General features: G+C 39.6%; 2 protein-coding genes across 3 annotated transcripts; one reads left to right on the plus strand and one right to left on the minus strand.

Moving 5' to 3' along the window:
- The first annotated feature begins 18,068 nt into the window (after positions 1–18,068).
- CFAP36 (cilia and flagella associated protein 36) lies at positions 18,069–46,274 on the plus strand. The gene is made up of 10 exons (XM_004609208.3): positions 18,069–18,406; positions 22,806–22,870; positions 24,015–24,116; positions 28,559–28,673; positions 35,389–35,476; positions 37,446–37,497; positions 39,240–39,342; positions 44,735–44,874; positions 45,249–45,398; positions 46,097–46,274. The coding sequence occupies exons 1-10, from the start codon at positions 18,292–18,294 to the stop codon at positions 46,196–46,198; spliced, it is 1,032 nt and encodes a 343-aa protein (XP_004609265.1). The 5' UTR covers positions 18,069–18,291; the 3' UTR covers positions 46,199–46,274.
- A 1,769-nt stretch (positions 46,275–48,043) lies between these two features.
- Positions 48,044–112,419, minus strand: PPP4R3B (protein phosphatase 4 regulatory subunit 3B). 2 transcript variants are annotated; one of them, XM_055122941.1, is made up of 16 exons: positions 111,331–112,419; positions 109,912–109,967; positions 97,716–97,814; positions 92,980–93,603; positions 86,025–86,102; positions 83,299–83,415; positions 80,497–80,613; positions 67,732–67,863; positions 63,972–64,074; positions 62,496–62,537; positions 59,366–59,524; positions 56,636–56,805; positions 54,629–54,768; positions 53,976–54,139; positions 51,901–52,100; positions 48,044–49,683 (listed from the first exon to the last, which is right to left on the minus strand). In XM_055122941.1, exons 1-16 carry the CDS (start codon positions 111,470–111,472, stop codon positions 49,588–49,590), a joined length of 2,439 nt encoding a protein of 812 aa, XP_054978916.1. In that variant the 5' UTR covers positions 111,473–112,419; the 3' UTR covers positions 48,044–49,587. The 2 variants fall into 2 exon arrangements, with proteins under 2 accessions (XP_054978916.1, XP_004609264.1); XM_004609207.2 differs by having other exon boundaries at positions 53,976–54,160; positions 111,331–112,416.
- Between the last annotated feature and the right edge of the window lie 11,563 nt (positions 112,420–123,982).

Below are 123,982 nucleotides of genomic sequence, written 5' to 3' on the forward strand. Positions count from 1 at the left end.
AAGTGAATGCATAAAAGGAAAAGGAGAGTGAGAATAAGAAAAAAAGTGCCTCCCATAGAGGAAGGCTGGGGGTAGGGGTGAAGGATTAGGGTATGGTGTTGGGAAAAAAGGGGACATTGGTGGTGAGAGGTGTGCACTGGTGGACGGATGGGTGCTGGACCATTGTATGACTGAAACCCAGTTACGAACAGCTTTGTAATGGTCTATCTCACAGATATCCAATCATTCCTTTAGTTGAGGTGCTTAGACACGTGCTTGCTGGGTTAGAGGGTTGTTTCTGTTGATGATGGATATATGGGGAGCCACAGAAGGAAAAGGCAGGCACCAGAGAGCATGCACTACCAGACTTCTGCTATGGTCCACTTAGCTCCAGTGCCTTCCCCAGCTCCAGTGACAAGAAGATCAGCACTCAGAAGCCCATAGGAGCACCTGCACTGCTTGGAGGAGAAAAACGATCTCTGCCCAGGTTTCCAGAGCTCAAAGTCTGTTCCCACAGAAAACAACGTGAGGAGAGAACAGATAGTAAAGCAAAGGCATTTTATTTAGGAAATACGAGGAGGGAGAGTGAAGAAGTAACACGTTCCAGAGTGAACATGGGTTTCTCCAGAGAGGGAGAGTGTAGTAACAAGAAGCAAAGGAATAAGTGGAAGCAAAGGAAAAACAGGAAGCAAAGGAATAACTCCAAATGGAGATGCAGGTGACTTCCAGGAGTGGCATGTATGCCACCCCCTCCCCCCTCACACACACCCATAACGTTAAAGGGAAAAGGAGGCACACCCAGAGTCATAGTTGTGGTAACATCCAGGACATCCAGAAAGTATAGAGAAATAGCTATGTACCCATGGAAGACAGGTGTGAGCAGCTCTCAGACAAGGTGACATGCACATGCCTTGCTTCTTCAAAGCTGGTCTTAAAGGGTGTTTTCAAGCTGTCTATCTTGAAGCCTAGTAGGGTCAAAAAAAAGGGCTACTCATCTGTGGAATATAAAATAACAGAATAGGAGACTAACACCCAAGAATAGTAGAGATAAGTACCAGGAGGTTGGCTCCAAGGCTTAGAAGCTGGCCTCACATGCTGGAGGAAGGGGCAGCTCAGATAGAGAACAAAACACCAGGTAAAGTGTGGTTTGAGGACCCACATGGGAGAGGAGATGCCCACTGAAAATAGACTATAGACCAAACACGATGCTGCTTAGTAACTCTGTTGCAAACCACAACACCCAAAAGGAGAGAGAGAACAAAAGGGAATGTCCTGCCACAGAGGTGGGGTGGGGTCGGAGGGTGGGAGGGATACTGGGAAAATTGGTGGAGGAGAATGGGCACTGGTGGAGGGATGTAAACAAATTGCAAACATGAAAGTTCATAAGTGTGTAACTGTACCTCACAGTGATTCACTAATAAAAAAAATTTTTTTAAAGTGCTAAATCCTTGCTTGATGGATGCTCCTTTGAGCAAGTTCAGATTTCTTCTTCTTTTTTTTTTTTTGGTTCAGACTTTAAAAAATGCACCTGAAACTCATTTTCAAAGTGATAATGCGGTGTGAAGCACCAGGTCACTTTAATCTCCACCCATGAACAGGGAGCCAATCAGAATGTAGAAAGGGATGGGTGGGGATAGGATTTGGCAGCAGATAAAAGGAAGCCCCAGCCCCATTTCTGGCCGTACCTCTCCCCCTCCCTCTCCCCCCTCTTCCCTCCCCCCCCATTCTCTTCTCTCTCTCTCTCCCTCTCCTCTCCCTCTCTCATCCTCTTCTCTCTCCCTTTTCTCTCTCTCTCTTATCGGCTTCTCTCTCCTCTCTCTTTCTTCTCTCACCCCTTTCTCTCTCTCCCTCCCTCATTCTCTTCTCTCTCTCCTCTTCTCTCTCTCTCTCTCTCTCTCTCTTTCTCATGCAAGTCCTCTTCCCTTCCCCTCCACCCCCCACCCCCCACCCCTGCCTTGCATTGGCTCTTGCTCTTTCTGTACACACTCTCTGGACGCTCTTCTCTGTCCCCCTGGATCAGATAGGGCAGCCACCCACACACTGGGCCCAGTACCACTCAGGATGAGGCAGGGGCAGGTGCAGGCAGGGTTCAGATACCCAGGTACTGACAAGGTACTGGCCACAGGACTCCCACCCATGTGTACACGGCCAGAGACTAGGAAAACCAGGACTAGATGACAGGAACTACTGAGGTACAGCTGCGAGGCCTAGCGACGTTAGGAAACTAGCGCTCTTGCCACGTGGGCAGCTGTGGCAGGAGCCGCAGGAAAGCACACATGGGATAGAGAGCAGCACAGGGACAGGACCCGACCATCATTCACGGGAGGCGAGCAGACAACATGGGACAGGACAGAGGAGTCATTCGGGGCTGGGCAGCGTCAGGGTCAGGACCTGGTCATCATTCACGGGTAAAGGAGAGACCTGGACGTTTGAAGAGGGACCTGGAACCATCTTTTCTGTACTTTCAATCTTCCGAGTTTCATATGCAAATTTTCCATACAATTCTTAAGAACCCACCAGCGCAGGAAAAAAAATCTGCTTTCCTGTGAACAAAAGGACAGCTGGGTCTCGCAGCTGTACCCCAGCAGTTCCTGTCATCTAGTCCTGGTTTTCCTAGTCTCTGGCCACGTGCACATGGGTGTGAGTCCTGTGCTCAGTACCTTGGCAGTACCAGGGTGTCTGAACCCTGCTGTAGCTTCCTGACTGCCGCTTCAGCTTCTCGCCTTTGTGATCACACTTTTTATCCAGTTGCAGAGCTTGCCAGAAGTCACACTCTTCAAACGGAATGCTAACATGTACCTGGTTGCAACTGTTTACAGCACCGGCATCACAGAAGGCCCAGGTGCCAGGTACACAACGCAGAACTGCCAGAATGTGTTTGGTGCATGTGGCAGCACAAGAAATTAGACTGGCAACTTCATTTTTGCGAAGTAGATGATTTAACAATCTCTCAGTCCTGCAGTCCTGCTGTATGGCATCTTGTATCCACTCTTTGCTGAAGGGCTGGCTCTCTCACCTCACTTAGGTAGGCTTCTTCAGAATCTCTACAGACAAGCTATGCCATGATAGAAAAATACACATTTCAAAACATGAGTTCCTTAAAGAAGCTCAATATTCCAGTGTTTTCAGTATCTAGAATATTTCAGCCACAGATAATTTATTTAAATTGGTTTTTTAGTTTTTACACTAGAGAGCCACCCTTATTCAGTATTGCTGAAGGTTATGACTTGAATGGTGAATGAATGAATAAAATGATGAGACTTTGCATTCAAATGTTTGCATCAGCCTCTCTAAAATGAGTACCTTGCAACTTTTTAATCAAAAGATGATTTAATCAAATAATTTCTTGATCCCATTAGATCATTTGAAATTATGAAATTTAAATGCATTCTAATTTCTTCTAAAGAAATACAAGAAATAACACATGCAATGTATATTTTTGTTTCTGTTTGGGGGCCACACCCAGCAGTGCTCAGGGCTTACTCCTGGCTCTGTGCTCTGGGGTCACTCCTGGCGGGGGTCGGGGAACAATATGGGGTACCAGGGATCAAACATGGATCAGCCATGAGCAAGAGAAGCACCCTACTCACTGTACTATCTCTCTGGCCCCCAGTGCTTTGTAGTATTATCCCCAAAGCTTAACATTGGGTAGTAAATTGGAGCTGAGTGTGAAGACTACATGTAAAACTAGTACTACACATAATAGTGAAGTGCATATTTTAAGCAATTATACAGTATAATTATAGTAATGAATTCAGTAAAATGGCTTCATCCTAAAAAGCAGTTCAGAAATACAACAGCTATTTCCATAATAAAGTGACACATTTATTCTTTCAGAAGCCCTCCTTAAAACCCTTTTTGCAGGTTTGGGAGGATATCAAAGTGGATAGAGTGCTTGCCTTACCCTGACGGGGGGTTCAATCCCTGGCACCCCATACGGTACCTCAAATACTGTCAGGAGTAATCCCTGAGCACCAACATATATGGTTCCTCACAACAAACAAACAAACAAAAAACAAACAAAAAAATTGCAATGGGCAGAAGATAACTCAGTGTCTTGTTGCAAACCTGAGGCCTGTGAAGACAAGAGTTTGATTTTCAGCAGCACCCAAAACACCAGAGAACAATCTCTGGCACACTGTAAACAAGTGTAAGAGCTCTGGTCATCACAACAACAGTAATAATGCATTTTGTAGAATAAATGGATGGGAAGGAGAATAAATAAATGTTTGTTTAGTTTTGTGTTTTCGGACCACACCCAGCAGTGCTCTGAGAACTGTGTGTTGCTAGAACCTAGTCTTCCTGTATGCAAAGCACGTGCTCCGTCTGTTGAGCTCTCTCAGGACCTAAATATGTCATAAACTTCTCTTGATATAATTTTTTATAATTATACATGGCAAAATGTTTATGTTCAGTATTTAAACCAAATCACTTTTTTTTAAAAGAAACTAACCACAATGCAGTATGCTTGGCTATAAAGTTACAAAGACACTTAATGACAGAGCTGAAAAGATGTAAACAAAGAGGAATAACAAAAACAGGAACAAGTGAGCAGAGACTAATATTAATTCTCAGGTGTCAAAACGCTAACACGTGCATTTTACTTACATAGAGTAAAATATATTATTTATCTTATTGTATTTCAGCACTCTGATGAAAGTATTGTTTTGTAAGAAGTTTTTGGCCAAAGCTGACAGTGCTTAGTGGTAGTCCCAGTTTAGTGCTTGGGGGAACCAAGCTATGGCAGGGGTCTCCGAGACTCCAGTGTACAAAGCACGTGCTTCAGCCCTCTGAGATTCCCCCTGGCCACACTCTGGACTTTCAAGAAATCCAAATGGCTTAAATTCCATACTTTGAGCTTACATTGTTCAATATTATCCAATATGATATAATTACATACGAATATTTAAATTTAAATTAATTAAAATTAGAAGCAGGATAGTAGTACAGGGAGAATTTTTGTGTCTACCTCCTCACGAGATCACAACAAACCAACACCAAAACTTGGATTATTCTATATAGAAAATGACCTGAACTCCCACCATCCTCCCTCCCTCAAAAACAAAACAAAAAACAACCCAAAACCCTATGGTCAGGGACAAAGATCAGCAGTCAAAAGAATTGGAGGCAGAAAAACGCCTCACCAAGAAAGAAGTACCACCAAGAAATGCAGCCCAATGGAGCAGGAGAGATAGTACAACAGTTAGGATGCTCCCCTAGCATTTTGTTTAGCATTTGTTAGCATTTTGTTTAGCATTTGTGGTCCAGCTTTACCGGACCACATCCCGTAATGCTGGAGATAGACACTGATTCAGTCGAATGCAAGGCGAGGACCTTTCTCTTTCTATTATCAAATAGCTCCACTTAAAATAGAGGAACTAGAGAAATCATTCAATAAACTCAGTGCATACTCACATATGGGAGACCAGGCTTTGACGTTTATCACTGGTTTCCTAAATATAGCCAGATATGCCCTCCTGACGAAACCAAACCAAACAGCATCTCAAAACATCAGGTACTCGGTAATCAATTTAACAAAGGATGTGAAAACTGAAAACTGTTTAAGTCACTAGTGAGAGAAATAGAAGAAGCCGGAGTGGTACTACAGCAGGTAGAAAGAACCCTTGTCTTGTACATGGCTCACTCAGATGTAATCCCAGATACCCGATATGGTCCCCTGAGCCAGCCAGGAATGATCCTGAGTGCAGAACTAAGAGTCAGCCCCAAACACCACTGAGTGTGGCCCCCAATCTAAACAAAACAAAGAAATAGAAGACACCAGAAATGGGGAAGTTAGTCCATATTCATAAAATGGAAAAATTAATATTGTTAAATGTCCATCCTACTCAAAACATTTACAGATTCAATTCCATCTGTATCAAAATACTGATGACATTCTTTAAGGACTTAGAACAAACTGTACTAAAAATTTCATGGAACAATAAAGCTCCCTAGAGAGCCAGAGCAGTTCTAACAAAAAATAAAGATGGGAGGCGCAGTGTGTTGGGCAGTGCTGCAGGTTGAACTCATATTGTACAAGCTAGTTATATGCTCTAATATGTGAGCCGTATTCTGGGTTCTCAAGTAAAGATTTTAATAAATGATACTTATGATTTTACTGTTCTATTTTTTTGGGCTTCCCAACAGTGATCCGGGGCCCACAGACCTGATCCCCTGCCTGGTTGTGCACGCCTGATAAATCAGTGCTGGTGCCCAGTGCAGTGGGCTGCTATTGCAAAACTTGGAGGTGCTCAGACCCCACCAGAGATATACCTGGGATACTACAAGAGACCATGTGGTGCCAGAGAAGGAACTCTATGAACTATCTTCCCAATCCTGAGGAAAAGTACCACAATCCTAACTAAAAGATAAAAGTGGGAGACTTTAAATGGAGAAAATAGTAAGTTCTTACAGGAAAAAAATTAATATAAAGACCTTGCTTTATTCAAATTAACCTATAGGTTTTATGCAAGTTCAATTAAAACCTTGATTTTCAAAAAAAAAAAGTAAATAAAAACACAAAGCATTGATTATTAAAGGTCTTTATACGGACAATGAAAGTTATAGATAAAAAAGGAAACATTTTATCTGATAAAAGTATATCAGATAACATACCATCGTGTAAGTAAATGTATCTCTAAGATTTCAAGCAATGCCTTTTTACTAGTTTCCTATCTCCCAATTCTAATAGGAAACCAAGTTCTCTAAGACCTTGAGGCCATTCTGAAGCTGGGTCCACTGGTGTAGACTTAGTCTCCTCCTCCTTTCTCCATTATCCATCATCTGCCATCTGGTGGTCAGAATCAGCAATGACGTTTCCACTGCTTTAGGACCTAGGGTTGACTGTTGGCAGTTCTTTAATTGCTTTTCTGGTTAAGGAATTGAAGATTAGTGTCTGGGTCAAAGGACACGAAATGGCTTCTAATTTTACTTAAAAGCACTCTGACATAAAATGACAGGATGTCCGGGCTGAAGCGATAGCACAACAGGCAGGGAGTTTGCCTTGCACGCAGCTGACCCGGGTTCAATTCCCAGCATCCCATATGGTCCCCTGAGCACCGCCAGGAGAAATTCCTGAGTGCAGAGTCAGGAGTAACCCTGGGAATTGTCGGGTGTGACCCAAAAAGCTAAAAAAAAAATTATAGGATGTCTGACTTTGGCAAATATATTAAATTGTTTAAGAACAGGGCTTTTGTGTGTCTGCAAATTTGTATAACAAGAAGTTAAAAACAGAAACAGAACAAGAAAATTGTTCCCACAAATACAAATGGTCAACAAATATATAACAAATCTTCCCTCTTATTAACAATTTGCCTATGTTTAAAAGCAAATTGAAATATCTAAAAAATATTTTACTCTTTGGATTAAAAAGCATCATTAAGAAACTAGTTTTTAATGCTGAAAAACTGTGGAAGATAAACATATAAATTTTTTGGCTAGATTATCAGGTGGTATTACTTTTTGGAAGGCAATTTGATGATACTAAAAAGAAATTTTATTGCTCCCCTAACTTCATATCCAAACACTCAAGAATTCTACTTCCCTTTTATGAAATTACTAAAAAAAAAGTAAAAATGCATGCACATTGATGTTTATAGGACTGTCAGTAGAGCAAAATACTGAAAATTAGCATTATTTAGATATTTGTTAAATAAAGGTATAATTTATATCACTTGTCTTCCCGTTGATCTTTGATTTGCTCTAGTGGGTACAAGTAACGTCTCCATTTGTCCCTGCTGAATGCTAGTGTAGCCCAATGATATCTGCTCACTCCAGTGACAGGAAATGCCTCAAACCGTTCATTCAGGATTTGGACGAAGAAGTCTGACCATCTCGTTGGTGGGCGGCCACATGGTCTTTTGACGTCCCATGGAATCCAGTCGATAACAGCCCTAGTCCAGCAGTCATCTCTGAATCGCATTACATGACCGGCCCATCTGATTTTTGATGTCTTGGCAAACGAGACAGCATCTCTGATTCTTGACCGTCAATGGAGGTTGGAACTCCAGATTCCTTCTCTCACTTGAGTGAGACGTGATAATCCTAGCATAGCTCTTTCGATTCCTCTTTGGGATACTCAAATAGCGTTCTCATCCTGTTTGCATAGGGCCCAGGCCTCTGAGGCATACGTTAGTGCAGGAAGAACAGTGGAATCGAAAAGATGTGCCCGGAGCCAGAGATCCTTCATCCTCTGAACCACTTCTTTGATGCCTTGAAGGCTTTCCACGCTGCTCTCTTCCTCCTGCGCAGTTCTGGCGCCAAATCATTCCTCATGTTGAGTTCTCGACCCAGGCACACATAGCTGCTGCATTCGGAGATGTTCGTTCCATTGAGAGCAAAAGGGGCGTCAGGGACTAGTTCATTTTTCATGAGCATTAGCTTGTTGAGGTTCAGCTGCTGTCCGACTTTTCCACACTCGCAGTCGAAGTAGACCAGCATTTGTGCTGCTTGGCTAATGTTTGGTGTTATAAGAACGATGTCATCAGCGAAGTGGAGGTGGTGTAGTTGCCTGTGTAAACACACAAAAAAGGAAGGGGCACCACACCGGGCACAGGGCAACGGCGCTCTATCTCTCCCACCCCCACATTCGGTAGTCTCCAGCCGCTTCCCCCACCCCGGGGAGGTTGATGGCGATGATGAGGTAGGCGAAGGAAGGAACAAGGGCCAGGCTGGTTGATCTCAGTTGCAGTTTATTCCATTCCCATCTCCATTCTCCTCTGATTCTCCTCCTGCTTCTTCCTCCCCCATGCTACTTCATTCTCTTTCTCGCTCTAGATCTGGATCTCAATCTAGCTTCTCCAGATCTGGCTCTGGGACTGGCCCCCAGCCCACTCTTTCAGTCTAGTTAAATCCCCAAGAATGAGGGGTTGGGGCTTCCACATAGGTGTGGTCACAATCAATAGGGGTAACGTTCTTTCCCTCAGGGAATGCTTCTTCTAGGACAGATTCTCTTTCAGCAGGATGACCCGCCCAAGAGCTGAGTCCCATGGGTGTGTTTCTCCTCTCCTTGTCCAACTAACATATAAGCATTCATAATATCAATCATTTTGTATGGACACAGCAAGAGATGCATTAAGCTTATAGAATTGTGCTCTGGAGTCATCTCGATCTCAGACTACAGTGCTCAGGCCAGATTAGTCTTTCCTATCCCTAGCAGGGTCCTATCTTGTCATTGCTTTTGGATCATGACAGCATTTGTCCATGACCAAGCTCTTAACTTATAGTTAAGCATCAGGCACCTTGGCCAGGCCCATCTCGATGCCAGGGTAGCACATAACTCACCATTTGCCCTGGGTCCGTCCTGTCCCTGGTCGGGATCCTGCTTTTGGGGGTGCTAGGAAGTAAGGGCAACTGAGGCTTAAGTCGAGAAAGCAGATGACCAGGAGTGAATAATATTCAAAGCCAATTAAATCCCATGTTACAAAAGCATATTAACAACTGTCTTTCTTTCTCCATACAAAAAGGACATTGCTTTAAAGTAAACTATTCAAAAGACACAAGGAGAGGAGAAAGGCAATATTAACTTGCAATACAAGTTCCGTGTCCTAGAAAGGTCTGACCTTACATATTAACAGAGTCTGATTAGGGGAAAATCTGATTAACTGGTTGGGGAAGAGAGCATAGAGAAATGGTTACAGATAGACAAAGGAATGGGAGTGACTCGGGAGCACTCTGATGGGTGTGACCCTATATATCAAAGCTCCTTGTGGCAAGGAGAACATGATATACCAATGTTGTCTTAAAATTAGTTTAGAGATTATTACCAGATAAACCTAAACTCTGTGGCAAGGGAGAAAGGACAAACCAATGATATCCTACAGTTGCCGACTGTCTATCTTCACTCTCATTTCTTCCCATTACAGTCATCGCATGATGTTCTCGAGGTGGCACTGAAGAGTTTTGGTGAAATGGTATCACCTTGCCGCACCCCTCTCTTTACATCAATGATCACTTCCTTGTAGAATGGTGAGATCCTGGTGGTGAATCCGCAATACAGCTCACGGAGGATGTTGATGTACTGAGTTTGAACGCCCTGTTTGGCTAGGGCTTCGATGACTGCTTCAGTCTCAACAGAATCAAAGGCCTTCTCTAAATTGATGAACGTTAGACAGAGCAGCATCTTGAACTCTTGAGAAACTTCAATGAGTTTGGTGACTGTATGGATATAGTCGATTGTGCTGAATCCTTTTCGGAATCTGGCTTGCTCACATGGTTGTCCTTCGTTTAGTGTTCTGCCAATTCTATTCAGGATGACTCGAGTGAACAACTTGTAGAGGATGGACAACAGGCAGATTGGGCAATAGTTGCCAATGTCGTGGATGTCTCCCTTCCTGTACAACAGGACGGTCCTGCTGGTTTTCCATTGGGAAATAAAGTACTTAAAATACAAAAATCTGAAAAATTAAATGAGAAAACAATGAAAGACAAATGCAAGAATCAATCTGGTAGGAAATAGAAGGAGAAAAAAACAAAAGAAGAAATACATGAGAAAATCATCTACCCATACACAAATTAAACATAAAATAACTGAATGTATAAAAAGGAAGTGAGGGACAGGAGTGATAGTGCAGTGGGTAGCGCTTGACCTCTGGCATCCCATATGGTCCCCTGAGCCCTCCAGGAGTGATCTCTGAGTACAGAGTCAGTACAGTGATTCCTGAGTACAGTAAGCTCTGAGTACCACCAGATGTGGTCCCTAAACAAAAGAAAATAAAAATAAAATTTAAAAGTTTTAAAAGGAGGTGAAGTGAAAATAGAAAATAATTCACAAAAAGATCCTTAACTTTAAGTAATGGAATGAAAATGAGAAGGGTACAACCAGAATTTAGAATTTAAGTTCTTTTTTCTCAGTTTGCATATGGTATGTACTCTGAAAAGAGGTTTCTATTTATTTATTTATTTATTTATTTATTTATTTATTTTTAGATTGTAAGCCACACCCAGCAGCATCCCACATTTCCTCCAACTGTAGTCTAGGATGGAATCTGGGATGGAGTTCATGATGGCCAGACAGGGGTTGAGGGACTACTGTGTGGTACTAGAGCCCAGGGCCTCTTACATGAAAAGTTCCAGCTCCATCTCTCTGGTCACCCCAAATAGGATTTAATCTATAGTATCTCTATCATATATTCCTTAAACTGAATTTTACCTTTAGTATCTGACACCAAACGAGGGTGTTTAGTAAGATTCAGAAAGTCATCTTAATTGGTTAAAGAAACTTTGGTACATCGACACAACGGAATACTATGCAGCTGTTAGGAGTGATAAAGTCATGAAATTTGCTTATAAATGGATAGACCTGGAGAGTATTATGCTAAGTGAAATGAGTCAGAAAGAGAGGGACAGACATAGAAGGACTGCACTCATTTGTGGAGTATAGAATAGCATCACATGAGGCTGACACCCAAAGACAGTAGATACAAGGGCCAGGAGGATTGCCCTATAGCTGGAAGCCTGCTTCATGAGCAGAGGGGAGAAGGCAGATGGAATAGAGAAGGGATCACTAAGAAAATGATAGCTGGAGTAATCAGTCGGGATGGGAAATGTGTGCTGAAAGTAGATAATGGACCAAACATGATGACCTCTCAGTGTCTATGTTGCAAGCTATAATGCCCAAAAGTAGAGAGAGTATGGGGAATGTTATCTGCCATGGAGGCAGGGAGAGGGTGGGAAAGGGGGGTATACCGGAGATATTGGTGGTGGGGAATGTGCACTGGTGGAGGGATGGGTGTTTGATCATTGTGCAATTGTAACCCAAACATGAAAGCTTATAACTGTCTTACAGTAATTCAATAAAAATTTTTTTAAAAAGAAAGTCATCTTAGTTATTTCTTTGTCTCAATTTTCATGAGATGTTGAATATTTTTATAGATATGAGAAATATTAAGCAAAAGAAATTGAAAGGATTATGGAAATTCTGAACATGAATAGAAGTCTAAGGATTCACTGGCAAATTTTGAAGGTAGAGCAGGTAAACTTTTTTTTTGCCAACCCAAGGAAACCTCCTTTATCTCTTTGCTATTAAATTAACCAATCAAGTAAGAATATTTGCAAAAAGCATATAATTTTAGAACTTCTTCAAAGTCTTTATATAGCTAGAATAAAAGCAATTCACAGCATTAAAGCAATGACCTTTTATTCCTCTCACTTTACTTGAAAGCTGAATTCTTATTATTTGGAATAGCAATTAGGTAGTTAGGTAGCAAAGTTTTATAAATTTTAAATGAGAATGATACTATCAGTACATTGATATTTTTGTAATGCTAAAAATAACTTTAAACCATCTGATTTAAAGTGTGTTTTGTTAGGGTCTAAAAAAAAATCATGTTCTGCCAGTAATCACACTTTTATTCTTTTCCTCAGATACCAAAAAGAAAAATGGTTTATTTTTAGAAATATGTGAAACACTATTCAGATTATCATTAGCTTAACTATCAAATATTCACTGTGGGTCTACTAGTGTCAAACAATGCATTGGAGATGAAGAGATGGAGCTACATTTGGAGTAGTAGTTCATTAAGGAGTCTGCTTCATCTAGAATTTAATAACTTTTTGAAAAATTACCAAATGCTTTCTTTTCAGCAGATCGACTTTAGGGGGGAGAAACTCCAAATCAATAATAGTGAATTTTTTTATTGAAATATTGAATGTAATCAAAGTAAAGTGAAAGTAAAGTGAAATTTACCAGTTACACATGCGGGGTGGAGGGCTGGGGAGGTGGGGGGAAGGGGGAGGTATATTATGATTCTTGGTGGTGGAATATGTGCACTTGTGAAGGGACGGGTGTTTGAGCATTGTATAACTGAGACTTAAACCTGAAAGCTTTGTAACTTTCCACATGGTGAACTAATAAAAGAAAAAAGATAACTTTTTGAACTCCCTGATTAAATGATTTCCAAACTACATGAGATCTACAGAATCATAAATGTAAAATAACGTTTAAAAGGATCAAAATTACTTAGCCATTAACCATGATTATTGCAGGATGCACAATGCTTCCTCTTTATAAAAACAAAAAAAACCCAACCAAGTAAACTGACCCAGACAACTGCTTGTAAAACTGCCTGATACAAGCCAGGGGGATATCTCAGAGATAAAATGTGCCTTTAAATCATCATCATCATCATCATCATCATCATCATCATCATCATCATCATCATCATCATCATCATCACCATCATCCTGTTGATCGTCGAATTTCTCGAGCCATCTCAGTAATGTCTCCATTCGTCCTAGCCCTGAGATTTTAGAAGCCTCTCTTTACTTGTCCTTTCCAATGGTGCCACATTGGAGGCTCTTTACCCATCATTGTTACTGGTTTTGGCATGTGAATATGCCACGGGGAGTTGGCGAGGCTCTCCTATGTGGGGAGGAGACTCTTGAAAGCTTGCCAGGTTCTACCAGAGGGAGAACTAGGCTAGAAGAAGTCCGGCCATGCGCTCCCGGGAGCTTGGTTTTATAGCCTCTGGATGTTGGCTGTTGGTGGGATTACGAGGCACTAGGGCAGTCCCTGGGTGTGACCATCTAGCTACTGGAAAATGGGGGATCTGGGTGGAAGAGGCCCAGTCCCAATCCGAGCAGGCTTGGAGATCTCAGCCCCGGGTTCCACACACCTGGGTTCCTCTGCTGGTTTCTTCATGCGTGAGGTTCATCTAAACGTGTGGAGAGGGGCCTTGAGCATGGCTGTGGCCAGGCTCCAGAGATCTTTGGCTGAGGGGGCTCTGCTCGGGGTGGGAAGGGAAACTGAAGCCCACCCACTCTGAGGGGCCCCCATAAAGACAGCCAGGTGCCGGGGCAAGAGACTCTCTGCATTGCTCTCTTCCTCCAGCTTGGTTTTATAGTCTCTGGATGTTGGCCATTGGTGGGATTAAATGTGCCACATTTAAAGCTTTTTAAAGAGCACTTTCAGATGTGAGGTAATGAGTTTGATCCCCTGGGGCACCCACATGTGCCAAGTATAGTTCAGTAGCTCTGCTGTCTGGTGTTGCAGAAGAATGTGTGATCTCTGGAGTATATATAGATGTGTGAGCAGTACATTTATTGTGTGCAACTCCCAGAAAGCAGCACAACTGAAAAGGATACGTGACTACTGTGAACAGGAGCACAATCCCAGAAAGCATCACAACCAAGCACTTGTGACTACTGGTTATTACAACAACAGAAACAAAGGGAAGGAAGAAGGAAAAAACAAATTGTATACTATGTGATTTAGTAATTTCATTTTTAGAAACTATTTTTCAGGGGCTGGAGCAATAGCACAGCGGGTAGGGCGTTTGCCTTGCACGCGGCCGACCCAGGTTGAATTCCCAGCATCCCATATGGTCTCCAGAGCACTTCCAGGAGTAATTCCTGAGTGCAGAGCCAGGAGTAATCTCTGAACATAGCTGGGTGTGACCCAAAAAGCAAAACAAACAAACAAAAAAATAAAACAAAACCAACTTTTTTTAAAAAAATGATAAATACCACAATTTTGCCAACACTGGCAGTTTCCAGACTTTTAAATATGTATCATTCTCTCTAGAATAAGATATTTCATTGTTGCTTTGATTTGCATTTCCCTAATCACGAATGAAGATGAGCACTTTCTCAGATGCCTGTTTGTTATCTGTATGTCTTTTTTGGGAAGTGTTGGTCATCTCCTTGCCTCATTTATGGATGGCATTCTTGGATTTCTATTTGTTGTTGTTGGGTTTTGAGAGGGCTTTATAGATCTCAAATGCCATCCCTTTATCTGATGTATTGCATAAAAAATATATTCTCTCATTCTGTTGGATGTCTTTTTCTTGGAGCTTAAGTTTTTATGTCCCAGGTCCCACCCACTGTTAGTTGGAATGTCATATGATTCAGCCTTTATGGAAAGTAAAATGAAGATCTATCAAAAAAAATAGGAACAGAACTACCACATGAGTCAGTGATACCACTTCTTAGTATCTAACACCAAAACACAAAATATCAATTCAAAAGGGATATATGCACACCTATGTTTATCACCACACTTAGTATATAGCCAAGACAAGGTAACAAGCCAAATCAACTACAGATGAATGGATCATTGTTGGTATATATGATGGAATACTATGAAGTGCCAATAAAGAACAAAATCATGCAATTTGCAGCAACATGGCTGAAACTAGAGGATATCCTACTGCATGAAGTGAGTCAGAGCAAAGGGATAGATACAAGGTCATCTCTCCTATATGTAAGACTTAAAAATACACAACAAGGTAGCAACAAAGATCCAAAGGCAACATAATGAGAGAACTGATCCACACAATTGAGTTGGGAAGTGTGAGTTGGGAAGGAGGGATATTGAGGTCCTTGGGAGAAGGAGGAGGTACACTGGCGTAGGTGTCATGTTGGAATTATGTGCATGAGAAAAACACCAAAGTGGGCTCCTGAGTTCTCTTAATACTGTAAGTCACAAAATTTCAATGAAAATATTTTTCTGAAAAAGATAAATGGGAACGGAGTGGCAGTACAGCAGTAGGGCATTTGCCCTGCACTCAGCCATCCTGGCTTCGAGCCTCAGCATCCCAAATGGTCCCCCAGCATGGTCAGGAGTAATTCCTGAGTCAAGAACTGGGAGTATCCCCATGATGTAGTCAGGTAGATAGGGTAAGGGCCTGGAAAGTGAAACAGGTCAGCAAAAATTCTGGGAGGAAAATTCCACTTTGTGAATACGGATAAGACCTTGAGCTGCAGACACTGAGGCGACTGGACTCTCCACCCTCCCCCCTTCCCCCCTACCCCTACGAAGAAAATTCCTCGAATTCCCTCTGACCTCTCTCTCAGTCTGATTAACTTTAGTGGTTCAGCCCAAAGAAGACCATCAACACTTCCAACCTCCCTGATAACCTCCTTAGCAACAGACTTTTACCTGAGAAGAAGCCCCATGTGGGAAGCACGTTGGAGAAACCCTATAAAAGCACCTTGAACAAAGGAAGGGCATGCATATGCTGCCTGAGCCCATGTGCTGCTTGCACCCACTTGGCTGAGCTCACATGGCACCTGAGCACATGTGTCGCCCACATCTCCCCTCTTCCCCTCTTGAGATGTGTACTTTCATGCTTTTGAGTCTAATGCTGGGATGTGTCTAGGGGCTCTCTCCGCCCTTGGTGAAGCCCACGTTCTCTCTTGAGCGCGTTAATCTCTCTCTCTCTCTCTCTCTCTCTCTCTCTCTCAACCTCTCTCCCCTCCGCACCTTAAAACCCTCCAAATAAAATCTGTTTTACTTCACTGCTTGTCTACTCCTGAAATTCCTTTCTGCGAGCGAGGTGGGTAACCCTGGGTCTCGGGTGGTAGAGGGGGATTGGGCAAAAGTGACTGTCTTTCTCTCCTCCCCACTCAGGTGAGCCACCCATGGGGTCCACCAACATCACTCAGAACTGCCAGGAGTAATTACTGAGTAAAGAGCCAGGAATAACTTCTGAGCATTGCTCAGACAAAAAAAAAAAATCAAAATAATAAAAGTATAAATATTTGGGTGGTTTTTTGGTTTTGTTTCTTTGGTTTTGGGGCCCTGTTTTGGTGCTCAGGGATTATTCCCTGTTCTGTGCTCAAGAGTCATCCCTGGTGCAGACCAGGTACCAAATGTAGAGACTGGTACTTGAATCAGAGTTGTAGGGCCAGAGTTGAAGTGTGGTGGCCACAGGCAGACAAATCCCTTACTTCCAATACTATGTCTCTAACTCCGCTCCCCCTTCCCAAATGGTAATAAGGCAGTTACAAGAAACTTCATTGTAGAATTATCTTTTAGGTTGTATTTTATAAAGCTGGCTGGAGAGACAGTACAATAGGTAGGGTACTTGTCTTGCACTGGGTAAATTGGGTTTTGATCGCCTCAGGATACCACATGGTCTCCTGAGCTCCTCCAGGAGTGATTCCTGAGTGCAGAGAGCCAGGAGTAAGCCTGAGCACCGCAGAATGTGGCCAGTGTGGCCAAAACCAAATCATATTAAAAATCAGCCTAGATGATTAATAACTTGTAAATAAATCATGTTCGGTTCACATAGTAAAAAAAAAAGTAGGTGCTCAAGATTAAATGTTTATGTGCCCTTAACATTCATATACTGAAACCTTATTATGAAGGTATTAGAAAGTGGGGGTATCTGTAGGTGATTAGGTCATGAAGATGGAGTCCTGGTAGATGGGAAGAGTCCCTGGAGACCTCTCTTATCCTTTGCAGATTTTTTGTCTGTTTGTTTGTTTTTTGCTTTTTGGGTCACACCTGGCGATGCTCAGGGGTTACTCCTTGTTTTGCACTCAGGAATCATTCCTGGCGGTGCTCGGGAGACCATATGGGATGCTGGGAATCGAACCCGGGTCAACCGCGTGCAAGACAAACGCCCTACCCGCTGTACTATCACTCCAGCCCCAACCCCCGCAGATTTGAAGTGAAAAGGTAACAGTCTAATAATATTGCTGAGAAGGTAGCACAAGGATGAAGGACCTTTTCTAGCAACTGGCTAACCGTGGTTCAATACCTCTGTTTTTTTCAATACCTCTGGCAGCACATATGGTCCTCCTGAGTCCCAGGAGTGAACCCGGAGCACAGAATCAGGAGTAAACTTGAGTGCAGCTGAGTGTAGCCAAACAAACAAGCACTAAGGGAGCATGATCTAGGAAGTGGGCCTCAGGGAGACACCCATTTGCTGACAGCTTGATCTTGGTTTTCCCAGTCACATTACTATGAAAACTAATTTTCTGTTGTTTATAACCTAGGCAACGTTATTTTGTCATAGAAGCCAAAGAGACTGGCACACTAAAGGGGTATTTTAAAAGTTCATGTAAGGGGAATCAGGGAACACAGTATAGCAGGTAGGGCCCTTGCCTTGGATTTTTTTTTTTTTGTGACGTCTTTTGAGCCGGAGCCAGGTCCATAGGTGGTCTCACCGCGTCATTTCTTGTTTTCCACGTTAACTTCTCCGAACAGGGACCGTGGAGAGCCCTTCCAGCACCTCCACCCAATTCCTACACGCCCGTGCACAGCCATGGCAACTCCGGGCCAATGGGAGGAAGGCTATCTTTGGTCTTGCTCCTGTTCTGCTCTAGCCAATCAGAAACGTTTTACAAAAGCCCTTCTCAGAGATGCGCAAGCTCCGGGGAGGCTTCACTTCCGGACCGCAGCCGGGGCGGCTGGCCCTGTTGTCATAGCGACCGTTTTACATTAACTGGTTTGTACTTTCCACCAGGTGGCCTGGCAACTGCGGGGGGCCAGTCTCCCGCCATTCCCCGTCGGCTCAGTGAGGCCCCAAGGCCTTAGCAGGCCCCCGGATTCTGGCCTAGGGCTCCGCCGCGCCCCGCGTGGGCAGGATGGCTGCGGAAGAAGAGGATGAGGTGGAATGGGTGGTGGAGAGCATCGCGGGGTTCCTGCGGGGCCCGGACTGGTCCATTCCCATCTTGGACTTTGTGGAACAGAAATGTGAAGGTAAAAGACCGAGACCCTCCCCTCTCCCCCAAACAACGTCCCCCTTTCGCTTCTCTCCAGCTGTTGGCAGGGAGGTGGGCACCGCAGACCAGGTCTCTTTTCTCCGATTTTCACCCCCGTGGGCCTGGATTGAAGTGGGTTTGTGGGAGGAATTGCTGTTTTTCCTCACGCTACATAAAATGGGAGCCAAGACTCCCCGCTCCCCAAGCCCTTGGATCCAAGCACATGCCCAAAGAACCTTCAAGCTTAAACCTCTGTTGAGTTTCTCAGCCTATTCCAAGCGGGCTTTTGTTCTGGGCTGGTGCAGTGTTTGACTTAACCAGGCAGCTTCCCCAGTTATTTGGGATGAGATGCATCAATTTGCCTTCTGATACCGACAGTTACTGCTAAGGGTGTTGTATGATGTCTCCAGTAGACCCAGAGCCCTTTGTTCAGCTGTTTAACTCTCGGCTGTATGAACAAAGGGAGAGTTGCTTTTCATAGATGAAAGTTACATAAACATGATACAGTATTCCAACTTCTGATCAGTTCATGGCTGGGATTCTGTCTTTAATTTTTGAAGACACATTGGAGCCCATTTATGGAAAAGGAACCAGGAGCTATAAAAATTATAAGTAAATTGCATGTGAACGAGTGACTAGCTGTCATTGTGCTTGTTTAATTTGGCAAGATTTTGAGGGTGGTAATATCTGTCAATCATTTGAACAATCTTTTATGCTGGAGGCATTAGAAATTGCTTTTTAAGACTGGGCCGTAGAGCTAAAAGGTCAGTGAATACAAACCCCAGGGAAACACATTTCCACAGCAGAAGTGCTTTTTATCCAAGATGAGTTTCCCTTGCAGCTGTGTTTGAATGAACTTGACAGCAATTTGGTGGCGATGTTATGAAGGAAAATTTAATTATAAATTGATTTAAACTCTTAAGATTTCACGAATCTGGACAGGAGAGAGAGAGTATGACAAGTAAGGCGCTTGCCAATCTGGGTTCAATCCCTGGCATCCCATATGGTCCTCCAAACCTCACCAGGAGAGTATCCTGGGCAAAGAGGCAAGAGTAAGCCCTGAACACCATTGGGTATGTCCCCTCAAACTACCCCGTTCCCCCCAAAAAGAGATTCCATGAATCTGGTAAGAACGTGATTTAATCTGAGTAGGAAATCTTTTCATTATATTCTCATTGGCAGAATAAAAATTCAAGCTGTATTACATACCGTTTTAAAGCTTTTAAAGGGTTTTGAAAAGCTATTTTTCAATTAAAAATAAATCAACAACTTCCCCTTTCTTGGTTGTTGCTGCTATTGCTGTGATGCTGGAGGCTTGCAGATTTGCGTGTGGTGGTCACAAGATTTAGCTGCAGTGCTTGTTGTGGTTGCATATTTGGATGTGGCCTTGGGCATCCCAGTGTCAGTGCCTCTGGGGCAGCTCTACACTTGCTGGAGATAGAATTTGCAACCTCATGTGTGCAGGACAGGCACTCTGCCACTAAGCCACATACCTTGAGCCCCCAGTAAACTTTCCTTTTGATATTTGGGCCACACCCTGCCTTATTCAGGGGCTACTCCCATCTGGAGGTTTTTCGGATTGTGCAGGAAATCAACCTAGGCCTCTTACTTGAAAGAATGGGCCCTCAGCTCATTTAGCTGTCTTTCTGACTCCCTCTCCTGTGCCTCCAATATCTTTTATTTAGCCTTTTTGTATTTGTTTTGGCCTTCCCATGTGCTCAGGCATTAGGGATCAGACCCACCTCAGTAGCATGCAAGGTATCCTCTTTTTACCTGCTGTACTATCTTCAAGCTTTTTTTTTTTTTTTTTTTTTTTGCTTTTTGGGTCACACCTGGCGATGCACAGGGGTCACTCCTGGCTCATGCACTCAGGAATTACTCCTGGCGGTGCTCAGAGGACCGTATGGGATGCTGGGCAAATGCCCTACCCGCTGTGCTATTGCTCCAGCCCCTTTAGGCTTTTTAAAAAAGAAACATTAGTGCCATGATGAGATTGAAAAGGCTTATGGAATCTTTGCCTTTCTTTAGAATAAAAGAAGAAATTAGGGGCTGGAGAGATAGCACAGCCGGTAGGGCGTTTGCCTTGCACATGGCCAACCCGGATTCGATTCCCAGCATTCCATATGGTCCCCCGAGCACTGCTGGGAGTAATTCCTGAGTGCACGAGCCTGGAGTAACCCCTGTGCATCGCCAGGTGTGACCCAAAAAGCAAAAAAAAAAGAAAAAAGAAAAAAAATAAATTACGTTACCTTCTGATTTCATATACCCTGCTGAGACTAAAATACTGAATGGAAAAGGAAAACATGAAACTGCTTCCTCCCTCCCATCCCCAAGTAAAACATCAAAAGTGACTATCTCATTAATAATAGACCTGATTTTGATTTATAATTTTATAGGGTCGCATCAACCCTCAGCTTTATAAGTGTAATATATTAATTTGGCTTTAGAATTAGCTGAAAAAAGGTGAGAGGGCTGCTGTTTTATTGTGTGTGTTTGTGGGGGAGACAGTGCTAAGAAGATATCAGAGCAGATGCCAGGGAAAATAAAGTAGCATGCCAGTAACATTTGTCATATCTGTTCATATTTCACTGACTCTGGTTGCCAGGATTCTGCTATTCTTTACCTCAGATGATTTAAAGTTTAGTTTTGTACAACTTTGTGATACTTGTAATTATTTCAATAAACATGAAATATTCTTAGGTCAGAAGTTGGGGATAGAAAGCTTGAATAAAATAAAATTTGTGTGCTTGAGGTTTATAATTTAGTGATTATAAACAAGCTGGTAAATAGAATTTAAGTGTAAAGCAGAAGATTCTGTAATAATGATAGGCACATAATGCTGTTGATTATGAGTTCACAGGCAGGAATTGGGAGTGCATAGAAGGTCATGGAGAATGTGCCTATCTCAGTATCTTGAGAAATGGTTGGGAGAAGAGGCATTTGGTTATAGGCAACAAGGTGGAGGGGTGGCTTAAGCAGGCTCTGTGTGTGTGTGTGTGTGTGTGTGTGTGTGTGTGTGTGTGTGTAGTGGGGGGATGGTTTAAATTACTGTGTGTTGTTTCTTGGTATTCCAAATAATTGTGTATAAACAACACAAAGTTTAGCATGGTGAGAGATGAGACTTGGAACCCAGTCTTGGAGAGTTCTGTCTGGAGTATAGGATTTTGTACTCATTCTATAGCATTGAGGAGTCATGAAGTGTTACAAATAGAAAACCACATATATTTGTTTTCCTATTAATTTATTTTTGGGATTTAAGACCCATACTCACAGTAATCAGGGCATTCTCCTCACTCTTTGCTCAGGCACTCCTGACTATGCTCAGGGGACCATATGCAGTATAGGGGAGTGGAACCCGGGTTGACAGCATGCAAGGCAAGCTCTTTATGACCTGTGCCCCTTGTTTTATATTTTAGAGCAAACATTTTTTTAGGAATATTAAAATTCTAATTCACTAATTGGTCTTGTTTTGTTGATATTTAATTTTTTTCTTTTGTGGGACCATTGGGCTGGAGCAATAGCACAGCGGTAGGGTGTCTGCCTTGCACAGGGCCGACTCGGGTTCGATTCCTCCATCCCTCTCAGAGAGCCTGTCAAGCTTCTGAGAGTATCCTGTCTGCATGGCTGAGCCTGGCAAGCCACCCATGGCATATTTGATATGCCAAAAACAGTAACAATGAGTCTCACAAGGGAGATGTTACTGGTGCCCGCTTGAGCAAATCAGTGAACAGCAGGAGGACAGTACAGTGCTATAGTGTGGGACTATTATGGACCACACCCAACAATACTCAGGGTTTACTTCTGACTCAGGAATTACTCCTAGCAGTGCTCGTGGGACTCTACAGGATACCAGGGATTGAACCCCAGTCTGCTGAGTGCAGGGCCAGTACCCTACGTGCTGTACTTTCTTTTAAGCCCCTTGATATTTAATTCCTTAAGGCAGTCTGTATGTTTCAAACCTATATATTTGTCACACATGTAATCCTTAAATATTATTTTCATTTTATATATTTTAACCTAATTATATGTAAGAAAAAATGAAATTATATTGAAATGGTCACTTTGAGTAAAATTTGCATCAGAAAGTTTCACTACAATAAACTAATCTGGTACCTGTTATAAAGCAATTACTATTAAAAGCTATTAATAATATTGTATAAAGAAATTATTACCTTGTTATTTATTGAAAATTATACATTAATACTTGTCTTAAGTAGAAGGTAGATTTTAAATAGAAAAATTTGTTTGCAATGAACACTTTATCTGTTTTCTTAAAGAATGAAAAATACAAGAATTAAAAGTTGAAGAGCTAAATTATAGTAATGAGTTCTGTTTTTAAGAAGTAGACTTTTATATTGTATTAATAAAATGTTTTTTATTTTTTCTTATGAATTTAGTTTTTGATGATGAAGAAGAAAGCAAATTGACCTATACAGAGATTCATCAGGAATACAAAGAACTAGTGAGTATTTATTCACTAATTCTTAAAGATAGTGAAAATATTTATTTTGGGACTGGAGTGATAGCACAGGGGGTAGGGCATTTGACTTGCACGTGACTGACCCAGGTTCGATTCCTCCGTCCCTCTTGGAGAGCTCAGCAAGCTACCGAGAGTATCCCGCCCTCATGGCAGAGCTGGCAAGCTACTGTAGTGTATCCCATATGCCAAAAACAGTAAGAAATCTCACGATGGAGACGTTACTGGTGCCCACTCGAGCAAATTGATGAACAAAGGGATGACAGTGCTACAGTGCTCTGGGTTTTCTAAAACTAACTTTTGAATTTAAAATTATTTTAATTTTACTAAATATTCCATTTTCTCTAATAATAATACCGATTGTATCAGTCTCCAAGGAGTCTCTGAGCATCTCATTCTTAGGACTTCTTCTCTTCTACTGTAGAATCTAAGAAATGGCTTTGTAACACCTATTTTAAAGGATATTACATCTACTTTTAAAATTTAACTCTTGTTTTACTGATGCATCTGGAGTCATATTAATTATTAATTTTGCCATGGTTATTTTATGATTTTTTTTCGGGGGGAGGAGCCTGCTCAGGGGACCTTATCAGGTATTGGGGATCAAATCTGGATTGGCCTCATGCAAGGCAATTTGTACTGCTGTACTATCTCTCCAGTTATATAATTTTAAAGGTACCTCAAGATAGTAGAAACAATCTACTACCTTAATATGTTAGAAAGATTCTAACAGATTAAACTATAAATCTCACTCTAATTTTATCTAGTAGAGAAAATAGGTTTTATTTGATTCTAAAATATTTAGTGAAATAATGCCTTTTAACTTTAATACAATTTTTGTTTGTTTGGGGGCCATACCCTGTAACTCTTGGTTGCTATTTCTGGCTACAGAGCACAGGCTTGGCAGGAGTTGCTGGTAGTAGGTGCAGGGATCCATACCTAGGCCTCCGACATGCAAAACATTGTGCTCGGTCCTTTAAACCATCCATCTGGCCTCTAATATAATTCTATATAGATTAATAAATGCATAAGCCTTTAGTTATACTTTTAAAAACTCATTACTTAGCATGGAAACTGTAATTTAGACTTTTTCATATAAATTATAAGAATTTGACTTTCTCTTTTTTAGGTTGAAAAGCTATTAGAAGGTTACCTCAAAGAAATTGGAATTAATGAAGATCAATTTCAAGAAGCATGCACTTCTCCTCTTGCTAAGACACGCACATCACAGGTTTTTATTTTTGTGTTATTGTGCTGATATAAGGTTATAACAAAAATGTCCAGGGTTTCACCTAAACTTGCTGTGTTTGATTATTAGTGTGTAATATTGTATACATTGAGAGAGTTAAAAGATAACCATGTATTAGATTCTTTTAGAATTACCATAAGAAATGATGGTAATTTGAGGCATCAGTTAGGAATTTTCTGAGCTCAGAACTGTAATAGATTACAGGGTTTAATCAAAGCAACTGATTTATTTTATAGATCCCTGACAGTTAAGCTGATGTCCCTTTTTAAGTCTTAGGAGATCTATAGTCCAAAGCTTCTGGTGCATTCTTCTCTGGAAACTGCTTTTATTGTGTTAGTGTTGAATTGAAGTAGGTGTTCTGAGAATTCATAACTAATATTGTCTAAGGGCTCTTCTGGTTGTTATTTTAGCAGTTCACGTGTCTTAACTCATTTAATCTGACTTTTAAGAAAAGGTTATGACTTTTACTTAGATATGAGGAAACTAAAACCCTTATACATTAAGTACTAGTGCCCAGCTAAGTAAGTATTCGAGCCAGCTTATCAGTCTTGGCACCCCACTGTGTCCTTGCCCAGAGGTTGTGATTCAGGATATATTACTGCTACCAAAAAACCTTTACAAAAACTTCTTTAGCTTTCCATTTTCTGCCCAATAAGTTATCATTTCTTAGCAAAAATTATAGACTTTTCTCTCTCTCTCTCTCTCTCTCTCTTTTTTTTTTTTTTAGTTTTAGTTTTTGGGCCGCACCCGGCAATGCTGAGGGCTTCCTCCTGGCTCTACATTCAGGAATCACTCCTGGTGGTGCTCAGGGACTATATGGGATGCTGGGGATCGAACCCGGGTCAGCCACATGCAAGGCAAACACCCTTCCCATTGTACTCTCACTCCGGCCCCATTGGAATTATCTTAATATGACTCCAGATCATTTACTTATCTTGATATAGTTCTCTAAAACATTATGTACTACTGTTATTCTGGGTCACTTGATCTTGTAAGTATCCATGCTCTTGATTTTGCTCATCCTACTCTTCAATCTGAAATGTTTGGCCTGCACTTTTATCCAACTAACACTTCATTATTCATCAGGGCATGGCTGAAATGTTACTTCTTTCTCTTTTTTGTATTTGGTTTACATCTGGTATAGTTTGCAGTACAGTAGGTAGTCCCATGTTAGGCAATCACCTTAAATCTTTGTAGTATTAGTATTTCTCTGGCTCTGAAATGTTACTTCTTTTTTTTTTTTTTGCTTTTTGGGTCATACCTGGCGATGCGCAGGATTTACTCCTGGGTCATGCACTCAGGAATTACTCCTGGCAGTGCTCGGGGGACCATATGGGATGCTGGGAATCAACCCGGATCGGCCGGATGTAAGGCAAACGCCTTACCCACTGTGTTATCCCTCCAGCCCCTTCTTTTTTAAAAAAATATTTTTGGTGGGAGGGTGGGTTTTTGGGCCACATCCAGCTGTGCTCAGGGCTTGCTCCTGACTCTGTGCTTAGGGGTCATTCCTGGTGGTGCTTGGGAGGAGACTGTATGTGGTGTCAGGGATTGAACTCAGGTCAGTTGTGTGCAAGGCAAGCACCCTACCCACTGTACTCTCTTTGCAGCTCCAAACCACGTTTTTTCCCCCTTTAATTTTTGGTCAGTGGTCTAACACTGTTTCTTAGCCTTTTTCTGATTGAGGCCCCTTCTAACCTTGTTTCCTTCATGTGTCTCCTCTGCTCTTTCCATCCTACCAATATGACCGTTGGTCTTATGCTAAATCCTAGCCCTACCAGATCCCTATTTTTGTAATTGCCATCTGTGGTGTAGCCCATTTTTATTAATGTGATTGTCTTTGTGGCTCCCTTGGAATATCCTGGGAGTCTATAGAAGAATCATATTGCCCCAGGTTGAGATAAATTATCTTTCAAAAACTTGATATTTATAGTTTTCCAGCTTGGGGGCCATACCTATTGGTGCTCAGGATTTACTCCTGACTTTATGCTCAGGAATCACTCCTAACAGTGCTCAGGGAACCATATGTGGTTCCAGAGATCAAACCCAGATAGGCTACATGCAAGACCTTAGCTGCTTTACTATCTTTCTGGCCCCTTAAAATTTCTTAACATTTTTATTCACAAGTTAAGGTTATCCTAACAATGAAGAAAGATGTGTGTGTCTACTACTGTGAAACATTTATTCACCAAGTATTCAAAAGGTTACCAAATGTTAACCAAAGAAGGAAAATACAAATACCAATGTCTTAAGAGAAGTATAAATACTGTCAATAATTTTCAGCCAACTCTTTCTATTAAAATAAAAAGGGAAATTTTGGTGTGGCCCAAAAAAAAAAAAAGTAAAAATTGAAAATGATTGTTTAGAGTTTTACTTTATTATCCCGTCTGTTTCTCAACTTCCACATCTGTGAAAATTGGAATACACTTTGAAAGGTTTTTGTAAAATGTGAAGATAATGTTCAGAATACACTATCTGAAACATAAGAAGTAATAGATAGAAGCAGCTCTTAATTTTCTTGGTGGTCAATTAGTAATGTACAAATTATGCCAGGGCCATGGATTCAGTCATCTAGTTAGGTAGCTTTATTCTCTTTGGGAGCAAATTCTTAGCACCAAATACTGAATAGGAATACTATTGAATTAGTATAGACTGTCAGCATTACTGGAATAAAGAGTTCAGAGAACATTATTTACTGCTTTGTGGCAAATATGATCTCTTTGTATAAAAATCAGAATGCTGTTCTAGTAGTATGTGTAAATATGAAATGTTTAAAAATAAACTAAAAACCAGTATATCTATTATTTGGGCTGGAGCGATAGCACAGCGGTAGGGCGTTTGCCTTGCACGTGGCCGACCGAGTTCGAATCCTCTGCCCCTCTCGGAGAGCCCGGCAAGCTACCGAGAGTATCTTGTCCGCACGGCAGAGCCTGGCAAGCTACCTGTGGTATATTCAATATGCCAAAAACAGTAACAAGTCTCAAAATGGAAATGTTACTGGTGCCCACTCGAGCAAATCGATGAGCAATGGGATGACAGTGACAGTGACAGTGATCTATTATTATAGTATCATCTAAAATAGTTTTACTACCTTAAAATCCTTTGCTCCATATGTTTATCCTTCTTCTCTTTGACCTAAATTCCTGGCAGCTTCTTGTCCTTGACACATTTCCTTCAGTGGGTGTTTTTTAGTGTTGAGAGACTAAATTACTAGATCTAACTAAGTTATACTGGAAGCCTTAGAACAAAGTTATGTGGTAGCATAATCCTATAAAGAAACCCCTGCAGATAATCACTAATATCACTAATTTATCATTGATACTGTGCAAATTTGTTAGTATTGTTGCAACTTTCAGTTGAACATAGATGTGGCCTATTTGCTTTCTTTAACATGGAGTCTTTTGAACTGTATGTGTGAATTTAAAGGAAAAAACTCACCCTGTCCTTATATGTGTTACAGTGAGATGCTTTTGTACTTTACCTATGGTTGACTATACCGTGTTTGTCTTAAAATGTGAGCTGGTTGCCTTGGAAAGCACTCTTTCCTCTTGCTTAGAAATTTGTGATGGAGCTTTTGTTGACATTGCTGCTGCTGCCTATCTGGTGATGGTCGCACACCTTTGGTTTCATTTTGTGTGATTAGCTTTTGGCAATGTGGGCTTGAAGGTTCAGTGCTAGGACCGACGAATGTGGTGCTGCTAGGGCCTAATAGTGCTGGTGTCTGCTCAAGCCACACCCGGTAGGTCACCAGGGATAAGCCCACCACTGCTGGAGATTGAACTCGGGACCTTGAACATACCAGCTAGCTCCCCAACCCCAACACCTGTGGTGGGTTGTTTTTGTTTGTTTGTTTGTTTGTTTTGCTTCTTAACTTATCATCCAGAAAAAATTTTTAAAAAATTTCTAACTCTGTATCTTCTTCCATAAAACATTATATAGGACAACTAGAGTTGTACTCGCATATTACTAACACCTTATTAGACTTGTTTTCCAGAGTTTGCCTTTTTGGCAGTTACCTTTATTTAATATGGTTCTTATAGTCAAGAAATAATTTTATAGTTCCTAAATCACCATTAAATAGTGCATTTCAAAGGACAAACTATCAAATAGAATTTTTTTCCTGAAAGACAAATTCAAATATTGAAGTGTGATAGCTTTAAAAAAGTTTTCTGTGGTGCTTAGCACTTCTCATTTGTCAGCCTTAGCCTTCAGGAGTGATAGGGCTTGGGAAATTCAGCCTCTTGAGGACACATTTTTAAATACTTTAACAATAAAACCTAAGAATTGTCTTTTTTGAGTTATTTAATCCTAAATAATAATGTAGCATTCTTTAATCAATATTTCTTTTACAATGGAAATGATTTGAATATGTTGAATATAGCTGTTAAACTTGAACCTATAATTAACCTTTGTATTTCTTTCCATAGGCAATTTTACAACCTGTTTTGGCTGCTGAAGATTTTACCATCTTTAAGGCAATGATGGTTCAAAAAAACATTGAAATGCAGTTGCAAGCCATTCGAATAATTCAAGAGAGAAACGGTGAAATGTTCAGTTTAGAAATCTAAGTGCTAAATATTTTTTTCAATTTTGCTGATTCTGATTTTAAAATTGTCTTAAATGTAGCTACATTGTAAACCTTTTTTACATTGTATACTTTTATTAGAAATGTGAAAGTTTGTGGCAGATAGGAGTAGGGTAAACCTAAGTAGTGTGTGCTTGCCATCTCAGAGGGAACTGAACAAATTTAATTTAAACGATGTGTTAAGTTTCAGAGAGTTTAATTTTCTGCCTAGCCATTGTTTATGAAACTCAATATTTTTTAAAAATTGAGGTAACATGGCTTACAGTAATATGCATATTTATGCTTTGGGTATACAACCTTACTTTACTCTACCATACCTTCAGTATCCCTCCACTACAGTTCTTAGGTCCCTTCTCATGTGCCATCTCTCCACACCCCTACTTACGTAGACTCAGTCCTTCCTTTCTTCCTTCTCTCCTTCCCTTCCTTTCTCTCTCCTTCCCTTGCTCCCTCCTTTACTCCCTCCCACCTCCCTTTCTCTGATCTATTTTGTTTAGCATGCTGCCCTCTTGTTTCATCTAAATTGCAGCACAATGTGAGATTTTATTTTTTCTCAAGCTGAGTCCTGTTGTATTGTGTATATATCCTACAATTTTCCTTTGTTTCCTTTTGTGGGAGGACCACCTGTGGCCTTTAGGAGATTCTCCTGATTTGGTATGGTTTGGTCCTTAAGGGCCACACCATGCAGTGCTCAGGGGACCATGTGGTTCTGGGAATTAATCTGGCTCTCCCACAGTGCAAAGCTTGTGCTTTGACCATTGGAGTTATTGTTCCAGTCTTAATACTACAATTTCTTCTTTCACTCATCTATTGTTGGGGACTTGGGTTGTTTCTGCTCTTGGCTATTGTAATTAATACTGTAATGAATATAGATGTACATAAGCCTTTTTGATTTAGTAGAAAAAAATCATTTGAAAAAAAAAACCTTTTTGTATTTGGGGGTTAAATACCTAGAAGTAACATTTCTGCAGCATTTGTTAGTTCTATTTTCAGTTTTCTCCAGAAGTTTTCATGCAGATTTCCATAGAGGCCAAACTAGTTTGCCTTCCTACCAACAATGAATATGGTTTTCTTTTGCACAGCATCTCAGCCAACACTGATTGTTTCTGGAATTTTTGGAAGTAGACCATTCTCACTAGTGAGATAGAAATACCTTGTTGTCATTTTTATTTGTATTTCCCTGATAATCGGTGATGATGAATACTTTTCCTCCTGCCTGTTGTCATCTGTATGTCTTCTTTGAAAAAGTGTCAGCTCTATGGTGTTTTAATGTTTTCTACCATTTAATAAGATGTCTTTTTATTTTAAATAGTTTATTTCAAGGTACTGTGTTTTGTTTCTTTTTTTTTTTTAATTTAGTGTATCCTATTTATTGCTTTTATTGTCTTGGACAACGGAGTTGAATTATTGAGGTGACCTTGATAGTATTTTTTCTTTACAAAATTGTTCACAATATTTGATTACATTTAATACTCGAACATCAATCCCACTACCATTACATCTTCCTACCACCGTATTTCCATCCTGAACCCCAAACCCTACCCCTAAGCAGAACTAAAATAATTTTGTATTGCTTGTTACAAATAATCTGCTAAAAATGAGACCAAAAAAGGTTTCTTATAGGAAAGTTTGTGAAGATTGTTGTATTTCACCCAGGAGCCATTAAGCCCTTCTATAAGATATTAGTAACAAATTGTTAAAGGTTGAGCCTTGTGTGCTTATATTTATATGTCTATATAGATATATTTCCCCCTAAGATTGGTTGTCTTCCTAATCAAATGTGGTGTGCTACTCTTGGAATATTCCCTTCCCCCCTTCGGGTTGTCCTGAATAAAACAGCCCAGTGTGGGTTCTGGCGGCCTGGCTAGATGTACCATTCTGTGAGAGATTTATATTGAGTCTCTAGAGGATCATGGCCATTAATGCGATTATATGGTGCCAGCGGCTGCTTGTGAATGTGACTGCCAAGCTACCAGAATTAGGGGGAGGTGGGGGGAGGTCAACCATTCCCAGTTCCCTTGAGCCTGGAGTTTTCAGTTACAAGTCCTGCAGTTTTTCTTCTCCATTCACTCATGGAGGCCTCAATAGTCTTGCATGTGTTTTCTTAGATTTATTTTATGAATCAAGCCTAACATCAAAATCTTTAATTCATTTTGAATGAACTTTTGCTGTGATGTATTGGTTCAATTTCATTTTTTTCATAACTAACCTGTTTTCACAATAAAGAGGCTTTCCTTCCAACATTTTATGCTTTCAGTTCTATTTTATTTGTCAGAGACTCTGCTTTTATTTTAATACCATATAATTTTATTACTGTGGAATCTGTTGCATTATTATATAGTTTAGTTAGTGAATGCATTTCCTTCCACCTTATTGTTTTTTCATAGAACTGCTCTGATTATTGGGGGAGTTTTGTGGTTACATATGAATTTTAACTGTTTTGTGTCCTTGAAGAATAGCATTGGAATTTTGATAGGAATTTCACTATATCTATGTAATGCTATAAGTAGAATGGGTGGGTATTGACGCTAGTCAGAAACCTTTTCCGTATCTTTGATGTGATCATGTGATTTTTATCTTTTCCATTTGTTAATGTGGTATATCACATTAATCAATTTGATACCAATTTGTTACATTGTATCATTCTTATGCTTGAAAAAATCCTACTTGATCATGATATATGATCCTTTTAATGTATTTTTTAATTCAGCTTGCTAAAATTTTGTTAAGATCTTCACATCTGTAACTTTCTTTTTAGTTATGTCTTTGTTTTTGAAATTACCCTGATGTTGATCTCATAGAAACTTAAGAATTCCTGTTTCATCAATTCTCAGGAAGATCTTAAGAGAAATAATAGATCCTCTTTGAAGGTTTGGAAGAACTCATTTGTGAACCTATATGAACTTGGACTTTTGTTTTTAGTGGAGGTTTTTGTTTGTTATTTCAATTTCTGTACAAATAATTAGTGAGTTTAGGTTTTCTGCTCCCTCTGGATTTAGTGTTTGGAGGTTGTAGCATTCTGAAAACATTCATTTCTGATAAGTTCTCCAATTTCGTGCCATACATTTATTCACAGTAATCCCTTATGTTCTTTTTTTGGTATATGTGGTATCTGTTACAACTTTTCTTCTGGGGTTGATGCTTGTTAATTCCAGCCAGATACTGTGGCTATGATTTTATGTGGCTTTGAAACTGGGAGTAGGAATTTATGATCACAAGCTTACTACAGCAGCTGTATCCCTAAATATGGCATCTCTGGTTTGCAGTTGCTTCTGCCTGGCACTGGCTTTAGTGTTATGTCCCACAGGCCAACAGATATGTATAGTAAACATGATATTTTGTTTGTGAGTGTCTGGCAGCAGCTGTATTGTCCAGTTCAGGCAGCCCTCAGAAGCACCCTGTGGTCCAACAGCAAGGTGTTCCTGAGGTCTGGTGTCCCAACTTTGACCCAGCCTGGGCTCCAATCGGATGCACTATTCAAAACAGTTTTGAACACAGTTACAGCCCGCAGTTGGAGGTCTGCTTTGTTTCAGTGGTTTTGTTTTTTGTTTGTCTCTGGAAGCCTTTTGACTCTATAGACATTTATTTAGGTTGACTGCTCTTAGATGCGGATTTTGAGAAGCTGGTTTTGTTTAGCCTAGGGTAAGCAGTTCTCACCCCATACACCAGTGCTACTAAGCCCCATCCCTAGGAATGGTGGAATTTTCCAGGTCCCTGTTTTTTTTCTTTTTGCTTTTTCGGTCACACCTGGTGATGCAAAGGGGTTACTTCTGGCTCTACACTCAGGAATTACTCCTGGCAGTGCTTAGGGGACCACATGGGATGCTGAGAATAGAACCCGGGTCGGCAGTGTGCAAGGCAAATGCCCTACCTGCTGTGCAATCGCTCCAGCCCCCCAAATAGTTTTCTGAGCAGTCTCTCCTTCACTCTACCCCATCTTGTATTGGGGCCCCACCCTGTGGCTTTTCCTTCCTTGTCCTCCTTGTTCCACAGTGGGCTTCTGTCCCTAGAGGTGGTGGCTGGATTTTCCAGTAAACTTCAATAGGGCCCTTAAGGGATTCTGTATTTAATTCAGTTTTTTTGGTGCAATTTTTTCATGGTGCCAGGAGAGTGCCTTGAAAATAGTCAACTGTCTTGGCTCCTTATTCCCTGAGTATCTTTGAAAGATCATAGTTGGAGTTAATGTTGGGAAAAGTTAACTGTTCTTCTTTATAATTGTTAGGTTCTTTCTAGGAGACAGCAGTTCTTAAACTTTATCTAGCATCAAAAGTAGGTACAGACTTGCTGAAACACCTGTAATTGACTCAGTAGATTTGTAGTGTGGGACCTGATAGTTTGAAATGTTTTTGTGGACCTCCCAACTGTTACTCTAAGGTTCTGGAGGCCATTCCCAGTAATACTTGACCCAGCTGTGAGGTTTCAGTTCCCAGATCCAGGGATGTATGCCATTTGGATCCAATGGTGCTTGATACTCTTGACCTATCAGGCTACATCTACTGGTACTGATGTTTGACCTCAAGGCTTCTGCATGCATTTCATTCCTCAGAGATATCTCCCTGGCCCCACTACTTTGCATTTTTTTAACAAGTTCTTCTAAAGTGAAGAATTGCTAGTCCTGGCCCCATACTGAGAACAATTGTTTTAAGACAGCGGACAGATATAATTGCAGTACCATTAGGTGACAAAAGAAACTTAAAACCTTGGTAAACTTCTTAGATACTCCTTCCTCTATTCTGTCTCTTTTCCTCCACTCTCCTCTCCTCCCTTAGCATCTCATCCCTCTCCATCTCCTCTCACCCTCTCTGCCCAGGGATCCAATATCAAGTACCTATTTAGCAAAATTGATCCTATAAATTTTTTTGACTAACTTTAAATAAGTATTTAAAATCTCTATTCCATAAGCCAGAAGAAAGCAGAGTTTCAGGAAAATTCAGAGGACATGAATTTTTATAAAGCCTACTGGCTAAAGAGTTAAAGAGATTCTCTTTTGAATTTATTCACACCAAAGCAACAGAACAGTGTCATGAATCATTCAAGGATAGAGTAGTGCTATCTCTACTAGTGAGAGATGTCTGGCTCTGATAACTTTACACCTGTGTGGTCCTTTTCTCAGAGTTAGACATCTGAAATACAGATTAAAAAAAAAGGGGGTTGCCAAAAGTGAGAGTACGTTAACAAGGAGGTTAGAAACTTGGATGTTCTGTATCACATGCAGTTCAAGTACACAACATGCTAACAAATGGAAAAGAACTAGAACTAGAAAAGTGGGCTGGAACAGAAGCTCAGTGGGCTGGAGCTCATTACTCTGCATCCAGGAGGCCTGGGTTCAGTTCTCAACACCTCAGTTCTCCAAGCACTGACACAAGCAGCCCTCAGCCTCAGAGGACGGAGTGAAACATAAATTTAAATGTTACAATGATTAGAATAAGCCCACTTCAAAGTTAGAGCATATCCAAAACCCTGTTGTCAAATGCAAATTAAAAAATGAAAATAAAATTTAAGAGACATGCTCCTAATGTTGAGGTATATAGTAGTTATAGATACACAGAGCATATTACTGCTCTGCCTTCTTAACAAGGAGATAGCAAGGCAATAAAGTAAATGGTTTTCTATACTGTTTTTAAATACATAAAGTTATTTGTTTTGAGCAGAAGTCGGTATTGGTTGGTTTATATTTATTAGAATTATATATAAATAGAAACTCTGATTGCATAGACTGATTTATTGATCTTTACGTTCATCTAAAATGTAAATCTCTCTTGGTGCTAGGACTGGAGAGATAGTACGGTGGGCAGGGTGGTTACCTTGCATGCTGCTGGCTCGGGTTCTATCCCCAGCATCCCATACGGTCCCTGAGCACCACCAAGAGTGATTCCTGAGTGCAGAGTCGGGAGTAAGTCCCAAGCAACAGCTGGTGTGACCCAAAAACCAAAACCAAAAACCAAAAAATTAAAATTAAATACTTGGCAATTTTGCTTTTTCACATGTAGTAAGCATAGTCCTTTTAAAAATACAGTATTTGTTATTGTCTGAATGGTGCTATTAACCTGATGTTTCATTGAAATAATTTTATGTCTTATTTGTAGGAGAGCATAATTTCATTATTAGGAACTTAATGGTTTCAGTGGTCTGCATTCAGAAAGCATATGATTATGGATGATAATAGCTATATTTTATTGCAATTTTATTATTATTTTAATGGGCAGTACAAGTATTTACCGAGAGACATTACTCCATAAAAGTGTGTGTTTTTTGGTGGGCTGTTTCCCTAAAATAAGAAAATGTTCAAAATACTATACATAAGATAATGAAACGTATGTATATCTCTATATATTCATACATACATAAATATGATACATGCATACATATTTATGTTTTGGGACCACACCCAGTTATGCTTATGGCTTACTCTGGTTGTGTCCTCAAGGGTTACTCCTGGCAGTTTTGGGGGCAGCATGTACAGAGATGGACCGTGTGTGGTGCCTGGGATCGAACCCAGATTGGCCATGTGCAAGGCAGGCATCTTGTCCCTTGTACTTTCTCTCCAGTCCTTAGAGCATATCTGTAAAGTTATAGATCTTCATAAATATGTCTGTACTTCTTGATGAATTGTAATGGAAAGAAAGAAATGTTGACTTGACATTCTTCCATGTGCTCTTTGGCATTGAACAGGTGTGTTACCTGACTGCTTAACAGATGGTTCTGATGTAGTCAGTGACCTTGAACAGGAAGAAATGAAAATCCTGAGGGAAGTTCTTAGGTATTCTTCTCTAATTTTATTTTTAACAAATGATAATATTTTAATGTGATCTGTATCTACGTTTTTCAGACTTCTCCAGGTATTGTGAACTAGTAAATGTAAATTCTCTCCTGAAGGTCATGAAAATGATTTATCTTTGTTTGTAACTATGTATGTTTCTTATTGAGCAGAAACAATTACTTCCTGTCACATATAGACAATCAGCCCAAATGGGAGTGTCTTACCGCTACCATGATGAGAATGGGAAACTAGCCACCAACGATAATTTGCGGTAGATCTCACTGGTCCAGGAAAGATATGTACTGGCTTTACCTGAGCTAGGAAGGATACTTTGTGACTTCTGGATCCTTGTATTAGAGGTAGCTAAACTGAAGATTTAGGAGGCTATACATGCAGACCATGCAGATCAAATGGCTGAATAGTGACATGTAGCCTGGAAGAGAAAGAGGCAAGTTGAAAACTTTGATTTGAGATGATTTGCCAGTATTTTTCTTACCCCAGTTGCATGAGTGTCAGCCAGCTGCTAGGCTAGGCTTGAAGTGTGCCCTAAAGTGCTTAGGAGTTACTCCTGGCTCTGCACTTAGGATTCATTCCTTGTGGATTCAGAGGACCATATGGGGTGCTGGGAATCGAACTTGGGTCCGCCATGTACAAGGCAAGCACCTTACCCCCTGTGTTATTACATTGGCCTGGGGCATATCTTTTTTTACCTTGAACCTATTCCTCTCTGAATGCCTATGGGAGTTTTAGAAAGGATGGGCAATTAAAACAGCCACTTTTTAGCTCTCCTGTGAGAATAGAATAGGGTAGTAGGGTACAAGACCTATAGTCACTGTGTCACTTGCATATTGGACCTTGGCCCTTGGTCGTACTCCCAGCTGTACACATAAAGGACTGTCTTCTAGCACCCTGAACCTCCCTGCTCTAATTGATCTACTTTGGTCCCAACTCCAAAGCAAAAGAGAGGCGAGACAGAATGTAACTTGCTCAAGATGGTTAAGAAAATAACTGGGGAAGGATCTCCTAGACTTAATGCTAATTTCAGGGAATTTGAATGTTTGTGAAAAGGAGAAAAATGTGCTTGAGACAAAAAAAGAATAATAACTTATGTTTAAAGGGTTGAAGAGGTATGGATATTGGTAATAAGGATATTTGGTAATATCATCTTGAGAGGACAGGCCCAGTTATGACTTCTATTCATTGTATCTGTTGATTGATTAGTCAGTGGTGTAAAATCTGACCAGTATTGTCCTTTTTTGATCAGTATTGTCAGTAGGATTGTAAATGATCTTTTCAATGAAATTCATTCTATATTAATGGATTTGCCATTCAAATTTGTGTTTACGATTTAAAACATTTTGATCCTTGTTTAGTTAAGTATCAGTCTCATTTCAGGAGAAATGGGAAAGCCTGTATTTTATGTTAATGTCTTAACATAAAATAGCGTATTTTATGTTAATATCTTAATTATATGTATGCCTATACATGTCATTTTCAGTTGATTATAACTTTCTCAGCAAAGCCTATTATTTTCCATCTTTGTTTAAAAATTTCCTTGCACATATTAAGCTTATATTAGCATGTTAATTGTTTGAATATTATTTTTTTTCTTAAAAACATGATAGCACAGCGGGTAGGGCATTTGCCTTGCATGTGGCTGACCCAGGTTCAAATCCCAGCATCCCATATGGTCCCCTTAGCACCGCCAGGGGTGATTCCTGAGTGCATGAGCGAGGAGTGACCCCTGTGCATCGCCGGGTGTGACCCAAAAAGCAAAAAAAAAAAAAAAAAAAAATCAAATCACTATGAACTAGAGTCACAAAGTCTTCATAAAGTTTCAGACACACAGTGTTACACCACCAATGACTTCTCCAGTGTTTACTTCTCTCCCCCCAAGAATATTAGTTCTTCGACAAAAAACAAAACAAAATAATCTGATTACTTCCTATCTTATTTTTGTATATTTCAGAAAATCAAAAGAGGAGTATGACCAGGAAGAAGAAAGGAAGAGAAAACAGCAGGTATCTGTACAGGATAGTAACATAGAAGTATTGCATTGTTATTATCTCAAGTTTACACCTAGTTTTTACTATTAAAGTTTAAGCTTATGTGTAAGTACATGGTTCTTTTAGGGTGTTCATATTTTTCTGACAGTTCTAGCATTTATACTTGACTTTGTGCATTTTATAATTCATCCTACAACCCACCTTTTAAATTTTCGATAAAAACAGGGTAATTTTAAAAAATTAAGACACTATGCATATGATAGGGAATTCCTTATAAAAATGAGAAATTTTGTACATAAAAGAAAGTTTCAGGGGCTGAACGATTGTATAGCTGGTAGGGCATTTGCCTTGCACATAGCTACACAGGTTTGATTTGAGCATCCTCATCCTCTATGGTCCCCCATGCACTTACCAGAGTAATTCCTGAGTTGCATAGTCAGGAGTAATCCTTGGGCACTGCTAAATATGGTCCCCAAACAATTAAACGAAAAAAAGTTTTACTTTCCCAGTCTCATGACTCCTTTACTGTTTTGAAACAGTCCAATTGCAATTACTAGGAAAGGGCCCCTTCAGGCATTATTAGTTTGGAGCAGAAATATTCCATATCACATTTCCTGGCATGTTGTTCTTTCTTTAGGAATTATTTCCATATAGTGTCTATTCTTTCCTCAGGACAAATTCAACATGTATCTTGTTGAGTTGAGAGAAACCAATATTAATTTTTCCCCTTTCCTAGCTGCCTATTTCCATATTTCCTCAAATCTCCTAAAGGAAAAGGGAAACCTGCTATAAATTAGCTGTCACTGTACAATTTCCCTTTTTCTCCTGTAATCATTGTGTTACATGCTTGTGTCATTAGCTGTCTTTGACAAAACCCTTTTTACTGGAGGGTAACTAATGAAGAGTACATCTTTGTATAAAACTTTTGGTAAAGAAGTAAAATTTACAGACACTAATAAATATTATTAATGTAAGGTATACAAAAAAGAAACCAGTTCAGAATTATTACCAGAAGATATTAACTCTGATTTTTAAGTCACTATGTTAGGCTATTGAAATAATGATGCTGTTATAATTTAGGGGATTTTTTTTTTCATTTTAAAAGCTATTATGGAAATTTTATACACATGAAAGTCAAGTTGATACAAACATTCTCATGTGTAACCCAGTTTATGGAAGAGTGTGATATGGAATAATGTATGGATACAGATATTCACTAATTACCTAAGAGTGGCAGGCAATTGGATTTTTGTTCTTTAGGAATTAAGAAATTAATATGCTTACTGGGGTATTTTTTTTACTCAGAATTTAAGTGTTTTTATTTTTTTTGCTTAAATATATGAATCCTCTTAAGAAATGAAAATAAGTCTATTTGTGGTTACTTAAGGCATATCCTAATCATAGTATATAGATTATTTCAAGAGGAAAGGCACTTTATAATTCTGTGTTTCTATTACAGTGTTTCTTATTACTTTGTGCAGTGTCACAGGGCAATCACCCACATCATGATAAGGTCAAAGTCATAATCATACTAGTTATTGTTAGTATTCATTGCATGCTTAGACATGGGGAGAATCTTAAATGCATATTTTATATGCGTGAAACATCTTAAGAACTTCATTAAAAGAGAATCTCTTCTTCATTATCTTTTCAAAAGTAGACAATAACTCTTAAAAAGTAATGTGTTTGGCCTCTTTACGGTAGTCAATTTTCAAAATTAACAAATTTCTTAAAAATTTTGTTCTGAATTTCTGAAGTTGTCAGAGGCTCCAACCGAAGAGCCCCCAGTGCATGCTAGTGAAGCTACAATAATGAATAGCTCTCAAAGAGATGGTGAACATTGTGCACACCCACCCTCAGGTAAGGTTGTCTTGTACTGAACTCTCTTTAACCATATATGAATGTTGTATTGAAAGGATACTTTCTCATATATCTGTACAGTTAAAAACCAAGCTGTTTTTGAAATAATTTGTTATGAAGAATTTGTTATGAAGAAGAGACTGTTGAATAGTCACCGTTATTTAAAGTTCTTTGTGAGTTTAGCTAAAGAGGTTGCTGGTAGGGGGGGGGCTGGAGCGATAGCCTAGCGGGTAGGGCGTTTGCCTTGCACGCGGCTCGACTTGGGTTCAATTCCCATGATCTTAAATGGTCCCCTGAGCACTGCCAGGGGTAATTCGTGAGTGTAGAGACAGGAGTAACCCCTGTGCATTGCCAGGTGTGACCCAAAAAGCAAAAAAAAAAAAACAAAACAAAAGAGGTTGCTGGTAGGAAATCTGACAAGGTATAGTCTTGAAACTTCTAAGCAAAGACTGGAACCCAGAGTGTGTTAGATTCCTTGAGGAAGTCACCGTGAGTCTGTGTGCAAGGTTGCAGCCTACAAAGTACCATATTTAATATTTTCATCCTTGACCATAATTATGTGAAGACTCTGAGTTAGAAACTAAACTTCAAAACATGTTTACTTTGATAGTGAATTAAAACAGATTGGAAAATAAGATGTAGCACCCTCAACCAGATTCTTAGGCAGAACTCTTCTTAAACCCAAATCCACAAGAATCTTTATGGGGAAATTTATAACATTATTCAATATGTTATAAATTTACTTACTCTACACTCTAGTTTCCTCTATAAGAAAACAAGAAATTCTGAAACAAATTGAATGATAATCATAAATTCATGATGATCATTAAAAAATTCCTCCTTGTCAGTTAAAAAAAGAAGCATAACTCTGATGTAGCATTACGACCCTGGTTTTTATTTTACCTTGAATATATATATATATTTTTTATTAATTTTCTCTGGGTCTTCTGAGTAGTGCTCAGGAGTCCTCGAGGCTAACCTGAGAACAGTTTCGGTGTGAAGACTCTGAAGTTCTGGAATCCCCTGGAAACTCGTGGTAGTGAGCAGGAGCCTCCAGGGCTGCATTCCTGCATGCTTGGGGGGATCATGTTGGACTGGGTTGGAATCTGCCACAGACAAGGCAAGCATCTTACTCCCTGTAGTATTTCTCCAGTTCCTATTTTTTTTTAAAGTAATAAGTTTAAGAAAATTGAGTCATTTTTTTTTTTAATTACTAAGCTCTTTAATGGTGAAACTGGCACATACCTTGTTAGAGTCTTCTAACTCTTAAATCCTTGTTTTGGGTTTGGGTTTTGGTTTTTGAACCATACCATACCTGGTGCTCAGGGGAACCAGGCAATGTTCCAGCTGGGCTGGCTCCCTGCTCTTCCTGCCTCTTGGTCTTATAATCTACACTTTGGTTTAGAAGAACTTTGAAACTGAAATATGACAGGTTTGATTTTGAAGGAAACCATATGTTTAGTTGATAAAAGAATGGGGCATAGAAAACAAAAGCAAATTTATGAAATTATCTTGTTTATGCTAGCAAGTTTAATTATTTTTTTCTTTTCATGATTGTGATGATTGTGAGTAGAGTAGCCTGTTTTGGATTGTGTTTATGAAAGCAACTACTGTTGATTGTTCAAAGTTCTTTTAAAATTTTCTGGCCCAAAAGTAGCTTTGGATTTTATGCATAACCAAGTAAACAAGTTTGTCTTTTTTTTTAATTTTTAAAAAAATTTTAAAGTAGTTCACAACATTTGATTACATTTAATATTTGAACACCAATCCCACCACCATTTACACCTTCCCACCACTATATTTTGGTTGTTTCCATCCTGAACCCCAACCCCTGCCCCAAAGCAAAACCGAAAAAAAATGTATTTTGTATTGTTATAAAAAACTGCTGAAAATGCTCCAAAAAAGTTTCCTTAGAGAAAAGAATGTGAAAGTTGTTGTATTTCACCCAGGGGCCGTTAAGCCCTTGTATAAGTGTATATATATATATATATATATATATATATATATATATACATACATACATACACACACATATATACATACATATATACACACACACATATATATATGTATCACTGTATCTCTGTATCACTGTCATCCCGTTGCTCATCAGTTTGCTTGAGCAGGCACCAGTAATGTCGCCATTGTGAGACTTGTTACTGTTTTTGGCATATCAAATACGCCATGGGTAGCTCTTCCATGTGAGCAAGATACTCTTATGTACTGTAAAAAAAATATTTCCCTCTAAGAATGGTTGCCTCCTACTTTAAGCCTCATCAAATTCGGTGTGGTACTCTTGGAGTATGGGTGGTGTGAGGCATGAGTTGTCGCATTCGCAGCTGCGAGATCCAGAAATACATTCACTTCTGGGTGAGGCTTAGCCTGAGCATGTGGAGAGCAGCCATGAGCATGACAGCGATTGGGTTTTGGAGGTTTTGGGCTGCCAGGACTGGGTCTCTTGGGGTGGGGAGGGGTCTCACCTGCCCCCATTCTTGGCACCCCAAATGAAACAGCCTGGTGCAGGGTTCGATGGCATGGTTATGGTGTATGTCGTATTATGCTCCCTATCAGGAGAGAAGGAAAAAGTTTAAATACTGAGTCTGGTATAATTGGAATAAATTTGCCCTTTTTAGCTCCTTGTTAAGTGAAAAATTTATATACCTATTTTTGGTTTTTGGGCCACACCCAGCAATGCTCAGGAATTACTGCTGGCTTTGCACTGAAAAATTACTCCTGGCATTGCTCAGCGGACCTTGTAGGGTGCCAGAGATCTAACCCAGGTCAGCTGCATGCAAGGCAAGCAAGCATCTTACCTTTCGTATGCTACCTGTAGTGCTATCACTTAAGCCCCTCAAGTGAAAACATTTTCTCAAGGCATAAATAACTCAGTTATGGGCTTTTATGGCATAAAATAAATGGTAGATAATTTAAAAACTAATGATTCTAATTTTTAGAAACTTTTCTATTTAAAAAACTGTGTATATGCTAGCTTGGGAAATCATTTTACACAAAGTGATAGACACCATTTAGAAAGAAAAGTGTTTGGCCTCCTGTTTGTCCCTTTGCTCAAGTCTTTGTCTGGTTCCTGTTAGAAATGGATTTAGCATTTCTCGCATTTGGTAACATTTTTAACATTTGGTAGCATTTGGTGAAAAAAATTGCCAGAAATAAGATGATCTTTCTTTAAGATTTGTTGATTTTATGATTCTTTCCTAGAAATCAGAGAAGCTTATGTATTTTGTCAAGTATTTTCTTGTCTAGGTTTGATGAATATACAAGATGTTCATAATAAACTCAAGACATGAACTGGCCAGTGCAAGTCTGTGAATTAAATATAAATTTGTATGTGATAAGGTTCCTGCTTTCTCAAAAATCACTTCTTTAGCTTTGTGCTCCCATATTTGGACACTCAAGCCTACCTCCTTTAAAATTATCATCAGTAACGTTTTCTGTTTTAACTTTTTTTGGGAGGAGGAAGAGTCACCCTCTGTGGGACTTAATATTCCCAGCTCTGTGCATGGAGGTTGCTCCTGGACATACTTAGAGGACCGTGCAATTTGGGGTACTAAACTTGGATCTCCTGAATGCAAAGGATGCATTTAGCCCTTTGAGCTATATATAGCTCAGTCCTTCATGTTTAACTTTTAATGTTTGTCCAATTTTCTGTTTGTTCTGCAGCATCTTAGGTGTATTGAAGTGTTAGCTGCAGCTTTATTTCTTCTATGGAGACATCCCATGGTCTTAAGAACTGTGTCCAGTTCCCTGGCACTGTGATTAGTCCACTTATCTTATGCTAAAGCAGAAAACATTTCCATTTGTGTCCCCTTTTTGTTTCCCAGAGTAATGCCAGTGAAATTTTTGTGAGCTTGAGTTTATAGGTATATAAAATAAGCCGAGTATTTACTGATAATCATGAAAAAAATTGAGGTTTTACCATCCCCACATTGTTACGCATACACACATACACACACACACACACACACACACATTTTTATTGTTGTTGGGCTGCATCTAGCTATACTCAATACTCTTGGTTCTGCACTCAGGGATCACTCCTGGAGGGGCTCTTGGGATCTTATGGGGTGCCGAGGATGGAACCCAAGTTGGCTGCATGAAAGACAAGAGACTATTAATCACTGCTCTTATCTTATCTAGTCCTGTTACTATATATTTTTAAGCAAGGTGCTAATGCATTACTCTTTAGATTTTTTTGCTAAAAAGTTTGATTTTGGGTTTTATTATGCAAGAATTTAGAATTTGGAAGCATGTATATCATATTCTTTTCATATTTTTAGTTCGTTATTTTTTTCTGTGACTGCTTAATAGTCTGGTGTGCTTATATTAAAATATGATATAGATGAGCATTTAGGTACATGTTGATCCTATCTCTTGGCACAGTTTACAAATAATTGTAAGCACTTTGTACTTATATCTGCCTCCAAACCTGATACTTGGAAATACTAATTTTCTTAAGGGTTTTATATATCTATACTTTACTAGTTAAAAGAATAGTTTACTGGTATTATTGGCACTTGCTTTTCCAATAGTAAAAAATGTAGATTTATAGCACAAATGTAGCACAGTGGGTAGAGTGTTTGCCTTGCAAAGGGCTGACCCGGGTTTGATTCCTTCGTCCCTCTTGGAGAGCCTGGCAAGCTACCGAGAGTATCCCTGCCTGCATGGCTGAACCTGGCAAGCTTCCTGTGGTGTATTCGATATGCCAAAAACAGTAACAAGTCTCACAATGGACATTACTGGTGCCTGCTCTAGCAAATCGATTAACAACGGGATGACAGTGCTACAGTGCTATATTGTTCTGAAAAGTCACCTATTTTTACCTGCAGATAAAAGTTTAGAAATCATATTGGCTTATAAACAATAATTGTACTGTTTAGTTTATGTGTCAACCTTATTTTAAATCATAATATAGTTCTAATCTTTAAATTAGATATATACATATATATATACATACACATATATATATATATATATATATATATATAATTTATTTGGGGGGAGTGCTGGAGCTTACTTAACCCAGGGCCTCATATATGCAAGGGAAGGACTCTAACGCTGAGGTCCACATTACCTCTGCTTAAAAAAAATTTTTTTTTGGTAATGGTACCTTATTTACAGGAGCTGGGTATTTGAAATGTCATTTTTAAGAAAATGTAAAGCCCCTGAGGAACAGGTACCACGTATATTCTTTCATCTGGCACACATTTAGTAGGTGTTGGTGGATGTAAGAAACCTTACATAAATCTCACATTGATAGAAGGGAGAACTGTGAAGAAAAAAAAAGACAAATATTAACACTAGCTCATTTTGGTAAATCTAACCTAAAAGTTGCACATTTTTATAGTATTCTGATTAATCTTTATCTTAATGATAGAAAGTCAGATTCAACTGGGGAATCAATCAGTACAAACTTTGACAAGAAAGATGGAATTACTGCCTGAGACTTCCTCTTTCCTACAAAAAGGCCTGAAAACTCCTGGCTCAGAACATGCAAGCATTGAAGGATCAATAGCAGTAAGTAAAGGACATTACTTTGCGGGGCTGGAGTAGTACAGTGGGTAAGGGCTTGTCTTGCATGCTGCTGACCCGGGTTCAAATGCTGGAACCATATATGGTTCCTCAAACCATGGCAGAAGTGATCCCTTAGCACAGAACCGTAAGTCCTGAGTACTGCTGAGTGTGGCTCAAAAACAACAAAAATGACATTTCTTTTTAAGAACAGAACGATAAAGTAATTGGAATTACTGCTTGGAAACAATGCAAGCAGTAATACACTTGGCTTTTATTCTGACCCGAACTTATACTTCAAATTGTATCTTCAGTGGGTATATATGCCACTTAATATGCTGACTTGAACTTAAATCATTCCTTCTTTTTTTTCCCTGTAGAATTTATCTGCACTTGGAACTGAAGAGCTCAGACAGCGAGAACACTATCTCAAGCAGAAAAGAGATAAGTTGATGTCCATGAGAAAGGAATTGAGAACTAAGCAGATACCAAATTCAGAGCAGAAAGAACAACCTTCTGGGGATGTAGAGGTATGCTTAACCATGTCAAAATTTGCAAATTTAGAAGAATAATCAAGATATGTGCAAGAAAACCTTGAAATTGAAATAGATTTAGCCATATAAACCCTATTAGTGAGCTGGAGTGATAGCACAATGGGTAGGGCTTTTGCCTTGCACATGGCCGACCCAGGTTCAATTCTCCGTCCCTCTCAGAGAAAGGTAAGCTACCGAGTATCCCGCCCGCATGGCAGAGCCTGGCAAGCTACCCGTGGCGTATTCAACATGCCAAAAACAGTAAGTCTCACAATGGAGACGTTACTGGTGCCCGCTCGAGCAAATCGATGAACAATGTACAACAGTGCTACAACAGTGCTAAGCCTGTTAATTAGAAGCTGCTTTTTTAAGGCAGTGAAATTATTTTTTAAGTATCATCGCAATGATGAATTTCATTATACTCATTTTAAAGTTGCTGTTAATTTACCCTATTCTGAGTATGCAAGGGTCAGCAGTCTATTCAATCTCAGCCTTTTGAATGGTTTTCATATAAAGCAGCATAAGTGGTAACTGAGTTATCACTTCTTAGAGGCTTCCTCAGATATTTAGAAACTCACTCCATGTGTTTGTGCTTTTTGTAATTTACTGAAAATGCCCTAATCTTTGGCAAGGTAGTGTGTTGGAAATTTTGAGGCAAACAGATTTTATTATAGCTGAATTTTTTTCTTTTAAAGGAAATGACAGAGAAACCAGAAATGACCGCAGAGGAGAAGCAAACATTATTAAAGAGGAGATTGCTTGCAGAGAAACTTAAAGAAGAAGTTATTAATAAGTAATACTTTAAAATCAATTAGCAAAATGAGTTGAAATTTTCATAAAAATAAATTATTTAATCAATCCGTTAGTTTCAAACAGTTGTGTCTATAATGCAAATTGTAAAAATTATATTTTTTTTTCATTATGCTTTGAGGTGAAGAGCAGTGGGGAAGATAGCATATGTTGACCAATTTATTATCCATTGCTGAGGATCTTGGAGTATTGAAAATTATGTGATATACATTTATTATTTCAAACTTACATAAGTTTACCTGTTTTTAGTAAGTTATTTATGCTAATCAGTTAGAATGTGTCAAGAATTTACCTGTCAACTAGATCCTTGGGCCTAGCCTTCATGGAGCCCATGAAGACCCCCCCAAAAAAAAAAACCAAACTCTGGAAAGGTGGCTGTAGAGTCAGAGGGTAAGGTGCTTGCTTTGCAGGCAGCTGTGATGTGTAGAGCCCCATCATAACATACGGTTTCCTAAGGCCTGTCAGGATTAACTCTTAAGCACCATCAAACGTGGCCCAAAAACAAAAAGAAAAAAAGGGGAAGATTTTTTATTATCATTGAGGCTGGCCAAAGTGTCCTAGATAGTTTTCTGTAGATATTTTGCTTAAAGATACCCAGAATTAGAATGACCTTTCTGAAACTTCTTATCCATGCCCTTTATTCAGGGGCCACTCTTAAATCTATTATTATAAACTAAAAAAAGGATACCAAAACTCAGTTTAACTCAAGACTTTAACCTGCAGAGAAAAACCAGTATTACTGTTATATTTTCATCACTTAGATGAGCAAGAGGAAAAACTTGTATTAAAACACAGAAATGTTTCATGTAACTTTTTATTAAAAATACTTTTTATATTGGATACATACTTTACAAATATACTTTTAAGAGAACCTCAGGCATACAACTGTGGGCTCTGAATTGCTTAAGATAAAAAATTTATTTAAAAAAAAAGAAGGATCTGCCTGAGGGTAATCCTTTAAACAGCAGCTAGCATGTGGAATCTTGTTATTCTTTCAAAGGGTATTTTAAGTCATGGTCTTATATCACTAGGTGAGCAGATGTGACATGAAAACTTATCCTTACAAAGTTATAAGCATTCACACTTCTGCCATAAGAAAAGTTTCCTGTGACAATTTAAATGTTTGACTTGTGACATTTGATATTTTGGGAAAATGAAATAAACCCAGTTATGATACAAAGATAATGCTTCTTACTGGAACCTAGAATTAATCAAAAATAATACAAGATTTCAAGTGTGTGCTATTTAGATTACAAGAGGAAATTAATAAGAGATAAGAATAAAGGGGGGGGCTGGAGTGATAGCACAGCGGGTAGGGCATTTGCCTTGCACGCGGCTGACCTGGGTTCGATTCCCAGCATCCCATATTGTCCCCTGAGCACCGCCAGGAATAATTCCTAAGTGCAGAGCCAGGAACAAACCCTGTGTATTGCCGGGTGTGACCCAAAAAGCAAAAAAAAAAAGAATAAAGAGGGTCTTGATAAAATTTGCTTGAAAGAAAATGTATTCACATGATTACTTAATTGAGCCTTGGTTTAAAATGTCCTGAGTAATTTGCTTTGAGGTGAAAGGTCTTTGTCATTATATGTATTTTAATAAAGACATAAGAGTGATTCCATGCTATAATGCTTTGGTTCTGAAACTTACTCTTCCCAAGGCACATCCAAGCAGAGTCAGTGCAATTTAAAGTGCAGTTTGATTCATATGATTGAGTGGTTTGTGATAAATATCTATGGACAACTTACTGGCTTTAAAAAGGTACTGTAAACTGGACATATATCAAAATGGGGTTTAACTTATATTTACAACAAACCAAACAAAAGCAACAATCATAGAATTACAGGGTCACATTTTAATTCCTGAATTTTACAGTTCAGCATTAATATCACCACATGTATACAAATGGTGTAAAACAAGTACAGTGGTATTTTTAATACAAAATAAACATCTGTTTTATGGAAAAACTATACTTCATATCTACACAGACAGCCCATCTTTTCCAAACAATAGCCAAAATTAAAATTAACTACAAAATCTCCAAAACAGGGGAAACTGCTTCAGTTTAAGCTATTCCAGGAAAAATGGACCCATAACACATTACAAGAGTGATCTGAAGATTGTAGCTGGAATACTATTTTTAGCTTTTGCTCGTCCCAATGCATTATAGTTTTGGGGATGTTGTTCTCACTTTAGCATGATCTCAGATCATAAATGAACAAACTAACATTAAAATATTTACAGTTAACCTGTTCTAAAAATAAAACTTCTTAACTGTTTGCCTCAATTATTTTAAATTCATTTACGTACATGGAATGTGCTTTTTACTCCTTAAAAAAAAAAAAGCAGCTTTCATATTACACCCTTGTTTATGGAAAAACTTTATGTGCTGCACACTGACCTTGACACCATAGCAAATTCTTCTTGGATCAAAATGGCCTCTCAATACTAAATGCCACTTAATTTAGTTCTATTCTTTGTATGGTCTTTATAAATTATACTTTAAAACTTGCCTGCAGCTTTGGAAAGAGAAACAACTTCAGTAACAAATAAGAAAATGACTTCAAAGTATCTTTCAGAGAAGATTGTACTAGTAGGCAGTTGAAAATATTGTGTTCAATCCACTCCCCAAGTTTCTAGAGAAAATCATTTTGGAATACTACTGTATCAATTCTTGGCATGTTATCATTTAAAGCGCTGATTTTAAAGTTATAGTAACAAACAGTCCATTGTGAATCCAATTTGTTTTCATCAAGAATACTTTAAATATTCCTGGTGTAGAAAATAAACGTGCTGTAATACAGGGTGTACTTTTCCTCCAACTACTTACTATAGTTGAGCTTTTGTTAAATCTTCAAAGAAATGGTCCCAACAGCTTCACTTCAATTTTTATGATAGCTGAATTGGTTTTCCATAAAAATTCCTTTTAAAAAGAGGCAACTGGATAAAAGAACAATATGGCCAGCACCATTATCTAGGTAATGTTATTGGGTTTGCAACTGAAGTGTTGTACTTGTTTCTATTGTAGATAACCCCTGGAGCAACCCTGCATTAATATTTTATCAACCTTGTCCCTCCCCCAAACCTGACAGCTTCTTGGCTGAGAAGCCTATCTCTCAGACTTTGGGTATTAACCTTTTTTTTTTTTTTTTAAATGACAGCCTGAAAGGCAAACTCCTTAATTACTAGTAAGCAATCAAGTTCCTGGGAAGCCTGTTTTTTTTTTTTTTTTAACAGAACTAAACATTTCTAGTTGTCTTTTGCTACTCCTTGTATAGTTATAAGTTCAAGTGAGAAAGCTTTCTGATTCAGATTTTTCAGCTCTTGAACAGTTGCAGCATTTCAGTAAGACCACAAATTAAGGGTCCCAGTAGGACTTTTATGAGCCAAGACGAGGTCTTTTCCTGGGGGATGTTTCTTCTTCTTCATCTTCCTCCTCATCATCTGGATAATCCACTAAACCAACCAAACTTCCCTATTGAAAAATGAAAGAAAAAAATTAACAGAAAAAGCTGATAAATGCAAATAACTTCAAAGAGTTTCTTCTTATAATTTTATTTTTGGACTCTATCTGAGAGGTGCTCAGGATACTAGCTGCATTACTCAGGAGACCAGTTAGTACCAGGAAACAAACCTGAGCCTCTTGCATTCAATATATATGACCCTACACTACATCCTAATTTAAAAGCACTTTGTTCAAAAGATGCTAGAAATTGGGGGCTGGAGTGATAGCACAGCGGGTCGGGCGTTTGCCTTGCACGCGGCCGACCCGGGTTCGAATCCCAGCATCCCATATGGTCCCCTGAGCACCGCCAGGGGTAATTCCTGAGTGCATGAGCCAGGAGTGACCCCTGTGCATCGCCGGGTGTGACCCAAAAAGCAAAAAAAAAAAAAAAAAAGATGCTAGAAATTGGGCCAGAGAGATAGCTATTTATGGAACAAAGAGTTTGCATGTGAGAGGTCTGGGGTCAATCCTTGGCACCATATTGCCCACAGAGCACTGGCAGAGACAACTTTTGAGGAGCGCCAAACTGGGAGTAACTCCTGGGCATTGCTAGTTGTGGCCCCAAAACAAAAACCCAAACAAACCAAAATTCTGAATTTGGCAGGGGGTATAGCCCAGTGATATAGTGCATCTCTTACTGGGTCTGATATCCCCCCCAATCACAAAAAATATATTAGAGATCCTTTTTATGAATCACAAATATGTGAAACTAGCACTTCATATTATGAAGCAAACTCATGCTTCAAATTTTGAGTAACAGTGCAATTGATATGAGTCTTAGATAACATAAACTTCAACTTTTCTATTTGGCTCCTGAATTTTTAATTACAATAACATTCAATTCAGGAAAATTTCACCTTGGAAAAAATTATTTTCAAATAGCAGGACTCTCAAAGAATCAACATATTTGGAGTTGGAAAGGGTCTTGGAAATGAACTATTTAATTTCTCTAATAATATGAAGAGAATAGTCAACCTGTGCTAAGATGTTTTCTTTCAATCTGTTTCTCATGTACGTATTTCATCACTAAGTTATCAGCATTTCTGTACTGTTTTCAAAAAAGTTTAAAATACCTGAGATGATAAAACATGAAATCACTTCTAAAAATGCACTTTAGGAAATCCAAAAGGATGAGATATTTGGCCTTTTATGTATAATGAAAATCTGTGAAAATCATCAAAACTCTAGATACTCTACCCCCCAAAAAAAATTTCAGGTTCATATTCATTTGATTCAGTCCCGTGAAATTTATATGACTGTTACAGGGATAAAAGGGCTACTGTAAACACTTAGTTCTAATGCTTTAGATAAGCAAATATAAATAACTCATTTCATAACTAAGTAGTTTTATATCTACAGGATCAATGTGGGGCTGGAGAGAGCACAGCAGGTAAGGTTTACTAATCCCTAACCCTATATAGTTGAGACCTACCAGGAAAAAGAAAATTACTGAGTGCAGAGGCAGAATAAGCCTGGTGGACCTCTGGGTGTGCCCCGCCCCCCCACCCCCCCAAATACAAAAGATAAAAAAGAATACAGGCACTGGCATCAACACATTACCAGAATATAACTGAATCTAATCTCTAACATGAACACATTTTAGGAGTTACCAAGTTATTCAAATCCTGTGAACTAAATAAAACATACTTACAGAATCCTGCTTTTTCTTCTATCTTCACAGCACACAAGCAAGAGGAGACAAATGTGGCTAACTTGTTAAGAATATATTGATTTTGTGGGGTTGGAGCTTTAGTACAGCTAGTAGGGTACCTGCCTTGAATGTGGCTGAACTAAGTTTGATCCCAGGCACCCCTGAGCACAAAGCCAGGAGTAAGCCCAGAGTATAGTATAGCATAAAAGTGCAACAGTCTGATTTGAAGATGATTAAGATACTGAGGCATTTTAATTATGCCTAGGATCATATAATAAATAACGTCAAATATACTGGTCTCCAATGTAAGTTAAAATTATTCTTTGGCTTAAGATTATTCAATTTGGGCCAAGATGTCTTGTACATGTGAGGTCCTGTGTCTGACCCACAGCACACAAAGAACAAATTTGACAATCACAGCTAATTTAGTTTTGAATTTCATTTCTATTACCTATACACATACAGAAAAATAAGAAAGGCTCAATTCCTCAGACTTAAGGCACAGTACAGGGCAGAGTTCACAGCACAGTTCATACCTTGGTGGTTGTTACTGATGTAGCCAAGTTTGTTTTGGAAGAAGATCCATTAGAACTTGCTGGTGAGGTTTGAGTCACTATAGATTTACTGTTTGTGCTATTTGTTCCATTTGCAGCACTGGTGGAGTGGGAAAACGTAAATTTGAAGCCACCAGAAGATGTCCTTTTGGGAAGGTTCTCCTTGTCTTCACTTTCTTTTGCTAAAGCCAAAATAAAATTCGAATGTTTATTAGTAAATATTCCTGTGATTTGATAAAACAAATTACATTTTTTTTATAAAAAACACTGCTTTTGCTTAATGAAAAGTTAAAGCACAGATTATGATGCATATGGTGACGTCACTATTTATTGACATGTCTAAAAATAATCTCAATTTTCCTTGGAACCTTGCCAGGAATGGTTCCTGAGGAAAACTGTTGGGTGTGTTCCCAAAACAAGAACCTCCAAGCTCTTACAAGCAGCTCAGAATGTGGCTAAGTGATAAAGTGCATGCCTTATATGCACCAAAGTTAGGTTCATCCCTGGGGACAGATGGATGCATGCATTTATGCATGCGCACGCACAAAGTCTCCCCTCTCCCATTCTCTTACTAGAATTCTACTTTGCTGCACTTAGAATTCACTAATTCAAGGATTCACTAGTTATCTTAATCTTTTGTCTCTTGATACTTCTTGTCAAAACCAATAATGTTTCCCATATGTCACCATGTCAAATGCCTAATGACAATGAAATGGTCAAGTCTGTTATTCTCTATTTCCTAAATATTCTAGGTTCCTCTTATATTTATATATATATATAAAGATAAGATTTGGTTTATATATATATATATATAAACCAAATAGATGTTGACCTTTGTTTAATTTTGTTTCTGGGCTGTATTTATTGGTATTGGAGGCTATCCCTGGCTCAGTGTGATTCTCAGGGATCACTTCCCAGCAGTACTTGAAGGACCATGAATTAATATGGTAGAACCTGGGCCTCCTGTATATGTAAAGCATATGGCTCCAGCCTTCTGAGACATCTTCCCAGCTCCTATAGTACCTGACTGCTACTCTATTTGTGTGTTTCTTAACTAGATGCAGTATATCATGTATGGCTTTATTTCCTCTTTGGAGGAAGTCCGGGAAGTGTCTAATAAATATAAGAATCTGACTATTAAAAGGCATAAGGACACTTGTTCCCTCAAGTTGATTGAAGTCAACAGAACTTCTAATGAATGGAAAAACAGCTGAGGCCAGCTTCAGGAAAAGCATAGTAATTAATACCACCGAAAAAAGCCCTTAGAAAATGTTTATATTCAAAACAATAAACACATAAAATTCAGGGATGTTTCTGTTTTCTGAGCCATACTCAGCTATGCTTGGGGCTTACTTGTAACTGGCTCTGCCCAGGGATTATTCCTGGTGATGATCTGGAGATGATACTTGGTGGTTTTCAAACCAAGTTTGGACACATGCAAGGCAAGTGCCTTACTCCTGTACTATCTATTTGGCTGAAAAATTAGATCTTTATTGAGCATTTATAATATATGCATGATTGTATTTGAATAATGGTAATTCCTCAAGCCATAAAATTAATGAAACTTGTTAAAGGATATTAGTCATATCAGTTTCACAAACAAAAACATTTGAAAATGTAACTTAACTGTTTTTCTAGGTACTGTATCTTTATGAAACATTTATATAATGATTTAAAATATCAAAGAACAAAATTACTTCTTTGTGCTTAGTTTTCCATTAGCTATAAAAGGTAAGAGTGCCATGGAAAGTTTCTATGCATTTCTATGACTCTAATATTACTGGAGATTTTAGGACAGGTATAAAGCCAAGATTGTTCACAGAAAGAGTATAAGCAGACAATTGAATTCCTAAGTAGCAAAAGAAAAGCAATTTTCATAAACACATTCTGAGCATGAAGAACACCCAAATTAGGAAAAAAATTCATAATTTTAAAAGGGGATGGTTAAGAATAAAATTCATCTTTCATGCTTTACAAACTATGAAAAAACCAACACAAGCAATTAAATGATTTCTGTAGTAAGTGACAGAATATGCTAGTTCAAAAATACAAAATACCTTTTTTAGTCTCCATAAATTTTTCATAACTATCTGGGAAATCATCTTCTGACTTTGATTTTTCCACTGATGACACAACAGCTTTTCCTTCTTCCTCTTCCTCTTCATTAAACCACATTTCTTCATCCTCTTCCAAGGCTTTTGCATCTCTTCGATATCTGTTACTACGCAATATAGATGGTACACTGTAAGAAACATACCACAAATATTGAGAATGATTTACAGTTCATGACCAGATTTTGAGAATATGTATGACCAAGGGAAAGTAATAACAACATAATGTCTATCAATCACCTCAATGGAAATATAAGATATAACCAGAGGTGGGGCTGGAGTGATAGCACAGTGGGTAGGGTGTTTGCCTTGCACAAGGCCGACCTGGGTTCGATTCCCAGCATCCCAAAAGCAAAAAAAAAAAAAAAAAAAAAAGGATATAACCAGAGGTGGTTGAAAATATCTAAGGATGCTGCAAATTAAAAAATGTGCAGCAGTAATTTTTCCTGTAAGGGTATTAGGGTAAGACGCAGGAGAATATCTTATTTATTCTTTTATACAATCTGTAAAACTAATGATAGAAAATTCCTGGGTAAATTTCATACGTAATTTTGACCTAAGTAAACAGAGGCTATAAAAATAATATATTCAAAGAATACCTGTTCAGTTTCTGATTTTGTCTGTCTTTTTCTTGCTCGTACTTAGTCTTCAATCCTTTGAATGTCTGAACATATTCAATTGATTCAAGTGCTTTATAAAAGTTTTCAACTATATGTGTAGTAAGAGACTTGATATCTTCCTGCATAAGCACAAAATTTACATTTCAAATATAATACAATACTAGGAGAAAAGCAAAAATGTTAATAGGTTCAAAGTTGACCAAAAAGGGTTTTCAGAAACAAATGTCCTAGTTTCTTAAATTTGTGCCAGGAATCCAAAGTAAATTTGTGAAAAAGCAGCAGCAATTCACTGGAATCTTATCAAGGAAGTATTAAGTACATCTGAAGAGTAAATGGATTTACTTTTCTATTATTATATTTACATAACACTACAACTTAAAGAGCTCTTCCATTTATAATTTTATTTCACCCTCATATTTCAGTGAGATAGGATTTTGGTCCCATTAAAAATATATTTTTTAATTAAAAAAAAAAGGGCCTAAAAGAGGGACTAAGAAAGAAGCTGACTGAGTAAATATACAGCTTTGTGGACAGGTTATGCAGAAATATTTTCAATATAAAGTGCTATTTAATGACACCTATTTAAATGCTACCAGAAAGGCAGAATACTGCTACCTTTACCAAATGTAGAGTTTGGGTAACATATATAACACAAAACACACACACACACACACACACACACACACACACACACACTTCTATATAACACAAAACACACACACACTTCTGATAAACTATTAATTTCAATTCTTATCTGTTCTTGCAAACTTCTAATTAATCTTTGTGAAATAAACCAACAGTGATAACTTCTAAAATCTTCTTACAAATGAATTATCCCAAGTGATCACTGCAAGTATGTAGGTACAAAGGAAACTCAATATTAAAAATAACTGAAGGTATGATTCAAACTTTTGTAAATACCAAGAAATATATAGGCTATTTTTTTTTACAAGAAATAATAGGGCTAGCGCGATAGTACAGTAGGTAGAGCACTTGCCTTGCATGTGGCAGACCCAGGTTTGATCCCTGGCAAGCCCATTTGGTCCCCCAAGCCACCAGGAATGATCACTGAGCGCAGAGCTAAGGGTAACCCCAGGTGTAGCCCCCAAATATAAACAAAAGGGAAAAATTGAAAAATCTTTGATTAGGACAATTGTACTGTGAATCTGGGTTCAGATACTTGGTTAGCTAGTTTTCTCTCACAGGCTAGAGACTATTTCTATCATCTTAAAAATCATTTTATAATCGTTTTTAAAATTCTTGTTATGTGACAACTGTAAGAAAAACCAGTGTGTCAAATAATCCTGAAAGGAAAATAGCACGCCATTAGTGCAATCTGATTTGTAAGACATGCTGCTTGAAAGTTTATAGCTTTGACTTGCTTTGTTTTTTTCATAGTCTTGAAAATATGTGGTTATTTTTTCTAGTAGAATGATTTCCTTGGGTGGGAAAGGGTAAAAACATGTTACTAGTTCTACCCTTATTTGTTTTATTCCTGTTATTAAGGCAATCTACATTATTTTCCTACTTTCTGTTGTTGCTAGGTATTAACCCAATATTTCATGACAAATTTTATGTTGTTCAAAACAGAGGTGTGATATATGTCAAGCCTGGACTGCTTTTACCCAAATGGTCATGTAATCACTGTGTGTATGCATCCTAAATTTATAAAATAAGGCAGTTGGAGCAGCAGTTTGCCTAAAAAAAACCTCCATAATAACATTCTACCTTTTATGCGTCTTGTCTTTATAGCTACTACAGATATTGTTTTTAAACTTCTGTATTAATTTTATTCACTATCCCATAATAGCGCAGAGATCACATGAATATGGCACGCTTGACTGAAATTTTTATATATAACAACTGAGCAGAGTAAATATAGGTTAAAGTCTATGCTGCATTTTCATTTTTAAATTTCATGATAAAATAAAGTACCATCACAAAACCTTATTTTACTACAGCAAGGATTCTTGAATATAAACTTACCACTCTTATAAATTCAAATAATTCAATAACAGCAGAATTCAATAGATTGTACCGAGTTCCATTATCCAGAAGAGCATTTATAACTGGCTCAAACAGATTTCCCTTGGTGATATAGCGATTATAAAATTCATCTTTAAGGCCAATAATTCGCCTCATAAAACGAAGAGCACCTAGTTAAAAATAATACAGGAGATAAGCTGATATTATTAAAACATAGGTATTTTGCATAAAGCAATGTATTTCTCTATAATAAAAAGCAAATCTGCAATAAACATAATCAGACTTTGAGGAAGAGAATTAGGGAGAGACCACTGAAAAGCTATACAACTTCTAAACCAAAACTAAGAGAAAACATGTTTGGTACCTGTGAGATAAACTGCCCAGGCAGATAGTTCCATGGCAAAAAATAAAAATATATACAAAAATCAACAACAACAACAAAAATGCTGGGAATGCTTAGATATGGAGACAATAGAGAGCTGTCATAGAGGTGTCTTCAGGAGAGTCAAGATTGCCTTACCTCTCTTACTAAAAGAGGTTTGGTGGAAGGCACTATTTTAAAATTTTTCTGAAAATACAGACAAAAGGGGTTCTGCTGCTAGTATACAACAAATAGAACTAAAACTTTCTATCTCTGATGATGACAATTTCATTCCCCCAATTCCAGTTCCCTTTGCCTTAGAAAAATCACCTATAAACCAATACTAACCTCAACATTATAAAAACATCGTTCCTTTGTTTATCAATTGCTTTTGAATTACTTTTACTTAGGTAAAGATGGAATTGGCAGATCAGACTGTTTTGCAAAAGAGCAACAGTCATAAGCAGGTTTTAAACATTTTAGAATATAAAAAGAAAACTTCCTTTTATCCAGATCATTTTTTAAAACTTTATTTGGTAGTTGCTAAAATTACTATGGAACATAAGTATAATGTCAATCCTTTATTATTGTTTGTTCATCTTTTAGCTTTTAAGCTCTCCCCTAAGTAGTTTAATTTATTCTACAAATAGTACTGGCAAAATCTTTAAAATTCAAGATATTTAATTTTATAAAATCAGTCTATAAGTTCAATCCTGTTCACAGACAGAAGTCATTAAAACAAATTGTGCTGGGCCAGAGAGGTAGTACAGCAGGTATGGTGTTTGCCTTGCATGCGGCCAACCTAGGTTGTATCCCTGGCATCCTATATGGTCTCCCAAGCACTGCCAGGAGTAATTCCTGAGTGCAGAGCAGGAGTAACCCCTGAGCATCACCAGGTGTGACCCGAAAAGCACCCTCCCAATAAACAAAACAAATTGTGCCTGTTGAAAGAGGTGCTCTATATTATCTGAGAATAAAACCAAAGTACGTCATGTAAGATAAATGTATGTTAATTATAATATCAAAAAGTGGGGAGGTAGGGGTTGGAAAGAGTATAAGGCGAGTATAAGAGTGTAACTAGAAGGTGAATGCCTTGCACTTGGTTGACAAGGGTTTAAATCAATGGTACCATATATATGGTTCCCTGAGGCTGTCAGAAGTGAAAAATGGGGGGAGGGGGAGAAAAGTGCTAAACTTCTAACATTACCTCTTTTTTTGGGAGTGAAGAATAGAAATTACATATGATAATGAACACAGTGGGGCTGGAGAAATAGTAGATTAGGTAGGGTATTTGGATTGTACCCATCTGACCTGCGTTGGATCTCTGGCACCCCATATGGTTCCTTAAGTCCTGCAAGGAAGTGATCCCTGGGCACCGCTGTGAGTGCTAACACCCAACAAAAAGATGATTAAATACTAAGAAATTGGGAAAGATGTGAGCAAATGGACTGTATTTAATATGGGTCATTGAACTGATTGATATATACAAAGCTGTATTAAAAAAAAAAATCCAATGCCGACTGGTCCAGCCTTTTGGGAAAACTATGGACTTTCCTCAAAAAACTAGAAATTGAGTTCCCATTTGACCCAGCAATACCACTTACGAAAATATACCCCAGGGGCCCAAAAGCACAGAGCAGAAACACCATCTGCACTCCTATGTTCATTGCAGTACTATTCACCATAGTCAGAATCTGGAAATAAGCTGAGTACCCAAGAATAGATGAATGGATAAAGAAACTATAGCACCTCTACACAATGGAATACTATGCAGCTGTTAGGAAAAATGAAGTCATAGAAATCTGCCTCTACATACCACATTTGAGGAGGTGTAAGGTAGAAGACAACCAAACTTGATTAAAAAATATATACATACATATAAACAGAACTGTTGTCAACATACAGTACAACTATTAATAGAAATTAGTTAGGAAAACATATCAAAACACTTTAATTCAGCAAAAATTTAATATAAAATTTTTATGCAAATCCAATCAGAGCAAACTGGGTGTTTCTACTCCTTTCACTCTTGAAATAAATAAAATGGGGGCTGAAGAGAGAGTTGTAGAGTATGCATGCTTTGCATATGGGTGATATATGTTTGATCCACAGCACCGTCCCCTGGACCCCTCTGAGTGATCTCTGAGCAGAGTCAGGAATAAAACCTAAGCAGAACCTGGTATGGCCTTCAAAACCAAAAGTAACTGATTAATTAAAAAATAGAAAGTCAAAGATTAGTTCTTCTCACAACCATTTTTGGGCAGTATATATGGTGACATATAAATTTACATGGGCAAGTTTCGCTTTTATCTTTTAATAATAACTCCTTAAAGTATTTTATAAAAATATTCAGTTAAAATGTTACTTACACAGGGCCAGGAAAGTATGCTTTGAATTCATCAAGACCAAGACTCTTCTTAGTAAGTCCTTGTTCATAATATAGTTTTTAATGTGATATGTGTGATGCTCCACACAAAATGTGAGTAACTCTAAAATTAAGGCAAGCAGCTGTGCTGTCTGATAATTATCTACAAAGAAAGTCATCATACAGTAAATACTACAATACACATTTAGAGATCAGGACTTACACTTTATGATTTCAGCAAAATAAAATTCAATTTATTTTTCAATCACTTAAAGAAGCTATAAATTTGAACATTTTCATTAGGCAAACTCTTCCAAGTATTATCAAATTTACCTACTTTAATAGGTATCTTTTCTTCAGGTTCTGGTATAAAATAATATTGAGAGGAAAAATATCCCTCAATAAAAATAAAACATAATTAAAAAGTCCACTGCACTGTTAATTTTCTCAGTAGTGTTTCCTTAAAAACTGCTATCATGGGGAGAAATGCCTCTAGAGTGTGAATTAAGCTACGGTCCCATGCCACCCCAGGAGGAGAAAGGTTTTTCTCTCTTGGCCTCTTGCTGGTGGCTTGGTGACCGCCATGGTATAAGGCCCACTAAAGAGAGGTATGAGCTTGCAGTGACAGGACGAGAGGGAGCTCTCGGGACGAGGGGCGTTATCGGCGCCATTCTCCGCCCAGATGTGACCCCAAGCAGCTGCACACTAACGGCTCCTCCATTCCTGAACGCGCATGATCCGGGAGGCCCACCAACTACTTTCAGCACCCAGCCAGCTTCTTGCAGAAATGTCTCTAGAATGTGAACTAAGCTACAGCCTCATTGCTGCCCCAGGAGGGGAAAGGTTCTTCTCTCTTGGCCTTTCCTTTCATATAAGGCCACTAAACAGCGGTACAAGTTTGCAGTGATGTGACTTCTGGCAGAATTTCTCTGGACTTAATAACTAAAATACCAGAAATTCAAAACCACGTGGCTACTTTTGCGGCCGTGCGACCTCATATGCTCTTCATTCTCAGCAATGGAAAACAAATTATCAAATGATGCCTTTTTGGCAGGTCTGATTGTTGGGGGAAAATTACAAATAGTGAGTTTTCTGTTGAAACATTGAATGTAATCAAAGTAAAGAGAAAGTAAAGTGAAAATCATCAGCCACACAGGTGGGTTTGGAGGTGGGAGGGGAGGTATACTGGGGTTCTTGGTGGTGGTACATGTGCACTGGTGAAGGGATGGGTGTTTGACTGAGACTTAAACCTGAAAGCTTTGTAACTTTTCACATGGTGATTCAATAGAAAAATAAAAAATAATTTTTAAATTTAAAAAAATAAAAATAAATTGCTATCATGGGGCCAGAGAAAGAGATAGTCATCATCTAGCTCAATGATTTTTCAAGAGGATTACACAGAAAAATATTCTGTAGAACTATCAAGCTAAAAGGAATACATCAGTCTTGCTTTAGGACAGAGTGATAGTACAGTGGGTTGGGTACTTGCCTTGTATGTTGATAACCAGGTTGGATCCTTTGATCTATCCACCCCTGCCCTGCCAGGAGTGATCCTAAGCACAGACCTAGGAGTTGAGCTCTATGCATCACTAGATATGGCCAAAACCAGAACAAAAAATCCTCAGTTCTCTTTCTAATAACAACTTGCCATGAAAATGTACAAAGAAAAATTCAGGAATTAAAGATCTTTTCTACTAAAATGCAAGCAACAGTTTTACTTGCTTCAGACTAATCTTTATCATAGTCGACTCCACAGCAAATATTTGAACTATAAACTAGAGAATTTTTTAAATAGTTCAAATATTTGCTTCACAATTAAAACAAATTCTCTGCTCTGCCACAGAGACGGGATGGGGTGAGGGGAATGGGAGAGATACCAGGATCACTGGTGGTGGAGAATGGGCACTGGTGAAGGCATGGATACTTGATCATTTTATGACTGAAACATAAGCACAAAAGTTTATAAGTCTGTAAATGTACCCCAAGGCGATTCATTTAAAAAAAATTTTTTTAATAAATATATAAAAACAAATTCTCTTAAATTTTCTCTTTTTTTTGGGCATTTTGGGTCACACCAGTAGTGCTCAGGAGTTGCTCCTGGCTCTGATCAGGGGACCATATGAGTTGCTGGGTATCAAACCTGGGTCAGTCACGTTCAAGGCAAATGCCTTACCTGCTGTACTATTGCTCTGGTCTTAGACTCTTAATTTCTTGATTCTCAAATTTTACTTACAAAGGATTTTGGAAAACTGATCTGAAATATAACATGTCTTGTAACATGTCACTTATAGCTTCATCAAATTTGGACATAAAATACCCATATTTGTAATTAATTCTATCTCTGAACGTTTTCTTATTAAAACGGGTCTTTGAACTTTGAGAATGGTAAAAAGACAGGATGCAAAATATACAAAGTATATATATTACACTACTAGGCCCATAACTGGTCTGAATGTTTCAAACAGAAGCATAGTGTATATGTTTGGGTTCATAAAAAATACTTAAGTAGGGTCCTGAGCAACAGTATAGCAGGTAAGGTGCCAGCCTTACATGTGGCAGAATGTGATTGTAGTCCCAGCATCCTATATGGTCCCCTGAGCAGGAATGCAGAGCCAGGAGTAACCCCTGAGTATTGCTAGGTGTGGCCCAAAAAACCAAACAAAAACAAGACACCCCCCAAAAAAACCCCAAATACTTAAGCATAATGCTATTGTGATGACTAGCTTAAAATAGATCTTTGTTTAAAAGACATAAAAATATGGAACTGGAGAGATAGCACAGCAGGTATGGCGCTTGCCTTGCGTGTGGCTGACTGGAATTTAATACCTGGCATTCCCTTATGGTCCCCCCATGCACTACCAGGAGTATCCCTTATGTATGACAAGGTATAACCCCAAAACAAAACAAGAATTCAAAAATAAGAAGTAAATATCCTTTACTTTCAGATGTTTTCTCAAAAAAGATCAGCAAAGAGCCTACATTTACCAAAAAAAAAAAAAAATACACACACACATATGTATATAATTTCCACTGATCTTCTATATTGAAAAAAATGCTTTTCTTAGTCGTGTATAAATGTACTATACTATGAATAAGAAAAAGGATACCGCAGTAGTTTATAAAACAATTCTTACCAGGACAAATTGTGTTGCTTCTATTAGATCCAACAATACTATCTAAAAACCAAAACAAAAAAACATAGAAAAAAAACATGGTTACTTCAAATTTCTTATAAAATTGGAGCAGCTGAATAACTAGAAGACATCCATCAAAAATATGATTTTAAAGTTATTACAGCCACAAGTAAGACTGATATATGTTCTTTTACTTTGTCTCAGGAATTCTTTAACAAGATGGGTATGTATCTGCATCTCACTTTTGATTAAGAGAAAATTTAAGAATTTCTTAAATGGTAAAATAGCACGTTACTGTGATTTATGTTTTGAAATTTAAAATTAAAGTATTTTAAGTAAATTCTGATTTCAAGAAACATATCTATATACATTTATATAGAGAAACATAGTAATGTATATTGGAACATTGAAACAGTAAAAAGATGAAAACAAAGGTATATTAGGAACAGAATGGCTAAATTATAGCATACTTTTCTATTTTCCAGAAGTCCATGCCCTTTCTTGAATACATATTTCTCTTTCAAACTACTCTAAGTAAAGTTCTTTCAATAAAAATGATATTGTTTCGCTTAAAAAAAAAAAAAAAGAATACCCAGCTTAATCGGTGGCTGAATAAACAGCAGTACTCCTACATTAAAAAAAAAAAGGACTACTATAAAAAACAAAGAAAAAACAAAAAACGTAAATGCTAAAATTATACTGGGTAAGAGACTGTTTTATGTATACAATAAAAGTCAACTTACAAACTCTGAAAAGTTAAAAAAAAAAGTTGCATGTCATAATGACATAGGGTTTATAAATAAAATTCAACAATTCTTGGGAATGGTGATTTTACCAAGGCAGTAGTAATGAGAATGTATAAGGGGTATACAGAAAAACTTCAACTGTATCTGCCATTTTTCCCTATACAGAGAAAAAAAAATGTATATTTAGGGAGAAATGCTTAGAGTTTAATTTCTAAATATTAATCTCTACTTCAGCCAAGTTCTGATCCTGAACACTGACAAAACTATGTTCCTTTGGATCTATTGTCAGTAATTTATTTAATCCAGATGTTAAGCTAACATTTCAGGGACAATCTTTCTTTCACTAAATATTTCTCTCCCATAGCATGTAGTATTTTTTGTCATATTTTCTGTATTACTCATTAATAAAGACACATGGTACCTAGGTAAATCATTATTTTATACTGCAACTTAAAATTTTTAGTAATGGGGCTGGAGCAATAGTACAGCGGGTAAAATGGTTTGCTTTGCATGCAGCCAATCCAGGTTCAATCCCCAGCACCTCATATGGTCCATAGAACCCTCCAAGAATGCTAAGCACCTCTGGGTCTGGCCCCAAAACAAAACAAACAGAAAAAGTTCAGTAGTAAGTTCCTGTTCATACAGAGCAACAAGCAAACAACCTAGCAGATAAATTTTATTTCACTATTTATAAACAAATATACATATTTGTTTATAATAGAGAGCTTACCCTTTTCACATTTGTCTTCAGATGTATTGGTCAAAAGTGGTGCTGTGAGTACATGCATACAATGGTTATAGAAGAAATTGAGAAATTCACTCTTTTCAGTTTTCTGAAACACAAAATTTAAAAATACATTATCTTCATAATAAAACATTGTTAAGAATTAGCAACGTGAATCATATACAACAGATACCTAAGATACTAGTAAATAAAACTAGTTATACTAGGGCCAGAATGAGAATACAGTGGGTTAGGCGCTTGCCTTGCATGTGACTAACCCAATTTTGATACCTGGTACCCATATGATCCTCCAAACCTGCCAGGAACGAATCCCAAGTGCAGAGGCAGGAGTAACCCTTGATCACCACTGGGTGTCCCCAAAACCCAAACACCCCCCACAAAAGCCCCAACTAGTTATGCTCATTCTTTGTCATTTTTGTTTTCTGCAGAACTACAAAAATCAAATTTATTTCACATAATCTATTAAAGGGCTGGAATGATAGTACAGTGGGTAGGGCATTTGCCTCGCATGCAGCCGACCCGGGTTTGATTTCTCCATCCCTCTCGATAGCTCGGCAAGCTACTGAGAGTATTTCACCCACACGGCGGAGTCTGGCAAGCTACCTGTGGCATATTCGATATGCCAAAAACAGTAATAAGTCTCACAATGGAGACGTTACTGGTGCCCACTCGAGCAAACTGATGAGCAATGGATGACAGTGACAATGACAGAATCTATTAAAAGCAAGAAAAAAGACTACTTTTGAATATGCTATTATAGCATGAAATGCAAATGATTAACCAAACTATGGGACAGCAATATAACTGCTTAAATTTTGATGCTCCAGCGGCCAAAGCAAAAAAGGGAACTGAGGGAATTTTCCTCAAAACATTTCCACAATCTCACAGCAAACATCATACTCAACGGGGAAAAACAAAAAGCCTCTCCACTAAAATCAGGCACAAGACAAGGTTGCCCATTCACACCATGTCGCTTCAAATTAATATTTTAAGTACTTCCCATAACAACTAAGCAAGAAAAAGATATTATGGGCATCCAGATAGGAAAGAAGCTAAACTTTCACTATTTGCAGATGACATAATACTGTATCTAGAAAACTCCAAAGACACTGCAAAAAAGTCCTCCACTCCAAAAAACAAAAAGCAATAGATTTGTATAGTAAAATGGCAGGCTACAAAATACGCAAAAGTTCATAGCTGTCCTATGTGCACAAAATGAAATAGAAGAGAGATTTAAAACACAATCCCATCCACAACAGTGCCTCAAAAATATCAAGTATGTAGAAATCAGCTTATCCAAAGAGGGCAAGACTTATACAAAGAAAACTAGAAAAAAACAAAGAAATAAAGGAGGGCACAAGGAAATTTAAACACTCCCTGCTCATGGTTTAGGAAGGTTAACATCTCCAATATGGAATAGTCCCCCAAAGCAGTATACAGATTCAATATAGTTTCTATAAAGATATCCAGGACATGGAAAAACACCTCCTTCCTGCGCTGCCACTCCCTTCTGCGACCCCAGCCAAAGCAATCCTCAGGAAAATAGAAAATCGAGAGACAGATTCTACCCTCAGGTAAATGGTCACTTAATCTTTGATTATGGAGAAAAAATTTCAAGTGGAGCAAGTAAGACTCTTCAACAAGTGGTGCTGGGAAAACTGGTCAGACACATGCCAAAAACTGAACTCAGACACTTTTTCAAATGCCATGCACAAAAGTCAAATCAAAATGAATTAAAGACTTTGATATTAGATCTGAATTCATAAAGTACACAGAGAAAAACATATGCAGAACTCTCCTTGACACTGAAGCTACAGGCATCTAGATGTAATGCCACTGATCAAGCAAGTAAAAGCAATGATAAATGAGATTACATTTCTCTTAATTTCTTACATAAAATTAAGAAACTTTTCAAAGGAAATGATGACCACCATACAAAGCCCAGATATTGAGAAAAATTATTTGCCCACCACTCATCTGATAAAGGGTTAATATCTAAGATCAGAGAGTCTCTTCCCCGCATGCCTGGCTGTCTTCCCCAGGGCCCCTTGGAGGGGATGGGTTCCAGCTTTCCTCCCCATCCCTAGCAGAGCTCCCGGCGGCCGAAGACCACCAGAACCTAGCCACAGCTGGAGGCCCCTCTCCACACGTTCTGACAGGCCTCATGCATGAAGGTACCAGCAAAGGAACCCAAGTGTGTGCAATCCCATCAACAGCCAACATCCCGAGAGAGACTTAAAAGCAAGCTCTCAGAAGCGTGGCCGCAAAGCCTACTTCTCCCTCTGGGAGAAACTGGCAATCTTCTGGGAGTTTCCTGCCCACATGGGACAGCCTTGCAAGCTTCCCATGGTGTATTCATTTGCAAAATCCAGTAACAAGCTGGATCTCATTCCCCTAACCCTGAAGAGCTCCCAGTGCAACATCATTAGGAGGGCGGAGTCGAGATGGACTTCTAAGATCTCAGGGAAAGGACGAAATGAGATGTTACTGAGCCCGCCCGAGAAATCGGTGATTAACAGGATTTTGTGATTTCCGTGATCTAAGATCTATAAAGAACTGATAGAACTCTATAAAGAAAAAAAAACTATCAAAAAATGAGGTGAACAGAAACTTCCTCAAAGAAATACACATTATCAAAAGGCACAAGAAAAAATGTTTCATATCACTAATCTTCAGGAAAATGCAAATCAAAACAATAATTAGATACCACCTCACACCAGAGACCAGCACTCATCAAAAAGAACAACTAGTGTTGGCAAGGATGTTGCCAAAAGGGATCCTCATTTATTGCTGGTGGGAATGCTTAACTGGCCCAGTCTTTTCGGAAGACAATTTGACAGTCCTCAAAAATCATGGAGCTTCCATGACCCACTCCTATGAATATATCCCAAAGGTCCAAAAGCACAATACAGAAAAAACATTTGCATTCCTATGCTAAACTGCGGCACATTCACAATAACCAAAATCTGAAAATAACCCAAGTGTCCAAGAACAGATGACTGGATAAAGAAGCTATAGTTCACATATACAATGGAATACTGATCAGAGGTAGGAAAAGATGAAGTCAGGCAATTTGCTGCTACATGGATATAAATCTGGAGTGTATCATATTGAGCGAAATCCTTCAGAGGAAGAACAGACTCAGAATGATCTCACTCATATGCAGAACATAAAGAAACTTTGTAGGGGAATAGCAAATTCCCAAAGGCAATAGAGTAGTAATACAGCAGTTAAGACATTTGCCTTTTATGCAGTTGACATGGGTTTTATCTCTGGCACCGCCTAAGGTACCCAAGCCTGTCAGGAGTGATCTCTGAGAGCAGACCCAGGAGTAAAAGCCCAAGCACTGCCAGGTGTGGATCCAAATCCAGAAGGAAGGAGGAAAGGAGGGAAGGATGGACAGAATAAAGAATGGATGAACGAGAGCACTGGTTTTAGTAGAAAGCTTGTCACTGGAGTGTGTGTGGGAGGGGATAAGTTAGGGAAAGAGCACTAGGACAGTGGTGGAGGAGAAAAGTGCCTGCACAAGAGGCAGGGTTGTGGGCAGGTGGGAAACTGGGGACATTGGTGATTGGTGAAGGTGAGGGGTCACTGGTGAAGGGATTGGTGTTGTGCTATTGTAAGCCTAAAACTTAATCATGAGTATCTTTTCAGTTTTGTGATTCATGGTGATTTAATCAAAAGAAGAAAAAATCATCTCTAGCTGATTAGAGCAACATTTCTTTATCTCAGAGTTATTTCTTACATTAGTCGTAGCAAGCATATTCTCTGGATCAATCAGGGTACGAAGAAGTCCCATTAACTGAACAGCACCTCCTAGCTCAGGATCAGTATCACAGATCATTTGTTCAATTACTACATTAATAAGAAGGATATCCTGAAAGAAAAAATATTCAATTAGATTTGATTCTTTTCTTACCCAAAATAATATTCAAAAATAGTTCACTGTGAAGTTGTTTGTAAACATGTCAAGAAAGAAGATCAACAAAACCATGTCATAGCAACTTAACTACCTAATATCAAAACCTTACCCTTCAATATTTTCAATATTTTGAAATCTAAGCACCAATAAATAATAATTAAGAAAACGAATGGAGGGGCTGGAGGGATAGCACAGCGGGTAGGGCGTTTGCTTTGCATGCGCCAACCCGGGTTCGATTCCCAGCATCCCATATAGTCCCCTGAGCACCGCCAGGGGTAATTCCTGAGTGTAGAGCCAGGAGTCAGCCCTGAGCATTGCCAGGTGTGACCCCAAAAAGAAAAAAAAAAAAAAAGAAAACGAATGGAATGTCTTTAAAGATATATGAAGTAAACTCACAGAACTTTATCAATAAATCTAAATCCAATCCTTATTTCAATTTGGGGTGGGGTGGGAGGCAAGGACCAGACTTTATATTAATCCATTGCTGTTACATGTTAAGCAAAGCACACTCACAAAAATGTTAAGATATTAGAAAAAAGTGTTAGCTAGTGAACTAGCATCAGCACAATGCTATAGCATTCAATTACTTTAAATTATGTCAAAGTATAAAAACAGAACAAATACTGCCCAACAAAGAAAACTGATGATTACAGGAAAAACACTCATCTGCTCCTTTATACTCTTATATAAGTTTATTAACTTAAATCTAAGCAAACAAAACCCCAAAATGAGTTTTGATTACATCTAAATATAAACACAATGTAAGGAAGAACTTGTAAATTACAGCTTACAAGTACTGGTGCGCCACATTACTGGTGCCTGCTCAAGCAAATCGATGAACAACAGGATGACAGTGAGAGTGACAATGAAAAATTTCAGTACACACTCTTTAAACTCTTTTATTTTCTTGTCTTCTCCCTCAAATACAGTTTTTCTTTTCTAAGAAGCAATGCTAAACTCCGTCTACAGCAGAAGTGAAAGGGGAAATGAGGGGGTGTAACTCAGATTAGAGTGCATGCATGCTTGCATGTATGAAGCCTTAGATTTGATCCCCAGAACCAAAAAAAGTGTAATAAAAATTGACTTGTACTGACTACCATAATTTGGTTAACTTGTGAAAGCAAAAAAAAGGGCCAAGTTACATCATTTTCTAGCTACAGAGAACTTTAACGGAAGTTAAGAAAATATTGGGACTGGAGAGGTAACAGAGCAGATAAGGGGCTTGCCGTGCATGCAGCTGACTTGGGCTTGATATCTGATCTCCCATATGGTTTCCCAAGCCCTGCCAGGAGTGACCCCTGAGAACAAAGAACATAAGCTCTGAACATTACTGGCTTTGGCAGAAAAGCCAACCTTCCAGACCCCTTCCTTCTCAACCCCAAAAAAGAAGAGTAATACTGGGTTTGGAGGGACAGCTCAAAAGACAGATGCACAAACTAGATTTTTGGAGGTCCAGGTCCCATCCCCAGCACTAAGTGGTTCCCTGCATAACCCTGGGAGAAAGGAATAGACCTGAGCACCACTGGGTATTGCCCAAAAGGAGAAAAATAAACTACAAGCCCTGTCTTTGAGAAAGAAAATTATTTTCTGTTAAAATTTCTGCTAATATTTTCTTACCAAATAAAGGCATATGGTCCATAAGAAGTAATGAAGACTTAAGGTACCCAAGCTTAAGACATGAAGGCCACAGAGACCACGACAGTATTTATATTTAAAGAACAAACTCAAATAAGATCTTTAGAAACAGGAGACAGTTTGGCTCGCTCTTCAAGCCTGTGTTCTGCCTTGAACATGCATGTCACTTGCTTACTCTATGTTTCTTTGCCCATGTTCTCTCTTGAAAACATATTCTTCGGGCCAGAGCGACAGTACAGCAGGTATGGTGTTTTTGCCTTGTATGTTTCTGACCAGGTTCGATCCCTGGCACCACATATAGTCCCCGACCCCTGTTATGTGTGATCCTGGACCCAAAGCTGGGAGTAAGCCCTGAGCACCACTAGGTGTGGCCCCAAACCAAAGAGTCAGTTTAAAGTCCTTACATAATTGAGGACACCTCACTGCCATCAAATATTTATAAAAAGCAACAACTTGGTTATATAATCTCTACAAATACCTGTATCAGATAATCTGCATCAAAAGAAAGTAGGCTATAAAAGCTGGCAATCAAGGAGTCAGAGTGATAGTAGTGGGTAGGGTGTCTGATTTGCATACGGATGGACGACCCAGGTTTGATCCCCAGTATGTATCCTATTGATATCGCCAGCACTGCCTGGAATAATTCCTGAATGTAGAGACAGGAGTAATCCCTAAACAATGCTAAGTGTAGAGACAGGAGTAATCCCTGAACAATGCTGGGTGTGATCCAAAAAAACCAAAGGGTAAAAAAAATACTGGCATCGGCCTATTCTTAGATGCAGCCACAAAAGATTTCCTAAGGTAAGATCCTGAGCTTTGGAAGAAAATGGCCAAGAGAGATTTATCAGAGAAAAGAATCAGAACCACCTGATCTTGTTAATTAAAGAATTCTATTGGATGTGTACTAGTCTCTGTGGTGTGAGGTGGTATCTCATGGTTGTTTTGATCTGCATCTCTCTGATGATTAGTGATGCAGAGCACTTTTTCATGTGCCTTTTGGCCATTCGTATTTCTTCCTTGGTAAAGTTTCTGTTCATTTCTTCGCCCCATTTTTTGATGGGGTTGGATGTTTTCTTCTTGTAGAGTTCAACCAGTGCTTTATATACCATTGATATCAACCCCTTATCTGATGGGTATTGTGTAAATATCCTTTCCCATTCTGTGGATAGTCTTTGTATTCTGGTCACTGTATCTCTTGCGGTGCAGAAGCTTTTTAGTTTAATGTAGTCCCATTTGTTGATCTCTATTTTTACTAGATTGCTTAGTTCCGTGTCACCTTTGAAGATACGTTTATCTTCAATATCGTGGAGGGTTTTGCCGACCTTGTCTTCAATGTACCTTATGGTTTGTGGTCTAATGTTGAGGTCTTTAATCCATTTTGATCTGACTTTTGTGCATGGTGTCAGGTCAAGGTCTAAACCCATTTTTTTGCATGTGGTTGTCCAGTTGTGCCAGCACCATTTGTTAAAGAGGCTTTCCTTGCTCCACTTCACATCTCTTGCTCCTTTATCAAAGATTAGATGATCATACACTTGGGGTTGTGTATAGGGATATTCCACCCTGTTCCATTGGTCTACGGCTCCGCCTTTGTTCCAGTACCATGCTGTTTTAATTGTTACTGCTTTGTAGTAAAGTTTGAGGTTGGGGAGGGTGATGCCTCCCATCATCTTTTTCCCAAGAATTGTTTTAGCTATCCTTGGACGTTTGTTATTCCATATGAATTTTAGGATTGCTTGATCCATTTCTTTGAAGAATGTCATGGGTATACTTATAGGGATCGCATTGAATCTGTATAATGCTTTAGGGAGTATTGCCATTTTGACAACATTGATTCTCCCTATCCACGAGCAGGGTATATGTTTCCATTTCCTCATGTCCTCTTTGATTTCATGGAGTAGCGTTTTGTAGTTTTCTTTGTAAAGGTCTTTTACTTCCTTGGTTAAGCTGATTCCTAGGTACTTGATTTTCTGGGGCACGATTGTGAATGGGATTACTCTTTTCATGTCCCTTTCCTCTGCCTCATTGTTTGCATATATGAAGGCCATGGATTTTTGGGTATTGATTTTGTAGCCTGCAACTTTACTGTATAAGTCTATTGTTTCTAAGAGTTTCTTAGTAGAGGTTTTAGGCTTCTCTAGATATAGTATCATGTCATCTGCAAATAGTGAGAGTTTGATTTCTTCCTTTCCTATCTGGATGCCCTTAATCTCTTTTTCTTGTCTAATAGCTATTGCAAGTACTTCCAGTACTATATTGAAGAGGAGTGGTGAGAGTGGGCATCCTTGTCTTGTGCCCGATCTCAGAGGAAAGGCCCTTAGAGGATGTGGGGAGAAAGGGACCCTTCTTCACTGCTGGTGGGAATGCCGACTGGTTCAGCCCTTCTGGAAAACAATTTGGACGATTCTCAAAAAATTAGATATTGAATTCCCATTTGACCCAGCAATACCACTGCTGGGAATATATCCCAGAGAGGCAAAAAAGTACAATCGAAACAACATCTGCACATGTATGTTCATCGCAGCACTGTTTACAATAGCCAGAATCTGGAAAAAACCCAAATGCCCCAGAACGGATGACTGGTTGAGGAAACTTTGGTACATCTATACAATGGAATACTATGCAGCTGTTAGAAAAAAGGAGGTCAAGAATTTTGTAGTTAAGTGGATGGGCGTGAAAAGTTTCATGCTGAGTGAAATGAGTCAGAGAGAGAGAGAGACAGACATAGAAAGATTGCACTCATCTATGGTATATAGAATAACAGAGTGGGAGACTAACACCCAAGAACTGTAGAAATAAGTACCAGGAGGTTGACTCCATGGCTTCGAGGCTGGCCTCACGTTCCGGGGAAAGGTCAACTCAGAGAAGCGATCACCAACTACATTGTAAGTCGAAGGCCATGTGGGGGAAGGGAGTTGCGGGCTGAATGAGGGCTAGAGACTGAGCACAGCGGCCACTCAACACCTTTATTGCAAACCACAACAGCTAATTAGAGAGAGAGAACAGAAGGGAATGCCTTGCCACAGTGGCAGGGTGGGGTGGGGGGGAGATGGGATTGGGGAGGGTGGGAGGGACGCTGGGTTTACGGGTGGTGGAGAATGGGCACTGGTGAAGGGATGGGTTCCCGAACTTTGTATGAGGGAAGTATAAGCACAAAAGTGTATAAATCTGTAACTGTACCCTCACGGTGATTCTCTAATTAAAAATAAATAAATTTAAAATTAAAAAAAAAAAAAAGTGTATAAATCTGTAACTGTACCCTCACGGTGATTCTCTAATTAAATATAAATAAATTTAAAAAAAAAAAAAGAATTCTAAGAACAAGGAGTCTACACTACTGCTAATCAAGAAACATGATATGGACCAGTGCATTACAATATGAATAAATGACTATAAATACTGACCCTTTCCAAAAAATTAAGAGATGCTGGGAGCAAATAATTTACCTTTATTTTTATAGGTATCTAAAACACTTGTAACCTGATATGGATTTTAAGTGGATTATACAGCACTAATTCCTATTCATTTGTTTACTGGCCTGTTTGTTTTGGTTGTTGAATTGCCTGAGGTTTTTTTTTTAATATCCTTTATACATTAAACCTTCACTGATACATGACATGCAGGTATATTTTCCCACTACGTAGGCTGTCATCTTGTTATTTATTATTCTGATTATTTTGGTTTGGGGGCCCAAATCCAGCAGTGCTCAGAAGAGAAGTCTGGCAGTCCTTGGGGGACCATTGCAGCGATCAAACTGGAAATAGCTAAATGAAAGGTAAATGCCTAACTGACTGTAATATTTCTCTGGCCTGAAATCATTAACTGTGAAAATTATATATATCCCAATGTTTAATACAGCATTATTTATAATAGCTAAGATATGGGAAAGAACCTAAATGTTCACCACTGAGGGACTGGATACTAAGGTGTGGTATGTGTAGACAATGAAACACTATCGAGATATAATTTTTTTATGCCATTGGCAGCAAAATAGAAGCATATTAAAGGGGTTATTTGAAGTCACAAATATACTGAATGATTTATAGCTATGTATGCATATAAGGAAATAAAGCAGATCACTTGATAAAAATAAGTTAGTGGACATTTACAATGAAACTGCAATTAGAAGGGGCAAGGATACAGGGGATCTAATGCATGGTGGTCACTGTCACTGTCATCCCGTTGCTCATCAATCTGTTTAAGTGGGCACCAGTAACGTCGCTCATTATGAGACTTATTGTTACTGTTTTTGGCATATCCAATATGCACGGGTAGTTTGCCAGGCTCTGCCGTGCAGGCGTGATGCTTTCAGTAGCTTGCCAGGCTCTCCGACAGGGGCAAAGGAATCAAACACGGGTCCACCTCGTCAAAGACAAACGCCCTACTGCTGTGCTATGCATTGTGGTAAATATTTTATATTTTTATTACTTTTTGCCCCTTCTTCCTCTTCTTTTCACTTTTTCCCTTCCCTACCTCGTCCCGACCCTTATATATTTACTTTTCTATTAGTTGTTGTAGGGCCCCATCAGGCAGTGTTCAGGGGGCCAAGTGGTTTGGGGTACTGAACTCAGGGCCACACATATGCAAGGAATATTATTCTGTAATTTTGGGTCAAATCCCTAGCAAACACTTTATTTGGAAAAATTACAAAAAGAAATATGCTATGTGTTAATGGTACTTATATTCCTTAAAAAATGTGCATATGAAATCTGCTCTGTAACTAGTTGATTAAGACTATATTATGGAATCTATCTCTCAATCCATTCTGACACATTAGAGAGCAGAAATAGCTCCTCAAATGGTGAAAAACATAATGATCTAGCTTCTTAACTCTGTGAAATAGTATGATAGCCGGAACAAAGAAAAAGTAACTTCACTTTTTAATAACGTCTGAGAAATCTTCAAATATACACTGAATGAAATGTTATTCCTGTCCCATTTCTTTTTTGTTTTGGGAACATATCCAGTGATGTTCAGGGATCACACCTGGTGGTACTGGGGTGCACATATGGGGTGCTAGGTAGTGAACCTGGATCAGCCTCCTGCAAGATGGGTCCTTTACTCAACGAACCATGTCTCTGGTGACTCCTGTAGCTCCCTCCACGCCCCCAGCCCCCAATTTAGGCCACATTGGGAGGTGCTCAGGGCTTACACCTGACTCTGGGCTCAAGGATCACTCCTGACAGGATTCAGGGACCTTAAGGGTTGTGAACTTTGATCAGCTGCAGGCAAGGCAAATACCCTATTCACTGTACTATCTCTCCAGCCCCTGGACATTTATTTTAAAAAATCATGAAAGCATCAGTGGGCCACTGATATGCAGAATCATCTCTTTTTCTTTAAAAAGGTTACCACCAACCCAATAGAGAATTTAGGATGTAAAAATCTTAATTATAAAATTAATTTTTAGTGTAGTTTTTAAAAATGGACTAATTCTAATTCTTCAGTGAGCTAACTCTACTTTGAGGACAGTACTCAACAAAATTCTTAATCTTTCTTTCTTTCTTTTTTTTTTAGCCATAGCTGCCTGTCTTCATGGCTTATTCCTGGCTCTCTGCTCAAAGACCACAGAGGCAAGGCTCTGGAGACCAAAAAGAAGTATAGGGGATCAAACCTGGTTCAGTCATATGCAACGTTAGTGCTTTACCCATTGCACTACATCTCTGGACCTTGACAAATTTCTTAAATTGTAAAACTGTGATAAGAAAAAAGATGATAGAGACTTTCCATATTTAAAAATCATTAACTGGGGCTGGAGCAGTAGTATAGCGGGTAGGGCGTTTGCCTTGCACGTGGCCAACCCGGGTTTGATTCCCAGTATCCCATATGATCCTATAAGCACCACCAGGGGTGATTCCTGAGTGCAGAACCAGGAGTAACCCCTGTGCATTGCCAGGTGTGACCCAAAAAGGAAAAAAGAAAAAAAAAAATCATTAACTGCTGTGTAAGTCTCAGACATCAAAAGTGAAGAAGCAAATCTTTCCAATGAAAACAAGAGTTTCAGAAGTTAAATAGCTGGTTTTTGTTGTTGTTTTTAATTTTACTGAATCACCGTGAGATAGTTACAAGCTTTCATGTTTGGGTTACAATCTCACAATGATCAAACATCCATCCCTCCACCAGTGCACATTCCCCACCACCAATATTGCACGTATACCCCCCCTTTCCCACCATCCCCTGCCTCCATGGCAGACAATATTCCCCACACTCTCTCTCTGTACTTCTGAGCATTATGGCTTGCAAGGCAAACACTGTGAGGCCATCATGTTTGGTCCGTTATGTACTTTCGGCACACATCTCCCATCCCGTCTAATTCCTCCAGCCATCATTTCTTAGTGATCCCTTCTCTATTCCATCTGCCTTCTCCCCTCAGCTCATGAAGCAGGCTTCTGGCTATGGGGCAATCCTCCTGGCCCTTATATCTACTGTCCTTGGCTGTCAGCCTCATGTGATGTTATTCCATACTCCACAAATGAGTGCAATCCTTCTATGTCTGTCCCTCTCTTTCTGACTCATTTCACTTAGCATGATACTCTCCATGTCTATCCATTTATAAGCAGATTTCATGACCTCATCTCTCCTAACAGCTGCATAGTATTCCTTTGTGTAGATGTACCAAAGTTTCTTTAACCAATCATCTCTTTTAAGGCACTTGGGTAGTTTCCAGATTTTGGCTACTGTGAACAGTGCTTTAATGAACATATAGGTACAGATGTCATTTCTACTGTGCTGTTTTGTATCCTGGGGATATATTCCCAGAAGTGGTACTGCAAGGCCATATAGGAGCTCAATTTCTAATTTTTGAACGACTGTCCATATTGTTTTCCAGAAAGGCTGGACCAGTCGACATTCCCACCAACAGTGAAAGAGCGTCCCTTTCTCCCTACACCCATGCCAACACTGGCTGCTTTTGTTATTTTGAACGTGTGCCAGTCTCTGTGGTGTAAGATGATATCTCATTGTTGTTTTGATTTGCATCTCCCTGATACTAGCGATGTGGAACATTTTTTCATGTGCCTTTTAGCCATATGTATTTCTGAGGAAACTTCTGTTCATTTCTTCTCCCCATTTTTTGATGGGGTTGGAGGTGTTTTTCTTGTACAATTCTACTAGTGTCTTGTATATCCTGAATATTAATCCCTTATCATATGGGTATTAGGTAAATATTCTTTCCCATTCTGTGGGATCTTTCTGTGGTGTAAGATGAAGTGCAGAAGCTCCTTATTTTGATGTAGTCCCATTTGTTTATGTTTGTTTCCACTTACATGGTCAGTGCTGTTTCACCCTTAAAGATGCTTTTAGCTTCAATGTCATGGAGAGTTCTGCCTACATTTTCCTCTATGTACCTTATAGATTCATGTCTGATATTGAGGTCTTTAATCCCCTTTGATCTGACTTTTGTGACTGGCATTAGACAGAGGTTGGAGTTCATTCTTTTGCAGGTAGCTATCCAGTTTTCCCAGCACCACTTGTTGAAGAGGCTTTCCTTGTTCCACTTCACATTTCTTGCTCCTTTGTCAAAGATTTAAAAGACCATGTATTTGGGGGTCTGTGACAGGATATTGAACTGTTCCATTGGTCTGCAGGTCTGTTTCTAGCCCAATACCATGCTGTTTTAATTACTACTGCTTTGTAGTAGAGTTTGAAGTTGAGGAAGGTGATGCCACCTATCTTCTTTTTTTTTTTTTTTTTTTGCTTTTTGGGTCACACCTGGCGATGCACAGGGGTTACTCCTGGCTCTGCACTCAGGAATTTCCCCTGGCCGTGCTCAGGGGACCATATGGGATGCTGGGATTCGAACCCGGGTCGGCCGCGTGCAAGGCAAACGCCCTACCCACTGTGCTATCGCTCCAGCCCCTATCTTCTTTTTCTTAAGGATTGCTTTAGCTATTTGTGGGGGTTTATTGTTCCAAATGAATTTCAGGAGTGTTTTGTCTATTTCTCTGAAAAATGTCATGGGTATCCGGACAGGGACTGCATTAAATTTGTATAGTGCTTTGGGCAGTATTGCCACTTTGATAATGTTAATTCTCCCTATCCATGAGCAGTGGATGTGTCTCCATTTCCTAGTGTCCTCCTTTATTTCTTGAAGTAGTGTTTTGTAATTTTCCTCGTATAGGTCCTTCACCTCTTTGGTTAAACTGATTCCAAGGTACTTGATTTTCTGAGGCACTATTATGAACGGGATTATGTTTTTAATGTCTCTTTCTTCTCTTTATTTGTATATAAGAAAGCCATGAACTTTTGGGTGTTGATTTTGTAGCCTGCCATTTTACTATATCGGCCTATTGTTTCTAGGAGCTTTTCTGTAGAGTCTTTAGGACTTTCTAAGTATAATATCGTATCATATCGTCTGCAAATAGTGATAGCTTGACCTCTTCCTTTCCTATCTGTATGCCCTTGATATCTTTTTCTTGTCTAACTGCTATGGCCAGGACTTCCAGTACTATATTGAATAGGAATGGCGGAAGCGGACAACCTTGTCTTGTGCCTGATCTTAGAAGGAAGGTTCTTCCCCATTGAGAATGATACTTGTCATGGGCTTGTGGCAGATGGCTTTGACTACATTGAGGAAAGTTCCTTCAATGCCTATTTTGCTGAGAGTTTTCATCATAAAAGCTTACTGTTTTTATAGTTTAAGAAGTTTTAGGAAAGTCACACATTCCTAAATTACACACATTAGTAAGGATGAGGCAATGAAAGTATTCATTTTAGTGTTGTTTTATATATAGTAAAGGTTCACAATAAGATAAAAATATCAACAATGAGATTATAAACTGAACATTTTTTTTTCTTTTTGGGTCACACCTGGCTCTGCACAGGGGTTACTCCTGGCTCTGCACTCAGGAATTATCCCTGGCGGTGCTCAGGAGACCATATGGGATGCTGGGAATCGAACCCGGGTCGGCCGCGCGCAAGGCAAACGCCCTACCCGCTGTGCTATCGCTCCAGCCCCCTGAACATTTCTTTAAGTCATAACATCATTAGGGTTTAAAAAAAATATTTTGAGGGGGGCTGGAGCGATAGCACAGCAGGCGTTTTGCCAGCATCCCATATGGTCCCCTGAGCACCGCCAGGGAGTAATTCCTGAGTGACCCAGAAAGCAAAAAAATAAATAAATAAATTTTAAAAATTTGGGGGGGGGGGGTTTCTGGGTCAGATGTGGCAATGCTAAGGCTCACTCATGGCTCTGAGCTTAGAGATCACTCTGTTTAATTTCCTGCACTCAAATTCCTTTGTTAGGAATAACTGCACAGACACTATGGAGCCATTAGAAAATTACATTTATTAATTTATGTGGGGAGGGGATCAGGAGGAGGGTCACACTCAGTAGTGCTCAAGGTTTACTTCTGGCTCTACGCTCACTCTTGCCAGGGTTCAAAGGACTGACTACATAGGTGTGCTGGGTATTAAAGCCTGACCGAGTATAAGCATCCAACTCACTGTACTATCACTCTTGCCCTAAAATAAAATTTTAAGACTCAACAGAAACTTTTTTTTCCTCTTCTGATTCCTAAAGGATTATGACACAAAACTGCTTGAAAACAAAACTAGTGGAAAAAAACTTTACAAAGATAGAATATAAAAAAATCTAAGTAGACATTATATTAAAAACTAATTAGGTACTTGACCTACAAGCATGGAATTATATTAGCACTTAAAACTTTAAGATCAACAATGGAGAATTTGAGGGCTGGAGAGATAGTACCAGGTTAGGTCACTTGCCTTGCACATGGCGAACCCAGATTGGATCCCTGACATCCCATGTGGTTCCCTGAGCACTGCCAGGAGTATTCCTGAGTATAGAGCTAGGAGTAACCTCTAAGCATTGCCGGGTGTGGCCCAAAACCTAAAAGAACCCCAATAATTTCCTGTTTGTGTGAACAAAGATAAAACAGAAAGAAAAAATGATCAAAATCTGTTTTCAATGCTGAGGTCTGTGTGCCCCATGTAGTTAAAGTCACTTCCTTCAGGTTTTTATTAAGAAAAACATTTTTCAGGAAGTCTAATTTGATGTTTAATTATCTAGTTTTCCCTACACTGCCTGGGAATTCTGAATTACCAATTTAGTCTTCACCAATGTCATTTTTCCTTTTCACTTTGAGCAAAAAAGATTCAATTCTTTCCGATCTAAGGAAAGTTCATCTGAGAAGAGACAATGGAACAGTGGTGGAGAGTTACAGATAAATATTGGCAACTATTGTCACTGTCACTGTCATTCCGTTGCTCATCGATTTGTTCGAGCGGGCACCAGTAACGTTTCTTATTGAGAGACTTATTGTTACTGTTTTTGGCATAAGCAACATGCACAGGAAGCTTGCCAGGCTCTGTTGCACGGGCCCGATATCTCGGTAGCTTGTCAGGCTCTCCAAGGAATCGAACTCGGGTCGGCCACGTGAAAGGCGAAAGCCCAACCGCTGTGCTATTGCTCCAGCAATAAAAATAGGGGAACAATATTTGCACTGCTAAAATTTGTATCTAAAGCTAAATAATATACTTATATTTTGTTAGAATGTTGATTTATAATCATGCATACAAGTGTTGATTTATAATCACGCATACATAAACCTAATATATAATGTAATGCAATGCTACTTCAGTAAAATTATTAAAGAAAATAATTTGTTTCTATCATAATCATTTTTGTGAGGGACTACATCTGATGTACCCAGGGCTTACTCCTAGCAGTACTCAGGACCATAATGGGTGTTGTGCATCAAACTTGGGTCTGCTATGTGCAAAACAAGTGCCTTACCCGTACTACCCTTCCTGCCTCTATTATAATCTTAATGAGCAAGTCAACTGGACATATTCTGGGTTTGTCAAATCCACATTTAATCAGAATTCTATTATTCTGTTTCATAAAAGATTAATATAACAGTTATGTCTTTACTTCCATGATACGCAAACAGTATCCTATGGTAATTAATAAAGAACTGGAACATTATCACTTACATCATCACTCTGCTGAGCTTCTTGCATTACAAATTCTCGAACCATGGATGGACTAAATTCTACTAGATAAGAAAATATATCTGTAGCAGCTGATCTGACTTGCAAATCATCCATGCCCTGGTAAAAGGGAAAAGTAAGTTAGAAACTTAATAAAAGTTATCCTCACAATCCTCTTTCGTCCCCAAGTCTAAAGAGTTAATTCTAAACTTCCGAATTTAGACATTGTACTAGAAACAAAATCTAAAACTCTCTAGCCCCATATTTCCTTTCTTTTCACAAATATTAAAAACGTATGTAGCGAATTTCTACCAGTTTTCATGACCACAAAGAAAAATAATCACAAATTAAATATAAAAATCATGGGGCTGGGGAGATAGTACAGGGGTTAAGACAATTGCCTTGCAACCTGCCAAGCCCAATTGAAACCCCAGAGATATATAAGATCCCTTAAGAACTGCCTGTGATCACTCCAGTGCGATCAAGAAGTAATCTTTTACACCACTGGATATGGCCCCCAAAGCCCTAAGAACATTAAAAACAAAAACAACAAGAATAACCAAGGGTCAAAGAGATAGTAGAGGGTTAAGGGGCTTGCATTACATGTGGTCAATCCAGTATCAGCCAGGCGTAAGAACAAGCAGGCGTGGCCTCAAAGAAACAAACAAAAAAGAGAGGCTGGAGCAATAGCACAACGGGTAGGGCATTTGCCTTGCACGAGGCCGACCTGGGTTTGATTCCCAACATCCCATATGGTCCCTTGAGCACCGCCAGGGGTGATTCCTGAGTGCAGAGCCAGGAATAACCCCTGTGCATCGCTGGGTGTGACCCAAAAAGGAAAAAAAAAAAAGAAAAAAAAAACGAACAAACAAAAAAGAATCTTTTAATAAGATAGACGCTAAAGGGACGAGCAAAAAAAAAAAAATCATTCTATGTTAAACTCTTTTTTTGATTTGGGAAAGTATTTTTTTCTCACAAAAGTTATATGTGTTAACGTATTTGAAAAGAATACCCAGTTTTTAAATAAAATAAACACCAATAAGGCTGAAAGCTTAAGAAGCATTTTATCTACTTCAGGAAGGTACCTTCTATTTCTAGTTTACTAAGACTTTTTAACAGGCATGAACGGCATGATGGTTGAATTTTTTTTTTTTTGGCATTAAAGGACATCTTTTATTTATGTATGTATTGGGTGTATTTATTTATTTGTTTTTCTTTTTTTTTTATTAGTTTATTTTTAATTAGAGAGTCATCGTGAGGGTACAGTTACAGATCCATACATCTTTGTGCTCATGTTTCCCTCATACAAAGTTCGATAACCCATCCCTTCACCAGTGCCCATTCTCCACCACCAATAAACCCAACATCCCTCCCCCCCTCCCCAGTCCCGTCTCCCCCCACCCCACCCTGCCACTATGGCAGGGAATTCCCTTTTGTTCTCTCTCTCTGATTAGGTGTTGTGGTTTGCAATAAAGGTGTTGAGTGGCCATTGTGTTCAGTCTCTAGTCTGTATTCAGCCCGCATCACCCTTCCCCCACATGACCTCCAGATGGTTGAATTTTTTCAAATACCTTTTCTGGATGTATTGTGATCATAATTTTCCTTTTGTGCTTATTTATATGGTGAATTAAATTCATTGCTCCTCTAGCATTAAAGCAACCTTATATTACAGTCATCAATCTTTTTGTGTGTTTCTGATGCAATTTATTTAAATTTTGCTTTGAACTTAAAACAAAACGAACAAAAATGGATAAAATTCATCTAACAAAGTCTGAGAACCTCTGTTCTATTTAATTAAGAGAACGTTATCTTCCTTGATCCAATCTGCCCTCACCCACTGATCTAAAAAGAGAAAGCTATTTTATTAATTTCTATAAAGCTTACTTGATATTGTTACAAGAAGATTTAATACTTGTGTTTTGAAGCCAAACCCAGCAGTGCTCAGGCTTACTACTGGCTCTATGTTCAGGGATCACTTATGGTGGGAACGTGGGAACTATATGGGGTGCCGGGAATCAAATCTGGATTGGCCTTTACCCACTGTACTATCTGGCCCCATACAGTAGTATTCTCAAGAAATTATATGGGACAGCCCAAATATATTAAATTCGTGTTTTCTATATGGGAGGCCCAGTTCAATTTGGGTTGCAGTACATGGTAACCTAAGCAGCACACCAGGAATGAACCTGACTACTGCCAAGTGAGGGCCCCAACTCATGACCCAACCCCACCAAACCAAACAAACAAAAACAAAAAAACCTATGTGGCCTGCGGATGTAGCTCAAGTTTTGCATGCCCTCACTACCTCCCAGCCCTGCACTTCCGGACATGACTCTGAATCCCCAGCACCAACTGGAGTGGCACCAACAATAAAAAGTATGATTTTAATTCATTTGACATCATTATCTGCAAATAACTGTATTACTATTAACAAATTTAACCAAAATCTGAAGACTGAACATATTCTTGTAATAATTTACTTTCATATGAATTATAATCTAAACTCTAAAATTCAATGTGCACTACTATTACTTTCCCATTCATAACTCTATTATAGGGGGCCAAAAAAAAGAGTACAGTGGACACTTACCAACTTAACCACATTGTGGCTTTGCACACAGTCGACCTAGATTACATCCCTGGCATCCCAAGCACTGTCAGGAGTGATTCCCGGGTGCAGTGTTAGGAGTAACCCCTGAGCACTGCTGGGTGTGGGACAAAACCAAACCAAATCACAAAACCACAATCCACATATCTATTATAAATTCATTATTTCAAAAATAAGGAAAGTTAGTATATAATTACCATCACAATTTCAAGAGCAGGAAGAATCCCCAGCTTTGCCAAAGTTTTGAAAAATGCATCCCTATTTTGAGGTTGTAGTGTCTGAGAAAATGCACAAAATTCCTTGAAGAAATTAACCTGCAATATTAGAAAGTATAGTAAGAATTTGATATACAGAAGTAAACTTGGGACATAGTATAATGAGATCTGCCAGTGTCAAAATCACCTTTTCAAGAATCTTAACCTTTTCAAAGGTACTCTGGGTTTTCAAGATTTATAATTAAAGAGTTTATTAAAGAGTGTATTCATGAAATCAAACCCTACTTTATTTCTCTACCATTGAACATTATAATATACATGTTCAATGTATATATACTGTTCAATGTATATATACTGTTCAATGTATATATACTGTTCAATGTATATAATAATTATAATACATTATAACGTGTATAATATACATGTTAAGGGGCTGGAGTAATAGTACAGCGCGCAGGATGTTTGCTTTGCATGTGGCTGACCCAGGTTTGATTCCCAGCATCCCATATGGTCTCCTAAGCACCGCCAGGAGTAATTACTGAGTGCAGAGCCAAGAGTAACCCCTGAGTATCACAGGGTGAAACCCAAAAGGAAAAAATTAAAATTATACGTGTATATACACACACATTAAATTTGCAGTCTGAGTGCCAATTTCTCTCTTCCACCTTTAGTCGCCCATCCTCAACTTAATAGTTAAGGTACAAAAATGGTATGTTAAGGCATTGCTTTAAGAACTCACAGTATCATAAAAACCATGCTATAATAAACAGGGGAGAGGGAATAGGTGCTAGACATTACAGCAGGCATTTGACTTCCAAGTGACCAATCTCAGTTCGATCCCTGGCACCTAACATAGTCCTCTGAGCCCCACCAGAAGTGATACCTGAGTCCAAAGCCAAGAGTAAGCTGAGCACAACCAGGTGTGGTCACAAAAAAAAAAAAATACAAAGAACAATTTATAGTGCTTCTATAAACCACAAAAATCTGAGTTTGTAGTTCTAATATAAAGCACATGTCTAAATTTGGAATTTGTAAGGTAGACAGGAGTATTTTCAAGTATCTGTAAAACATAAAACATGTCGCAGAGGGGCTGGAGTGATAGCACAGCGGGTAGGGCATTTGCCTTGCACACCGCCGACCCAGGCTGGATTCCCAGCATCCCATACGGTCCCCTGAACACCGCCAGGATAATTCCTGAGTGCAGAGCCAGGAGTGACCCCTGTACATCGCCAGATGTGACCCAAAAAGGAAAATAAAAAAACAAAAAACATGCCACAGAGATATCTTTGGATCCTGTGTCAGGCTATCTTAGCTGAGGCAAGAAGGGGGGTGGGGGGTGGGGCCAGTTTTGGATGAGTTCCACCACCCAGCCCAACAAAGCCCTGGCAGCCAAAAACCTCCACAACTCAGCATTGCCACACTCATGGCTGATCTCCACAGGCTCAGACCAGCCTCATCCATGAGTGAGTCTAAGGGATAACCCAGGTGTGCAGGTTTTGTGACCAAAATCTCCAGGCTCACACTGAGTCAGAAATGGGCACCCTTCTGCCAACTCCCTGTGCTTCCTTGTGCCTGGCAGTCACACCCATAAACTACCTCTGGTGCCATATAAGCTCATTAATGGCATGATCCAGAGACTCATAAATAAACCTCGGAAGAGAGCAACAATCTGCAGAGATGCCTCTAGACTCCAAAGTCACCGTCCAGTTAAGAATTAAATTCTAGGGCCGGAGCGATAGCACAGCGGGTAGGGCGTTCGCCTTGCATGCGGCCGACCCAGGTTCAATCCCCGGCATCCCATATGGTCCCCCAAGCACCGCCAGGAGTAATTCCTGAGTGCAAAGCCAGGAGTAACCCCTGAGCATCGCTGGGTGTGACCCAAAAAGCAAAAAAAAAAAAAAAAAAAAAAGAATTAAATTCTAGCTGTATCATCCTATTTGTAATCTTAGAATTCCTGGAGCAACATCTCATACTCTGTGCCCTTGATGCACCAAGAATAGCACACCACATTTGATGGGGTATAAAGTAGAAGGCAACCAATCTCAGTTTAAAAGATTTATATGTTAGCACACAAGGATCATCCTTTAACAACATGTTAGTAATCCCTTTTACAAGGGCTTAATGGCTCCAAGGTGAGATACAAGAAATCTTCACACACTTTCCTATAAGGAAACTTTTTTTTTAGATCATTTTTAGCAGATTACTGTAACAAGCAATACAAAATAAATTATTTAGATCCTGCTTTGGGGCAGGCTTTGGGTGCCAGGGTGGAAAATTTCTAAATATGGAGGTGGGAACATGTAATGGTGGTGTGAATGGTGTTAGAATATTGAATGTAATAATTGTGAAAAACTTTATAAAAATAAATTTAAATTAAAAAATGTTATCTGCAGAACATTAAAAATATGAATTATAGGGGCTGGAGAGATAAAACATTGGGTAGGGAACTTAGTTCAATCCCCTGTATACCATATGGTCCAGAGAACCATCAGGAATAATTCCTGAGTGCAGAGTCATGAGTAAACCTAAGTATGGCTGGGTGTGTGTCCCTCACCCCCAAAACTAAATTATAAAACTCTGAGGATAAGCATTTTGTAGTTCAATTTAAATACATATTTTTATACTGATTATAAGACATTGTCTTGTTAACAAAGCTGTGTATGCCAAAGATTAAATACTCAGAAAGGGCTGAATTTTAAGAAACTCACCAATTCACGCCGTTTATCATCGTCTGTTGCCTCATCTGTTAATTGTGCAAAAACTTCAGACAAAAACTTCTCATCTTCCTAAATAAGAAATATTATGAAATATTAATGAAAGTATATACATTTGCTTATAATTCCCACAAAATAAAAGTAGCTGATAACCCAAGTTTCATCATGAAATATGAGTAGGACTATAGAGACGGTAAAGGAGCTGAAGTACGTGACTTGTATGCAGTAGACCCAGGTTCAATCTCAAGCACCATAGTGTCCCCAAGAACTGCAAGGTGCAGTGCGGGAGGTCTCCATGCACCAGGGTGTGTCTCTGGAGGTTACTGAGCACCACCAGGGTGGCCCAGGTAAACTCCACACAGTGCCCGAGCAGCACCATATCCTCAGACTTTTGTATCAAGTCAACGACCCGGTTGCCCGGTTGGCTAAGAACCATTGGGAGGGGACTCTAGGGCTTTTCTGAGAATTGCTTGGGAAAATACCAACCCCATCCCAAATTCATGCTACAATTTTCAAAACCTGACTACAGAATTCAATCTGAGTTACACATAAGTTTGAAGATCTTACTATAAGTCCATACAAGATTTTAAAAATATGGCACAGGGACCTGAGAGGTAGGTACAGTGGATAGGGCACTTGCTTGCATGCGGTTGAACTGGGTTCAATCCCTGGCATCCCATATGATCCCCTGAGCCTGCCAGTAGTAATTCCTGAGTGCAGAGCCAGGAGTAACTCCTGACCACCACTAAACACAGCCCCAAACTAAACTACTAAGGAAAAAATGTAAAATATATGACATGGAACAACAAGCAGTAAGGGAGATTAAAATGTCAGCAGTATTTTAAAGCTTTTAAAACAGAAGAAAAGGGGCAGGAGCAATAGTATAGCAGGTAGGGCATTTGCCTTGCATGTGGCTGACCTGGATTGAATCCCCAGCATTCCATATGGTCCCCTAAGCACCACCAGGAATAATTTCTGAATGCAGAGTAAGGAGAGACCCCTGAGCATCACCAGATGTGACCCACAAAGCCCCCTCCCCCCCAAAAAAATTTTTTTAAATCAAAGAAGCACAAGAAGAAATGGTATCAAATAATCTACAGCCCTTTGGAGTACACTGTTACATGTTCCCACATTTGCCAAGGAAAAAAAATAAACAATAAAACACAATAATCATTACTGTCCATGACTGTTAGTACCAAACACTGTTAAAAACTACAAATAGGGGCCAGAGCAAAAGCACAGTGGAGAGGGCATTTGCCTTGCACACAGCCAACCTGGGTTCAGTCCCTGGCATCCCATATGGTCCCCTGAGCACCACCAGAAGTGATTCTGAGTGCAGAGTCAGGAATAATACCTGAGCATCACCGGGTGTGACCCAAAAGCAAATTAATTAATTAATTAATACAACAAATAGGAGCTAGAATGATAGTACATCAGGTAGGGTGTTTTCCTTGTACACAGCCAACCAGGGTTCAATCTCTGGAATCCCATATCATCCAACATTGCCTGGAATAGTACCTGAGTGTAGAACCAGGAGTAAACCTGAGCACAGATGGGTATTACTCTCCTCCCCCCACACACAAATATATCAAGTATGTACCATATATTTATTTTCATATACACATATATATGTATGTATATAGTTTTTGAAACTTCTGGGCCACAATTCAGAATTCTCAGAGGGAGAAGTTAAAACTTCTTGTTTTGAAAAGGGCCTTAACTTATAGCTGCCAATGTGGAAATAACCTAATTTTATTGGTATTTAGGAATTTGTAAAACATTTCAAACTGGGGATCAGCTAAAATTTTAGGTTTACTAAAATCTTATGTACCTATTATACTTAAGAAAATTTCAATATGTGGGACAGGAAGAATAATGAAGTGGCTTACAGTATCTGCCTTCAAGCATACGGTTACAAGTTCAAACAACTGGTGTTACATGAGCTGAGTGTGATCCTGGCAGTCTGGTTCTGAGTCCTTTAAGCCTGCAATCCTGCTATCTGCCTACAAACCCCAGCACTGCAAATATTTTCTGGCTGCACCTTGGTGAGATGTGTATAACAAAAAAAGATTAACGCAAGCACAGCAATTTAAAACAAACAAAAAAGATGTGTAAGTGCTTGGCAAGAAGTCCAAGACGTGTCAAGATCTGATAAGTAATACATTTGTGACACTACTATAGGACCTGCCAAGTGTGACCCACAGCAAGCATGTGTTCATGTACTAAGAGAATGCAAACCTCACTGAGCACGTGGCACTGTGTGACCCCTGGAGAGCACTATAGCTAAAAGATGTGCAACTGAGGCTGGAGTGATAAGGATTAAGGCTTTTGCCTTGCATAAGGCTGACACAGGTTCAATCACTGGCACCATATGGTCCCTAAGTACAACCAAGTTTGATATAGTCACCCCATCCTCTCATCCACAAAAATGTGTGACCGCCACAGCCAGGTGTAGCTGTGTGCAATTCCCTACACACAGCAAAACAACAAAGAAAAAGGAGAAAGAGGAAGGAATAAAAAGAAGGGGTGGGGGGATGGCTTAAAGGTCTGGAATGCATGACCTGCATGCACTTGAAATCCCTTACTACATGGTCCCCAAGAAATGCCGGAAGCCACTCTGAGCATTATACCAGAAGTAAATCCCAAGTACTGCGATGTGGGCTCTAACAGACAGAAAGAATCCTGGGGCAGAGCAATAGGACAGCAGGTAAAGTATAAGACCATCCATGCAACCAACCAGGTTACCTCTCCCACACCCCCTATGGTCCCTCAAGCCCTGCCAAAAAAACCCCCAATAACCCCACCAAAACACAGGGAGAGATGAAGACACACTTCTATGGAAAGACACGCAAGCAGGAACATGAAAAAGTGCTTATCATTTGTTATCAAGACAATACAAATTAAAGTTGACAATGGGATATTATGTCTCACCTATGACAATGGCATATATCGAGAAGCCTAGAGACAACCAATATTGCCAGGATGTGGTAAAAACAGAACCCTCGTGAAATGAACAGACACTTTCACAATGATGACATACTAGAGAGTCAACAGGCATACAAAAAAGAGCTCATTAACACACATGATTAGGGAAATGCAAACAAAATGAGAAACTGATCATCTCAAATCGATCAGAATAGCACATACCAAAGTCTAGAAAGGGGCGTAACAACAGCACAACAGGTAGAGAGCTTGCCTTGCCAGAACTCACCCCCAGTACTGTCAGAAGAGATCCCTGACCCTGGAGCCAGGAGGGTGTGCCCCTCCCAGCCCCACACCCCCCAGTTCTGAAATAGCCAGTGTAGATGGGGTGGTGATGGTGAGAAAGAAATGCTCATTCACTGTTGGTGGGAATATCAAATAATTTGGCCTTTATGGCAAACAATCTGGAGAGTTCCTCAAAAATTAGGAATAGAACTACCATGAGATCCAGCGACACAACTTTTGGCATCCATCCACAAAACACAAAAACATAAAACTCAAAAGGCTATATGGTACCAAATCTGCCACCATATCAACATAACCGCTGGCCCTACTCTTCATATTCACAAACTAAATCTCCGAAGAGATGTAAGTCAAGCAGCTAAAATACAGATCATCCAGTGTGAAAATTCTAGGACACTCTTGGAAGGGTGGAGTGGGTTGAGTCCCTACCCTGCCAAAGCCCTGGCAGCTGCACCCAACTCAAGTAGTGCAAATCAACTTAGTAAAGTGCTGAGACAAACACATAATCCCCAATTTTCAGGGCTGGAGCAACAGTACAGCACGTAGGGCATTTGCCTTGCATGCAGCAGACCTGGGTTCAATACTTAGCATCCCTTATGGTCCACCAAGCACCACCAGGAGTAATTCCTGAGTGCAGAGCCAGAAGTAAACCCTGCGCATCGCCAGGTGTGACCACCCCCCACCCCAAAAATGGAGATGTAACAATTTTCACAAATTTTCTTTTACTCAAGTATTTTTGATAATTTCTTTAGACATTTGGTTGTGACAAGCATTTTAAAACAAATTATTATGTGCCTGCCAAGATAAAGGATGGTTGGGAAAATGGGGACAATGGAAGAAGGAAGGTCACTCAGGTGTTGGGATTGATGTTGGAACATCAAACGCCTGTAACAACGGTATTATGAACTTTGCAAGCCATGTAACTTTGTAAACCACAGTGTGTAAATAAAGTATATTCTAAAAAGAAAGGATATATGCACATCTATGTTTATCACTATATTAAGTACAAAAGCAGATATGGAATGATCCCAATTTCTCAAAATGGATGAACAGTTCAAGAAGTTGTCACACACACACAAGATACTACATAGCTCTAAGAACAAACATACAATTTGCAGCAAAATGGATAGAACTAAAGGATATCATAGTGAGTGAAGTCAAGTCAGAAAAAGACAAAGGATGACCTCTCACATTATACAGGACTAAAAGATACGGAGCAAAGTACTGACAAAGGTCCAAAGGCAACATAATGGGAAAAGCAACCCACAATTGGATGGGGGGAAGAGGGGATAGGGGACAAACTGAAAGGGAGGGATGCTGGGGTCTTTGGGGGCAGAATGTGGGTACAGTGGTGGCGGGTGTCGTGTTGGAATTACATTCATGAGAAACCATTACTAACAGCACTGTAAACAACAAAATCTCAATTTAAAAAGAAAAAGGAACCCTTATTCAATGTGGGTAGGGGTAGGAGTATTCTAATTTAGCTTGAAACAAAAACAGTATGGAAATTTCTTTTTAAAAAAGTCAGAACAGAGCTACCATCAACCAGTGATTCTACTTCTTAGTGTCTACCCCAGGCAATAAAAACATTAATTTGAAAAGATAGAAACATATTCACTGTAGTGATTAGTACAATATCCAGAATATGGAAACAACACAAATGCCCAACAACAGATAGATGGTTAAAGATGTGGTATATGCAATGGAATACTATGCCAAAAAGACAAAATCTTGACATTTGCTGCAATGTCGATGAATTATAAGGTAACCTGCTAAGTCTGATGAATAAGGATAAATAGCAGATGGACTCGGCCATTTGTAGTTTACAGAGAAACAAAATATGGGAATAGATAGTATACTGAATGATGGCAAATCTTTGGACTGGGATTACAAAACTGCTTTAAACAAGAGGTAGGAAATGTCAGATTAACACATGAAAGTTCAAGAAGATTGCAATGAACTTTTTCAGAGCTCATGGTGTAATTCAGGAATTAAGTTTCTTGAAATAGCTAAAGAGGAAGTTAAAAATTAACTATTTTGGTAATAGAGTGATAGTACAGCAGGTAAAATGCTTGCCTTCCATGCAGTTAGCCCAGATTCCATGCAGGGGATGGAACCAATATGGTAACCCCCAGTATGGCCAAGAGTAATTACTGAGTGCAGACTGAAACCAAAACAAAACATTATTTCTTGGGATTACAATTCTAAATTGTAAAGATCTGCTATTGTCAGCTCTCAACCCAAGTCAATGAATTAAGTCAAACTCGTGTCACAAACCAAAATTCAGCATCCTTGTTAGTAAACGGGAAGTGGAAGCATCCACATTCCTCTGCCCTTGTAATCATAGACAGTATGAACTTTAACTTTTTACTTTCTTGAAACAATAACACATCTCCATTAATAGAACCCAGATTTTTCTTGAGCCCTCACTTTATGCTGTTGCTGTGGCTGAATCACACAAGAAAAACAGCATCAGAGGGACATTACTTGGAAATGTGAAAAGTCCAGAGACTTCTCTGATCTTCATTTACATACAAGTGTTTAAGTGACTATGCCTGAGAATCATTATACTAAGTATAGAGTAGGTGCTTAGCAAACATAAAACAGACAAGAAAATAACAAAAATTAAGTTATATAGAAAAAGTAGTGTATTACCAAACATAAAGCAAATTCTTCAAAATCATTCTTACTATTCTGTTAGAGGATACAGGATAAACAAAATGAATACTGTATTAATTCCTGATTTTGTAATTCAGTGAGGCTGAATTAAATCTTCACACAATAGGGGCTGGAGCCGTATTACAGTGGTAGGTACTACCTTGCATGCAGCTGACTTGGGTTTAATCCTCGGTATCTCATACAGTACCAAGAACCACCAGATATGTCCCCCCAAAAAAACAAACACCCTTTACTGTCCGCACCACTCAAAAAAACATCTTCACACAATACACTAATTACCAATTTCTGAAAAAAATAATGCTTTTTCCATTCTGCCTGCATATCTGAATTACTTGTGAGCTACAAACATACAAAATCATACATATGCTAACAGCAACCTGGTCTCATAAAATGGAGTAAATACTTTTAGAATAGCTGTTGCCAGAAGGACAAGGACAATTACCTGATGTTTTCACTATCTGTAGCATATATAATAACATGTCTAGGGAATGCAAGATATCAAACATGGGAAAGTCAAGGAGTCTGGAAGAAGACAAGATCTAGAATTAACAAAGAAGCAAGGGAAAAGGGCCCTGGGCTGACCTGTGGTATAGAGATAAGGATGTCTGTATAAACTTATCACTAGACCAGCACTACTGAAATCTTGGGATCTAAACTGTAATAATTAACTTAAAAAGAGTCATATTGGAGGTATGAGAGAGTACCTAGGACCACAGGCAGAGGTATAAAATCACAAGGTGGTGGAAACATTGTATAACTGAAACCCTATGGTCAATAACTTTGTAAATCATGCGTCTAAATAAAATTATTTATTCTTATCCCAGTTCTATCTGGGATAAGAAATAAGTGTTGGAAATACTGATGAATTAATAACTTATGAATACACTTAATGATACAAACTGTACATTTAAAATGTTAAAAACTGTCCTTCAGAAAAATACCATTTTATCAGTAAACAACAATAAAACCTTTCAAAAAAGGAATTAAAACCATCCTGAAACTAGATTCTGAAAACAGATTGTGAAGAACATGTTAGTCTACTTACCTGCAACATACTGACTATTTCAACTTTGTTGAAGAAAATAAAAGATGTGAGAGTTGAAAGAAAATTCTCCTCAAAAACGGATGGCGTAGGCAGAATGATGTCCTGAATATACTGTACCCTGTAAGTCTGATGTATTTTTTGCCTTAGTTCAGAGTCTGTTATTGGAATAACTTCCTTAAACTTTGCAGTTTTGGTTAAGAATTCTCTATGTCTTTTAGGCTGTGCCAAAGCAGGGTCATACTCAAGGCATCCGACGACATCCATGATACACTCATCAGAAAACATTACCTCAAATAGAGTTGCCTTATTTAGGAATAAGATTCCTCTAATAATTTCATACAAATGGTGTAAACCTTCAGTGTTTTCTAGGTTCTCACAAGCTTGGAAAAGCTGCAGTAGTTTTTTAATATAGCCTTCATTTTCCAAGGCCAGTGCCAGCTTTTCCCTACGGATAGGCGAGGAGAGAACTGAGGTAACTAAGTCAGCAATCTCTTCAAGTTTATTGAGTTCACACGTGGGCAGGTCAATCAAATGACTGGTTTCAGGCATTTCCTCAAATCGTTCTTCTTCTGACTCATCAATGAGGTCCTGAGTAACTTCCACTGATGGATCCTTACCTTGAACCTGAAAATGGATATCCAAGTATAACTGGTTACGTTAAAGTAAAAAAAATAATTCAAATTTTTGGCAATCAAATTACTGATCACTGACTTTAAATAAACTTGCAAAGAATACTTCAAGGCTGGGGAGATGGCTCAAAGAAAAGGAGGGAGCACATGCTTTGTACGAAAAGCCCAGGTTCAATCCCTGGTATTTTATGTTCTCCTTGAGCACCATCAGAAACAACTCCCAAGCACTAAGCTGGAAGTAGCCCCGCCTACCAGCATGTGGCTCCCACACATTGATAAAGTTAAAGTTTTTAGTACAAAAACAGTCACTGTTAATTAGAATTGAAGACTGGGAGCAATATATACATATCCAAATTGGAAACTATTATTTGAGACTAAGTTACGAAATAGATTATTTCACCTCTAAAGCTGCCAATTTGTAATTTGAGATTAACTTTAATACTTACAAATTGAGGGGCTAGAGTGATAGTACAGCAGGTAGGGTGCTTGTTGTGCAAGTAGCCAACCTACGTTCAAACCCTGGCATACCAAATGGTGCCCCAAAAGTAATTTGATTTCCAAATATTTGAATGATCAGTAACCTCTGATCATCATCGGGTGTGGTCCCCAAACCAAAAACAAAACAACCAATTCCCCACCTCAAAACTGATAAACTCAATGTTTTAGCTAATATTATGCAGATATAGGATAATTACCATACCGAGCAATTTTTAATTCTGTAGAAGAGAACTTTCTTTGTACCCTCAAGTTACTTACATAAGACACTTACATGACCATCACACTGCCTGTAAAGAGCATTATTAAGTTCAAATCAAATTAAAACAAATTTCTTGTATATTCAAGAATGAGAAAATTAAGATTTCCTCAACTATTTTTTTGTTTGTTTTTGGGTCACACCCAAAGATGCTCAGGGATTACTGCTGGCTTTGCACTCAAGAACTACTCCTGGCAGGGTTTGGGGGGATGATACAGGATGCCGGGGATCAAACCTGGGTCGGCCACATGCAAGGCAAACATGTAGACCTACCCGCTATACTATACAGCCCTCCTCAACAACTTCTGAAGTTTACTTTAGTACTTATTCTTTTCTGAGTCTGAGATACTTCTAAAAATAGTCTAAAAACCCAATATATCTATGCATGCGGCTGACCCAGGTTCGATCCTCAGCATCCATATGGGTCCTCCGAGCATTTCCAGGAGTGATTCCTGAGTGCAGAGCCAAGAGGAACCCCTGAGCATCACCAGGTGTGACCCAAAAAGCAAAAGCAACCCCCCTCCCAAAAAACAAATAAACCCATAGCTAATGTAAATTTTCCATAGTGAGTTTCTCTACTTAACACATAACAAAAATATTTAGTTATCATCTTCATAAAATTTTTTTTCACTCTTTTCCACCTCAAAATATCTTGAGGTTAAAAAATTTGTATAAATTTTTCAAATACACCAAGCAACACATGAAAAAAGATCTAAGATCCTAAGAAAGAAAAAGTTGTCATCATATATAGGATCACAGAGATCACTTAGGGGATAAGGCCCCTGCTGTGCATGCATCTGACACCAGCCAATCCCCTACATCAGGAGCACCAAGATAGGAGTAACTCTTGAGTTACCACAGGATGGGGCTCAGCCTCAAAAGAAACAGATGGTTGCACAATGACACATAGGACACAAGTTTGTCCTCGAGAGGTGAAAAAACTTTCTGAATTCTCAACAGTGTACTTGAATTTAGAGAAAGTGACACATGAAAATACAAGTGAAAAGGTCATAAGAACAGTTCAGTTAAAATACTATGCAAACTCAAAGGTAAGGAAATTTTATATAGCTCTTAGGGTAAAAGAGAGAATACCAGAAAATAATTATAAAAGCAGTATTTAAAATCTTAAGTTGGGATAGAGAGATGGTACAAGATCATGCCTTAAATGTGGATGACCCCAGTTAAGATTCCTAGCCCTGCATCTGGCCATCCATGCACTGCCAGCAGTGATCCCAGAGCACAGAGCCAGGAATAAGCCCTGAGCAGAGCTGGTATGGCTCCTTCCAAAAACAAGCGGAACTTTAAAGATGGCCAAATACGAACTGGGGTAATAGTACAGCGGATAAGGTATTTGCCATGATCCCTGGCATCACATATGGTTCCCCAAGCACCACCAAGAGTAACCCCTGAACATCGCCCTCCCCTTAGCCCCCTGCCCCCCCCCAAAAAAAAATACCAAAGATGGCCAAATAGGGGAAGGCAGGCAGGCACAGAGGCAAATACAAGGAACTGAGAAACATAGTTATCACAGCAACACTAGAAATGTACACTGATTAGATCATGTAAAAATCAAGGTAGCACTTGAGATATTGTGCAGGGAAGTAAATGTGCAGACTATCCTTTATAAAGTTCACGTGACATCAACGGTATGGGATATACTTAAAAATAGATAAAAATTCATTCATAATCCAGAAAAAAAAGTGAATTTGGACAGTGACTGAAAATACATGTAAGAAGTCACAGCTTCAAAGGATAGGTATCATTTATATCTATCCCTATCCTGGACTGGCTTCCAAATACTAGGCATATGCCACTGATCCTATTTCCCTACAGGACAGATGTAGATAATAAGAATCTTGGGCCAAAAGGGTGGCTTTTGCAGTAAAGGATTTATCTTACACAAAGAAAGGTTTGGGCCTTGCCTTAGCTCTAGAGGTTACCTCTAAGAAAGTATACCATTCTGCCAGTATATGTGTATTTGTTTATGTGAGAACCTTGGGTTATGCCAAATTGGGCCAAGTACTATATCTTCAACATGAAGAGGTCCTGGAAATTAAACTCAGTCACTGTAGTAGTGGGTCTGATTATATGACTAATGTACTTAATGAAAAAGGCAGACACAAGATCCAGATAAGCTTTCCTGATGTTGTCACAATACACTGCTGCAGATGCTAGACTCTATTCTATATGCCTTTTCTCCCACTGATGATTTTAACCTGTATCTGATACTACAAGGCTCATGAGTGTAATAGTTCTGAGTGTTCTGAGAGTTCTTCTAGTGAATTAATGGGTAAACTTAGTAACTTACTAAATGCTTAAGTGAAAATACAAATTTTAGCAAGAATTTCTATAACAATTGTACAAAATTTTCAAGAATATATATTAAACAGGGGCTAGAGCAATAGCACAGCGGGTAGGGCGTTTGCCTTGCACGCGGCCGACCCGGGTTCTAATCCCAGCATCCCATATGGTCCCCTGAGCACCGCCAGGGGTAATTCCTAAGTGAAGAGCCAGGAGTAACCCCTGTGCATCGCCGGTGTGACCCAAAAACAAACAAACAAAAGAAAAAGCAATGCTTAATTTAAATTTCTGGTTATCAACTGTGTTAGCCAAGATCTGCTTAAGGAAGCCCTAACTACATGTATGTAAAGTTTCCTAAATTGACTCCTAAGAGAAGAGAGGCACTGTTTTAACATGAAGAAATCTGAATGAAGTATAGACTTTAGGTAATAATGTATCAATAATGTATGAACATTAAGAAAAAAGAGGGGAGAAGACTGGAGAGAGTTCAAGAGTTAAGGTGCTTATTTTGCATGTAGCTGACCCAGGTTTTATCGTTGGCACCAAATATGGTACCACTTGGTGTAGATCTGGTGGCTCCTAACACTGCCACAAGGCTCAGGTAATTCTCAGCACTTTAAGGTGCAAGGAGCAGCATCAGATCTTGGGCACTCAACCTTGGCCAAGAGAATTTCCAGGAGGCACACCCTCTGCCAACCCTATGCCCCCCGCCAAAGGTCTCAAAGAATTTGCTAAAGACTGTACAAAATTTCTAGGTTAACGGTCGCAAACCAAAGTATTATCTCTTCACATTCTAAAACACTTATCTTATAGGCAAAAAGAAAAAAAAGACATATAAACAGTAATAATTATTCAATCTGGGGCCGGAGCAATAGTACAGTGGGTAGGGCATTTTCCTTGCACACGGCCGACCCGGGCTCGAGCCCCAGCATCCCATATGGCTCCTCAAGCATCGCCAGTAGTGATCCCTGAGTGCAGAGCCAAAAGTCAGCCCTGAGCATCGCCAGATGTGATGCCAAAAAAGAAAGAAAGAAAACATTATTCAATCTTACCTGACAAATTTTTTCCCAGATCTCATCACAGCCAGCCTTTTCCTGAAAACTTAGAGCCAGATCATAGTTTTCAGCTTCTGACCAAACAATCAATGTATCCTGTTTAAAAGTAAAGATTTCTCCATTATTACATCAGAAATCACATCGGTATGAAGAGTCCTTTAGAAATTAAAAATAGAAATAACATGTAATATCACCTCCTAAGAATTAGAAAACACTAACCTGAAAAATATTTGCACCTCTATGTTCATAGTATCATTACTCATAATAGCCAAAATATATAGTCAATCTAATAGTCCATCAACAAGTGAGTGGAAAAAGATAGTGTGGTATACTTAAAGGAATATTACTTGACTGTTAAAGATGAAATGGAGTCTTCTCCCACAAAATGAATATGAGACTACCAGATGGTTTTATACCAATGTGAAATACAAACAAACTGGAAATACATAATAAAAATAACATAAAAAATAACTATATTGTGAAACATATGGTGGCTACCAGAAGGGTTAGGAAGGCGAAAGAAACTAATACAGTCATTTTGATTCTATGATGGCACTTGGGGCACCATATGCAGTGCTGGATTTAAACTACTGTTGTGGCCACAGTTCCATGCCAAAGCAAATGCCTTTCCCTCTGTATTATCTCTTTGGCTCAGTGCTAGAAATTCTGTGGTGGGTGTATACATATATAAAACTGCAACAATACAGCAGGCAGGTCATTTTCCTTGTACACTGTCAACCTGGATTCAATCCCTAGGATCCCATACGGTCCCCAAAAACGCCAGGTGCGATTCCTGAGTCTAAAGTCAGGAGTAACTCCTGAATATCTCCAGTTGGGGGTGTAAAAAAAAAAAACAAAAAACACAACAGCTGGAGCGATAGCACAGTGGGTAGGGTGTCTGCCTTGTACATGGCTGACCCAGGTTCGATCCCCAGCATCCCATATGGTTCCCCGAGCACCATCAGGAATAATTCATGAGCCAGGAGTAACCCCTGTGCATCGCCGGGTGTGACCCAAAAAGGAAAAAAAAAAAAAAAAACAACCCCAAACAATCCCCACTCCTCTTCCTTCCCCAATTGCTTTTTTTTTGAGGGGGGGGTGCCACATCTGGTGATGATCAGGGGTTACTTCTGGCTCTACACTCAGAAATTACTCCTGACTCAGGATTTGAACCACATATTTGAAGCACATACTTGCTTCACTATGGCTTCAATATAGCTCTAAATTTTAAAATATCAGTTTGACCAACATCTTGTCTGATCATCACTTGAACTTAAACTACTCTTTTAAACCCTATTAAGGAATGTATCCATCTTATTAGATTTACAGATTTGTTATATTGGAAACTACCTGTAAATAATTACCTGCATGTATGGGGTACAATTATTCAACAGAGATAGGAAATGGGCTGGAGTGATAGCACAGCGGGTAGGGCGCTTGTGCACGTGGCCGACCCGGGTTCGATTCCCAGCATCCCATATGGTTCCCTGAGTACCGCCAGGGGTAATTCCTAAGTGCAGAGCCAGGAGTGACCCCTGTGCATCGCTGGGTGTGACCCAAAAAGCAAAGAAAAAAAAAACCCAGATAGGAAATACTTTGCATTTATGTTATTCTTTTCTCAAAACAATGCATATTTTAGAATTGCGACCAATTGTTTAAGTAAGAGCAAAATTAGTGTCTACTTCTGATAAACATATAAACAGGTCTTTTTTTCAAATCCAAATGTTTCATATAATGCATTTGATTCTGTGTTTTTTTTTCTTTCAGTGTGAGGATTAAACCCTGGATCTCACATATACATATACTCCACCATGGAGTCTTATCTCCATCCATTGCATTCCATTTAGAAGGCACTAAAAATATCAAGTGAAATCCCAAATCCTCTATGTACGGGTCTCCAAGGTCCTTTCTACTTGATTTTAACCCACATTCTGATGTCATAAGCAATGACATCCGAGAGGAATTAAGTTCTCATACTTCCTTTGCTCTCTTTCCTGTTCTCTTTTTTCCTAAACTAGCTTAAAAAAAATCCCAGAAACTAAGCGAAATTTATAATAAGAACCTCCTTTCCAAATAAATAATATCCAACATGTAATATATTTAACAACAGATTCTCATAACTCATCCCCATAGTAACTTTCTGGTCCAAACTGTGAGATCTCAGGTCAGATAGAATATAGTATAGAAGGCACTGCCTTTCTATGTTGCTGATCCATCATGGCATAAGGACTGCTGAGCATGGCCAGGTGTGACCCCTAAGCAGAGGCAGGAGTAAGCCTTGAGCATTTCCTAGGTGTGGCCCAACTTCCCGTTAAAAACAAAACCGCCCCCCCCCCAAAAAAAAACACCCAAACTCCAAATTATGAGACCTTCCAGGTATGAGGTCTTCATTCCCCAGTGTTGCCTACACAGACTAAGCACAATCCCAGTAACCCTGCAATCTGATCCAGGGAGATAATGCAATTTCTGGTCACATTCAAGGGTGTGACCACACATGAGCACTGCAACTGGATGAGCAAGTTCCAGGCCAGGAATGTGGATGCACGCACAATACAAACGTGTGTATACACAAAATTAAAAGTATGTAACTCCTGGCAAGCACCAGAATGTGTGAAAGCACTGCAACTAAATAGAGTTGAGTATGAAAGCACCACAACCATGCATATACATATGTAACTCATGACACCTGTAACATCAACAGAGAGAAGAGGAAATAAAACTATAAATAACCGCCCCACCCCCAACTTGGCACATTACATCTTTTTGGGGAAAGGTCTTCTGTTTTAAGTCATAAGACACCTGTGACATTTTAAAGGATCTAATAAGCCAATGATACACTTTGGTTTTCCTCCACAGTATTCATTTATTAGATTAACAAGAATAAAATCAAGTCATGAACTAGTTGAGATGCTACTGCTTGCCAGACCCTATCTTCATCCTTTATTACTGAGCCAAAAGTCAGATTTTTTTCCCCCCAAAATTTTTTTCTTCAAAAGGAAAACAGATATGACTTACAGAATTCAATTTAGATTTGAAACATTTTAAAGAGCTGCAGATATAGTACAGTAATTAGGGCACTTATCCTGCACATGTGACTGACCAGGGTTGAATCCCTGAAATCCCATATGGTCCCGAGCCCTGCCAGGCATGATCCCCGAGTGCAGAGCTAGGAGTAAGCCCAAGGACGACTTAGAGCGGCGCCCAAACCAAATATACAATAAACTTAAAAGCCCGATAAAGAGACTAACCAAATAATGCTGCATCAAACTTTTTAGTAGATCCTAACATATGATTCAAACTATGAATATTCAAAAAATTAGTATGGTGTAATACCATCTAAAATGCACTGAAGACAAGACAAAATGACACTGTTTAAAAACAACAGAAATACTGTTTCTCCTGAAAATGTGTTGTATTTGGACACAATGGGAATAATTCTGGGCTAGAAAATAGGATGTGAACATTGTTTCATGGTTCACTTTTTCTGACTTTTGACAAAACAGTGAAACTTCTAACGTTCCTTACTTACTTGAAAAAGAGAAAAATTGAGGGTATGGTGCAGCCAGCAGGTCAATCTGTACCCAAGGGCAAGTGCATCAGCAGCCTGATGGTGCCTTCAGACTTCCTGACACCCCAAAATTGCCGCTGTGCCTTTGTCCAACAACTGGGACCACGTTTACCAAGAAACTAAACAGCCAAAATTTAGGTATGTGAGAGACACGCCCACAAACCACCTCCAGCACAGCTATACAAGCTCATTTATCAGCCTTAACTCAGAAACCCATAAATAAATCTCAAAAGAGATCAAAAGCCACAGTTAATCTCGGACCCACGCATGGCTGAACAGACAGGGGTAAATCAGAGGGTGGCAGGTTGGTCTGGTGCCCATCCAAGCAGAGACCGTGGCAGCCGTTTGCTTCCACAATCCAAAATTGCCACCATAGCCCTGGCCTGCCTCCTCTATCTCAGGACAGACCTCACCAAGATATAATTTGTTGAAAATTCGGGTATACGGGTGTTGTGACTGAAATCTCCAAGCTTTCTTGGGTTGGGATAAACTACCTCCACCCAACTTCCCAATAATCCTGGAAGCACTGGCAGTCACCTCCATGAACCAACTCCAGCACCACCATGTAACCTCTACTATTGGCCTTGCTTCAGAGACCTATAAATAAATCAAAGAGATCAAAAGCCATAGTTAATCTTGGACCCTCGCGTGGCTGAACAGACCAGGGTAAACTGGAGGGGGGCAGACAGAGCCCCTGGCAGCTGTTTGCTTCTACAATTCAAAATCATCACCATACTCCCAGCCTGACTCCACCATCTTAAATCGGACCTCACCAAGATGTAATCTGCTGAAAATTTGGGTATATGGGTTTTGTGACTGAAATCTCCAGTTCTTCTCAGAGTTGGGATGGGTTCCCTCCCCCCACTTCCCAATACTCCTGGAAACAATGGCAGTCACCCCCCCACGAACTAACCCCTGCACCACCATGTAAACTCTACTACCAGTCTTGCTTCAGAGACTTATAAGTAAATGTCAAGAGATCAAAAGCTGCAGTAATCTAGGACCCCCACAAGGCTGAACAGACCTCGGTATGTCAGAGGGGGGAGAGGGAATGGTCAGCCTGGTGCCCAAGCAGAGCCCCCTGCAGCTGCATGTTCCCACAATCCAAAATTGCCGCACACCCTTGACCTGACTCCACAGTCTCAGGATGGGATCTCACAGAGACATAATCTGCTGAAGAATTCTGGTATGCGGGTTTTGTGACCGAAATCAAGCTTTCTTGAGGTTGGGGACAGATTACCTCCCTCCACCGTCCTGTACTTCCGGAAGCCTCAGCAGTCAAATCCGCAGCCCAAAGATGCCACCCAATTAAAAAGCTACTCTAGCCTTACCATCATGATAAACATACTGAATGCCCTGAACAAACTCCACGACCTCTTAGCACCTGTATTGCAATCCATAATGCACCAAAGGAAAAGGAAAAGGAGAGAGAGAGAGAGAGGAGAGGGAGAGGGAGAGGGAGAGGGAGAGGGAGAGGGAGAGGGAGAGGGAGAGGGAGAGGGAGAGGGAGAGGGAGAGGGAGAGGGAGAGGGAGAGGGAGAGGGAGAGGGAGAGGGAGAGGGAGAGGGAGAGGGAGAGGGAGAGGGAGAGGGAGAGGGAGAGGGAGAGGGAGAGGGAGAGGGAGAGGGAGAGGGAGAGGGAGAGGGAGAAAGTGCCTCCCATAGAGGCATAGAGGGAGGCGGGGGGTGGGTGGGTGGGATGTTGGTAGGGAAACAGGAGATATTGGTGATGGGAAATGTACACTGGTGGAGGGATGGGTGCTAGATCATTGTATGACTGACACAGCTTTGTAATGGGCTATCTCATGAATATACAATTAAAACATTTTAAAGAAAAAGTAATGTGGAGTTCATGCCCACTTCAGTCAGCTTAATCACATGGCTGAATAAATAGCAGTACTCCTACATTTAAAAAAAGGAAAATATTGCCTTTATCAGGTCATTAACTTTTTATTACGGGATTTCAAAGAGAAGTATGGGGTGATCACCTTGCACTGGGCAGAGCTGGGTCTGAATCTGGCCACCTAATATGGTTCATTGAGCACAACAGCAGTAATTCCTGCATGCAGAGATAGAAATAAGCCCTGAGCACTACCAGGTGTGACCCCAAAACCGAAAAAAATATTATAAAAGTTGTTTTTGAGCTTATTACATACAAGTACAGAGTTAAGTACCTTTCAAACATTAATTCTTAACTATCATACTAGGTTAAGTCTGTCCATTTAAATGAAGTTCACAGGAAATTTGCTCAAATCACACAGCTACAGAAATAATGGGAGTGGGAGGACTAGAAGTGGGGGTGGGGGACTAAGACAACAGCAGAGGAATGTGGACACTTGCAGGATTATGGATGAAACCCTAGCATAAACAGCACTTTAAATCAAGGTCCCTAAAATAAAAAACTTAATGGAAAAACTATTTCCATTAAGAAAAAAATAGTGTCCAGTCCTAAACATGTTACATACAGCACTGCATACTGCACAAAAAAATGTCAAATTTTAGGATACAAAGTTTGGTGGACTGGAAAGATAGTAGGGTGGGTAAGGTGCTTGTTTTGCACAGGGCCAACCTGGGTTCAATTCCTGGCATCAGGTCTCCCAAGTACTGCCAGGAGATTCCCGAGAGCACGGCAAGGGATAACCTTTGAGCATCATTGGTATAGTTCAACCCCACTAATGAACCCCTCCAAAATCAAAGTTTGTTATCTTGCTTCCCAAGTTTCTCCCTTTATGAATTATACCTCTCAATTTTATCTACCCCTTAAAGATTCTTACAACTAAAGGTATCGGGGCTGGAGAGATAGCACAGCGGGGAGGGCGTTTGCCTTGCACGCGGCCGACCCGGGTTCAAATCCCAGCATCCCATATGGTCCCCTGAGCACGGCCAGGGGTAATTCCTGAGTGCAGAGCCAGGAGTAACCACTGTGCATCGCCAGGTGTGACCCAAAAAGCAAAAAAAAAAACAAAACAACTAAAGGTATCACATAATGGTTCAACTTTGAATTTCCAACACTAGTTTTTTTCTAGTTTTGGGGTCATACCTAGAGATGCTTTGGAGTCACACCTGGCTCTGCACTTAGGAAATTACTGCTGTAGGTGCTTGGGGGATTATATGGGATGTTGGCAACCAAACTTGGGTCAGGCACATGCAAGCAAAGCACCTTATCCACTGCACTCTCTCTCCAACCCCTACTACACTAAATTCCTATTCTACTTCTAGTTCCAGGTATTTTAAGACCTTTCATTTGTTTCACCAATAGTCAAAAGATCAAAGACTAAAGAAAAAAAAGGAAGGGGGGATGGCAGGCAATGCACAGAACAGCATTATTTATGCTAGTAATAATTATTTTGTGTGTACATTTGCAGAAAAGCCCCTAGGGAAAATAAACTAATAGTAGTAGTGGCCTGTAGCAAGGATAACAGTATGGAAAGGGCTAAAGTAAGGGAGAGACTTCACCAAAAACCTAATTTTCTTTTTTTTTTTAAAACAATTTGAATGCTATATTGTGTTTTTTCAAAGGAGACTGAAGCCAAAAAAAATTGGTAAAAACCTACTTTCAGGGCTGGAGCGATAGCACAGGAGGCAGTGCGTTTGGCTTGCATGTGGTGGACTTGGGTTTGATTCCCAGCATCCCAAATGGCCCTGAGCACAGCCAGGAGTAATTTCTGAGTGCATAAGCCATGAGTAACCCCTGTGCATCCCCGGGTATGACCAAAAAACAAAAACAAAAACACCCACTTCTTGGGCTGAAACAATAGTACAGCAGGTAGGGCATTTGCCTTGCACGTAGCCGACATGGGTTCAATCCCCAGCACCTCATGTGGTCCCTCAAGCACCACTAGGACTAATTCCTGAATGCAGAGTCAGGAGTACCCTTGAGCATCGATGGGTGTGATTCAAGAAAAAAAAAAAACTACTTTCTTATCAATTTCTTTAGACCCATTTCTTGGTTTTATACTCAAAAGACACTACCTACAACCTGAATTGTCCTTTTTTATCTTCAATCATCCATGAAATCTTCTAGTCCTTTCTTAAAAATGAACTAGCTCTGTTCCTTCTAATTATATGTACAGTCTCAGAACATACTCTCATTTTCATCTATCTGAATTTACTGAAAAGTATTTTGTTTCCATAATGCCTTTCTGATTCCTCCCCTCCCCTCCAAATTCACTATTCATGACATTGCTACACTCTCTTCATGGACACAGTATCACTTACATTGTTAAGCCCTTACTAATGAACCTATAACAATCCTCTTCACTTACCAAAGCAAGCTCTAAAATACAAAATTTCTATTTGCAGCCAGTGTAGTAATTCTATGTTATCATTCATAGTCCCTTCATCACTAAGGAAGGTGAAGTTTTTATTGATGACTGTAGTTCATGTTACTCTCTCCCTTCTCTAATTTTTTACTGCTCAAGTCACCTCTTCCAATATTTTGTATTGCTACTTATCTGCTTAATAATCCTGGTCAAGAAACTTAACCTTTATTAGTGCCTTATTTGTGAAGTGTTCTCATGACCTAACAGGAATTAGGATAGATTTGCTGGGTACTTTATTATTATTTGGTAACCATTTCACCCATTATCATTTCTCACTAAAAACTGAAGATGATGAAGCCGGAGCAGTAGTAGAGCAGGTAAGGCATTTAGTTTTGCACATGGTAGATCAGGGGCTGGGTTTGATCCCCAGCATTCCATGTGATCCCTTGAGTACCACCAGGAGTATTCCTGAATGCATAGCTAGGAGTAACCCCTGAGCATTGCCAAGCATTACCCAAAAAGCCCACCCCCCCCAAAAAAAAAAAGCCCAAACCTGATGGGGACTTATTTTTGCTTCCCTACTAAACCCAATTAATATACAATTTTTCTAAATATAAAAGGAAACATATCATTACAATACTGCTTTACATTTAGTGAAGAGCAGTGGATCCCATTCTAAATAACATTTTGATATACTTATCAGGAGGCACTTCTTGTTCCACTATAGAATCACTCACTTTTCAATGTATTCCTTTAAACACTTACCAAATTCATTGTATCTTTTAGAGAAAAATATCTTCCATTAAGCTACTTTCCATTAAATTACTCAATACTGTCCACAGTAAGCAATAAAATGAAGTAAATAAATGCTAGTTTGGTGGTATTGAGTTCTCTCAGATTCCATTCTGACCTATTCTGGCCCCAAATTCAGTACTTAACTATGGGGGAAAATTTTTTTTTGCCAGGCCAGAAATAGTACATCATGTAAAGCTTTAGCTTTGCAGTCATCCCAGGTTTGATCCAGGACAACATACAGTCCACTGATCAACACCAGAAATAAACCCTGAATATTGTCGTGTGTGGCCCTAAAGATGAAAGTTAAAATACATTACTTAGGGGCTGGAGTGATAGCACAGCGGGTAGGGCGTTTGTCTTGCACGCGGCCGACCCGGGTTCAAATCCCAGCGTCCCATATGGTCCCCTGAGCATGACCAGGGGTAATTCCTGAGTGCAGAGCCAGGAGTAACCCCTGTGCATTGCCAGGTGTGACCCAAAAAGGAAAAAAAAAAAAATACATTACTTAGCTCATTTTAATTAACCCTCTCTTAATTCAGTTATTTTAACAGGAATTACAAATGTCTTATTTCCTCATTTTTTTAAAAATAAGCCCATTATTGATCAGCATCATACACATTAATTTTCCAAGTAATTTCTTATGCTACTTTAGTGAATAACAAACAATAACAATAACATACTTCTAGTGAATATAAAAAAAATCTATATATCCTGATTTTTCACTTGGTAAAAGTGAAAACTAAGTAGGATTTTGATCAATAAAAAGCATCTATTATAAGGAAAACAAGTTTAGCACAACACCAAAATGGCCTCTGATTTCTACAGAAAAGGGCACTTAAGGGGAGGCCACACTGCAAAACAGTTGCAAGTCTGACTCCAGTAATGGGTACCTGAAACATCTGGGAAGTGGGATGGTGAGATAGCACAATGGGTACAGTGTTTGTCTTACAACCAGTCTGGTTCAACCCCTGGTACCCTATTTAGTCCTCCAGGCCCCACTAGGAATAATCTCTAAGCTCAAAGCCAGGAGTAAATCTTAAGGAGTGACCTGAAAAGTATTTTTTTTTTTGGGGGGGGAAGCCCATGCTAGATGGGCTAGTGGCCACTCCAGGATTAGAGCTCTGGGTCGCTCCTACAGGTGCAGACAGAATCGTAAGTCTACTGCATGCAAAGTACCTACTAAAGTCCTTTGAGCTATTTCTCTTGAACTAATTTTATTCTAAAGTGTACTTTTCTGGGAATAAAGAGATAGCTCCAAGGGCTGAGTGCACACCTTGCACGCAGGAGGTCTGGATTCAAAGCACTTCCAGGACTAACCCTGAAGCACTGAGGTGGTGGCACCCTGATAGCACTGGATGTGGATTCAAAACCAAACAAAAACAAACTAATTTTCTTATATACAAGTTTCCCCTGTTATTCTAACTAAATTCTCTTATATGTGATCATTTTATAGTAAAAGTGCCTTCTTCAGGGTCAGGGATTTGACTCAATGCTAGAGTGCATGCCTCGTATGTATGAAGCCTTGGGTTTAATCCTAAGGCAAAGGTTGGAAAGGGAATACTGGGGGAAAAAAAAAACAAAAACACCCAATAGTGTGTTATTCAAATGTAACCATTTACAAAAATATAAGAATTAAAAAAAATGCTTTCTCCTTCAATATATAAAACTAATGGTAACATTACACATGAAATTATGTCTCAAAGTTCTTAAGAGTATTCATAGAATTGTCGCCTCCTTTTTCAATGTTAGGAGACTATCTGTGCATAAAACTACATCATAATATAATTTTCCCAATAGTAACAACACCTTAAGGGTCTGGTACATAACCTGAGAAAAATCTCTGTAATGAGTTGGTAAAGAGTCATGAATGACAGAGGGCAGAAATATAGTACAGCAGATAAGGTGCTTTCTTTGCACATAAATGAACCAGGTTCAATCCCAGGCACTTGTATAGTTTCCCTAGCATTGCAGGAGTGATCTGTGAGGGCGGAACTAGGAGTAAGCCCTGAGCACTGCTGGGTGTGTCCCCAAAACTAAAAACAAAACAAAGAGGATGACAAAGTATTTCTTTCCCCATGAACAAAAAAGTAACAATGAAGTGGCTCTCTGGTAAAATGCAATGCAAAAACTACCTGCCTGATTAACTTAGAAATAAAAACTAAAGGCCTACCTTAAAATATCTAAGCTATGTAAGTCACATTTAATTTGCCATCAAAAGACACAGCATTTTTTTTAAAGAGGAAAAAACTATTAACTGAACACTGAAAATTTTTTAAAATTTCAAAACTACGAATGCATTGCTAACTCAAAACAATTATTTAACAATGAGACTTTTATGAATAATGAGCTGTGCAATAAACACTTTATTCCTCCGACTGTGAATCTTGTTTTGGGAATCCAAATGTCATTGATCTTAATGTGAACATAATTCTAATTTATCTTTTCCTTCAAAAATCTCTACCATACTCAGTTAAATAAACTAAATAAAAACAACTGGGAAAAAATGCAGATTTCTAACAATAGATGCATCATATAACAGAATACAGCGTTTTAAAAAAAGAAACCAACTAGATCTACATTGTTAACATGAATTTCAAAATAACTGAATGAAAAATGAAAGTTGCAGAATACATGTAAGTATATGAGATCAATTATGTAAAGTTTAAAAACACACAAAAGACTACATATTATTATGAATACATACATAGGCAGAGAAAAGTATAAAAGCATGTACAGAAATAATACACATCAACTTCAGAATAGTGGTTACCGATAGGAGGATGAAGAATAGATAGAATGAGATGTTTACAAGGGGGCTTTAGCTCTTATCCACAATGTTCAACATTACAAAAAAGATTCAAAACAAATAGAGCATAATGTTAACACTGTCAAATTTGGTGATATTACAGACACTCTTATTTTCTGTACTTTTCAATTTTGAAATACTTTGTAATTAAAACCACAACATTCACAGAATAAATAAAAGGTTGAATCACACTGCTGCCAATACCAGATAAAATACTAGGCACACTAGAACACAGGTTTTTTTTTTCCCCAAAGACAAAAAATGTTAACAGAAAACATTAGAAAATTAGCAACTTACAATTTTGTATTATTATATAAAAAATACAATTAAACAAGATTTAAACACTTCAAAAAGTATCATTGCTTGAATCAGAATATCTAATTTCACACCACAAAAAGGCTTTGCTTCTTTTAAAGAGTACCCTTTTGCATTTTCTTTTATCCCATTTCCTTTATCTGAGAATAAAAGGCTTAGTGTACAGAGTAGAGACCTGGCTAACTGTTGTAAATAAAGAGTAATGAATACATTGTATTCTAATAATAACTATCAGCGGCTCAATTCAGAGATAATAAATCACTGCCAGTACAAAGACTTTCACTTTTTAGTCTGAAACTTTTAACCTGCAAGGGAAAATGCATATGGTTTGTATCTTCATTTATCAAAACATGTTTTTTCTTGTCAGGAAAGTTTCCCATCTTTGTCAGATTAATACTTCCTCGATCACAGATGAAGTCTTTCAAATTAAAGATAAACAACTACTTGCCTGTTGTTTCTGATACGCAGTGTTTGGATTTATCTTTGATTCCAGGAGTAGTGATCCTGAAAAAAAAAAAAAAAAAGAAAAATTCAATTTATAAAATTCTGAGTAAAAGAATGCACATTAAAAATTTCACAACTTCATAATGTCCTTTTCACCCAGGCATCTGAAATAATTACATACATTCAATTCACATTATTTTCTTTCCAGAGCTGGACTTCGTCTTTAAATATGAACATATCGTCCTAATTCATACACCCTTAAAGGAAAAAAAAAATATCCATCTAAGACCAAACCAAGGACATAAGGAGACTAGACGACTATCAACTTTTTATTGAAATGAAATGTTAAGGTCTAAATGAAGCCAAACTCTTTTTAAAACAAGTTATTTTATTGCATTTCCAGTTAAACAAATTACAAAAGACCACGACAGGGAATCAAAGACACACATTTAAGAATCAGTGGAGGGACATCTCACTTAGAAATAAATGCCAACTGACTATTTAAAATAAACGGCAAAGTGCAATGTCAAGAATAAATTTAAGGTCGTTGTTTTTCTTTTGCCTGCACATATCAGGTGCTCCAATCAAGGCGTTTAGATTACAGCAAGAAAGGTGTTTTAATTACAGCTCTACATTTTATCATTCAAAAATACTTCACACATGACTCGTACAATAAGCCAACGAACACAAGCTTACGATCTGCTTTGGTGTCCTAACTTGTTTGGGTTGTAAAGTCTCCACGTTTCCACCGCACTCTCCACAAAGGCAGCCTAAAGGGCTCCCAAAACTACATGTCTGCGCGCTTGGTCTCGCAAGCACCCGGGGAACAGCCTGCGATCCCAGGACAAGGTGCCTTTCCTTTGGGGGTTCCTTAGCACCTGTCGACTGTGGCAACCGGGGCTCGCTGGTCAAGTCGGTTTTTTTGTTTGTTTACGTGAAAGAAAAAGAGACAGTTTCTCGCCTTTAGAAAACGCCCCTTTCCGTGCTCTTTGCCTGCAACTTTTTGAAAGTTGCGATGGAGAAGAAAAGGCTGGAGGGTGGGTCGCAGAGACCTGGCCCACTGAACCCCGAACCCTGGGTACGACCCGACGGGGAGGAAAGTCAAAAATGCGAGAAGGGCCAGCTTCCTAGCCGGGGCGGCTCACCCTCCCGTCTCCCCGTCTACCTCCCTCCTGCGTTTCCCACACCCCTCCCCTCTTCAAAGAGATGGGGGCGAAGGGCCGGGAGGCGGGGGCGCTGAATCACGGTCTGACTAAGGGGAAGTCCGGACAAAGTCGTTTGTTTTTACCGTACAGAAGCGGCGGCACGAAACCACTGCGCGGTCCCGAGCGGCGGAGGCGGAGGACCCGGCTCGGGCCCAGACTCCGGGGCTCTGCCCACAGCGGAGGCGCCGGCCCTTACTCTACCGTCTCCATAACCTTACCGTCGGACTCTGCCCGAACCAGCAGCGACATCCCCTTGAGCTCTTCCACATAGGTGGAAGAGACGTGCCCGGTGCCTCGGTCGTCCCATTGCCGGTCTTCATTCAGGGTATAGACTTTCACTCGCCGCCGCGTATCCGACATGGTGGCTGCCGTCCCACCACTCCAGCCGCCGCTCCTCGGTCACCTCGTCCGCACCCCTCACTCTTGAGAGACAGTCGCGGCAGCGGCGGCGGCGGCGGCGGCAGCGGTGGCGGTGGTGGTGGTGGCGGTGGCGGCGGCGGCGGTGGTGGTAGCGGCGGCGGCGGCGGCGGAGGCGGCGGCTCCGGAGAGGCCCGAGTTCACCATGGCTCCCAAGGTTCAGCGGCGGGAAGGGGCGACACGAACCACTGAGACCTCTCCGCCCGGAGTCCTGGCTGCTTTCTTATTTCGCCCCCGCACACACCCTCCCTTCCCTCCCTTGGCCCCCCCAGAGCTCGCTCGCTCTCCGGCCTTCGCCGCCACGGTAACTACTACAGATCCGCCATCTTGTAACCCGATTCTCTCTGCCTTTCTCTTCCTCCTCCAGCAGGCTCACACGGGCTGTCCTAGCAGGGGCTACGGCGGCCGACGAGTCTTTTAAGCCCTGCGCCTCCGCTTCAGCTCGCACTTCCCGGGTCGGCGGTCCTCTGCGATCTCGCGAGGCGGGGTACGAGACTGAAGTGGGCGGGCCTACGTATTACTTCCTCTTCTCGGCCCCGCCTGCTGGCGCGGAATCTCGCGTGGTTCCGGCCGGTTTCCTTAATTCCCTGTCGCCCCCTGATGCGGCGTGTTGGTCTCTGAGGCAGCGGCGGCGAGCGTAGACTACGGAACTCTTGGTTTTTGTTTTTGACTTGCTTCCCGCACTTGTGGATACACCTCTGAGAAAAAGGCAAACCAAACCGTGAAGGGACTTATCTTTGGACGATTTTAACCCAGAAGGAACTGTACTCTCGATCCTGTCCGTTATGGGAGAAAGAAAAATAGTTTAAACTTTCTTTTAATTTTTTTGTGAAGACTTGGGGCTTTGAGCCCTTCAAAGGTGACCCGAAACCCACTAAACCCTGTTACCGAGGCTGTAACAGTTAAGCATCACCTCAAGAAGTGTTTCTTTGATTGGGGTTTTTACCCTTTGGAGAGGCTTTGAATATTTTCCCTTGAATACGTACGTTCTCTCTCCCCTTTTCTCTAATTAAATCTGTTTCAATAAAACTATTTTGCTTCACGGGGGAGGAGGGAGTGTTTCATAGGTCTTCAGACTATTTTAAGGTCCAACGAAAGTGTGTTGACGATTTCCTATTTCCCGCCAAAGCATTTCACCGCTAGGCTTCTGGTAGCTGGTCATTGAAATACATACTTTCCGCTTCGTGGAAGTTCAGTGCTTTCCCGATGTTTATAATCTCGGAAAACAATTATTCAGATATATTTAGCAAAGTGACTGGGAACTACATTCCTAGTACATCCAGAGCGTTGTTTGATATTTTTTAGTTTTTTTCCTTTTCCATTTCCCGTTTTCTCTGCAGAAGTATTATGCCCAGAATAAGCGAAAGAGAAATTCTTTTTGCATTTACGTTGTCACCAAACATTGCGTGGTTGATAAGGGTCATTCAGTGGGCAGCGTTTATTTCAACCCCTGTTGGTTATTGGTAGAATTGTTTCATTGGTTCAGAGGGTTTTGTCGCCTGCTGGTGAAAGGCATATCATGGCTCTTTAGTGCATCCTAGGAGCAGGAGACTGACAGCAGAACATGCCTACGTAGTGACTAGCTTTTAAATGTGAATCCACTTAAAATGGGAAGATCATGCACAGACAGGGCACCTGATGAAAAGTTCTAGTTTCAAAATCTGGATATATGAACCCTTTATTAAGATAACAATTGAACTCATTAATTGCTGTGGGCAAAATATTTTGAGTCCACAGGGAAAATTCAATATTAGGTTTAAAAGAACTTTAAACATGCAACTTTTTAAAAAATAGTTTAACTCAAATGATTTAATTTACTGCCTCCTCCATAGGAAGGATGCACTCTCCACTAAGCAAGCTATGTTCCTAACCCAATACAACTTTTGAGCCTGATCAACTTAAAGGATCCCTGAATGAAGCTTGCTTTCATCAGTGTTCAAGGTTGGGAGGGACAAGGAGACCAAAAATTATAAAATGTTCATGGATTGAAAACACATGGGTGGTGCGGGCAGAAAGGGATAATACACTGGGTAGGATGTTTGCCTTGCATGAGGCCAACCAGTTTTGATCCCCAGCACTACAAAGGTCCCTTGACACTCAAAGATCCCTGATCTCAGAGCTCAGGAGTCAGCCCTAAGCACTATCAGGTATGACTCAAAACCAACCAACCAACCAAACACACACCATTAATATCACCTGGCTGGGGTGGAGACATCACAGGTTTAAAGCACTGCCTTGAATGCTGTAGGCCCTGGTTCCATCCCAGCACTGCATGACTCACTTCCACCTGGAGAGTCCATTGAGCACTGCCAGATGTACCCACATCTCATCTATTGCCATAAGACTTGTAAATTGAATATGGATTACCAGAGTAATTTGAAAACCATTAAGAGGGAGGTATGGTGCCACCAGCATGTCAACCTATACCTTGGGGGGCACTGTAGCACTGTCATCCCGTTGTTCATCTATTTGCTCAAGCAAGCACCAATAACGTCTCCATTATGAGACTTGTTATTGTTTTTGGCATATCAAATACGCCACCGGGAGCTTGCCAGGTTCTGCCGTGCGCGTGGGGTACTCTCTGTAGCTTGCCGGTTCTCCGAGAGGTACGGAGGAATTGAACCTGGGTGGCTGTGTGCAAGGCAAACGCCCTACCCGCTATGCTATCGCTCCTGGGGGTAAAAGTACATCAAAATTCTGATGCCCCAAAATTGCCGCTGTGCCTTTGACTGGACCCCAACAACTTGGGACCAAGTTTACCAAGAAACAAAACAGCTAAAAGTTAGGTATATGGGAGCCATGCCCACAAACCACTTCCGACTCAGCTATATAAACTCATTTATTGACCTTACTTCAGAGATCCATAAATAAATCTCGAAAGAGATCAAAAGCCACAGTTAATCTTAGACCCAAGCATGGCTAAACAGATGGGTAAATCGGAGGGGGGAAGGTTTGCCTGTGCCTGCCCAAGCAGAGCTCCCAGCAGCCGCTTGCTTCCATAATCCAAAATCACCACCATACCCCCGGCCTGACTCCAGCATCTCAGGACAGACCTCACCAAGATATAATCTGCTGAAAATTTGGTATGCGGCTTTTGTGACTGAACTCTCCAGTTTTTCAAAGAGTTGTGGTAGGCTACCTCCCCCCCTCCACTTCCCAATACACATGGAAGCACTGGCAGTCACCCTCAAGAACCAACTCCAGCACTACCCTGTAAACTCTATTACTGGCCTTGCTTCAGAGACCCATAAATAAATCTCGAAAGATATCAAAAGCCAGAGACACTGCAGCGAGTCTCAGAAGACACCACAAAACTGGAGATCTCTCCGGGCCCCATACCAAGCCAGTTTCACTGGAGCACCCCAGATGGAGTAGGAACACTCTCCCCACCTACTCCAGATGGAATCCTGGTGACCAAGAGCTTCCACAAGCAAGGCCCAAGTATGTGGGTTTGAGGACTAAATCTCCATGCTATATGATGGCAGAGGTGCTGGGCTGTCCCTCCCCAACTCCCCACCTGCTCGTCAGTCTGGCCATCACCCCCACATCTTAGCGCACCAACTTAGCGCACCAACAGCCCTAGTCCAGAGATGCCCAATTGAGTCCCAAAATGGATTAGTGTCTTACAGAAATGTCTCTTGAACCCAATATTTACTATGTAGGATTCCAGAAGTGCATGGCTGCAGCATCCATGATATTCAAGATGAGCAACATTCAAGATGCTTCAATGATCTAGCATCTGCCCCTGGCAGGCAGGCTTGAATGGTAGTGGAAAAATTTGAGCAAAACATAATTCCCAAAAGTTGAGAGAGAGCATTGGAGAAATTGCCTCTCATGGAGGCAGGGTTAGGACTGGGATGGGGTGGGGGGAGGCAGTTGGGGTAATATACTGGGAACACTGGTGGTGGAAAGTGTGCTCTGGTGGAGGGATGGGTGTTCGATCATTGTGCAACTGAATCTCAAACATGAAAGCTTTTGTAACTATCTCACGGTGATTCAATAAAAAAAATAAAAGCATTAAAAGGTTCATATTACACAAAATAGACTTTAACTTGGTGTGGGGAAGTGAAATAATGAATTATTTTCTTTGTTATTTGTTCAGTAAATATTCTCTTAGCAGGTATTATGCTGACTTTTAAATAATTTTAAAAGTTCGTCTTGGGGCTGGAGCAATAGCACAGCGGGTAGGGTGTTTGTCTTGCATACCGCCGACCCGGGTTTGATTTCCAGAATCCTATATGGTCCCCTGAGCACCGCCAGGGGTAATTCCGGAGTGCAGAACCAGGAGTAACCCCTGTGCATCACCAGGTGTGACCCCAAAAAGAAAAAAAAAAGTTCATCTTATGATAGCTAAATTTTACTTTTGGAAGACAGACATGCCAAGTGACTTCACTTTCCATCATACATATGAGCAGGGTGATATTATTTAAAGAGGACATCCACTTCGAGGGAGTTGGTGACTGCCCAGAGAAAAGAGCTAGGAAGCAGGAACTTCAAACTACAATGTTCTTGACATAGAAGCAAACTCAGTGAATTAGATGAAATCAGTGAGAGTGATGTGATAAAAACTCTAGCTTAAATTCTGGTAGAGGAGGCAAGGATAGGAGTGGGAATCTTTCAATTCAACTCTTTCAAGTTGGGGAGGCAAAGAAATTAGCAGCTCACAGTATTGCAGTGGCAATCTTAGAATTTATTGCTCCTGAAGTGGGCAATGCCATCCCACTAAGGAGCCCTGGAACTTCCCAGGGGAGTAATAGTAGTTTCCTGAGCAATTGGAAGAATTGAATAAAAATTAGGGGGCAGTAGAAGTATAAATTGGAGGAAAACTTTTTCTATATTATTTAAGAGTTAAAAGTTGACAGCCATATTTTCACTATATCTCTCATTTTTAACTAGTTTTCATGAAAATGTGAATGAAATAAACCATTAACATTCTGACTCAGTACTAGAGTTTCGAGAAAACAAGGTAATCCTTTGCTAGCCAACTTGATTGAAGTCACAACTTTTTTGACAAAGTTGTTTATTAAATTCAACAAAACATCTATGGCAACAGGGTGATGAGTTGAATTTAATCAAAACAAAATTTGTCATTTCCACATTTGTGGCAAAATTTCTGTACAAATGAAATTTAGGATAAGGTGAATTTGGCTCATTTTAAAATTTATCAACAGTATGGAAACATGAGGACTTGCTTACCAGTGGCAGTACTTGGAAGATTTTTTTTTCTTTTTGGGTCACACCCAGCAATGCTCAGAGGTTACTCCTGGCTCTGAACTCAGGAATTACTCCTGGCGGTGCTTGGGGGACCATATGGGATGCCGAGGATCAAACACATGCAAGGCAAACGCCCTACTCGCTGTGCTATTGCTCTGACCCCAGTACTTGGAAGATTTCTATTCTAACTTCAGTCAGTAATTTGAAGATATCATTAAATATTTCAGAGTAGGTTTTGGACTTATTTTCAATTGCAAATGGAGAAGAATCTCTAACATTATATGAAGAACTTAATAAGATTGCAAAAATTTAGGAAATTTAAATTCAGATGGGTACCAAAAGTTGGCTGTAAAAGTAGATTTCTGCACATTATCCTGGATTATGTTCTATATTACAAAACTGTTCTTTGGATTTCCTTCATCATCTCTAATGAAACATAGATTTGGTGTGGCCAAACATCTGCTAAATGTGGGAGAATTGGATGAGAGATAGTACAGCAGGTAAGGCCTTCTCCCTCAAACCCACCAAGGATAAGAGTTGTCTCAGCGCAGAGCCAGGAGTAAACACTGAACACCATAGAGTGTGATCCCAAAATAAAATAGGAGATGGAACTGATGTTTTGGGGCTGGAAAAACAGTATAGCAAATAAGATGTTTACCTTGCCTTTGCCCTTCACAATCTGGGTTTGATCTCTGGCACCTCATATGGTCACCTGAACCCTCCCAAGAGTGATACCTGAGCATAGAGCCAAGAGTAGTCCATGAGCTATCTCTCACCTCTCCCCCACCTCAGGCCAGAGAGTGTACAATAGGAAAAGCACTTAGCTGACCTGGGTTTGATCCCCAGCACCACATACTGTTCCCAGAGCACTGCAGGAGTGATCCCTGAGCATCGCTGGGTGTGACCCAAACCCCTCCCATCTTCCAACCCCCCCCAAAAAAAATAACTATAAGAAGTTAATTGTGTTGATTCAAGAATGATGTTTTTGATGGGCTGGAGCAATAGCACAGTGGGTAGGGCATTTGCCTTGCACGCGACCAACCCGGGTTCGATTCCCAGCATCCATATGGTCCCCTGAGCACTGCCAGGAGTAATTCCTGAGCACAGAGACAGGAGTAACCCCTGTGCATCGCTGGGTGTGACCCGAAAAGCAAAAAAAAAGATGTTTATGAAAATAAAAATGAACATTAGTAAATAATAGCACTGAAGTTTGTCCTTCCTATTAAGATTATATATATATATACATATATATATATATATATATATACACACACACATTTTTTTTTGAATCACCACAAGATACAGATTTACAAAGCTGATCATGGTTTGGTTTCAGTCATACAGTGTTCCAACACCAATCCCTCCACCAGTGTGCATTTCCCATCACCAATATCCTCATTTTCCCTTCTGACACCCTCCCCACAGTTTGTCTCCATGGCAGGCACTTTCTGTCTCTGTCTCTGTCTCTCCTTTGGGGCATTGATGGTTTTACAGTATCGGTACTGAGAGGTGATCGTGTTTGTTCCTGTACCTGCTTTCAACGTGCTGTTCTTATCCAGAATGATCTATCTGTCATCCATGTCCAACTATCTGTGTCATGGTGGTCCCTTCTCTATCCCAACTGACTTCTCCCTCCTCAGCAACTGAGGTAGGCTTCCAACCCTGGACCAATCCTCCTGGTCCTTGTTTCTACTATCCTTGGGCAACTTCTCAGTTGGTGCTCAGGAGGCTGGGTGCCCTTCCCAGAGTTACTCAGCCAATCAGTCCTGTGGCTCAATGCAAGAAAATGTAGTGTTGCTTGGAACCTCGATACTGGGTGTTACTGAGTCACCTGTGTGATCAAAGCCTCCAGGCCCTCAAGGTCACTGTGCTGAAACTTAGGCATAGGGGACCATGTGGTGCTCAGGATCAAGCTAGAACTGGCTGCATGCGAGGTTTGCACCTTAACCTCTGTACTCTCTGGCTCCTAGGATTATTTTTATTTACTGTGTGGTCGTGGAAGCTATACCTAGCGGTACTCAGGAGTTATACCTGGCTCTATCCAGAGATCATTTCTGGCCAGATTTGGGAGACCATATGTGGTGCCAGGGATTGAACAGGATTCAATCACTTCAAGGCCTCCATATTTTCATATTTCTATCCATCCCTAGGATTTATCTTTAAGATTATGTCCACCACAATGTATCTGTAAGTCTGACTCACCCAAATATTAAAAAGCTCCTCAACAGACTAATACAGCAGGGAACTAAACATGTCTTTTCCTGCTAATGCAGAATCTTTTTTCTTCTTCTTTATATACACATATATATAAAGAAGACTATATATGTATGTGTATATATACACACGTGTGTATATACATATACATACGTGTGTATATATATAAATCACTGTATCACTGTCATCCCGTTGGTCATTGATTTGCTCAAGGGGGCACCAGTAATGTCTTCATTTGTTCCTGTTGCATACTAGTGTAGCCCGATGGCGTCTGCTCACTCCAGGAACACAAAGAGCACGTTGTTGTTACTGTTTTTGGCATATCAAATATGTCGCATGTAGCTTGCCCAGGCTCTGCCATGCATATATATGTATATATATATATATATATAACTATGAGATACAGCATATATATATAACTGTGAGATACAGTTACAAAGTTTTCTTGTTTGAGTTTCAGTCATACAATGACCCAACACCCATCCCTCCACCAGTGCACATTTTCCACCATCAATGTCCCCAGTATCCTCCCAACACACACACATCCCACCCCTCCCCTTGCCTCCATGGCGGACAATTTCCCCCATACTCTCTGCTTTTGGGTATTATGGTTAGCAATGATGCTATCATGAGAGGTTATCATGTTTGGTCCTTTATCTACATCCAGCTCACATCTCCCTTCTGAAACTATCCCTCCAACCATCATTGACTTAGTGATCCCTTCTCTATCCCATCTGCCTTATCCCCCAACTCATGAGGCAGGCTGCCAACCATGGAGCAATATTCCTGGCCTGTCTCTACTGTCCTTAGATGTTAGTCTCATATTATGTTATTTTATATTCCACAAATGAGTGCAGTCCTTTTATGTATGTCTGTCTCTTTCTGACTAATTTCACTAAGCATGACAGATTCCATGTCCATCCACTTATAAGCAAATTTCATGACTTCATATTTCCTAACAGTTGTATAGCATTCCACTGTGTAGATGTACCAAGTTTCTTTAACCAGTTGTCTGTTCTTGGGCACTCAGGTTGTTTCCAGATTCTGACTATTGTGAACAGTGCTGCATTGAACATACAGGTGCAGATGTCATTTCTACTGTGCTTTTTGCACCCCCAGGATATAGTCACAGAAGTGGAGGTTTTTTCCTTGTACAATTCTACTAGTGTCTTGTATATCCTAAATATATATTTTTAATTTTTAATGAAACACTATGACATACAATTAAAGACTTACACAATTTTGTGATTGTGTTTCAGTCATACAATGGTTGAGTACCCATCCCTCCACCAGTGCCCATTCTCCACTACCAATGTTTCCAGTATCCCTTCTGCCACCCCCCTTTTTCTTTTCTCCCCCACCCCCCACCCCCGTGTAAGGCACATTCCCTTTTACTCCCTCTCTCCTTTTGGGTGTTATGGTTTACAATTATGTGGTATTAAGTGGTCATCATGTTCGGTCTAAAGTTTACTTTCAGCATGCATCTCCCATTCTGATCAGGCCCTCCAAGCATCCTTTGATAGCTGGTCTCTATCTCATCTGCTTTCCCCCTGCCCCGCATGTGAAGTTGGCTTCCAAGCTGTGGAGGAATCCTCCTGAACCTTATCTCTACTATCCTTTGGTGTTAGTGTCCCATTATGTTGCTTTATATTCCATAAATGACTGCAGTCATTCTATGTCTGTCCCTCTCTGACGCATTTCACTTAACATGATACACTCCATGTCGATCCACTTATATGCAAATTTCATGACTTCATCTTTTCTAACAGCTGCATAGTATTCAATTGTGTAGATGTACCAGAGTTTCTTTAACCAGTCATCTGTTCTCAGGCACTCGGGTTTTGATATTAACCCCTTATCAGATGGGTATTGGGAAAATAATTCTTACCCATTCAGTGGGCTCTCTGTATTTTGGTCACTGTGTTTCCTTTGAGGTGCAGGAGCTTCTTAGTTTAATGTGGTTCCATTTGTTTATGTTTGTTTCCACTTGCTTGGTCAGTGGTGTTTCATCCTTAAAGATGCTTTTAGACCAGGAGGTCTGCCCCGCAGCTTGGAAACTGTCCTCACATGCTGGGGGAAAAGGCAGCTGAGATAGAGAAGGGAACACCAAGTAGAGGATGTAGGGGGGACACATTCGGGTTGAAAGATGCATGCCGAAAGTAGACTATAGACGGAATGTGATGGCCACTCTATACCTCTATTCCTCTATTGCAAACTGCAACACCCAAAAGGAAAGAGAACAAAAAAGAATGCCCTGCCACAGAGGCAGGGTAGGATGGTGGGGGATGGGGTGAGAGTGGTGGGAGGGATACTGGGAACATTGGTGGAGGAGAATGGGCACTGGTGGAGGAATGGGTAAAGGATCACTGTATGACTGAAATGCAAACACAAAAGCTCATTAAGTTTATAACTATAACTCACAGTGATTCACTAATAAAAATTTAAAAAATATATAAATAAAAAAGTAGAACTTAAAAAAAAATCCTTTTAGCTTCAATGCTATGGAAAGTTCTGCCTACATTTTCCACTATGTACCTTACGGAGTCAGGTCTGATATTGAGGTCTTCAATCCACTTGATTTGGCTCTTGTGCCTGGCATTAGACAGAGATCAGAGTTCATTTTTTGCAAATAGTTTTCCAGTTTTCCCAGCACCACTTGTTGAAGAGGCTTCCCTTGTTCCACTTCACATTTCTTGCTCCTTTAATCAAAGATTAAGTGATCATATGTTTGAGAGTCTGTGACAGAATATTCAACTCTGTTCCATTGGTCTGCGAGTCTTTTCTAATCCAATACCATGCTGTTTTAATTGCTACTGCTTTGCAGTACAGTTTGAAGTTGGGGAAGGTGATGCGCTCCATTTTCTTTCCCCCAAGGATTGCTTTAGCTATTTGTGGGGGTTTATCGTTCCATATGAATTTCAGTAGTGTTTTGTCTATTTCTTTGAAAAATGTAATGGCTATTCTGATAGGGACCGCCAATGCAGAATTTAATGGATAATTTTAACCTAGGGAAGTTCTTCTCCCTTCCCTTCTCTCTTGAAATTGGATGATTGGGAGGTGAGTATACAATTAGTTGTATTACACATTGTATTCATTGGAGTTTGCATAATTTATTTGTGGTTCTTGCACATGTGCTTGCTGAGATCCCACTTTTTGTTGTGGAGAGGTTTGGGGCTGGGGTGGGGAGGGGCAGCTGATATTGAACCCAGGCCTCCTGCATGCATAGCATATGCTTCAGTCCTTTGAGCTATTTTCCTGGATGGGGTGGCATATGCAGCGTTGCTTCTGGCTCTTTGCTTAGGGATCACTCCTGGTGGGGCTTGAGGGAGCATATAGGTTCCAGGGGATTCAACCGGGTCATTCGCCTCCAAGGTAAGTGCCTTGCCCACTGTACTATCTCTCTGGCCTCATACCACTTTTGAGTTGTGATGCTCAAGCACATTTTGATTGTAGTATTGCTCACCATCATTATACTTCCATTTTCAGTGCTTGCATGTTTTTGTTTTTAATTGTGAAGCCAGAGATCACAGATTGCAGTGTTGCTTTGTACAAACAATAGTGCTCAGTGTATATGGTGGCATTGGGGATCAAACTCTTGACCTCACATTTGATATTCCTGCCACAGGGAGATTCAGCTCCTGTGAAATAAATCTGTGAATCTGTGAAAAATTTCTCCCTTTGCTTAAGTTTGAGTTTAGTTACTGTCTCGATATCAAGACATAGTTTCTTCCTGCTTTGTCCACCTACTACTCCCAGTCTCAACATTTATAAATCTGGAATTTTGCCTTTGTGGGGGGGTCACACCCAGCGATGCTCAGGGGTTACCCCTGGCTCTGCACTCAGGAATTACTCCTGGTGGTGCTTAGGAGACTACATGGGATGCTGGAGATCAAACCTAGTTTGGCCACATGCAAGGCAAATGTCCTACCCGCTGTACTATCGCTGCGGCCCCAAATCTGGAAACAACTGTTTATATGATCATGGTGTCTACCCTCTTTGGCAAGTAACCAATCATATTCTTGCCTGATTACTATGAAAATATTCCCCTGCACTGACCATTTCTCGTCTTTTTAAAAAAAAATATTTTAAAAATTGAATCACTGGGAGTTTACAAAGCTGCTCAGGATTAGGCTTCAGTCCTATAGTGTTTCAACACCCATCCCACCACCAGTGTATGTTTCCCAGCACCAGTCACCAACCTCTCCATCTGTAGCAGGCACCTTTCTCCTTTTTAGGCAATGTTATATTCTTGGCTGAACTGGAGAAAAATACGGGTACATACTTTGCTTCTTTTTGGTCTTTGCAATCTTAAGGCTTACTCCTGGGTCTGTGCTCAGAGACCACTCCTGGCAGAACTCAGAGATCACTCCTGGCAGAGCTTGAGAACCCCACATAGTGCTGGGATTGAATTCAAGGCCACCTATATGCAAAGCATGTACTCCAGCCTGTTGTAATTTTTGGCCCTGCTATTTTTTATTTTTCTGTTTACTTTTTAGTAGAATTAGAGTGATAAATTTACTTGTACCAATGATCTATACATGACTGTTTCACTATCAACTGAAAAAGTAGATTCTTTTGGGGCCAGAGAAATAGTACAGTGAGTAGGGCCCTTACCTTATATATGGCCTACCTGGGTTCAATCCCTAGCACCATTCTGAGTCCTATCAGGAGCAATCCCAGAGTGCAGTAGTAAATCCTGAGCACAGCCATATGTGGCTCAAAAAAACCAACAACCAAAAAGAGAAATCTGATTTCTCCAAGCCTTAAAGCAAAAAAAAAAAAAAAAAAAAAAAGGTTAAATTGATTTAATGTGTACATTATTTTCTATCCTTTAGAAATATATCCTAAATTTGAGAACTATACCTCATCCTAATTAGAAAATATAGTAAACATTTGTAATATTTACTTCACTGTATTTAGTTTTATTGCTATTCTGAAAAATGGCATGTCTTTAAGAAGAGATCAAGAGACTCACAAATGAATCTCGGAACTGAGCAGCTTCCCCGGAGATATTTCGGACCTTGT

Source organism: Sorex araneus, chromosome X (assembly GCF_027595985.1).
Source record: "Sorex araneus isolate mSorAra2 chromosome X, mSorAra2.pri, whole genome shotgun sequence".
NCBI classification, from domain to species: Eukaryota; Metazoa; Chordata; class Mammalia; order Eulipotyphla; family Soricidae; genus Sorex; species Sorex araneus.

Coding starts and splice junctions, on each gene's coding strand:
- PPP4R3B (XM_004609207.2), bottom strand. CDS start 111,472: ATGTCGGATACGCGGCGGCGAGTGAAAGTCTATACCCTGAATGAAGAC. Junction 86,103..92,979: donor AAATAGTCAGTATGTTGCAG/GTAAGTAGACTA, acceptor TTTCTTATTTAG/GAAGATGAGAAGTTTTTGTC. Junction 54,769..56,635: donor TATTTGAATTTATAAGAGTG/GTAAGTTTATAT, acceptor GTGCTTATGCAG/GAAGATATCAAGTCTCTTAC.
- CFAP36 (XM_004609208.3), top strand. CDS start 18,292: ATGGCTGCGGAAGAAGAGGATGAGGTGGAATGGGTGGTGGAGAGCATC. Junction 28,674..35,388: donor AATAATTCAAGAGAGAAACG/GTGAAATGTTCA, acceptor GGCATTGAACAG/GTGTGTTACCTGACTGCTTA. Junction 35,477..37,445: donor ATCCTGAGGGAAGTTCTTAG/GTATTCTTCTCT, acceptor TGTATATTTCAG/AAAATCAAAAGAGGAGTATG.